The sequence below is a fragment of the Malaya genurostris genome, chromosome 3 (genome assembly GCF_030247185.1).
Source record: "Malaya genurostris strain Urasoe2022 chromosome 3, Malgen_1.1, whole genome shotgun sequence".
In the NCBI taxonomy this organism is placed as follows: Eukaryota; Metazoa; Arthropoda; class Insecta; order Diptera; family Culicidae; genus Malaya; species Malaya genurostris.
This window is the reverse complement of record NC_080572.1, coordinates 290,261,352-290,383,340: the sequence shown is the minus strand read 5'-3', so window position 1 is coordinate 290,383,340 and position 121,989 is coordinate 290,261,352. Positions and strand designations below refer to the sequence as shown.

The 121,989-nt window shown below is 37.6% G+C and overlaps 8 protein-coding genes across 9 annotated transcripts; 5 read left to right on the top strand and 3 right to left on the bottom strand.

Annotated features, from left to right (window-relative positions):
• The first annotated feature begins 14,991 nt into the window (after positions 1 to 14,991).
• Positions 14,992 to 71,171, top strand: LOC131434421 (midasin). Of its 2 annotated transcripts, none has more exons than XM_058601111.1 (9): positions 14,992 to 15,376; positions 57,086 to 57,173; positions 57,256 to 57,352; positions 57,418 to 57,561; positions 57,674 to 58,678; positions 58,738 to 58,978; positions 69,300 to 69,511; positions 69,567 to 69,691; positions 69,751 to 71,171. In XM_058601111.1, the coding sequence occupies exons 2-9, from the start codon at positions 57,093 to 57,095 to the stop codon at positions 69,952 to 69,954; spliced, it is 2,109 nt and encodes a 702-aa protein (XP_058457094.1). In that variant the 5' UTR covers positions 14,992 to 15,376; positions 57,086 to 57,092; the 3' UTR covers positions 69,955 to 71,171. The 2 variants fall into 2 exon arrangements, with proteins under 2 accessions (XP_058457094.1, XP_058457093.1); XM_058601110.1 differs by having other exon boundaries at positions 57,415 to 57,561.
• A 63-nt stretch (positions 71,172 to 71,234) lies between these two features.
• LOC131434422 (phospholipid scramblase 1) lies at positions 71,235 to 72,950 on the top strand. The gene is made up of 6 exons (XM_058601113.1): positions 71,235 to 71,522; positions 71,606 to 71,819; positions 71,892 to 71,948; positions 72,013 to 72,159; positions 72,220 to 72,752; positions 72,815 to 72,950. Exons 2-6 carry the CDS (start codon positions 71,696 to 71,698, stop codon positions 72,845 to 72,847), a joined length of 894 nt encoding a protein of 297 aa, XP_058457096.1. The 5' UTR covers positions 71,235 to 71,522; positions 71,606 to 71,695; the 3' UTR covers positions 72,848 to 72,950.
• A 6,556-nt stretch (positions 72,951 to 79,506) lies between these two features.
• LOC131435554 (BOS complex subunit NOMO3) lies at positions 79,507 to 83,503 on the top strand. Its single transcript, XM_058603568.1, has 4 exons — positions 79,507 to 79,744; positions 79,808 to 80,867; positions 80,929 to 82,297; positions 82,355 to 83,503. Exons 1-4 carry the CDS (start codon positions 79,596 to 79,598, stop codon positions 83,377 to 83,379), a joined length of 3,603 nt encoding a protein of 1,200 aa, XP_058459551.1. The 5' UTR covers positions 79,507 to 79,595; the 3' UTR covers positions 83,380 to 83,503.
• Positions 83,504 to 86,193: 2,690 nt separating this feature from the next.
• Positions 86,194 to 87,468, bottom strand: LOC131438947 (uncharacterized). Its single transcript, XM_058609361.1, has 4 exons — positions 87,282 to 87,468; positions 86,857 to 87,211; positions 86,650 to 86,793; positions 86,194 to 86,581 (listed from the first exon to the last, which is right to left on the bottom strand). Exons 1-4 carry the CDS (start codon positions 87,424 to 87,426, stop codon positions 86,242 to 86,244), a joined length of 984 nt encoding a protein of 327 aa, XP_058465344.1. The 5' UTR covers positions 87,427 to 87,468; the 3' UTR covers positions 86,194 to 86,241.
• Positions 87,469 to 99,154: 11,686 nt separating this feature from the next.
• LOC131434385 (uncharacterized) lies at positions 99,155 to 99,703 on the top strand. Its single transcript, XM_058601053.1, has 3 exons — positions 99,155 to 99,306; positions 99,367 to 99,511; positions 99,571 to 99,703. Exons 1-3 carry the CDS (start codon positions 99,174 to 99,176, stop codon positions 99,701 to 99,703), a joined length of 411 nt encoding a protein of 136 aa, XP_058457036.1. The 5' UTR covers positions 99,155 to 99,173.
• Positions 99,704 to 107,872: 8,169 nt separating this feature from the next.
• On the bottom strand, positions 107,873 to 108,647 carry LOC131434384 (uncharacterized). Its single transcript, XM_058601052.1, has 2 exons — positions 108,497 to 108,647; positions 107,873 to 108,432 (listed from the first exon to the last, which is right to left on the bottom strand). The coding sequence occupies exons 1-2, from the start codon at positions 108,645 to 108,647 to the stop codon at positions 107,873 to 107,875; spliced, it is 711 nt and encodes a 236-aa protein (XP_058457035.1).
• A 3,952-nt stretch (positions 108,648 to 112,599) lies between these two features.
• On the bottom strand, positions 112,600 to 113,579 carry LOC131434383 (uncharacterized). Its single transcript, XM_058601051.1, has 2 exons — positions 113,441 to 113,579; positions 112,600 to 113,372 (listed from the first exon to the last, which is right to left on the bottom strand). The coding sequence occupies exons 1-2, from the start codon at positions 113,577 to 113,579 to the stop codon at positions 112,600 to 112,602; spliced, it is 912 nt and encodes a 303-aa protein (XP_058457034.1).
• Positions 113,580 to 120,166: 6,587 nt separating this feature from the next.
• LOC131434382 (uncharacterized) lies at positions 120,167 to 120,738 on the top strand. The gene is made up of 2 exons (XM_058601050.1): positions 120,167 to 120,272; positions 120,344 to 120,738. Exons 1-2 carry the CDS (start codon positions 120,167 to 120,169, stop codon positions 120,736 to 120,738), a joined length of 501 nt encoding a protein of 166 aa, XP_058457033.1.
• The last annotated feature ends 1,251 nt before the right edge of the window (positions 120,739 to 121,989 follow it).

Below are 121,989 nucleotides of genomic sequence, written 5' to 3'. Positions count from 1 at the left end.
GCAGCAGATACTATCGCGTACACATATCGACGATAATATCATTGAGTAGCTTTTGCACTTGACGCGCGCGCGAATGAAATGAAATAAAGAAACAGACATATATCTGACTCTTATATTTGACAACCGCTTATGCTTCGGCAATGATTGTTGGTTCATATTTTTGCAACCAACTATAACATAAGAAAAATATCGGAACAAGTAGTTTTGCATTTTAAATTCAAAGTGTCTTAAATAGTACAAATAAATCTCAAATGAAACGGTAGAACGTTTTCTCGTACTAATTAAATATATTGAAACCCATTCACGATGACGACATGTCATCCACGATTCAAAGTAACAACCTATGCACATATCCGGAATAGTGACAAAAAGCGCAAACAATGCATTTTAAACCACGCGCATAGCAGCGGTATGATGAATGATGATACATACAGTGTAAATAATAATAACAATAAAGGGTAATAACTTCGCGCGATCGACTTCGCGAACGATTGAAACATTACTAGCGCAGATTAAATTCTCGTATGGTATGTAATACTAGGAAATTTGAAACTGTGTTGGCCATGGTCAAGATATTGCGGCCTACGATGATTTGTAGATGTTTGGAACATATCAAATTTGCTATGACTAACAAGTATTTCGAGATTCCAATCAAAATATTAAACTAATGTCGTTTTCGTTTTTAAATTGCACTACACTGGTGTAGCGAAAGCTGCACTGAAACCGTTCGTTTTTGCCAATTGCACTACACCAGTGCTACACTTTTTCTGCACCGATACCACTGGTGTAGCACTCATCAAAAGTTTGGTGTAGCTCTGTGCAATGGAATCATGTATTGTAGTCAATGGTTACTGTTTATGTTTTCGTCATTTTTGTTCGTTTATTCAAGCCTCAGTGTAGCACTGCACCGGTGTAGTGCAAGTTAAAAACGAAAACGCCATAATATAGATTGCATGAGTTGTAGCAAAATAATAAATTACATTTACATGTCAGTTTGGTATTTTATGCTGGTTAGAGTTGCACACGATGCTAACATTTGTGTGTATGGTATATCATACGGTGTAATAATTTCGTGAAAAAAAGATTTCTAACAGTGGTTTTGCGTTTCATATAATTTTCAACACATAATATGATGGAACTGATGTTATCAGTTCATTCGATTCAAATTTTAAAACCCCTGTGTTATAATGGATGTGGTAATACTAAAAGAACAGCGCAAAAATTGCAATTCCGGGCGAAAGTTACTCGTGCAGGGCTTCTTATTGAGATGTGTTACACAATGATCAGTAATTTAAAACTAGGTCAAGTTTGTTTACGATGATTGTTCTTTTTGTTTGTCGACCATGACCACGGTCAAGATCGTAGTTTTTCACTGTTAAATAATGATAGGTAGTCGACGGAAATCGTACTGGTGGGGGGTAGTGAAAACAAAACTATTAGAAGCGCACAGCGTGTTTGAAAAATTCCGGCATATGTTAAAAATGATGCTCGTAAAAATCATACAACTGAGGTTTTACAAAAATACAAGAGTATAAAAATGAAATGAAGTGCTACTAGTTAAAAAGATAAAGCGGCATAGCGAATTTAAGTCACATTGACAATGGCGAACGAAAATAATACTGAAGGCGGTGGTGCCTATCGATTTCCGATGTTGGATGCAATACAATGTATACCAGAATTTCATGGTTCAGTTAATGAACTGGAACCATTTTTATGTCAAATAAGTTATTTTGCGGAGCAAATCCCGCAAGGTGCGAATGAAAAACCTTTAGCAAATGTGATACTTACGAAATTAAAAGGAAATGCCGCAACTTTTATCAATAGAATAAGAGCCAATACAATAAATGATGTATTCCAAAATTTGAGAGATCAATTTGCAGTAAAAGTTACAGTAGAAGAGATTCTTATCAGGATCGAAACTCTTGAACAAAAATATGGAGAATCTTTTGAAGAGTACGCTGAAAGAGCGCTACAAATAATGGAATTTATTGACGCTCAACAAGAGAATCAAGTCACGGAGGAAGTACAAAAATCCTTTGCAGAAAGAGCATTAACGATTCATTTTATAGCAGGATTATCGAATAAAAACTTAAAGCAACTAGCAAAAAATCACAGGCTTCTCAAGTTTCAAGAATTAATAGGATTCCTAAAAGAGGAGGCAAAAATCAGCTATATATTAACAAATATTGAAAATCGGCTGCTATCCTACCATGCAATTGATAAACCAAAACTCTGTCCAAGCAACAAATATAAATGTTATCCAGAGAGACAAATTGAAAATTCCCATAAACACAACCGGAATTTACACAAAGAATTTTATCGTAACGACAGATGCTTGATCGAAGATAGCAATTTTGATAGTAAACACTTAAAATATAATGCAAAACAACTGTGGGTAAACTGCATGACATACAGTAATAGAAACATATTGCGAAGATATGATAATAATATCAGAAGCAGAAAGGTGCCTGATCAAAGGAGATATGGAACGTCTAGATATTCGAACGCAAATAATTTCAAGGAAAAACGTCCAGAAGGGATATGGGTTAAACTACATAACACAAAAGACTATGAATTTATGATGTTAATGAGATCGGCAACCAGACCTAATAACGAAATGAGCTTCCTAGTAGACACAGGAGCATGTGGCAACATGATAAGTAGACGAAACGCAGAGTACATGGGGGCATATACAATTAATGGGAACGAAGTAATAGAATATTCTGGGGTAACAGGTACTGTTAGAAAAACATTAGGTACCGTAGAACTGAATTTTATCATCGCAGGAAGAATTTTCCAAACGAAGTTCGACGTAGTGGAGAATTTGACTCCAGGTGGTATGTTGGGAATGAGATTTATGAATAAGTATGTTCTTAGTATGCACAATGACCGAGGGTGGATATGCTTACGGAAAATACCTCTCACATTTGAACCAAAAACGGAATCGTATGAAACTCATCAGAAACAGGAGAACAGAGTGCCGGAATACGTGGCAGGTAACGAGGTCAAGGTACAGGAAAAATACCAAACGGAAGATCAAACCAAGCTTAGTCTACAGGGTAGGCAACGTACAGAAACGACAAAAAATTACACGGGGCAATTGCAAGAAAGTATGCAACCACATGAATTGTTGAAAATAAATTGTACTAGAAACAATCAATTGTTAGTGAGAATTGCTTCAGTAAATAGACCGAATGAAAAAATTAAATATATGCTCGATACTGGAGCCTTTTATACCGTGATGAGATGGGATACTGTTGCGAAAATAGGTGCAGAGGAAATAAACTATAAAGATGATTTATACATTGCAGGCTTTGATGGAACTCAATCACAGACTATTGGGTCAGTGAAAATCACGTTGATTATTGGAAAAACTCAATACAGAGTTAGGTTTTACATAGTAAAAGATTTATGTGTTCCTGGAATTATTGGAGCAGAGTTTTTAAAGATATATACAATTTATGTCACTCAGAATTTCGAGTACATATGCCTAAGGGTACCAAACGAGTACATTAAAAGAGAATATATTCCTATATCGGAAAAAGAAAATTTTAACAGAGCTGAGAATTATGGAACGCGTGCTGCAAATAACGATAAGGTCAACATTGAAATATCAAACCGAAATGAAAGAAACAAAGTAGTTTGTGATAGTAAACAAAAGCCAAAGATGTTGTCAAAAAGCGACAACAATTGTTACATAAATAAATCAACAAGTAGAGAGAGTACAATCAAGAAAAATATTAAAAATAATGTGGAGAATGACAAAAAAGAATTAATCATCGTAAATGCTGAAGCCTTCGAGCGCGGTATATCAAAGCATGATGAACATGAAACAAACCAAAAAGTGAATAAAAATGAAAACAATAATGTTGTGCCTCATAACAACAATGAAATATACAACAACGACGATCGTTCAGATAGTATGCTTCCCTTTTGTGGAACTAACATTGCTAATGAAAAAGAACAAGATTTGTTAAATAGATATTGCAACGAGGAAGATATATATTTACTTGATTTAGAATCCAACCAAGACCTGAGTTTAACGGAAAATAAAAGATACGGACAAACAACTGGTCAGGACCGGACGGATAAAGTACTGGAAACATTAAATACAGATCACTTGAAAAGAGAAAACTTTGTAGGCATAGAGAGAATTATGGCAACGTATAGCGATGTCTTCTATTTGAAGGGGGATAAATTAACTATCACCGATGCAGCGGTACATGAAATTGAAACTACTTCAAACGTGCCTATCAATAAACGGCAATACAGATTTCCAGAAGCCACTAAAAAACATATTAATGAAGAAATTGAAGAAATGAGGAGGCAAGGTATCATAAGGCCTAGTAAGAGTCCGTGGAATGCACCAGTCTTATGTGTTCCTAAGAAGGACGATGAATTTGGAAACAAGAAATACAGAATTGTGGTCGACTTTAGGGCTCTAAATTTAGTAACAAAACCATTTGTATACCCAATTCCACTAATCGACGAGATTTTAGACAATCTCGGAAACAGTAAATATTTTTCCACTTTGGATTTAAAATCGGGATTTTATCAAGTACCCATTAACCCAAAAGATGCTGCCAAGACAGCGTTTTCAACTCCAAAAGGCCACTTTGAGTTCACAAGAATGCCTATGGGTTTACGAAATAGTCCATCCACTTTTCAGCGATTAATGAATACGGTGTTGTATGAAATAAAAGATGTGAAAGCTATAGTCTACCTGGACGACATAATTGTTTTTGGTTCAACTATTGAAGAACATAATGATAACTTGTGCAAAGTTTTAAGGGCATTGCGCCGACATAATTTAAAAGTCGAGCCAGGAAAATGTCAGATTTTAAAAACGGAAATAAAATACTTAGGTCATGCAATCGACAAGGAAGGCATCCGGCCTACTGAAGAAAACATTAAGGCAATTAAAGAAATGATAGCGCCCAGGTCGGTTAAAGGAGTCCGCTCATTTTTAGGGACAGTAAATTTTTATGGAAAATTTATACCACATATAGCAGAGAAACGTAAACCACTGAACGATCTCTTGCGAAAGAATGTGAAGTTTGTTTGGACAAACGAGTGTCAAAAAGCCTTTGAGGAACTAAGAAACTTTTTAACTTCTGACACACTGTTAGTTAGACCGAACTATAAAGATACGTTCGTGATCACGACAGATGCCAGCGAGTACGCTATTGGAGCAGTACTTTCCAATGAAAAATCGATCGACAGGCCTATTTCTTATGCAAGCAGAGGTCTAGTAGGTGCTGAAAGAAAATACCATACGATTGAAAAGGAACTGTTAGCCATCGTATGGGCAGTGAACCGTTTCAAACATTTCATTTATAATCAGAGATTTATTGTATACACTGATCATAGACCGCTAATTTCAATATGGCATTTAAAAGAAACTTCGCCTACGCTAACGCGTTTACGTCTGAAACTTCAAGGGTTGGAAATGGACATTCGCTATAAACAAGGCAAAGACAATGTTGTGGCAGACTTTTTATCCAGACTGCCCGAACAAGCCGAGTCCTTACACCCTATTTCAATAGTCACTAGACAGCAAAAGCGTCAACAACAGCAACAAGCAGAAAAAAATGAACTTGCGAAGCGGAAAGACGCGGAAAATAAAACAACTTCCCCAAAACAACTGAAAGACGAATCAGGCAGGTTTACGTTATTTAAAAATAAACAAAAGACAGAATGGAATCCGCACATGGACGGATTAGAAAACATCGATTTTGGATGGGACGAAAAGGAAGATTTGGGAGCACTCTCATATTTCGAAGAATATGAAATATGCATAAATAACAATGACATCAAATTTGATCTGTTGAAATTTTCAAAACAAAAAACTAACGAAAGTGATTTTGATGGTACTTTCGTAATAGTAAACAGTAGATCGGCATATAAAGAACTAGCCGAGCTGATACACTTACCACACGGTTTAAAAGACTACCTGAATGGAAGAGTATTTTCAATTCCAGATCGTAAAATATGGGGATTGGTTCTAAATGGCTCGAATAGATCAATAACCGATACAGGAATTCTAATAGAGGGGTTAGTTGATGATGTGTACACCTTCTGTGTTACATCTAGATATTTGCGTAACGCATTCAAGAACTGTAAGTAAGGCTAAAAGAAAAATAAAGGCAGCTGGAAACTGCAGTTGTATTTCGTAAACTGAACCTAAAACATGTCTTTTACTATCCGCTCCAGCGCAATCCGTTTTTTAAATTTTAAGAATATTAAAACTGGCGACGAGAAAAAGTGATTTGTTAACTCTGCCGTTAGACGGCATTTCTTATTGCTGTTTTGGGGAGGCTGGTAAACGTAGTAACAGAAATTTATGAAACGAAATTGTTTTGGGACGCTTGAAGAAAATCATTATGATAGCGGTTAGTGGTCTAGCTTGTTCGCTAAGTGCGGTGGTGCCATTTTGTAAATTCTCTATTTCTCCGAGGTGTGCGAGTGAGCTGTAAACGGTAAATCGATAAATGTCGAATAGTTATTCTTTTGTTTGAGTGGGTAGCCATAAAAGCTTTGTTACTTTGACAAAGAGGAGGTTTGTTTAGAACAAAAGCCCCCCTATGATTTATAAGTCGAGGCATTTTATTGAATGCATTTTGTATTTGCATGAAAAATTTTGTTTTATAGTTTGCAATATTTATCTTTACTTCTAGTTTTGCTAAATGGCAAAGTTTACCACATGTAATTTAACGTATTCCAACTGGAATTGGACCCGTAACATCGAGTTTATTTTATTCGGCGTATTCCAAAGGGAAATAAAGTTCAAACACGAGATTATTTTTTTCCAACGGTTTCCAATGGTAACATCGACTGCGCAGATAAATGTATATGAAGCAAACTATTTCAACGAGAATAGCAGTCAACTTTGTGATTCAGATAATTCTAATTGGAAATCATCTTCGGTGGCGAAATGAAAGGAGGCAAAGGCTCTCGAAAAGATTTTGCATGAGGACGAAAGCATAACAGATAACAGAAATTGCATTTCAATGCTTGAAGAAAATGGTACTTTTCTGCTAGATGAGTTTATGGAGAACTTCACTGGTTTACACGATGTCGTATGAAGATGCTAAAAATACGGACACCATGACCGAAGGTGAAAGCATCGAGAAAATACTGCTGAACACTTGCATAATGTCGTAATTTCGATTGTGATTTTTTTTAGGAATTGAACTAAAATTGAATGAATTTGTTCCTTTTACTTAACAGTAAGTTCTGAAATATGCATTTATTAGGAAATCATTTGTATTGATGAAAATATTGATTGTAAATAATTTTAAACTGTTTTATTTTGAGGGGAAAGTACTGATGTGTACACCTTCTGTGTTACATCTAGATATTTGCGTAACGCATTCAAGAACTGTAAGTAAGGCTAAAAGAAAAATAAAGGCAGCTGGAAACTGCAGTTGTATTTCGTAAACTGAACCTAAAACATGTCTTTTACTATCCGCTCCAGCGCAATCCGTTTTTTAAATTTTAAGAATATTAAAGTTGATGCATTCACTAACTGCCCTGAAGACATGAAAAATGCAAAGAACATGCAAATTATCTCTTTTCGAAACATGCAGAAAACCCCTGAGGCAAATGTGTTGAGATTTATTGCCGAGAAATTTGATAAAATTTTCACACTATATGCACCGGAAAAAGATAGGATGTGGGTGCCGGAAAAAGACCGCGAAACTACATTGAAAGAATTCCACGATGCTCCTCTAGGCGGACATGTTGGAAGCAAACGGATGTTGAAAAGAATGAGTCCACTATTCCATTGGACTAATATGCGGAAGGATATCGAAAATTATGTTAAACAATGTAGCTCGTGCCAGAAAAACAAAATCGGTCGAGCGAACAAAATTCCAATGAGAATTACCACGACATCGTCCGAACCGTTCGAGAAATTGTATATGGACATAGTGGTATTACCCGAGTCAGAATGGGGGAACAGATACGGACTTGTGATGCAAGACGATCTGACTAGATATCTAATTGTAGCACCGATGGAAAATCAAGAGAGTGTCACGGTTGCGCAAACTTTCGTGAATAACTATATTTGTAAATATGGAACACCCGTCGAATTGGTAACCGATAATGGAACCAATTTCGTTAGTTCTCTTATGAAAAATGTATGTAAAATTTTAAAAATTAAAAAAATTACTACAAGTACATATCATCCACAAGCAAACTTGGTGGAACGATCGAATAGGGAACTAAAAACCTATTTAAGACAATACGTAGGTAACGAACCGAAAACATGGGATCAATTACTCCCATTCTTCAGTTTCGAATATAATACCACTGTAAATTCCTCAACGGGTTATACGCCGTTTGAATTATTATACGGAAGACGGGCGAACATTCCAAACTCCTTTTACAAATACGATAATGATGGTCTCTACTATGAGGACTACGTCAATGAAATGCGATCTACATTTAAACGACTTCACCACCAAGCCCGGGAGAATCTAATTGCGTCTAAACACAAGCGCAAAGAATTATATGATAAAAACTCCAACGAGTGGCATCCAATGTGGGGAGACTTAGTGTTAGTCAAAGCCAATCCCACAGGCGCAGGCCAAAAATTACAATCACTCTGGAGAGGACCATATGAAGTAGTCGCTCTACCTAGTGAACAGACAACAACGATTAAAAATGGAAACAGGCTTGAGAAGATCCATACTAATCGCTTGAAAAGATATACCGAATGATTTATACAAAAAAAATTCCACTCTATAGAGTCTTTTAACTGAAAAGATAACCGTTAATACACTATAATAATAAACGAAGTAATGGGATAAAGATCGTTTGTTTGTTAATCATGAAAAAGTGTAACAAAAGAAAGACTTTTAAACCAAGTATGAGATTTTGGAACACAAAATCAAGATGAAATTCAAGTTAACAAATTATGAAAATCAATAGCGAAAAATATATTCGACAAAGCGATATTGTTTGAATATGCAACATAAAACTGTAGATAAATTAATGTAAAATGGACAAAAGTTGTTTAAAGGTGTACGACTAGATATCAACACGAACAAAACATTAAATAATGATTCAGGGTTAAAAGTATCAAAGGAAAATCAACTCGGATGGATCTATGGATTACGAAAAAGGTTATGTAAAAAAAAAATTCCATGCATGAAAATCAGTCAGGATAACAATAAGAAGATAAAAATAAAAAAATCACAAAAGAGAGAATTATGAGAAATATTTTTGCTTACAATGGAAAGCAAACTTAATGCAAGGGAAACAATATCAAGTAGTAGTAAAAGGATGATGGGATATAACTAAAAGGGGATACTCAAACGAGTTTTTTTTTTCTTCATAGAGTTTATGGATTCAAAATAAAATGACATGATAAACATTAGGTCAGCACAAATATATTGATTCGTAGTTAGACATTAAACTAACATAATGAAAAATATAATTCAACAATGACGTGATGGAATTAGAATACGACACAACGTTGGAGGACAACAAAATGAGAAAGATATAAGAAACTAGTGGATATATTAACGAATACCAAAACGACGCTGGCCAGCATATAATTCCTATGCCATAAAGGTATTTTAGCAATTTCTTCAGTATGAGTGTGGAAACTAGTGTGTGGGAGCCGGACCCCAGAATGAAAAGAAAGTGCGCACTATTTTGAACGGAATGGCAATTTGTATTATTAAACAAAGCATCTGGATAGAGATGAAATCAAATTTTGTGATAATTCTCAATACTCAAACAAGACAGACAATCGTAATGAAACAAGAATATGAACCTGAAAATCGGATTTTACTTGAAATCTCAAATTATTTATGACAAAATAAATACAACACTCAACGAATCGTACAGGGTCGTATAAAGGGATGCTACATAAATCAAATCAATAGGGAATTAATTAATAATACTGAAGATTACAAAAAAAAACGTGTTGAAAGGATGAAGGGAAATACAATTCATATTCATAAACCACTTTACAATGTATACTAACATAACATTTTCACAATTTTTGTTCAAATTAATCTAAAAGACAAATCTAAGTATGTTTTTAGAACAATATAGACCGCCGAAAACACATCTCAGTAAGTAAGGGGGGATAGTTGCGGCATTGAACTGACCATTCGACCTGGATGAAAAAGTAACCAAACAGAAAGAAGGAAGAAAGCAATTACCAGACGCAAATAAAGGTAAAACAAAGTCGATGGATAGAGATGAGCAAAATGTAAGCAGCATTCATGGTAAGATAAGCTAAAATATTCGGCATGTAAAGTGAGTTGCAGGGAATACAAAAAAAAACAGACATATTTATAAGACAAAGGTTCATAATAACCAGCAACAAGCATTCGCATGCCGCAACTTTAAAAAAAAATTTTATTTCCACAGACAGACGTATTGTCGGCAGATGGGTACTTCAACGAAAGGACGGGTACCTCAACGGAAATTCAGTCAAGATAAATTATAGACGAATAAATATATCGACAGATACACTTAATTGCATTAAAGTTAAAGGAAAGCTAATAGTATGTTGATTGCCAAAGATAGATTAGATAGATTTCTTTATGAGTTCCAAAAATAACTATACAATACGGAAAGATAAGAAAAACGAGCAATATAATCAGAGAAAAACAAACACGAGCCTGCAATTGTTTACGAAATTTGATTTGTATAGAACTCAGTGGAATATATATATATATATATATATATATATATATATATATATATATATATATATATATATATATATATATATATATATATATATATATATATATATATATATATATATATATATATATATATATATATATATATATATATATATAATCAGTCATGAGTCTTCAATTATTTACGAAATTTGATTTGTGTTAAAACTCAGTGGAAATAATGCATTATAGAAAGGATAACAATTGATACAATTTATAGTTATGCGCATGCAAATTTATTAAGAGATTAGTTCTAGAAGAAATAAAAGCCCTGGCCAACGTGTGCGTCCAACGTATTCATCGCGGTCGTGCAAGAAGGAAGGATGTCGGTAGCATAGCAAAGCTACCTAAGAGAACGAGAGGGTGTGGTCGAATGCGGTGGCAAGTCGAAGACAAAGGGGACCGTGGACCAATCAAGATGTCGGAAATATGAACACAAGAGCCAGTAAATCGGAAGAAGGTGCAGATTCGGTATTGGGGACCATAGCAACGAATTGAAGTAAAACGCAGTCAACACAGTTAAAGACGATGCGCGGGTGCAGCACAACAGTCCAAAGTGCTATCGCATATCTCTCACGAAATAAGACAGGAAGGAAGTAAACGTAGTCGACACCGTAGGAAATGATCAGCGCGGGGGTGCCACAACAATACAAGGTACTACGCCGTCTTTCATTCAGTGGGCATCGTCAAAGCTCAACTGAGTGCCATAAACAAGCAAAGGAAAAGAATTCAATGATCATTGGGAAAGCGACCACGAAACCAGACGAAACATTTTTGGAGATGCGCTAGAAGCCTCAACTCATCGGACAGAATAATGCAGTAGTTTCGATGACAACGAAACAGCGATTAATTCCTAAACTATGGTCAACAAACCGAAGGATACTGAGATGAGAACCAGACGAGAAGAAGGAGCTACCATGGAGGAAATGACACGGCATCCAGAGTCCAAGACTAGCAACCGTTCGATCACCCCACCCCACAGAGAAGGTACAGACAAGAGCAACTACAAGGCGGCACTGGGACTGGAATGGAAGCACACGCTACGGCATTATAAGGTTAGGGAAGCTAACGTCATCAAATATTTAAATGAAACAAAGTGCATATGTAAACAGAAAAAAAACAAATGAATATGTAAACAAAAAAAAAGGGATCAAAAAATTATTAATCTTTTGTAACGGCAATCTTAGGGTTTACATTTCGTTAGCATAACGGGTTAAGTTACTACCCGCGCAATCAACTTGATGGTAGCATCAAGCTCAGTAAGTAAGGGGGCATGCAGCAGCCCTAATTTTTCCAAAGAAATCTTTATCTAGTACAGACAGTAGACCAGTAGAGTAATAACTGATAACGATGATGACAATGTATCGATATTCATCAACTATACAGAAGTAATTCTTACATTTACTTACATTGTAACTGCAGCAGCCCTAATTTTTCCAAAGAAATCTTTATCTTAGCTAGTACAGGCAGTAGACCAGTTGAGTCATTGTAATGCCCACGGCTGGCTATTTCAACATATTGCATCAGCCAGAAGAAACCGATCGAATTAATTGATTATGTACATAAGCGACGCGATCGCAGTGAATTCACGTAGGTAGTTATAGGTGGTAGTTAGTCTACCAGATATATATATATATATATATATATATATATATATATATATATATATATATATATATATATATATATATATATATATATATATATATATATATATATATATATATATATATATATATAAGTATAGGTTTTTGTTAGTTACATAGGTTGGAGTATAAAAGGGTCGGATTTTGGTTTAAACAAGGCTTTTTTTCTTAATTTTACTGTAGAGTAATGCTCCTTGGGCGACCGGGTAACACCGTAATCAAACTTGGACACCATTACTCAGGCCAAAAACAGTAGTTAAGAAAAATAAAGTGTAATTTGTCAGTTCAACTTAGAAAAGAAAAATAATATTTAAAGTTCGTTGAGGTGAAAGAAGTTTATGCATTGTATTTAAAAACGGAATAATAAAGTGTAATTTGTCAGTTCAACTTAGAAAAGAAAAATTAAATTTAAAGTTCGTTGAGTTGAAAGAAATACCCCCTCTCGCCGCTCGGGCAACACACATGCTTGTGTGCCCTTCCCTACAGCGCTAACATTCCGCACCGAGTCGCGGCACCCATGAAGTTGGACGTCGTGTGGATTTGTGACGCCTCTTATTCTGATTGAAAATCGATTTTATAAAACAAAAAAAAATGTATATGAGGGAATCCAATTAACTCTTTGATTGATTCTATGTAGAGAAACTGAAAATAATTTGGTACTAAATGATTTGACCGTAATTGCACGCAATTAACCAGGAGCTGAATGATGTATTCGCGGGATTAATTTCAAGCTTTCAGAAGGTGGTATTTTCTACGATATTGATATACCGTATACTGGCTTCATTTGCTTTCGTTTCGCACAGCGAAATGTGCACAACCTATCAAATTATTCTAGATTTGCACTAAACTGATGACATTTACCTTTGATTTGCAAAGAAAATTCTTTAGATAACATTCAGAGCCATTAGAACGGCTGATTTCGTATAATGTTCTCCTTTGTTGTCCACTTTTCGTTTTCTTTTCTCCAATGCAAACGACCAGAAGCTAGATGATGCAATCACTTTTGTTTGAAGCAAGACACACACTGCGAATGTCCAACAGCAGATATGCTTACAAAAGAACTAGGTGTTTCCTGCGTTTAGGCTTGAAGCACCAGTTGAATAATGCTGGGTGTAGTTCCACTGTCTCGGTGAAGATGGCAGTCTGCGCACTCCATGTTTCTCCATTCATGGATTATCACAGACTGAAGCTAGCAAACGTGCAACAGGGTCTATTTACAGACTCGGTTGATTTTGATGTTTCGTGTTTTTTACTGTTTAAACCATATTTTCGTTAAAAACGTGGTATTAACAACAATCTTACATCTCTTTCCGTTCGTTTCGTGAAAGATCCAAGTTATTGAGAAAACAAATTTGGAGTAATTTCGTCACACTTCCGTGTTGTGAAATTTTGAAAATGCACCCAGGTGAGCATAGTAAAGAAAGACGTAGTCCTACGTCAAAAAGTTTGGCCCTTTTCAAAAGACAGTCTAGATCATTTTTGGAAAAAGAAAGTATGCAAAGTATTTTTTGTGATGGTTTCATGTACTACAAGTTGCATTAAAATCTGAGAGAATGCTGCCAACATTTATTCGAGTAAGTGCGAAATTCGAAATTACACTTCCGGAACTGACACTCCGATACAAATAAATTCAACTAAACTGTTTCCCAGTCCTGCGTTTATGTGAAATTCGAACAGAAAATCGTGGCAAAGTTGTGTCCATTCAATACTAAACACCATAGAGAGAGATTAAATAGAAGGGTAGCATTGCTTTGATACAAGATAATCAATTGACACTTTATGTGTGATAAATTGATTCGAATCACAACGCGAAGCTAGCCCGGATCTTTCTACGATTTCAACAGGTTCATCAAGGCTACGTGCCATTGCTCGAGTGATTTCACTGCCAGAAGCCTCGGGCAATGCGTGCAACATTAGGTGGGTTGAATCGTTTCCGGATTTGATCCGGCGGCTGGCATGCGCATTATCGTGACGCGGTACAGTGTTCCGAAGAAGTGAAAAGGGGTTTTTGCGGTTACGTTCACAGTAGTTGCCTTCCGAGTCACCTGTTGATTCTCTCACAAACTGGATTCAGACTGGATGATAACGCTTGCTATGATGCTACGGTTTGAAATATCCCAATGCTAATCGCTGATGCTTCGTATTTCCCAAAATAAATGATAAGCAACAGTTTGAAGATCTATTCTCTGTGGGAATGTGGATATTTCTACTGGTAAGTGTACAGGTATGGGATACGGATCCGTACTGACATAGACTAGTTCCTTGACTGAGAGTGTCTGTGTCACACTAAGAACGATGTGAGTCTAGTCTATTGTAGGCGCATGCCTATCAGAAGTCATTCATGAAAGTCTCACAATGGGCAATAACAAACAACGGTAAATTTGAACAGTTTACTCTAAATATGTCATTGGAAAGTTTTGACAGTTAAAAATGTTCAAATACAGAATATTATTTTGCTGATTAACTGATTTACCTCTAAATATAACACGAACCACACAGTTTGGTACGTTGTTAAAGGAATCCCTCGGAAAATCCTCGTGTGCTCTTTTCTCTCTTTGCGACGTCGTCCCGTGGGGTTCCCGACATCACACCAATACTTCCGTGGTCGTATAAAAAGCCTTTCGACAGGATTTTCCATTCACAATCAGTTGATTTTCCAAGACAGGCGGATTGCGAACTGGAACATACACACGAGACTGACCTTTCTTTTGTCCTGTTTCCCCAGTCTGCAGTGACCGGGACAGTGCATTCCGAACCACCAGTGGAACAGTGGACAGTGCTGCTTGTGCAAGCGAAAGACTACCCAATTTTTCACGCCCACGGCTGATGAATAAGGACTAATTGAATGAGCTTTTCTGAATGTGTCATTGAAGGAAGAACTGTTATGGTTGTGTCGCAGTAAAAGTGCAAAATGTATATTCTGGTGAAATCCGTTTGAACGAGGAATCAAACCGACCTTCAGGAAAAACGGCAAAACGCCAACAAATAGGACTACTACGAATCAGGATCCTTTGAGTCACGGTAAATTATTTCGTTCCAGTGTGCCAAACACACCTGTCTGGTGCAGGTAAGACAAAAATTTCCACCATTTTTGATTGCCGAAGTGCTGCAGGAAAGTCAAACAATATCCTCCTATCGTTTCGAGACTGTGCTGAAGCAGAGTCAGTGTACCGTAACGGAAAGGAAAAATATTTCAGTTCAAAGGGCCAGTAAAATGAACCAACTGGAAAGTGAAAATTAAATTAATAGAACAAAAGCACTTGATGTTCTTCGACTTGTTGTCATGAATGCAACGTAATTTAATTAACTTAGATGCTAAAGTGAGGCGAGTTTTCTGACCTAGATGAAATTCTTTGCAAAATTGAACTTAAAATGCCAAGTACACTCAATTTTAATCAACGAAAATAAATGCGTTTCCGTGTCATCATCGTGCTTCGTAGTTTTGTATAATCGAGGCTTTTCGCAGAATTGACAGGAGACTGACAAAGTTGGCCTCTAAGGGGAAAAGTTTATGCCAGGTGGAAGTAATGATAAGAACGCTTTTTCAATTCAACCAAGTCGCAATGTTAATTCGAGGTAAATTGTTTCCCGGAATGTGTACAAGTATGTGACCTAGTCGTGAATTTTGAATGAAAGTTTGTTGAATAAAGATATGAATGTTTCATTTGAAACGCACCAGGACAAAATAGTTGAACTTGAACTGTTAATAATCAGTAGCAGTTCAACTTAAACTGACAAATAGACGTTTGACCCGTCTGGGAACTCAATCATATCAGTAGCGCAATGCTCTTAGGGAAGACCGGGGTTAAACCGAACAGCTTAAATATCTTATAAACCAGTAATTGTTTCGATCCATGAATTGACTTTATAAACGCGTTTTCATTTAACAGATAGATGTCAGTTAGCTGGATGACGATGAGTCAATTCAGTTTGGTGTCAATCGTGTTCATGTCAAAACGTATACTAATTTTACTGATTTTTTTCTTAATTTTCAGATATTTTGAGTACATTTGATTTTTGTACATCGTAACAAAGGTCCGATTAATGTTTAAAAAAGTACAATCCAGTGAATATTCAGTGCTTTCGATGACGTGAAAATAAAATTTTTTATTGCGTCTCGAAAAAGGATTGTCTGTGCCGGACTGAATCGGACAAAAAATTGAGGCTTAACCGGACACACAGTTTTCGACTTGAAACTCTTAACAGATTCTTGAAGCGTACCTAAAGATTGATATCTATATCTCTATTCTATTTGTAATCACTTTTTACAACTAAATTTACTAAGCATTGACTAAAACACTAATTATCTGTATCGAAACAATCAAATAACTTTCACTAAAGAATCTAAAACCAGTTCAAACAAAAATTATTTGGTACAGCAAAACGTCAAATTTTGAGACAGTACCTATATTCAGTGTTGAGAAAATCATGATCAGAAAAAGTTCATTTCATTATTAATTGTGAAAAAATGAGTTCAAGAGATTTTCTAAAAATAACTCAGTGACTGAAAAAAACACTTTTCATTCATGAAACAAGCATCCACAAAACTCCGAACCTCAAAGTTCACAAGTGATTTTTTGTGTCAGCGAAGCTTGATGGCATCGCTAAAGAAACGATCGAAACGGAGAAGAGTCGCCGATGATATTTCGATGCTGAATTTCCACTACTCTTCAGTTCGACCGAAGTGATTCGTGCCAGACTTAATTATTATATCATCAATTGGTTAAAATCTCTACTGAATAAACTCGCAACTGAGAAATAATGACTGCGATTTTATCGATGCTCGTAGAACAATTATTTTTTCCACATTCCAATTAGTAATTATACACACTTATTTTATTTTTTCGCTGAATCTCGGTACACCCGTTTACGTAAACTTTTTTTACGTTACCTCTTTTTACGTAACTCTTTCTACGAACAAAATCCCAAATAACGTAATCTTTTGTCGTGAATACGACTTACTTTACTATGGGGTGCCTTTTCAAAATTTACCCTCTGAGAGAGTGATAAGTTTTTGATCGTGAATATCTCTTGTTGTATCTAACGAATCAACATAATTTTTGCTACACCCCATCGAAAATATGATCACAATTTTATGATAAAATTTTCAGTTTTGTGACATAATCTCAAATATTTCAAAATTACACTTTCCTGAAATGTTTGGTATAAACGCAATTAAATAAATTATGCAAATCCGAAATGAAATAATCGACATTAAAATTCTGTATGCGGCTATTTTTATAGCCGTTAGGACCGCCCATTAGTGAAAAAGCTACAAACGAAATCAGGTAAAAACAAGCCTCTCAACAAAAATTGGATCAGTTTGGATTCTATCGCCATGGCGAGCAGATGTGTTGTGTGTCGTTTGCAAAGCTAGTTTCGCTTCCGACAAGTGCGATTACGTCACAGCTGCGTCATTTGCATTGGTGAAAAAGCAACGGTGGAGAGCATTACACAAAATCAGCCGCTCTAATGGCTCTAAAAGTTTTCTAAAGAACTATTAGGATTTGTTGTTTGCAAATCGAAAGGAAATATCCTCAGTTTAGTGCATATCTAGAACAGTTTGGTTAGATTTGTACACTTTTCGCTGTGTGAAATTCACAGTAATCGAGATCAAGTGAAGCCTTCTTTGTTTTTGCGAAAAATGTGGATAAAGGTAATGCTTGCATAATTCATACAATTGATCAACTAATTTATATTCGGAAGTGTTTAGGAACATGTCCGTTGTTTTCGTATTCACGACATCCAGTTATGTCTCTGATATTATCCACCCGCCTTTTTTTACGAACCAAATCTCAAATAACGTAAACATTTTTTACGAAACTAATTCGTAAAAAGAGGTTTTTGCATATAAGGGAAATCCTTTCCGGCTCATTTACATTCCAAGGAAATTACTACAATATGAATATTTTCGGAACGGGTTTGATGAGTACATTTTGGAAAACAATGTTTGAAGTGGATCTGAATTCCAAGATGGCGACTTCCGGTTTATTGATATATCTTGAAAACCTTTTTAATATGGGTAGTTTCGGAACGGGTTTGATGAGTTGAAAAACGATGGTTGAGGTGGTTCTGAGTTCCAAGATGGCGACTTCCGGTTTATTGATATTCCGCAAAACCTCTTACAATTGGATAATTTCGTAGCGGATTTGATGAGTAAATGTCGCAAAACGATGTTTGAAATGGTTCTGAATTCTAAGATGGCGACTTCCGGAATATAACCCCTGCAATAACGGATTTGATGAGTAGATGTCGGAAACTATGTTTGAGGTGGTTCTGAATTCTGCTTCAGTTCCTTATATGTAGAATTTCGCTTTATATAGGGCACTTGTTCAGCAGTTCCAACAGTCTTGATCATCTGATTTGACTGGTATAATTTAGATCTGCCGCTGATATTATACTACTGCTTCAAAAATGTAAATGCATACTCATGAAAACCGTTCCGAAAATTGAAAATTTCAAATAACGTAAACTTTTTTTACGTCATAATTCGATTTACGAAGTTCCGATTATTACGTAAATGGAGGTTTGGGTGAACTCGGTAATCATCTCAGTAAAAGATAAAATTGCGGAGTCTCTGCAATTTTAAATTTGACAAGCGCCAGTCATTACCGAAATTGTCGGCAAAAAGTTTACTGTCTGTTCGGAAGAAGTAACGAAGTGAGATTTTCTAATTACTGAGCCTTCAGCAATTGAAAGTAAACAAAGAATAAGTTTTTCTTATTGTTTTGGGTATTAACATTTCATTTGATTTCCGAATAACCATACAAAAAATATACATTACATTACTTATATACGAGGACTAAGCGCCGAATATGTTGGTTGACACGTCGTTGAATTTCTTCGACATAATCTCTAATGACTTTCCGACACAGAAAGCAGGATCTGGAATAATGGAAGAAAACTTTCTATAAATAATCAACAATAATTTGAACTAAAAACCGAGTCAGTTTCGAACCTGGTTTTGCCTTTCTGATGTAGAAAAGTTTTGCAATCCCTTGAAAAACCGACTAGTAAAAATTGGCCCGGAGTTTCATATATCATTCGACTCAGTTCATCGAGCTGAACAATGTCTGGTTATGTGTGTGTCAAATAATCTCACTAGGTTTTCTCGGAGATGGCTGCACCGATTTTGACAAACTTTGACTCAAATGAAAGGACTCGTGGTCCCATACGGAATTCCTGAATTTCATCCGGGTCCGACTTCCGGTTCCGGAGTTATAGGGTAAAGTGTGTTAAATATTGTACACCTCATTCAAGCCGGCGAAACAAAACCCGTAAAAAAATTCTAAACTGGACTCAAATTCTACCAAAAATTAATGCATATTTTCGGATAGAACAAAAATTTAAATCTTCGTTTAGAGTACGATGGCAAAATCGTATAAAATCTTCAAAGTTTGAATAAAAACTAGTAGAGTTTAGTCGTATGAACCGATTTTGATTATAGCGGTTCTCGGGTTCCGGTGCTGAAAATACCTATAATAGTGAACCCATTTCGTTTTCTTCAGAATGACCTCCGCGAGCAAAGCACTGTTTTATTCTGCATATAATACTAGTTAATGCACAAACAATGCGCAAAGTTAATGCACAAAAGAAAGGCATCATTAGACCACTAGGTGGATTAAAACTGATTTTTATATCAGGTTTGCTAAAACCCCCGTTGCTAAAAGCGAACCCAACACAGTTTCGTGAAAAGTGTTTGTTTGGTGAAACTACACAGAAAGAAAAGATGAAACTTACACGACATGTAAACCAATAGTACTATTAAACAGACGTCAGTTGAAACGAAAATCTGATTTAAAACCATGATTGATGTAAAATTGCATTGATATGCATTTACTTTTTCATTGAACAAGGCTGTATATTTACAAATCGCTTAGTTTTGTAATGTAACTTTCCATTCAATTACCTGCTCCAAATATGTGCATGAAAATAAATGTAAATTCACAAAATATTTTTATCTGTGTACCCTGGGTCAGTTTCCGTTTTCTCATGCGAAAACGACATTATTAATCGTCGAGATGAGTGTTCGCTAGTGACAATTTTCAGTAAGAATTACGATTGCAAAAAATCAGTAGTGAACTTTTCGTCAGTTTTTTTTGTCGAATAATCTCTTTTTATGATGCGAAACTTTATAGATCGCACGAAATCGCGCGGCAGATCTCCGTCCATTCAAGTGCAGCAGGAAAATGACATGTATGTCAGAGTGAACTCGATGCGTTGCGAAGCGACCACTAATCGATCGCATCGCACTCACTCTGACATACATGTCATTTTTCTGCTGAATTTGAATGGATGGAGCTCTACCGCGCGACTCCATGCGATCTGTCAAGTTTCGCATCGCTTCGCGTCGCTTGTCGCTTTCTCTCTGGCTTCACCCTTAGTTTCAATACTACAACACTCCTTGCAGCAGCATTTTTAAGCTGTAAATCGAATTTAAATGCATAATCGTATTAGCATCCACGGAGTCGAATTGGCTTGGTGAATAATGATAGCGCCAACCTTCAATGGCACCGCATAAACGTATATTTCAATCCAACTGGTATTAATCAGTGAACCTTCCATTAATCATATGGACATGTTTAGTTCATATGACACTTCTTAAACCAGAGTTCGGATCCAGTTACCGAATGATCTCAAAACTGTATCCAAATTGAACTGTGAATTGGACAATCACCGGACATCTATCTCGATTCTAAGCCCATCATTTAAACTAATTACTTCCCAATTGAGTTGATTTTCTTTTCACCATCCAGTTCCCAGTGTAGTCAGTCTATTGAAAACCGTGGACATAAATCGGACCCGAGCTTCGTTGGAATCAGACATCGTACCAACAATTAAAAACACAAACGAGCTTTCCTCCTGATGAACACAGTGGTGAATGGTGACTGTTGGTTATGTACTTGGTTTGCTGCGAACAGTAGAAAATTAATTGTCGTAATTGAATGAAATTTTCATTTCCGTGCGAATGTTTCTTTTTCGCTTCCGAATGTGCTGCAAACACTGGATTACTCACAGCTTCACTGAAGCAGGGCATAACAGTAAATCTTACAAATTACTTCCGATTTGAACTTTGCCATCTCTTTGTAAAAAGATACAACAAAATTTCGATAAAACATGGATTTAAGCCCAAAAGTAAACAGAAAACTTTTCGAAAAGTAGGCGTTGGATCGGTTTCGAGAAGGTTCGATATATGTTTGGCTGTTGTTCATTTGGGCCCAATTAGAGGGTATCAACAAGGAGGCTTCGAAGAATCACCGCACAAACTTTTGTGTGGATTGGACAAATCCTCAATTAACTGAGGAGTGTTTATATGGCAAGTTAACTTACATGTTATTTTCATTGCCATAGCAACACGTATCGTGAAGCATTTGCTTTTTAACCTCGAGTTTTTTCGCAGCTCGCTGGTAATGTTTTCATGGGCGTAGATTTTTGTCTGCAAACAACTCTTTTCAACATAATACAAGTGTGAAAAAATTTTCATGTTACATCTGTGTTTGCGAAAACTTTCGGTGAAATTCTCAACGAGTGAAAATTTACATATTTCGGGAGAATGGAAAAAAAGTTATCTGTGTTTAAGTGACTCGATGTTGAAAAACAGCGAGATTATCGGTTGTAGTTCAGTACAAAGAAAGTCCATTAAACTATAAACAAAAAATAATTAGCAATATAGCCTAAGTTGCTGTATCATAGCTAGATTCGCGGATCAATGTATAGGGCGCTGGTCTTACAAACCAGTTGTCGTATGTTCGAGCCTCGACTCGAAGGATTCTTTCTTGGAAAGGCCAAATTTCACAAATTGTTCAATGACATAAACTCTTTTCAATGGAATTCTTGAATAATAAAACTATACTTAGTTTGCTATATTTGACAATATCTCCTCACAAACTGAGTTTCATTGAATTCTGAGAAAATTAGGACATTCATTGGTTTAGTTACATATTATTTCGAGTTTGGTGAATCATCTAGTCGCTTTGCTAGTAAAATTAAACGATGTGCCATTATGTTTTGACAATGTTTTACAATATTTTTTTATGTTATTTATTAAGTATGTAGTTAGCCGTTTTAAGATTATTGTAGTTGTTTTGTTCTTGTTTTTGTTCCTGTAACTATTTTAAAAGATGGTGGTTTTTACGCCCGTATGAGAATGACAAACAAGACTCAACTCAAATGGGCTTTTTCCCACCCTATCTGTCCATTTAGATTCGTTTATCCGATGGACATAAACAGAAATAAATGAATAAATAAATAAATATTACAAAACAAAATCAGTTTAGACAAGAATTTCATCCAAATAAAAAAAGTCTTCACGTACTTTACGTCTTCAGCAAGTTTCATTAAAATCTGAGAGGGTGCTGTCAACATTTGTTCAAGTTAGCGCGAAATTAGTCAAAAGTGTTCATTTTTTGACAGCGTGATAAAAAACTTCATATCAATAACAAAACAAAGCTGCCATTTTGGGGTGGGTAACACGTTTGTGCGTTTCGTCTTTGACTCATCAGTGCGTAGCAGTTCATGCTGAACTGCAGCATTGACTTACAACCAGCTAGTTTTGGTAGAAGGCCAATGATTTACAAAGACACTTTCAGTTAAAACCGAAAATGAAAGTACAAGTAGGCGGTGTTGGGTAAGAATAAAAAATTTTCGCAACTGACAGACAAGAAAATTCTCGATCAGAAAACTCACTGACGAAAAGTTCACTACTGATTTTCTGCAAACGCGACTCTCACTGAAAATGATCATTAGCTACGATATTTAAGAAAAAAGTTCGCACATTGAATATATCTGATATAATTCTCGAACAGAAAATTTTGGGGAAATTAATTTTCATAGCCATTATATATTAACCCTTTGCAGAATACATGATGAATAAATTCACCGATGAACAATAATTGAACCTTTCTGAAAATGTTCAGTGCGCGTAGAGTGATTGAAATTAAAAAAAAACCCTTCTTAATCCACCTAGTGGTGTGATAATGCCTTTCTCTTTTTTCATAAAAGTCTCATGAAAATATATTTCATACTTATATTAAATAATTTCGGATACCAATTTTGACACCAATTGATTCAGATTGATTCGAGTAGTTCACAAAAGCATGCTTATGTCACACAGTCAGCATCATTTTTCCAAACTAGTGCTTGATATTTGCGTTGCCTATTTGTATGAGAACAGTGATGCTAATCTAAAATACGTCACTTATACAATCATATCTCCGGAACCAAAAGTCACAGCCATTTGATCTTCGAACTTGATCAATGGCCCGACAGTAGCTTTCAAACGAGTCCAAGTTTGTTAAAATCGGTTCAGCCATCTCTGAGAAAATTGAGCGCGTTCAAATACACGAGTAATAATATAATGAACTTTTTCTAATCATGATTATCCCAACACTGTCCTTGATGTACCAACCATACATCGCCTATTTTGGAAGCCAGATGTTGATCTGTAATAGTTCTTAGTGTCAGTTGGATAGTACAATCACCCATGTAATTGTGCTGTAAATTCGTTTAAATGACAGTAAAAAAAATTCGTTTAAATGACAGTACAATGATCTTGTTTTCTCTATATGTTAGTCTTTTATATTTTTTACGTTTGATTTTTTTCACGAAATCCAATCGGTATAACATAGGAATTCAATTACATGCGCATAAATCAACGATTCGAAGATGATACACCTATGCTCTCCGGTCTAGGCAGATGTTACAAACATCGTATCTAATTTTCTCCCTTGTTAGTCATAAAATAAAATCATGTCGACACATTGCTCTGAAATCAAATCATCGTCCATAACGAACGCCTCGTATTGCTGACACTTTAGTATGAGGAAGCATAAGACCTAATGCCCTTCTGATGGCCCACACACAAAATGCATATGCAGCCTAGCGAAATCAAGCAAAGCAGGAAGAAAACTGGAATGAGCAAATTAGAGCATCCGTTCAACATTAAACCCACGCAATGATGAGTTCCAGTGGCATATCTTGTTGTCATCTACATTCTTCAGTCGCTCAACATCACAAACTTCTTTGTCAAGCCTGGCATCGACACCATCATCCATCCAGTCGCAGTCGTAAAAAAAAGTCCCATTCTGTCATGACTTTTATCCTCCCAGTGCTCAGCCCTAAATACACGCCAGAGGTTGGTAATAGATTTACTACGGCTCGGATGCGAGAATATCTTGACATTTGAAGCTATACGCTTCAACATTTCATACTACAAAAGGATCTGTAAATTTACCATCATTTCTCCACCAGAAAAAAATATGAATGGAAACGCATGGTTGCTAAGTCCTCTCCACTCGCAAAAAAATATATAGCTCAGCACTTCGATTAAATTAGAGCCACTTAAAGTGCGAAGTAAAGATAAATGTAATCAATGGAAATTAAATTGAATGAAGTATATCTACTCATAGCTCTACCATCACTCTCTTGAGTGAAAGGAAAGCAATAACAATAACTAGCATCGCATATATCACCAACCCACGAAAGTACAGAGGATATCGATGGACGATGGAGAATTCCGCGTGAACACGATCTAGTAGTCTCTGCAAATGTCATTCATCTTCATTTCCTTCTTCATTCCAATCAAGTGTGCAATCTCGTCCTTGGTTGAACGCTCTTCAGTATAACTCTCCGGATCCTTTCGTCCATCGGATAAAACCAGCTGCATGTCCAAATAAGCCTCGAACACTAAATAAAGATTAGGTTGTTGTGTGTGATTGAGTGTAGGCACAGATAAAGCTCTTGATTTGCTTCTAGTTATCTGCATCCCGCACTCAGTTGTCCTTGGAAACAGAAAAATGGATTACCTTCACGATTTGTTTAAGCTATAAATGATTCGATTAATGTTGTTAACATTCTTTTGCCATTCTTACGGGGAGGACGAAAATCCTTCGATAATCCTCAAATCATCCATGCAATGATAATGCAATCCATTCCGCTTTTTCCTTCTTCGGAGCTTCAATATAGATATATTCATTTCTTCAACTTTTGCTTAGTTCGGAAAAATTAAAGGTAATTGCTATAAGTGACAGTGATTCTTTATTTTGCCATGAAGTTGTTATCCACGCTTCGAAAAAGATGTATCGAATTAGTAAGGTGCTACTCATATTCAGAACAAGTCGGCTCCCTCGTCACGATGCCATCTTGATGAGATTGGAATCCGAACCCGAACTTCAAAATCAGCTGATTGCAACGTAAACAAAAAAATTTAGTAATGCAATCGTTTTATGGTTCACCTTGTTCATCAGTGTTATTTAGTAGAGAACACTTTTAACACTTTTCACTAATCGACACACATTTGCCACAGCTGCACTATCATTCAAAATTACTGTTTCGACCAATTAGTTTACTATAAGTTGTTTGATACACAATGACATTAGACTTTTTTGAGAGTTACACTTACCCGCATACGCACTGCTGCCAGATGGCTGACTAAACGCTGCCAGCTGAAAAAATATAGCTGGCAGACATTCTGGTGACCGACTGCCTCACCGCTGCCAGATATACAACTCAAACGATACAACCGTATCCACCAGGATTTTTCCACATTCAAATCTTTGACATTTTCAGCGAAGGTGAGAAGATGAAAACGCTCGGCTAACTTATGGCGTTTTCGTTTTTAATTTGCACTACACCGGTGGAGGGCTACACGGAGGCATGAATAAACGAACAAAAATGACGAAAACATAAACAGTAACCATTGACTACCATAAACGATTCCATTGCACAGAGCTACACCAAACTTTTGATGAGTGCTACACCAGTGGTATCGGCGCAGAAAAAGTGTAGCACTGGTGTAGTGCAATTGGTAAAAACTAACGGTTTAGGTGCAGCTTTCGCTACACCGGTGTAGTGCAATTTAAAAACGAAAACGACATTAGATACAGGCGACTTTGTTTTGTCAAATTGGATTTGACATCCGTCACTGAATCAATTTTGGTAGCCTTCTGGTGGCCATGGCTGCCCAGGTAGCCAAAACGCTATGCGGGTAGGCACCGCATCGTACTTCCAGTGATGCCAACTGTCCAAATTTCCGATCATCATCAACAAATTTCAACATTTTCTTGTCACTCATCACTTGAATGGCCCAGTTCTTCTTGCTCTTTTGCGACACGAATTTCCCTTCAATAACACTTCCAATTTCCTAGCCATGTACTACTTCGGAATCCCTCTGCGAATAAGTAACTACAGAAGACAAATAAATTGCAGAGCGTTCGTCGAATTTTCTTACCGTAAGCGCCTTTGCACGTGTAGATCCTCGCATCATAAGTGAAAAATGTTCAATTTCATTTCTTTTGAATTTTCCTGGGAATGATAAACTATTGATGAGTTATGATTCACCATTTTTTTTATTCAATTTAGTTTCCCATCCCGAATGTCCAATAAATTTTGTACAGCCGTTTTCTACCTATTTCATATAGAAAGGCTATGCAATCACTGTGAAAACCGAATTTTGAACGAAGGTCCGGAGGACCGAGTGACATATACCATTCGACTCAATCAGATCACAAAATGTCTGTCGAGATCACAAAATGTCTGTGCGTATGTGACAAATAATTTCACTCAATTTCCTCAGAGATGGCTGAACCGATTTTTAAAAACTTACATTCAAACGAATGGCCTTATGATCCCATAACTTGCTATTGAATCTTTATCCGACTTCCGGTTCCGGAATGACAAGGTAATATGTGCAAATCTATGAGAAAATGCGCACTCAATTTTCTCGGAAATTACTTAACCGATTTAAACAGTATTGAAATTCCTCAAAAAGTCCCCGAGAAATTGATCAAAATTCGACTTCCGGTTCCGGTATTAAAGCGCGATAAGTGAAAAATGTTCAATTTCATGAGTATTTTTTCCCAAGTGATGACGAACCGGAGAGAATTTTTTTATAAAACTTACTGATAAATTCATCTAATTTGCAGATCTTGTTAGTAAGTCGATATGTAAACTTACTTTGGGACTACTAGTCCCTGGTTTACGGTTCCGTATGCAACGATAATAATAATGAAAAGCTCCAAAAACGGAACTCTCCTCGATGTCTCAACAACGGTTAAACCGATTTTCACAAATCATGATTCAAATTAAAGCTCTCATTATTTTAAAACATACTGTGTAATTTCATTCAGATCAGACATTCGGTTCCGAAATTGTATGGCGAAGAATGTTAAAACTTTCAAACCGTCATATAAAATGACGATACAAAACCAGTGCGTTCTGGTGCGGAAGAAGAAAACACCACCGGCTTTGCTCCGTTCGCATCATGCTTTATTCAATTTTGAATAGCGTACAGGGTGCCGCATTCTATATTGTTCAAGAGAAAAATTCTTTCAAGCATTCTATATTGTTCAAGAGAAAAATCTTTAAATCGGTATCGGGGGATCAAAATTCTGTATTGAAAATCTGTATATGAATCTGATTAGAAATTAAAGCGCAACAAAATGAAAAAGTCATTAAATCGAATCTGAAAATCACAGCTACTTTTTGTTTCGAAGTACCGTTTATTGTAACGTTAAAGCAATTATTTCTTTTTACTATCTTACATTATGACCACCATCTTTTCACCTTTTCAGAAGAAATTTTAGAAAACATACGAAAAATTTAGAAATTATATGATTTGAATAATTGCAAGAAAAATTGGTACAGATAAATTGTCATTAGCAGATGGAACCATTTGTAGTGTTTACCATCCTTGATATTCTCTTTTAAGGAGTGTATCGAAAATAGGCTATCCACAAATTTTACTTTCAAATTAGGATGAAAAACGATATTTTTTTCAACCTAAAAATTGATCCTTTATTGTACGAGGTTTTTTTTTTTTATTCAAGAATATAATGTTTAAGGCACACTGCTTAAGCTCTAAGATGCCAAGGGCTTTTACTAATTTAAAATTTACGACTAACTTAAAACTAGGGTTGTATCATTAAGTAATGTCATATTTGGGTCGCAGTGGTTGACTTTGGCAGATCCAGCCTTCATGTGGTGATCGGCCGGTGAATTGAATATTTCATGAGAGTCTTCCATATGGCGTTGGTGAATATTCATGTTGGCCGCATTCTTCGGTCCGTGTGGGTCCGCGGGAAACACCCCCAGGTTACGAATACCCGGCGGGTGGCCCGCATGCTGTTGATAAGTTTCCGTGGGCGATGATGGTGTTGTTACAGAAGAAAATGAAAAAAAAATATAACGAAGTAAATATTGCGGAAAACGGAGTAAAAAGGGGATATGGGAATGAAATGACTAAAACGACAGAGATCTAATTAGTTGACATCGAGATGGTGAAGAGACGGGGAGGGGGGAAGCGAAGGTTAGTGACAGCAAAAAGATCTTGTTAGTTCCGATGAAGATGGTGGACAGATGAGGAATCGGGATAATCGGCGGAAGTTAGTGTCGAACCTGCAGTTGAGAAATAATTCTTAGCCACAGTTGAAACAACGTCGATAAATAGGAGGAACTTTCTAAGCCAGATGTAACAGATTACACTTGTATATTAATGTGTTTGAGAAACTGGTATATGAGAAGCATATATGAACTATCCCGACTCGCCAACACATCCCGAACCGGAACCTCAGGCGGTCTACCTCGGGCCCTGAGGGATTCCAGTAGCTTCGACCTGGCGTCGCGATACTCTACGCACGACCACAAGACATGCTCGATGTCCTGATAACCGTCGCCACAGGTGCAGAGCCCGTTCTCCACGATCCCGATACGCCGGAGATGTGCGTTGAATGTATAGTGATTTGACATGAGTCGTGACATAACGCGAATGAAATCACGACTCACGTTCATCCCCTTGAACCAAGGTTTCGTCGATACCTTAGGGATAATGGAGTGTAGCCATCGTCCCAGTTCGTCATTGCTCCATGAAGTTTGCCAACTTTCGAGAGTTTTCTGACGAGAGATACTGAAAAATTCATTGAAGCAGATTGGTCTTTCATAAATATCACCTTCTAATGCGCCCACTTTAGCCAATGAGTCTGCCTTTTCATTGCCCGGAATGGAACAATGCGAAGGGACCCAGACTAACGATATTAAATAAGACCGTTCAGATAAAGTACTCAAATGTTCCCGTATTTTCCCCAGGAAATAAGGGGGATACTTTCCTGGCTTCATTGCTCGGAGAGCTTCTATTGAGCTTAGACTGTCCGTGACAATGAAGTAATGGTCTTTGGGCAACGTTTCAATGATCTCGAGGGTGTACTGAATAGCAGCTAATTCTGCGACGTAAACTGAAGCCGGATCACTGAGTTTGTAAGAAGCGGTGATGTTTTGATTGAAGATGCCGAAGCCTGTGGACTCGTTGATGTTTGATCCGTCAGTGTAAAACACCTTTTCACAGTTGACTGTTCTAAATTTATTATAAAAAATATTTGGGGCCACTTGAGGGCGCACGTGAGCCGGAATTCCACGAATTTCTTCTCTCATGGATGTGTCGAAAAACACAGTAGAATCAGAAGTATCCAAGAAATGAGCACGGTGTGCATTTTATAACTATTAATCGGAAACGGAATCACCCAGAGCGGTACACTTCTTACCTGTAAGGTTGTTCGTGGTGAAATGTGCAAAGCAATTCTGTTACAGCTCGCTTGACCTGGTGCAATGATGTCTACCGCAATTTGTCATGGCATACTATACATTAGTTATTATAAACTCGTTTGCACCCACACATCCACCCTCTTCTCAAAAAAAAAATGAAATACTAGTTCTCTTAGCTTTACTTCTAATAAATCAAAATAAAAACAAATAAAATAATCTTATAGGTCGATATACGAGAACTTATGTCAGAGAAGGAATAACGTTTCAGTGTAATCATACAGTTTCACTCAAGTTTTCAGATTTTTCGCAATGCACAGATTTTTTTTTAACCTTTGGCATCCCTGGGTGTATCGAGTGGTATATCGCTCGGATCCACGATGTAGAATTAACACTGCACACTTCGGAAAAATCCTGTGATTTTATATCTTATCAAATGCACATAAATGGAGCAATTTTACGTGCAAGAACATTCAATATTATACCTAAAATTCCATGACATGAAATTCATTGAAATAAAAAGAAGGTTATGATTGCGACCGCTGTGACTTGAACTGAGAATAATCGGATTACAAAGTACGTCCATTGATCGACTGAGCAACAGAAGAACACATCTGTATTCATACAGTCTAACCCGCTAGCCGAATGCACACTACAATCAAACTAGTAAAATTCATGCACTACAATCAAACTAGTAAAATATTAAGCCATTATTTGGAGGCCGCAGAACAAGCCCAAACCAAACGATTTCTTGGTCCATCGTCTAACAGAAGGCCTCCAAGCCCTTGGTGGGACAAAGAGTGCTCAGGTGCTAAACACGCGAAAAAAAAAATGCTTTCAAAACGTTTTTAAAACGAGGATGAGGAACTCTTCAGAACTTTGAAAAATTCTTGTTTTAGAAACCAAGTACAAGAACATACTTCGAGCCAAGAAATGCAGCTATTGGAGACATTTTGTCGAAGGTTTGTCAATACGACCAGTCGAATGAGGAATCGTTACGTAGGACATGAGAGTGAGGAATACTCGAACAGATGGATATTTGATTTTGCTTCTGTCCGCTCCTCTATAATTGTTACGTAAATGACATTGACAGCTAACCCCATGTACACTAAGACAACTGCAAAAACCATTGCAAGATACCTTAGATCACTTGTCCGTTTGGGCTGTTCATCTGGGTATCGAATTCTCTGCGGAAAAAAAAAGGAGCTGGTCGTATTTTCAAGAAAGCATGATCCCGCGCAGCTTCAGCTTCATATGATGGGAAGAATTATCCAACAGGTTTTGACTTTCAAATACCTCGGAGTGTGGTTTGATTCCAAATGCACGTGGGGAGGACACATTAAGTATCTGATAACAAAATGCCAACAAAAAGTAAATTTTCTTCGAAAAAAAAACAGGATTTTGGTGGGGTGCTCATCCGCAAGATCTAATAAAATTGTATGAAACATCGATACTTTCAGTGATGGAATATGGATGCGTTTGTTTTCGTTCCCCTGCAAACTCTCATATTATCAAACTTGAGCGAATTCAGTACCGTTGTTTGCGAATTGCCTTAGGCTGGATGCATTCGACACATACAATGAGTCTTGAAGTTCTGGCGGGAGTTCGTCCATTGAAAGATCGTTTTTAGGAGCTTTCATCGCGACTGCTAATAGCATGTGAGGTACTGAATCCCTTAGTTATTAATAACTTCGAAAGGCTAGTTGAGTTTCAATCTCAAACAAGATTCATGACAGTATATTTTATCCATATGTTACAGGAAATCGACACTTCAAGATATATTCCTATCCGTCACAGCCTCCTAAATGTCCCTGACTCAACTTAATTTTTCGACACATCCATGCAGCGTGGAATTCCGGAACACATACGCTCGATGGAAATCCCAAAAATATTTTCAAGTAAGTTCAGTCCTATTGACTCTGAGAAAATGTTTTACACGGACGGATCGCGAATTGAAAAAGCGACAGGGTTTGGTATGTTCAACAATAATGTTTCGGCCTCATTTAGGCTTCAAGAACCTGCATCTGTTTATATAGCAGAGTTAGCAGCAGTTCATTATAGTTTGAGTGTAATCGTCACATTATCTCCAAACCATTATTTTCTTTTCACAGATAGTCTGAGTGCAATTGAAGCCATTCGCTCAAACGCTGCTGGCAAAAATGAATCATTTTTCTTGGGCAAAATAAAACAGTGTCTGAACGACATATTGAATAATAATTATCAAATCACTTTAGTTTTGGCTCCCGGTTCATTGTTCCATTCTAGGCAATGAAAGAGTTTGTCCAAACGTGGTGCTTTTGAGGGTGAAACTCATGAGAGACCAATTGCTTTCAACGAATTATATAGCGCGTCCCGCCAAAGAACACTTGCCAGCAAGCTTCTTGGGATATAGATTATCTGGGTCGGTGGATGCACTCAATTATTCCTAAAATATCGACATGGTTCAGGGGACTGAACTTGAGTAGGGACTTCATTCGTGTGATATCCAGACTCATGTCCAATCACTACACATCTCCTTCGAATTGGACTTTCCTAGACTAATCATTGTGCTTATGGCGAAGGTTATCGCGATATTGATCATGTCGTTTGGACGTGCGTGGAGTATCGTGATGTCAGATCTCAACTAATAAATTTCTTGCGTACCCAAGGTAGACTATCCAATGTCCCAGTAATAGTAAATCGCTTGATAAAAACATACTAATATGATATTCGAAATGTATTACGTTTAAAGTACTATGTATTGTGGATGCCACGGCGAAGAAAAACTTAAGCATATTGCCTATTAAATAAACGTACTTATGGAAAAAAAATTAAGCCATTACAAATGAAATTTCCCAGGTCTTTATGAGTACACCTGTAAAATACAATTTTTTTTTTTTTGTGTGTGGTGTATCATGATGGCGAAGCGAAACTCCTACATTATTTGTTTGTACATTTTCTAAATCATTGTCAACATGTTTTCGAGTTCGATTTCACTACCTGAAGCATAACATGCTCAAATTGCACGGCGTTACTGAAATCGTTGACTCCTCGTCAGTCTGATCAACAGATGCGTCAAATGTCGTCTGATTCTCTGCATTGCTCGTACCGCTGACCCATCGGACATATTTTCCGTTATTCTCCATATATCTTGCTTTTAACACTTTTTTTTGTGGTCTGGAATTGCACGCAAAAATATGCGCGTAAGATTACTTACGAAGCAAATGTGCGCGATCTCAAAATCCGCTTTGCAATGCACGATTATTCAAATCCGCTTTTTTTTTTATTTGCACGGCCACGTTGCCTGCTTCCTTTTGTGCGCGACGTTTCCGGTCCGCTTATTTAAATTTAAATATTTGCGCGACCTTCCTGGTCCGCTCTGTGATGCGCGATTTCGAGAATCCGCCATTTTTATTAAAATTGCGCGACCTTCCTGGTCCGCTTATAATGCGCGACCATAGTGATCCGCTTTTTCATTCATTTCATTTTCTCTTCGGCCATTTTCGTTTCACAATTGAACGAGAAAATCTGCGTACCAGATAGTACGATTGTAGCCGAATATTGGTATATATTTTGAGTTGCCCAATCGGACATATTTTCCGTCGTTTGCCATATTACTTTAGTTTAACGCCTTTTTGTGGTCTGGAATTATACACAAAAATATATGCGTGAGATAACTTATAACTGAAATGTACGCGATCTAACGATCCGCTTTACGATGCGCGATTATTGAAAATCCGCTCATTAATTTTCTTATTTTTTTTCATTTGCACGGCCACGTTGCCTGCTCCCTTTATGCGCGACGTTTTCGGTTCGCTCTTTATATTTAAATATTTGCGCGACCTTCCAGATCCGCTATTTGATGCGCGATTTTATGAATCCGCCTTTTTCAATTAAAAAAAATCGTCAACATTTTTTTTAATGTATTTTAATGCGCGACCTTCTTGGTCCGCTTTGATGCGCGACCTTCCTGGTCCGCTTTGATGCGCGACCTTCCTGGTCCGCTTATAATGCGCGACCTTCTTGGTCCGCTTATGATGCGCGACCTTCCTGGTCCGCTTATGATGCGCGACCATAATGATCCGCTTGTTCCAGTTATTTTCAACGTTACGTAATCTCCACCGACGCTTCTTTTTTTTTCATTTGAAAATGAAAATCTTTGTGCCAAATATTTGAATAATTTCTCTTGCTTTAGGTGATTCCGTTTCCGTTTTGAATAACTATGCTATTTGAATTGCAACTCCTGGCAGGATCGCCATTGTGCATTTTATAACTATTAATCGGAAACGGAATCACCCAGAGCGGTACACTTCTTACCTGTAAGGTTGTTCGTGGTGAAATGTGCAAAGCAATTCTGTTACAGCTCGCTTGACCTGGTGCAATGATGTCTACCGCAATTTGTCATGGCATACTATACATTAGTTATTATAAACTCGTTTGCACCCACACACACGGTATTGTACGAGGTTAAACTTGAGCATAATGAAAACCGGATTCAGGAATTTTCGAACATTGGATCTAACGCTCTTCATCAAGTTCCGGACAAGTGTTGCATCGCATTTTTTGGACGCTTGAGCCCAATTTTTTTTTAACTTTTGCATGTTCCCAGCTACCTTACCAGTCTTCTTGAAAACCCTCTTGAAGATTGCCCAGTACCGTTCGGTGGGTCGAGGTTAAGGGCATTTTGGTGGATTGATATTTTTATACCCTTTTCCGCAAGCCAATTGAGAGTGGTTTTGGCATAGTGAGCCGACACTAAATCCGGCCAAAACAGTGAAGGTGTACTATGCTTCTTATATAAAGGCAGTAATCTCTTCTGGAAACACTCAGATCGATAGATTTCTGCATTTATAGTTCCGGTAGTGTTAAAAATGATTGACTTCAAACCAGAGGAACAAATTGCTTGCCATATCAGTACCTTTCGACCGAATTTCTCCACTTGAATCGACCTGTCCGCATCGTTCACATCCTCCCCAACGACGACAGTAAAGTACGCAAGTCTCATCGTCCATCAACACGCATGCATCCGGACACTGGAAAATGCGCGAATACAATTTCCGGGCCCTTGTTTCTGCTCGCTCCTTCTGTTCTACACTTTGTTTCGAGATTTCCTGCTTCTTGTAGATCTTCAGGTGATTTCGCCTCTTAATACGCTGGATCATTCCGACACTCGTTCCTGATTTTTTGGCCAAATCACGTATTGACATTGATTTGTTCTTCATGATTAGAAATACCACTTTCTGGTCCAGTTTCGGGTTGGAAGAACCGGGTTTTCTGCCTCTTCCTGGTAGCTCATCCAGAAAATAGTGTTCCCCAAACTTATCAATGAAGGTTTTAACACTGGCATGATGAATTCCAAACCGCTTTGCCAATTTTCGCATAGTAATACCCTTCTCACTTAGCCATGTGTCCAGAACCAGTACTGTTCAAATGAGCGAAGCTCCAGTAAATTGGGTGGGTTCATATCTGTAGGCACTAACGCTCGTCAGATCAGGATCTACTTTACAAATTTCGATATTTTAATTTATCGGAAATCGTCCGAAATATCGACCGCAGACTTGACAACGAAATATAATTGTCTAAAAAGTTGAGGAAAGTCGGCCTTGACGAAAGTTTCGTCATCCGTCACGACGCGTCACGATTTGGAGAGCAGCTTCATGTAAAGTTTCGCGATTTTTAGCAGTAATGTATTCCTTTTCGTTCCATTTTGAGACATTTTTGCACATCATAAACATGTACTGAGTGTACAATTCATGGTATTCTACACAAAAATGACTGACACTATGGCATAAAATCGAATTGACAGACGATTCTTGAACGTTTGCATCATTTACAAGGGTGTTTTATTGTTAATGGGACCATTTTTACGGCCACTCAGAAGCTCCTTGAAGGTTTTTATCACACGAGACACATTTGTATTAGTACACTAAAGTCTTTTTTAATGCGAGTTTACGTACCGCATAACTCTGATAATTCGCATAATAACCGCATAATTCTGAAAATTCACATAATAAAACGCATAACTCTGAAACTTCGCTTAGAAGAAAACCGCATAACTCTGAAAGTTTGCATAAAAAAAACACATAACTATGAAACTTCGCATAAAAAACCGCATACCTCTGAAAATTCGCATAAAAAAATCGCATAAAAAACCGCAGAAAAAACCGCATACCTCTGAAAATTCGCATAAAAAAAATCGCATAAAAAACCGCAGAAAAAAGACCGCATAAAATAGACCTTAGTGAATTTGCCTAGGACAGGACCTAACAATTGTTGATTCACTTCCAGAGCTAGTTTTGGACCAGCTTGTGATCGGTTAAAAACGACATAACCAAGTACAAGTTGTTGAAATTAATATTAATGCAGGGTGGTATAAAAAGTGTAGTTCTTTTCAAAACTATTGGATTCAAGTGCAATTTGTTTTTTTAAACTTTTGTCAATGTGGAAAGTATACGAGAATATTTAACAATCACTGGATAATACAAAAAGAAACCCTGAAATCACGAAATGTAATATGGATGAGAATATGGATTATATTGGTTGTACTTGAGAACAGCGTCGAATCTTTGGATACTTCTGTTTTTTAGTATTTTTCTCAAATCGAATATGTAAGATGCTTTAGGTAATAAAACTGCAAAAAATAATTGTCCAAAAACGAGTGTTTTAGAACATTTTTATTGAACTGTTTCAACTAAACTTTTTCTTAAAAACATCAAAATGAATGCAGAACTATATTTTAGGCTGATATAACATTTGTCTAAATGTTTTCAAATAATAAATAATCGCATGCTAGAAGGGGAGAAGCTTTTCATAATGAACAATCTCTACTGGAAACAATGGTCGCGAGAAATATTTTATTTATAGCAGGGAGCTACCGTAATAAGCAGAAAAATATTTTGCTGGAAAAAGACACCAATTATATGGTCCTGTCCTAGGTATTTCCTAGCTTCTTAGGGACAAATTTTTTTTCCCGGTTAATTTCATGTTTTGACAACATGACTGGAACCGTTGTATGAATAACTATGAAATTTGACAAATGCCAACAATACACTCTGAATAAGATTTACTCGCATTTCTGGGGTTTTACTCAATTTTCAAATATGAAAACACTACCAATAACACCGTTGGTAGAATTTAATACCATTGTGGGAAGTTTGAATGAAGCAATCTGGATCACTTTTGTTCTGCTATGTAATACCATTACGTTCAATTCATATTCAAAACACTTCTAATTAAATTCAAAAGGCAGCAATCAAAGTTCAGATTATGCTTTACGTTTAATTTGATGCGGCGGAAAGTTTTACCGAATGATACATCCAATTTCATTGCCAGAATTGGATTGACGTCGGTTTCGATCCGAACCAAATGTAATATTTTATGCTGGTGCTCGATGGAACGATAAATCAAACGAAGTTAGAAATACTAACTTTTCAGAAAATTTCATCGCTTCTATGTTGATAAGACTAGCTTCTGTGGCGTTCGTTACTTTCATATTCATGAATTTCGCAAAAAAAAGCCACTGGCTCTGTTGCTATACACTGTGCTGTCGTGGGTGGCATGGTGTCACCTAGACTACAAATTGCTGTTGTATTGATACAAATCCCCGAGTAGGAGAAACAAGTAGATTCTGTCTGATAACTCTCCTAGCCAACACCATGTCTGGCAGTAGTCAAGCCTGGTAGAACTGAGCAAACAAAATAACAAATAACTTATGTCGTTTTCGTTTTTAAATTGCACTACACCGGTGTAGCGAAAGCTGCACTGAAACCGTTCGTTTTTGCCAATTGCACTACACCAGTGCTACACTTTTTCTGCACCGATACCACTGGTGTAGCACTCATCAAAAGTTTGGTGTAGCTCTGTGCAATGGAATCGTTTATTGTAGTCAATGGTTACTGTTTATGTTTTCGTCAGTTTTGTTCGTTTATGCATGCCTCAGTGTAGCACTGCACCGGTGTAGTGCAAATTAAAAACGAAAACGCCATTAGACGCACCCCGAACCAAGATGCCACGGTGACCGTAATGCCGAACGACCCCCCAGGCCTGCTGTGCGCTTCTTCTAGGAGTGGAAACATGAAACGAAAATTCGACTTTCGCATTGTACATATGAGTTCAGCTATGATTCGAGCAAAGCACACTACGATGATTGACACAGAGCCTGGAGGTAAAACGCACGGTGAACCATAGTAGTTACGTCTTTCGTGTGTTTATTGTAACCCCATTATCCTCCCTACGCTAGATAATAATACTTCAGCTAGTTTTGTTTTCATAGCGTTATCAGCTCTTCTCAGTTTTGTTGTCTCAGAGCCTACAGGGAAAACATTGGAGAGATATCTCTTTGCTGTGGCATGCACTGATATGGGCGTCTATCGATTTGTTGCTATCATGATGTCCGCAATGGATCAGTTTTCGTACTTCATTATTTCTGAGCACATTTCGAGCTAAAGTTAATCTTATGAAATATTAAACTTCCGTTCATTTCATACGACATTTAGCAATACCACCTGATGATAGACCACTCATATGTCAATTTTGGAAAATAATATTGAATTCAGATGATTTTTTATGTGGCTGACCCACACGGAAAACCCTCTAATCACAAAACGGCTTATGTAATAGTTGTGTTTTTGAATATGATTGTGTATTAGACACAACTCAACGATTGTAGCTATATTTAAACATTGTTATTTAATTATCTTGCTGGCAGCTTAACAATGACATACACACGTCGATCGAGCAATGACACATACCCGAAACGAATGATAAAATGCTACATTTGGGCAATGATGACCGCCTTAAACGGGTGATGACGCAAACCAATCGAGCAGTAGTTACGTCAGGTCCGACAGAACATTTTTGGTCTGAGTACCCGACCGACTGTCATTGTGGACGAAGCATGGTTTGCTTGTTTGTTAAGGGCAACTTGATCTATGCTGCGTTCCCACAGCGACAGGTTGTGAAAACTTTGAATGTAAAAACCGGATAAATACATTTGTTTTGGAAGAACCGGTTAAGTTTTTGTTCGGTTTTTGCATTTAAAGTTATTTTGTCCGGTTCTTGCAGAAAAGATGTATTTAAACGATTCTTGCATTGCAAAATCCATGTCCGGTTTTTGCTCTCAATATGTTTATCCGATTTTTGCAATCAAAAATAATTAAACGGATTTTCCAAACTAAGTTGCACTTATCCGATTTTTGCTTTCAGCCGTTCATATGAGGGAGAAATATTTGTGCATGTTTTTTGAGACGGTCAATTTAGTCATTCAATTTATAACAAAAAATTCCCTTAAATAAGATTTTCTCGTCTATAGCGAAATTGTTCATACTTTGTTACAGATCACAATTTTTGGCATGAGTTGTGTACTGATCATTCGGTTCATAAGTGAGAGCGAGAGATGTGGAAGCAGAGTGTGATACTATTTGTAGTCGACTGATCATCTATACATCTAGGCATTTCCTTAAAAACTCTTTAATTCTCAGATACAAGGTAGTTCCCATAGACAACATGAGTAGTAAAAATTTGGTTATTCATAACAATACATTACAATTCTTCTTCGATTTTAGGTTTTTGGCAACATAATCGTTCGAAAAAGATGGCAGTATTTTCAAATTCAAAACAATTTCATATTTATATTGATTTATACTGCTTGCAGCAATAAATGCTGGAAAAACACAACTTCTTACACCCTTATACCGTTCGAAGAAGTTCGTCGATATAAGCAACAAACGAAATAGTTTTATTCATTTTGTCGGATATGGCTTAACTGATTTCTACAAACTTAAACTCATATGAACAGTCCTATTTTTCTATATAAGGTTTCTGAATTTCTTTTGGATCTGACTTCTGGTTCCGGAACTACACGATGCTATATGTAATGAAATTAAAATAATGTCACTCATTTTGCTAGTAAATGGCTGAACCGGTTTCGTCCATCTAATATTGAAATGAAAAGACATAAGGTCCCATAAAAACTGCTTATTTTTCAATCAGATCCGACTTCCGATTCAGGATATACAGGGCAAAGAGTGTAGAAAATTTCACATAAATTTATCGGGTTAATCGGGTACACAGATGTTGAGAATCGATGACCAAATAAATTTATTTAAGTTTTACCGGTATTCGGTTTTCGATCCCGGAAGTTACCCAAAAATTTGATGTGGAACCCACTATGATTTCTCTAGGATGCCTACACCGATTGTAAAAAATGTCGAATCTGATGAAATAGTTAACAATTTATTAAGCGAATTTAACTGACTTCGGCTACACCGGTTTCCGAATTCCGTGTCCGAAAGTATCGAGAATAGAAAAGCTAAAAGAAAGCCAAAACGAATTTAATAAACAAACATTCAAATTAAAAAAAACATACGGTCCCATACAAAATTGGTGAATTTTATCCGATCCCGACTTCCAATTTTGAAATTACATGGTGATAAGTTCTTAAAATTTCAAACCTTCATAGAACATGACGATACAAAATAATCTTCAAAGTTGGACTTAAAACTATTTCATTTCGTCATACTAATCATGGACAGTCGAACTATTTTGGGTTATGCTGGTCTCTGAATACCACTCACTTCTACGTCTCATGAAATCGATTGTAACACGTTTAGATTAAAAGAAATAATTTTAAGGTTTCATAAAATTTCTATTTTCAATTCGTTTTGCAGTTCCGAAATTACAAGGTACTGAATAATAGAAATTTCAAACTGTCATTTAAAACGACGGTAAAATAATATCATAAAAACTAAAAACATCGAAGAATATTCACGCAAAACACACATGCGGATTGATAAAAAAAAGATCAAGCAAGTTTTTTCATAATAAATGGGTATAGAGTTCGTTTAAACTAAAGATAATTTTCCCAAGTGTGAAAAAGCATGTCAGTTTTATTCGTATTCACGTCATCCGGCTATGTCTCTGACATTACCCAGTCGTCTTTTTTTTTTTTGGAAAAAAAACCTTTGCATAAACACTAATAAATGTGTATGGAATACAAAACAAAAATTCTGCCTGAATATTCAATACAAATTTTTGCAATGATTTTGACAATAGTTGTTTGGTCTTACGTCAACTGTTCGAATAACCCCATTTGGGCTGTCCCTTGATGTTTTATGTTCTTTTCCAAGAATTTTCACTGGAATCTGTGTTGTACAACGAAGCTATGAACACCTACAATGAAAATATTGACATATGTTTGTATGAAATTGAAAATAGATGCAATCGCGTCGAACTTGCACTTTTTTCATTTTCCAGTAATATTGCTTCTGATGACGGAAGGAAATATACATCGACCGCTAACAACTCACGGATGCTGCAGAAATGTAAAACAAAATGGGAATTTCCGAGAAAGATTTTCTCAGACTGTCGGAGGTTATCATACTGGGCTGGCATTATGCATATGGTTTCGTATTGATGTGAATATGTCATACTTTGAAATTCTAGCAACAGTACTCAATTAACTCACACCATGTTATCTTTTTTTTCTTTGGCTCCGCTTTATTGACTGTAAACGTGTAAAGACGCAGTAATTTATAAAAAAAAAAACATGAAAGATTTGCCATTCACATAAAAAAACTGACAAATATGTTCAATAAATGCAGCAGAAGCTTTCCATTGAAGACAACTGTACTCGAGTTTGATTATTATGGAAGAATTTCCCCAATTCGGTTCTTTCAAGGATAAAAAATCATTCCCAAAGATCTGTTTCGAATATTTTCTACCAGGCAAATTCTAGGACAAGCGTTATTTAATTCTTTCCGTGTGCAATTCTGTGACGGGCAGTTTTTTAACCCCACCTCATTTAATTATGTGTTGGAATATGATTCATCATAATAAGTAAAAGACGATACTATATGTAATATGTATCTGAATCGAATGTTATATCAATTACGGCACTTGAATTAAAAGCACCCAAAAAATGAAAGATTGTACCTGAAATATTTGTATTATATTCGGATCACAATTACAAATTTTGCTCAAAAATTTGCATAATAAAACAAAAACTCAATGTATTCGTTTCACTTAGGTAAAAAAAATTGAATTAAATATGCAAACTAATGAAACAATTTATTATGAGTTTACATATAATTCTACTGATTCCTTTTGTTACTATCAAAACGATTCTGTCAAACATGTTCGCTAACATCCTTTTTTCTCTGTGCTATCATGCGTGAAGTAAGAGTATTGTGATTCACCCCTCTATCAATCAATCCCCAAGAGCCATTTATTGCAGTCGGTGTTGACTTTTGGTTTGATTTTATTTTCTCTCTTTCGATCGGCCCGAATTTCCCAATATTGAAGTGTTCTGCAAACAATGTCCTACATCGGAGACACCTTTACTGAATGGATGGACAATAAATAAAACCATCACCATAAATTTCTATTTCCAAGCGGGGCTTGGAAACATTTGTTTTCCTTCGTGCTAGAGTTGTGTGTTACAGACTGGGATCAGTTTGCTTTCGTATAGAATGAATGGAAATCAATTAGAATAAATAAAACACGACGGCTATCCAGAGTTGTTTCATAACAGTATAGTTATAGTTTACATTATATAGAATTCTGTTAGACCGATATTCTCTTCTAAAGTCAGTACTACAGTCTCGAAGTTTGTTGACGGACTAAGACAAATATCTACAAAAAGTTTCATTTCTTTTTTCGTTCTATTTTTTACTATATCGCTTATTTTTACTCTTATTCTTACTTTTACTCTTACTCTTACTCTTACTCTTACTATAAAAGAAAAGATATGATTTTTTGAAAATTTTAGACCCTAGGGGCTCCCTACAATAAAAAATTGTTTCTATTGATTTTATAGACAACAAAAGTTTAAACGCGTTTAACTCGAAAGCAGGGTTTTGATAGTCCGTGTCCATCGTCATTCAAAAACTACTGCACCAATTTCTTTCAAATTTTGCACACACTTTCTGCATATAAAAAACCAGACCCCAACGTTGTTTGTTACTTTGGGGATATATTACAGCTACAAAATAGCGGATTTTTTCGTAAAAAAAAGCTACAAAATAACTTTGAACAACCATCAAAAATTTAAAAAAAATCAAACAGAAACGTTGGGGTCCAGAAAAACTTCTTCTCTAACTATGCTGCGTTCACTTGTTCACTTCTGTTTAGTCTGCGCTGAGATACAGTGGACACCGCTAATCATGATTTTTAAGAAGCGTTCTCGAAAAAAAACCTCTTCACCGACTTATTTCTCAATATTTTTCCACGAAAAAATTAAAAAATGTTGTTCGAACAATGCAAAACATTTGAATTTATTTTGTTGAATGATAATTCTGGAAAAAAAATCGCAAAAATGATGATTTTTTCCATCGTGCTGACTTCAGTCTATTATATAATGACTTCAGTCTGACGTATAATAATGGATTCAACCAAACATGTACTCGAAGTGCGCTTGCGTTCGTCTTAGTAGCCCTGAATAAGTATGTGCGGGATACAACGCCAGGATATCTTTCTCATATGCAGAATCTTGCTTAACTAACGCTTGCTCGTGCATTTTCTCTTTCCGGTCGTCCAATACAATTTTATGTATTATTATTATTATCATTTAATTTACCCTGGTTTCACCCTCCGTTTTATGTGGTTTTGACTCTGTTCTGCTTCGTAGGACCGCTGCGTGCTTTATCGGCAGTGGAGTTTTGACCATCACGTAACTCTCAAAACCTATATCTCACGGTGTAATCTACAGGATTAACAGCTCCATAATATTTCTCAATTTTTTTTTCTTTTCTGTTTCTTATTTCGGGATGGGCCAGGGCCAAAACTCTTGTAATTAAAAAGCGTTACACCTATAACTTACAAAAATTAACACATATAATGCTTCGTAACACACAAAACTTACGAAAGAGTAACGGATGTAACACCTCGTAATGCTCGCACCTTTTGAAAATTAAACGCATGTAACGCTTCGTAACGCCTATAACTTACAAAAAAAAGTAACGCATGTAACGCTTCGTAACGCCTATAACTATCAAAAAAGTAACGCATATAACGCTGCGTCACACTTAAACTTACACCATGTATGTAACGCTTTGTAACGCCTATGATTCACACAAAAAGCAACGCATGTAACGCTTCGTAAGACCTATAGCTTCAGCGATTCCACATAGCTCATAGCTCATGGTTTGTAACCCCAATTTAAGAAAATTATCTTATGCAACGCTTTCTAGCTTCTTTAACTTAACGTAGCGCTTCTCATTTTTCGATAATATCGAATGAAACGCTTCGTCAAATGGAACATCTTACCATATTGGGGACGGGAATAGTGTGATGGGTAAATCCATGCCTTTCACGTAATCCCCATATTAGATTTTGAGTTGGACACTACAGCCCCACTTGATACGAAAACTAATGCCTATTTTCCCAAATCACAAACTGGGAATTGTAACAGAAAGTTGAAGCTACAGAATGGTAAAGATAACTTGAGAAAAAAAACTTGTTGTAATGGAGGTTTTTTTCGATTTCCAAAATGTGTCCGGTTTAGCCCCGGTCTCTCCTATGTTATGAAATCTGTTTTCAATGAATATTTTATTCAATAATTCAAAAAATGAACAACAACAAACGACTTTATAACCAAAAAAATTTCAAGTTATATACACATTTCCATGTTCTGAAACTCCGCCCTCCGAAAAAAAACATTCCTGGGTGCGCATCTGGTAAAAAGAGTAAAGTTTTTCAACCCGCATTCAAATTATTCATCAAACTTCAACCCATAGAAAATAATACAACCATTTTTCGTTCTAATGAGGCACAATTCAAACGCCGACTGTTTTGTTCCAGCAACTTTTTGTGGTCAGCCCATCATTAATTTGATAGAATAACAAGCAGTTGGAAACCACTGTAGCATGGATTGGCAATCAAAAGTATCATTGTTTTCAACAGTTTTTCATGTTATGCGTTGATGATGCAGAGGACACAGAGATGGTTTCATAATCCAGCTGTCGTATGATCGATTATCAACTCCGGAAAAGATTATTAAGATGAGTAAATTAGTCCAAACTAAGGCTGTGAACCATTTCGCGGTTAATTTTAACTTTTGGTTAAAATCTGACACTCGAGCGGTTAATTTGATGTTGTCAAAAATACCCCTGCTTAGTGATGGGCGAGCGCTCACGAGCCGTCAATTTGAACCGACTCGTAGCAATGAGCGAACGGACCACGGCTCTTCAAAATTGAACCGCGGCTCTCAAGCAGAGTTGCCATTTAAAATCTGCGTTTCAACTTGGAAAATCTGTGTGCCTGTGTACGCCCAAATTTGTTTGCGTTGTGGTTAAACGATGATGTTTTCTAATGAAGCTGTCAAAAATACATAGGAACATTTATTCAGCAGTGAATTTTCAAAGAATTCTGTCGTAATAGAAGAAGAAAAATAGATTTTCTTCCAAATGGAATATCAACTTATTTATTTCAATATCCCGCTTCCTCGCACACGGACACCTCTAGTTGTGAAACACAATTTTAGATCGCACATACCGCTCATGCATTTCCGTGGCTCTCACACTCACTCTCTCGAACCGTTTCTCCACATTGACTTTTATGCCCCGTTCACACTTCTGCTGGCTGCCAGCATGCTGGTGTCAGTGTACTGCCCTCTTAGGAAAAAAACGTTCAACGGTGGTCCTTCGTTGGTCTAATACTTTGGATCATTAGACCACAGTTGAACGTTTTTCCTAAGAGGGCAGTACACTGACACCAGCATGCTGGCAGCCAGCAGAAGTGTAAACGGGGCATTATTGAAAAAGAGCCAATTGAACCGGCTCTTACGAAAGAGCGTTCGGTTCAAAGCCGCTCATTGAAATGAACCGTATTGCCCATCACTACCCCTGCTCGAGAGCATGGCTATTTTTGACAGATCGATGTTTATTTTCCAACACTGAAAAAAATCTTGCAATGAAAATTCTAATATTAATTCTTCAGTTGAAATTATTTCCAGTGTAAAATAAACCCAAATAACTTTCCGTCCGTCAAACATTTGAAATGGGCCGCAGTTTTAGTTAAATTTAACTACAGATTTCAACCAAAAGTTAAAATTAACCGCGAAATGGTTCACAGGCTAAATATTATGATGCTGATAACTCATGTGTTCGGAATTAATTATCATCAGCGTTGCCAGGTTGCCAGATTTATCTGGCAAATGCAAGATTTTGGTCGCTTTGCCAGACACTCATAACTAACTAGATTTGCCAGATTTTCAAAATTTTCCAATATTTTCCAAATTTTCCTAGATTTTATCAGATTTCATCAGATCTTTACGGATTTGGCATCTATACGATAGGAGTTGAGACCTTTTTATTTGTTATTTGCTAACTGAAAATGAAGCCCGGTAAACATTTTCTTGTATATAGTAGACCCAGACAAATCCAGATAAGTTTTTGAGTCGGAGACAGATTTTTGAAAAAATAAAATGGCAACTCTGCTTATCATATTTTTGCTTTGAAATCGTGTTTTCAATAAAAACGCTAGAGGATTATTTTATCGATTTTCGGTTATGTTTCCGAAGTTACCTACCTGCCTTGTTCCAGTAAGCTAACCTACTGTCTAAATATAATAATCCAAGGCCAAAATCAGTTAAGAATCTATTTTCTAAGCTCATTCCTTTCCTAAATAATTTCATCTCGTGTAAACCCGTCTGAACATTTCTCCCCAGACGCCTGGCAGTGTCTGCCAGAAGGTTTTACCGGAATGCTGGCAGAATTGCGGCAAGAGTTTGGCAACAATGCAACAACCGTCTCCGGCAGAGAATTTTGCTCAGCGTTTATTAACGATTCTATTTCTGTCGGATTTTTGCCATTCAAGACTGGCAGGACCATTTTGAATTCTAGAGCCTTTGGTTTTATTTTTCATTATAAATTTGAATGAAGGGCAATAACATAGCTTTTGCACTACCAAACATGATATGCAAAGCTTCATCTCTCAATATGTCAGTATTTTTATTTCATCTACCTGGTCTTCAGGCTTGTTTCAATGTTGGATGTACATGCTGGATTGATGAATATCAATTAAAGTCGAATAGAAAAAAAGGAGGAAGAGCGATCTTGTAAGACGTGACGTAAGAAGAGAATGACGCAATTTCGCTTGCAAAAATTTTGACTGTTGCCGGAATCTTGCCAGAATTTTTCACAAGCGGGAAAACCACCTAATTGTTTTTGATAGAAATTGGCATCAGACGAAATTAAGAGTGATTACTCCTTGTCTTTATATTGTCAAAACCAATCATGCTGTCAAAAACAACAAACAAAAATTATAGGGTTGTATTCAAGACACGACCGAGCACAATAACATTAAAAATGAAATGTTTCTAGGGTTCCCATAATAAATACGAAAATAAAGATGATAATGATGATGATACACTAAACTAAAAACTTATTCAATTGACTATTTACAAACTTGCTCTAGTTTTTTTTCATAAATACGTTTATTTCTTAAGGCAGTTTACATAAGTTTTTCTTCGCCGTAGCATCACTTTTACATAATATTCTTATCCTAATTTAATTCTAACATAGTCACAACGTTTTGCATTTATTAAAACATATTCTCTTATTACTTAAATATCATCTTAGGTAACTCGTCATTAATTATGAAATCTACTCGGAAATATTATTTGAACCAAACGATTAACTTCTATAAATTATAAAATAAGCTGTTATTTTCAGACATTTTGTTAATAATTTCATAAACTGTTTCGAGTTTGTTTGTATCATTACATTATTTTTATTCTAATTTAGCTATTGGTTGAACTCATGGACGCAGCTGGGATCAGAACTAAGTCTTGAAAGGGGCCTTTATTAAATTGAAACTCCAGTTTTCTTTATGAAATGATAAATAAGTTTCATGTATGAAAGGTCACGACAAGCAAGAATGTCTCGAACTGGGATATTGGATAGTCTACCTTGGGTACGCAAAGAATTTATTAGTTGAGATCTGACATCACGATACTCCACGCATGTCCAAACGACATGATCAATATCTCGATAACCTTCGCCACAAGCACAATGATTAGTCTCGGAGAGCCCAATTCGAAGGAGATGTGCATCTAACGTGTAGTGATTGGACATGAGTCTAGACATCACACGAATGAAATCTCTACTCACATCCAGTCCCCTGAACCATGCCTTTGTCGATATTTTCGGAATAATTGAGTGCATCCACCGACCCAGATCATCTTTATCCCAAGAAGCTTGCCAGCTGGCAAGTGTTCTTTGGCGAGACGAGCTATAGAATTCGTTGAAAGCAATTGGTCTCTCATAAATTTCACCCTCAATAGCACCACGTTTGGCTAAAATATCGGCTCTTTCATTGCCAGAAATGGAGCAATGAGCCGGGACCCAGACTATAGTGATTAGATAATTATTGTTCAATATGTCGTTCAGGCACTGTTTTATTTTGCCTAGGAAAAACGGTTCAGTCTTGCCAGTCATGTTTGAGCGAATGGCTTCAATTGCACTCAGACTATCTGTGAAGAGGAAATAATGGTTTGGAATTAATGTGACGATTACACTCAAACTATATTGAACTGCTGCTAGCTCTGCTATATAAACAGATGCAGGTTCTTGAAGCCTAAATGAGGCCGAAACATTATTGTTGAACATACCAAACCCTGTCGCTTCTTCAATTCGCGATCCGTCCGTGTAAAACATTTTCTCAGAGTCAATATGCCTGAACTTACTTGAAAATATTTTTGGGATTTCCGTCGAACGTAGATGATCCGGGATTCCACGCACTTCGCGCTGCATGGATGTATCGAAAAATAAAGTTGAGTCAGGGACATTTAGGAGGCTGACACGGATAGGAATATATCTTGAAGGGTTGATTTCCTGTGACATATGGTTAAAATATACTGTCATGAATTTTGTTTGAGATCGAAGCTCGACTAGTCGTTCGAAATTATTAATTACCATGGGATTCAGCACCTCACATCTTATTAGCAGGCGTGATGAAAGCTCCCAAAATCGATCTTTTAATGGAAGAACTCCCGCCAGAACTTCAAGACTCATTGTATGTGTCGAATGCATGCACCCTAAAGCAATTCGCAAACAACGATACTGGATTCGCTCCAGTTTGATAATATGAGAGTTTGCAGCGGAACGAAAGCAAACGCATCCATATTCCATCACTGAAAGTATCGTTGTCTGATACAATTTTATTAGATCTTCCGGATGAGCACCCCACCAAGATCCTGTTATTGTTCGAAGAAAATTTACTCTTTGTTGGCATTTTGTTATCAGAAACCTAATGTGTCCTCCCCACGTGCATTTGGAATCGAACCACACCCCGAGGTATTTAAAAGTTAAAACCAGTTGGATCATTCTTCCCATCATATGGAGCTGAAGCTGCGCGGGATCATGTTTTCTTGAAAAGACGACTAACTCTGTTTTCTCCGCAGAGAATTCGATACCAAGATGAACAGCCCAATCGGACAAGTTATCTAAGGTATCTTGCAATGGTTTATGCAGATCAATAGCTTTGGGTCCAGTAACTGAAACCACGCCATCATCTGCCAATTGTCTTAGTGTACATGGGGTTACTAGACAGCTGTCAATGTCATTTACGTAAAAATTATAGAGGAGCGGACTGAGGCATGAGCCTTGCGGGAGACCCATGTAACTATTTCTGAGTGTTGCCAAATCGCCATGTGAAAAATGCATGTGTTTCTCTGACAAAAGGTTGTGCAAATAATTATTTATAACCGCTGGGAGTCCATTTTGGTGAAGCTTGTCTGAAAGAACATCAATGCTCCTTTAATGTCTAAAAATACAGATGCCATTTGTTGCTTTTGAGCGAAGGCAATTTGGATGTCAGAAGAAAGTAATGCAAGGCAATCATTCGTCCCTTTATTTCTACGGAAACCAAACTGAGTATCTGACAACAAACCGTTCGTCTCGACCCAAGTGTCGAGACGTCGTAGAATAATTTTTTCGAACAATTTTCTGATGCAGGACAACATCGCAATGGGTCTATATAACTTGCTCTAGTTTAAGCGCTTAGATTGTTAGCGAATGAAAAAATTGACAATTAGATTCTTTCTTGATAATTGATTCTATTCAATTTTGATCCCTTTCCACAAATTTTTACATTGTTAAGTTTTTGAATAACGTCCTTTAACTAGAAGTCAATTATGATGAATTCAAAGTTACTCGAAATCTCAAGTTTAGATACAAACAACCTATAGATTTGAACCAGAACAAATAAAACTATTTTATTTTATGATAATAATTTTCGAGAAACGTACAAACTTATTAATTTTATAAACAGTTAATCGATCCAAGAGAAGATTTTATATATTTTAACGAAGAATGTTGTGTTGGAGTTTACACTCAGTAATAGTGTAATTTTATTGATCCTCCTTCAAAATCGTCGATAATCTTCGGAAAGTGTCGGTAAATAATATGGCAACAATACGAGGAAGAAAACATGTGAAACAATCCGCATAAAATATTTAGTTACTTACATTGATTTTCGCTTTGGCATATTAGGAATATACGGAATGGATACGCAACAAAATGCCGAAATTTTGTTCATATTGTAACTTGATGTTATTAACACATGAATGAACATTGTCATAGTTACAACGCGTGTAGCCATCAGACGCTTATTGTTTTGAAGCAAATAATAATTAAACTGAAACTGGCGGTTAACCAAATTCTACGAGAGTTCCTATTCAAACGATACATGTAAAATCGCAGGTAAACTTACCTTGAGTTTATCTTTGATACTATATAATATTGCATCTAATTGTAGTGTATATGTGAGCCTGTAGAACTCATTTATACTACTAAACCAAAAAGGTCGCTTTTACACGGAAAGACCGAAATCAGCATTTTGGCGAAAACATTAGTTGATTTTCTCATTTTAGTTAGTTATTTTTTGAGACAACTAAAAAAATCTTACTTTTGCTAATTTAGATTTTTTATTTCTAGTTCCTTTAATAATAATAAAATATTCGTTGAAATGGCTATTTTTTTAGTTGAATTCACCAATTAAAAGTGCTGTCATTTCTTAGCTAAGGCACACTTCATTTCCATTCAACTAATTTTTTAGTTGAATTAGAGAAATTAAAAGTTGTTTTCAACCAACATAAATGGTTGAATTGGCTTCGGCAATTTGCAGCTATGTGGCGCACTGTCACCGAAAAAAACGTTATCACCGTAATGACTACTAGCCACTAGATGGCACACTACTACCGAAAAAAAATTTAGTCTCGGTTATCTTTTCTATATTGGCAGGTATAAATACGATGTTATATTGGAGAAAAAGACATAAGCGAAACATAAACATCTTTTTGAAAATTTTACTTCCAAATCGCTGTTTTCTTCATTCGATTTCGCGAAATCGACTCTCTCACTGAAAACTTTGAGCACTTGGAAAACAAAAACCGAATACAAGTAATACACCGGACGGCGTAGCCCGGAATGTTATACGATACAAAAAACATCATTTGACGTGTACAATTAGAGTGCAACATTCGAAACTCACTTCACTGTTCCGCGTAAAAACATTATTACCCCCAAACGCTTCAAATGCGCACAAATTCTGAATAAATACACTTTCCACTAACAGTTTACGTCATTTTTACAAATTGGTTTAGAAATATGGATATATCGTAACACATGCGAAAAACATCTAAACAATTTGCAAGCAGTTTCAATAAGACTGTCCTTTTTAGTTTTTCAATGGATTGTTTTGCTTTGACACTTCTTATAAGTTTTTGACTAATAAACTTGTTAATAACCCATTTCATTTTCGTTTTTTTTTTGTGCTGTCCTTCAGTAATGACGGTGATAGATAAATAGAAACAAGTTTTCTGATTTTAATAACGAAATTAGTTGTCAATGAGAATTTCGTGTTGGATTGAAATATCGCTGGTTTGTGTCCAGGATATTCGCCAACTAAACACATTCTCTAAAAATAAGAGGTTTTTTCAGCAAAGTAAATTTTCAATTTTAACTAATTTCATAGTTATTTTGGAAATTTTGTTGTTAAAATCAACTAATTCAAAAACAGTAATACGAATTAGGCGCAAAACTAATTTCGGTCGTTCCGTGTAGATAAGTTTCAGAATATAATTTTGAATCATTTGAAGCGTTTAATTCCTGGTGGGACAACAACTTGTTCAGTCACATTGTCACGTTTTGTTCGTATGGAAATTGAGATTTAAGTATGCAAACCGATCCGTTGGCAAATTAAAACATTTTTAAGTTTACAATATTGAAGCTTTGGAATCATTTAAATTAGGAAAATCCATTAACAAATCATCAAGGAACAAGCGCTGCAAATTAGATCTGAAAAATTGACCTGATAGTTACCAGAGAACCAAAAAAACACTAAATTCAAACCAATTTTTCAATGGGATGCAATTGAAATATTCAAATGTCGTTATCTCATAATAGGCATTTTTAATGGTAAAATCGACAAAAAATTTGCTAAATACATGGGATATTTCGAAAGAATCAGTAAACACGCTGATTCGGTTCTTCAATATCTATAGATGATATATAAGATACTCAAGCGAACACGATGTTGCACAGACAGCAAGAAATTTCACCAACGCATAGTGCAAAAACGACAATCCAGCAAGTGAACGCATATACAATTCAGTCATCGAGCTACTTGTTTCATTCACAGTCAAACATCAACTAGCAAAGAAATATTGTGCAGCCTATATTTATAGATTTCTCTTCAAACTACGCATAACGATCAGAGTTACCATATTCACAGATTTTTCTGTAAAACCACAGATATATTTGCCTATTTTGCCACACAGATTCTGTGTTACAGAACACAGATTTTTTCAAAATTCACAGATTTCTACAGATTTTTATGAATATTTCATAAAAATGACAGATTTTCAAAATGTTTTTCACAGATTTTAACAGATTACGGTCAAAAATATACAACACAGATGGTACACAGATTTTTCAAGTTGAAACACAGATTTTAAAATGGCAACTCTGATAACGATACAGTGTTTTTTATGCATGACGCAAAGCCTCCAATGCCGAACAAGGAGTTGACGTCATTTTGTACAACAGGGATTGGTGGATGAAAACATAGGTCGATTCCAACCATTTTTTCAATAGTATGCTATTGAAATACTGAAACGACGTCGTCATACATGTTTAAGTTAAAAGTTTCCGAATCGATTGGTTGTTAAATTATAACAATCCATCAACAAGCGATCGAGTTATTAACGTTCAAAATTATGACACAAAAAGGTTACGCGACTATTTTTGAAACTTTTAATTGACACCCGGCCCCATATAGTGAAAAGCCAAAACTGTCAAAAACAACCGATGAGCTCGAATCTTCGTTGTCTGATCATAAGTACATATTCTATGATCATTCAAACGTTAAATTTGATATTGTCACATATCGTAATCCCAAATCTACAAACTGGGTCCTCTATGAAGAGGGCTTGGCGACTAGATTTTACGGGTACCAACCAACAATTGAAACCCCAATTGATTTGGAAACTGTTGTCGACGAGACAAATTCACTCATAGTTGCAGCATATGAAGAGGCTTGTCCACTTCGGATTGTGCGAGCTACTAGAGGAACTCCTTGGTGGAATGCTGAACTTGCTAGACTAAGGAAACTATGCAGAAGAGCTTGGAACCACCGACGCAGAGATGGGTCGGAGGCATTCGTGTTGGCTCGAAGGGCTTACAAAAATGCTCTTCGATCGTCTGAGCGAAGTGGTTGGAAAAGCCTCTGCACAAATGTCTCTAGTCTCAACGAGGCTAGCAGATTAAATAAGTTACTTTCGAAGTCTAAGGACTTTAATGTCAGTTTCTTAAGAACTTCAGATGGTGAACACTTGTCTGATGAAAGTGATGTACTTCACTGCCTTTTTAACACTCACTTTCTAGGATGTATGGATCCATCACCGACAGCTCTTCCCGAGACTTTTTCAGGTAGTTACGATTCTTGGGCCCTTGCTCGAAGCGTTGTGACGATTGAATCGGTCAAATGGGCAGTTGAGAGTTTTGCTCCGTACAAATCTCCTGGAAAGGATGGAGTTTTCCCAGTGTTACTGCAGAAAGGGTATGAACATTTCAAACATGTTTTGAAGAAAATACTTACTTTTAGTCTTGCGACTGGATATATTCCAAGAGCCTGGCAGGAAATAATTGTCAAATTTATTCCCAAAGGCGGTCGCGACACTTATGAGGAAGCGAAGAGTTTCAGGCCTATCAGTCTTAGCTCATTTCTTCTTAAAACAGTGGAACGCATAGTCGATCACTATATCAGGAATGTTAGTCTGGGCGTGCAACCGCTACATGGAATGCAACATGCTTACCAGCGTGGAAAGTCCACTACAACCCTGTTACATGATGTTGTGTACAACATTGAAAAAGCTTTCTCACAAAAGCAATCTTGCTTGGGAGTTTTCCTAGATATTGAAGGTGCCTTTGATAACGTGTCTTTCAATTCAATTCTGGAAGCAGCCCGTGGTCATGGCATACCTTCAAGTATCACAAATTGGATACACGCAATGCTTAGCAATCGACTTCTTTGTTCATCGCTTCGGCAAGCAGAGATTAGAAAGCTGAGTGTCTGTGGGTGTCCTCAAGGTGGTGTACTATCCCCACTTTTATGGAACCTAGTCGCTGATGGTTTGTTAAGGAAACTTAATAACCCTGGATTTCCGACTTATGGTTTTGCCGACGATTATCATATATTGATGACCGGTATAAGCATTAACACTCTCTTTGATTTAATGCAGCAAGCCCTGCGATCTGTTGAACAATGGTGTTGTCAGGTTGGATTGTCTGTAAATCCGGGCAAAACATCAATGGTGCTTTTCACTCATCGTAGGATAATCACTGGAGCTCGTCCGTTACAGTTCTTCGGTTCAGAGGTCACTGTGGTCGATCAAGTTAAATACGTCGGGGTTATTCTTGACTCAAAACTGAATTGGTCTGCTCACATTGACTTCAGGATTAAGAGAGCTTGTATGGCTTTCGGCCAATGCAGACGAGCTTTTGGAAAATCATGGGGACTCAAACCCAGATATATTCATTGGATCTACACAACTATTGTTAGACCAATTTTAGCATATGGTTGTCTTGTATGGTGGCAGAAAGGAGAAGTCGCGACAGTTCAGTCAAAGCTAAATCATCTCCAAAGGATGGTCCTAATGGCGATGACAGGAGCATTCACGACAACTCCTACTGCTGCTCTAGAGGCGCTACTGTGCATTAAACCACTACATGTGTTCCTAAAACAAGAAGCATTATCTTGTGCATATCGTCTTAAGGTTACAGGGCTTTGGAACAGTAACCCATTAGATTATGCTACCAGCCACACTCGCTTGTGGTCTCAAATGGTTACATGGGATGAGTATTTACTCGCTCCTAGTGACCTAACTCTCACATGCAGTTTTCCTTTCAAAACATTCCATGTGAGCTATCCTCTTCGTGAGGAATGGTTGTCTGGTTGTCTGGAACGACAACTTGATGAACACATAGTTTGTTATACGGACGGTTCTCTGTTGAATGGTCGTGCTGGTGCTGGTGTCTACTGTCGTGAAATGAGGCTGGAGCAGTCTCATTCACTTGGTAGATACTGTACTGTGTTCCAAGCAGAAATCTACGCGATTCTGTGTGGAGTACAATCGGCACTTCAGCAGAGGATCTGTGGTAAACGAATTTATTTTTGTTCCGACAGTCAGGCAGCCTTAAAAGCACTCAGTTCGAATGACTCACGGTCGAATCTAGTGATCGCATGTCGAACTCAAATTGAAGACCTCAGCATTTCAAATGCTGTTTACTGCTTACGGGTACCCGGCCATTCTGGTATTACTGGAAATGAATGGGCTGATGAGTTGGCTAGAGCTGGTGCAACGAATGATTTCGTTGGTCCTGAACCAGCTTTACCACTTTCAACTAGTTGGATAAATCACAAGATTCGTTCTTGGGCTGCATCCAAACATGCCAGCTACTGGCGCAGCTTGCAAACTTGCGCTCAGACAAAAGCATTTCTACCAGATTTAAATCTGAAAATGTCAAAGTGTCTACTGCATTTCTCCAAGCAACATTGCAGTATTCTGGTCAGAGCTCTGACTGGACATTGCAAACTCAATTATCACATGGCTACTATTCAACGTGCTGAGTATTATTCGTGTGATTTGTGTGAATGCGATTATGGTACTTCATATCATCTGATATGTAACTGTCCCGCATTGACGCAGCTACGTATCCGGGTTTTTGGTTCTCCATACATGGTTGAGTCTGTGTATGCGGAGCTAAAATTGAAGGATATTCTCTCGTTTCTCACCCAATGTGGTAAGGAGCTATAGGCAGAAGGGTTCATCGTTCTTCCTGGAGTGAATGAATCCCTTCTGTATTCACCTTAAATAGGGTTTAGCAGATTGTTTGGCATTCTTTAGGGGGTGCCGAATTTACTTCTGCTCGTACATACTGCGAATCGTTCTGCATTCTTCCGGGAGTTCAGAATGGTGTCGCTTTTGTAAGATCTCTAAATCCTCTCGTGGGTTGGAGGTTTTATTAACAGCAGACTGTTCGGGACCTCGTAGAGGTTCAGAATTTACTTCTGCTTCCACTAAATGTGATCCTCAGCAGATTGTTCGGCATCCCTTAGGGGTGCAGAATTTACTTCTGCTTTTATGTGTTTTTGTGTCGTCAATTTTTCCCATCCTCCTAGTCCAACCCTTACCATTTCCTTTCAATCCTTCCCTCTTATATATCGGGAAAATGATGCTAAAAACAAATTGATGGCAAGGCACAAATCTCCAAATATCAAGGGGAACGTGCCATTTGAGCCAATTTGTTCTGATTCCTGATTCCTGACACCCGGCCCCATATAGTGAAAAGCCAAAACTGTCAAAAACAACCATACTTTTAATCAGCGCTTTTTTCGACACCTGAGAAAAAAAACTACTGAATTTTCAGATATTAACTCAAAATGAAAATGAAAAATTTTAGTACATTGGACGAAGTACGTCCAAGGAATCCACAAATGGCTTGGGATTGTATGAAAGAATTCTAGAAACGCATATAATGAATAGGGTAGCGGAAATCGGCAAAATGGAAATACACATTTGCGAAAACAGTCATCAAATAAAGCAAGCTTCTTATAATTGCACTGGATTCAAATCATGAACTAATTATTACCTTTAGCTGCACATGCCGTGAAATACTACCGGAATATTGAATAATGTCCCCCTTTCCATTCTATCGATTACAGATATAGCATGGCTTTATTGATCTACAGCTCATTGGTTCTGTGCTTGGGAGTGGTTTTGGCTTCCCAACATTCCCCCTATTCCCTGCAGGTTAGCTAGATTATTTGATAATTTATTGAATTCAGCACATAATTTCCCCGTTTCCATTTGTATTTAAATATTTCGCATGCAGGCTGCCGTCGATGCCCTGCACCGTCGAGAAGCGCAACTAGCCCTGAGAGACGAAAGCACCGGTGAACCACTGGATGACGAAGGTTACTGGCTGGAAGGTAGGAATTTCAATTATTTTGCTGATGGAGACGAACAATGAAAATTCTTCTCACACTTGCAGCAGCCGATGATCTGCCAGCGTATCGACCAAACCGACAGCGGTTAAACAAAATCCTTGCCAACTATCTGCGGCGGGATGATGATGATGAACCGTACGACCCGTATGATCTGGAAGCTCGCAAGCGGTCTGTGTTCCGAGAAAGAGATGGTACGGTTCTAGTATATAACATTACAAGCTCTCGTATATCTGAGTCCAAAAACTCACATCCAACATAATAACTGTATTATCATATTCACTACCGTTTTTCTACTGGTTTTAGCACTCGCTGACCTGCCGTCCTATCCAACCGCATTCAGGGAACGCGAACTGGAGAAAGCCTACCAACGTCCGGACATGTCGACGGATTTCCTGAAAGAGATCGACCGCCAGGCCAATATCGAGCGAGAAGAGAAATACTTGGACCGTCTCCGGCAGCTGTGGGAGAAATACCAGCAGCAGGAAAACGAAATCGAGCAGGAACTGTTCGACGAGGATCGCATGGCTGGTGGAGAAGAGCCACCGTACTACAACAAACGACAGGGCTATCCCATCGCATCCCAATCGGACGCAGCTGCGATGTACTATGGACCACCGATGGAAGCGAAGAAGCGGACTATGCCAATGCTGCCTTGGTTGCCGGCTTCTCGAAGAAAACGATTCCCCGTCGCCAAACGATCGCCAAAACCGGAAACAAGTTCGTCGGGAACGGATGAAAAGGTGGCCAAAGATCTGCAGGCTTTGTTCGAACAGCCAGAAGAAAAAAAGAAGCGTTCGACGGATCTCGAAGTAGAGAAAAAACCTGAAAAGGAAGACAAACCCAAATCACCAGAGAAACGAGATACAAGTGCAGAACACGAACGAGATGACCACGAGGGTCACAGTTCAGAAGAAAGTCACGAGCATGATCATGAACATGATCACGATCACGAACATGACCACGATCATGAATCGAGCGAAGAGTTCGAAGGGGAAGATGATGACAAAAAGAAGCGTTCGGTAAAAAAGCGATCGAATCTTGAGGTTGTGAAAGAAGATCAAATCATCCCCGGTGACATCGGCGAGTACAAAGCCAAAAAATCGGTTCAATGGAACAAGTACTTCGGTATCGATCGAAGGAAAAAAAGTCTCAGTCCAGGATATCCATTGAGTTTCTATAAAACATACGACGAAGAGCGCAAAAAGAAGAACTTGAGCCAGGAAAAGCTGGAGAACATGGATCGAAAATTGAAGACCATCGAAGATTTGATACTGGATCAAACGGTCAAGTACACCGGGGATCATGAAGGTAATCGGTTGATGGTTCTCACTAAAACGATGGATGATTAAACTGTGCTTTGATTTCAGGGGGTCTCACAGAACCGGAAGATCTACAGAAAATGAAAGACAAAGTTGTATCCCGACTGGCGACAGCATACAGCATCGAGAAGATGCGACATACCTTGGACCGTCTGAAGGAATCGGTTGGTGATGAAACGGATGATGGTCCGAAGGACAACGAAGTAGACGCTGACAAACGGGATGATAAGAAAGAGAAGGCCAAACGGGTAGCCGTAAAGAAGGAGAAGGCAGAATACGATCACAGCCAGTAAGTTACTCGTGAAGATTAAGTCACATTGATTGAATTTCCAATAATTTTCTTAAACTATGCTAGAGAGTAAAAAATTTTATCTTAGACGTCGATAAGAGTAAAACAGTTACAGCTGACAGCTTTGACAGACCTTGAATTATGCAGTAGTATTTATCCGACGGTTTACGGTGGCATACTTGCCCTTCATATCTCGTAACTCCGGATTTTTAATATCAGTTAAATCGTAGCACTAGGAACGCTACGGTTTTGCCATTCTCTATAGAAAGGTATTAGAATTGCTGGAAAAACCGACTTTTGAATGGAGCCTCGGAGACTCATAGTGTTCTATACCATTCGACTCAGTTCGACGAGATTGGAAAATGTCTGTGTGTTCCGAAGATATTTGAACGCGCTCAATTTTCTCAGAGATGGCTGAGCCCATTTTAACAAACTTGGGCTCGTTTGAAAGCTACTATCGGGCCATTAATAAAGTTCAAAGATCAAATTGCTGTGACTTTTGGTTCCGGATATGATTGTATAAATGACGTAACCGATAAAACACGTTGATTTTTACCGCTCTTATATATATATATATATATATATATATATATATATATATATATATATATATATATATATATATATATATATATATATATATATATATATATATATATATATATATATATATGTATATATATATATATATATATATATATATATATATATATATATATATATATATATATATATATATATATATATATATATATATATATATATATATATATATATATATATATTAAGGTTACCTCTAATTTCGTATAGCGCTAGTGCTCAAAAGTTTAGGCACCTCGAAAAATGTCCTCATGCTAAATTTGAGATAAATCGGACATGCGTAAGGGGTGCTGCCAGGCGGTTAAGGTTTGAAATTACCAAAATCGACAATTATTTTTGATGTCGAAACTCTTAAAACTGCATGAAACGTCAAGCTTTAGTGTCATCTCAAAAAAAAAATTTTTTTTTGAAAAAATCAACTTTCTGGGACTTTCAAGTTTTTTTTAGATTAGCATCACTCTTCTCATACAAATTGGCAACGCAAATGTCAAGCATTAGTTTGGAAAAATGATGACTGTGTGTCATAAACTCTGAAGCATGCTTTTGTGAACTACTCGAATCAATCTGAATCAATTGGTGTCAAAATTAGTATCCGAAATTATTTAATAAAAGTATGAAATATATTTTCATGAGACTGTTATGAATGAAGAGAAAGGTATTATCGCACCACAAGGTGGATTAAGAAGGGTTTTTACGTTTAGAATCGGCTGCGTAGTATGTTTAAACAGAAAAGCAAATTTCACCGAAGGAATTAATATCAAGGTTTTGCTGTTGGCTTTCTCGTAACTCCTTAAATAAGGACAGTTACGGGACTTCTGTTGGATTTCAACATAATCACCTATCTGAATTATATTATTGATTCGGGGCTTGGTTTTCGTTAGAAAAAAGTATAACTCAGGGTCTTCAAATTTGTTCAAAAGGCGTTTTTTTCTCAAGTATGGTTTTGATTTCAATTTGTACTGACCTAAACTGCCCTCTACCCATAACATGGGACTTATGACGTAGCTTTTTAGACAGCTCGACGATTTAGATCAACACCAACCAGACAATAAGCTATCAAACAATAAACTTATTGGAAGTTGAATGGTGTTCATCATTTCGGGCTTGTAATTTTCGGACACAATTTGTGAATTTGTGATGGTTCCGAAAACTCTTTATGTGTTTATACATCGCCAGTGGATATTTTAAATTTACAGCGAACCTTTTGTGCCAAGATCGGACGCAGTTGAGTAATTGTAATCTAATATACGAGTGTCCAAAAATACCGTGCGCACCCTGTATTTGTAGAAATTCGAATTACTTTTGTCGTTAATACGACTTACTTTACTATGGGGTGCCTTTTCAAAATTTACCCTCTGAGAGAGTGATAAGTTTTTGATCATGAATATCTTTTGTTGTATCTAACGAATCAACATAATTTTTGCTACATGCCATCGGAAATATGATCACAATTTTATGATAAATTTTCAGTTGTGTGACATAATCTCAAATAGTTCAAAATTCAACTTTTCTGAAATGTTTGGTATAAACGAGTATCAAAGAGGATAATTCATAAGGCGCGTTTGCCTTTCTCGTATTTTTAAAGCTCATAGCTCAGTGATCTGTGAAAGGATTTATATAATCTAACTACCAATAGAATCGAAATTTTTCAACTTAAACGTGTATAGCAACAGCATTGAAGTATTTCAATAGTACACTATTGAAAAACCTGTCTCATTTGACCCATGTCAACACCAACCAATCAGAACGCGTTCTGAGGAAGAGAACAAAATATCTGCTACAACAAATCGTTCGAGGAAAATGTTCCGAACAGTGTTTAATATCGTAGTGAGTCCCACAATTGGGTCCTTCTGAAAGGCAGGAATGTATCTCGTACAGAATCCTGATAGTTTTTTTCAATAAATTATGCAAATCCGATATAAAATAATCGAAATCAAAATTCTATATGCTGCTATTTTTATAGCCGTTAGTGAAAAAGCTACAGACGAAACCACATAAAAAGAAACCTCTTAACAAAAATTGGATTAGTTTGGATTCTACCGCCACTGCGAGCAGATGTATTTTGTGTCGTTTGCAAAGCTAGTTTCGCTTCCGACAAGAGCGATTCCGTCACAGCTGCCAGTCATTTGCATTGGTGAAAAAGCAACGGTGGAGAGCATTACTCAAAATCAGCCGTTCTAATGGCTCTAAAAGTTTCCTAAAGAAGTATCAAGAATTGTTGCTCGCAAATCGATGGTAAATATCCTCAGTTTAGTGCGAATCTAGAGCTGTTTGATTTGATTTTTGCACTTTTCGCTGTGTGAAATTCACAGTAATCGAGATCAAGTGAAGCCTTCTTTGTTTTTGCGAAAAATGTGGAAAAGGGGAATCAATGCATAATTCATACAATTGATCAAGTAATTGATAGTCGGAAGTGTTAAGGAACATGTCAGTTGTTTTCGTATTCACGACATCCAGTTATGCCTCTGACATTACCCACCCGCCTTTTTTCTCGTTAGCCACAATCTTCAAAGCATTCAAACTATCTTGGCTAAGTTGAAAAGAGACTAAATTTGCATCTTAGTGAATTTCCATATGAAATCTATATGTTTTTGTGTTAAGGATCAAGAGTAAACCAAGTTAACTTGTGTTGGTAATTTGTGTATTACGTACATTTTATTTGGTACGTATGTCATAGATCTGTGTATTCATATATCCAGTGCACCGAAATTACCAAAGTGGATTGCACGATTGAGTTTCAAACAATTTTTTTTCACAATAATTTATTCTCAAATGAATGTTAAGCCTGATGAAATATCAGTTTTGATCAATTTTTCACCAACGTTTGATGGAAAATTGCTTACATTTTATGAATGCAGATTTTAGTTCTCTAATAAGAAAAAGTTAGCTACACTGTATGTAACAGTTCGGCTGAAAAGTTCGTATCGTTTAATAGAAACACACATTTTTTTGCCAAAATTCGTTTTTATTATTCAACATAATTGCCATCAGAGGAGATACAACGATTATAGCGATCTTCCAACTTTTCGATACCATTTTTGTAGCACGATTTGTCCTTTGCCTCAAAATAGGCCTCAGTTTCAGCGATTACCTCTTCATTGCTTCTAATTTTTTTACCAGCGAGCATTCTCTTGAGGTCTGAGAACAGGAAAAAGTCACTAGGGGCCAAATCGGGAGAATACGGTGGATGAGGGAGCAATTCGAAGCCCAATTCGTTCTATTTCAGCATGGTTTTCATCGACTTGTGACACGGTGCATTGTCTTGATGAAACAAAACTTTTTTCTTCTTCAAATGAGGCCGTTTTTTTGAAATTTCGTCCTTCAAACGCTCTAATAACGCTATATAATAGTCACTGTTGATGGTTTTTTCCTTTTCAAGGTAGTCGATGAAAATTATACCATGCGAATCCCAAAATACAGACGCCATAATCTTACCGGCCGATGGTTGAGTCTTTCCACGCTTTGGGTTCGGTTCATCGCGTGCAGTCCACTCAGCTGACTGTCGATTGGACTCCGGAGTGAAGTGATGGAGCCATGTTTCGTCCATTGTTATATATCGACGAAAAAAATCGGTTTTATTTCGATATAACAGCTCCAAACACTGCTCAGAATCATCAATTCGTTGTTGTTTTTGATCGATTGTGAGCTCACGCGGCACCCATTTTGCACAAAGCTTTCTCATATCCAAATATTCGTGAATAATATGTCCAACACGTTCCTTTGATATCTTTAGGGTGTCAGCTATCTCGATCAACTTCACTTTACGGTCATTGAAAATCATTTTGTGGATTTTTTTCACGTTTTCATCGGTAATAGCCTCTTTTGGACGTCCACTGCGTTCATCGTCTTCGGTGCTCATATGACCAGTACGAAATTTTGCAAACCACTTACGAATTGTTGCTTCGCCCGGTGCAGAGTCTGGATAACACTCATCAAGCCATTTGTTGGTATCGGCGGCACTTTTTTTCATCAAAAAGTAGTGTTTCATCAACACACGAAATTCCTTTTTTCCATTTTTTTCACAATAACAAAAGTAGCTTCACTCAAAATGCAATATCTCACAAACTAATAATCAGACAGCTGTCAAATTCATACACGTATCTTTTGAAGGTTGGTACTAACTGAAAATGGTATAGATTTAATTCTAGTGGCGCCCTCTCATAGAAACGATACTAACTTTTCAGCCGATCTGTTATGCAATTGTATTATATTGCGCTACACAAAACAAACAAAACTAAATATTTTCGGTTACAAAAGAAATATAAACAGTTTTACGATAACGTGTTAAATTAAAGGTTCCAAATTAGCGGGTTTACTTATAGAAGGTACGTAAATCTTTATATCGCAATAATTTCGACAAGAGGAAATCCATATAGGATTGTGTTTGTTGCTAATCAAATGTGTTAATGGATGTTAGCTGAAACTGAAATATTTTTTCTCGAGCAATTTTGAGGAAAGCGGAAGAGTTTTAGACTAAGATTTTTGCTTTTCTTGAATTGCAATTTTAAGCAGTATGAACCGATTGGTTTAGTTTTCAACCATATGGAAGATTTATTGAGTAAAATCAGTAAAAGAAGCGCCCGGAATTTGTTTTTACGCACACATTGTTGGAATTACTCATACGCTTGCAAAGAGTCTTGCTCCTTAAACTGAGTATTGAATTGAAGTACTATTCACATATGAATTGATCGTACCTATTTTATCAGTGTAGCACAAATGCACCTAAAATCAGACCCTGTCAGCTTGGAGCGAAGTCAATCTTCAGTTCAGCAACGCCATCGCACGGCATCACATTCAACATATCATGTCAATTGTATGGGTGCGCAACCAGTTCACAATAAAATGAAATTCGTACAACAAAATGATGCCAAAAGATGTTGTTTCAATAGATTGTGGTTGTAGGATGATGGATTCAATCAGTCATTGCCGCGCTCACAAGAATTTTTTTTATACACAACAATTTAATTGTAAATCCATATATTTATCTAGTTTGAAATTGTTGACTTCATAATTTGACATGGAATTTTAAAGCCCAATATTCAACGTCAAGTCGGGTCATACAACTCTCAGTTTGACAGTAAAGTTTCATGATGCCATTACTTCTTTGAATATCAGTTCAAATTGGTTTCAAATTATAATATAAATGGATTTCACAACAGATTTCCATATAATTTGTGATTTGTCCGTTGATTGTTAGACTTTTACCTCGTCACTGGAATCAAACACTAAAAGATAGTTCAGACAAAAGTTAAATTTTTTATTTCTTACTTTTTGTGAGATCTGTATAAATCTGTATTAAATTGAGAAAATCTTTATAAAATCTGTACTCTGTACTAAATCTGTATGAGCATGTAAAAATCTGTATAATACAGACGAATCTGTATAAATGGCATCTCTGGTGTCACCTCACTTGAGATGACGCCGATTTGATGGCACAGCAACTTAGGCTATATTGCCAGTTAATTTTCGTTTATAGTCCAATGGACTTTCTTTTCACTACGAACGAAAATCTCGCTGTGTGGCTACGTCCGAGTCGTCAAAGTACGGATAAAAATGTAAGGGCGAGTTGTTGGTGTTTAAACGCTTTTTTTATTATTTAATAAGAAAAAATATAATTTAATCCAGAGTAAATTCTCTATCTTTATTGTACTCATTGAGGTGCCTAGATACATCCAGGAGAAAACTTCTCGGTCGAAAACGGGAGTTTCATTATTTTCATTGATGAAAGAAATTATAAGAAACTATCATAAATGAAATGTGAAAGACAAAAGCCAAAAGTCTTTGAACAGCGTGAAAGAGATTGAATATCATCTCGATTTTTTTTCAATCGACTTTCTAGGCCTTGAAATTTTTTTGAGATTTCCGAGGTCAAAATTTTTTTTTTCGATACCAACTGTTTTAGAATTACATGAAACATCAGAACAGAGAGCAACTGATGTCTAATAAGGCGCATGAGTGTATTGAATGAGAAGAATGCACAAAACTTTTTACATGTCTACAAAAGGTGCGTTCTGAAAGTTCAACAATTAATAAGTTCAACTTGCGCAGAGTTGGTGGTGAGCTCAGTTCGTCCGTGTCCCTTGTCGCCATTTTTTTTTTCAAGTAGCGACACGCCAGCAATGCTATCGTTTTCCATCAGTTAATATCTCATTGCAAACTTAATTTGTGTGCATATTTGCTGTCGTATGTACGCGAAAGTATTTGACATTGTAAGGGAACACGTATCTACCGGGTGACGCCAATCGAGCCCACACTTTATCTCACTTAACAGGCTATTTTGATGCTTGGTTTAGTGTTTATATGACCAACTAGAGATCTTTCCAATGGACTGCCAATGTGAAAAGGGAGAACGAATTAGTTAGTCTGCGCAGGATATGGGTTCGCTGGTTTGTCGAGTATGGAACTAAAAAAACTAAACGTTTTAAAAAATATTTACACTTAATTGAATTGTTCTATCTGACTAAGTTCGGTTTTTTTTGCCTTTCTCATATAGAAAGGTTATGCAATCACTGTGAAAACCGACTTTTGAACCGAGGCCCGGAGGGCCGAGTGTCATATACCATTCGACTCAGTTCGTCGAGTACACAAAATGTCTGTGTGTGTGTGTGTGTATGTGCGTATGTGTGTATGTAACGTTTTTTTGCACTAACTCTTCTCGGAGATGGCTGAACCGATTTTCACAAACTTAGATTCAAATGAAAGGTCCTATGGTCCCATACAAAATTCCTGAATATTATTTGGATCCGACTTCCGGTTCCGGAATTATGAGGTAAAATGTGCAAAAAATTGTGAAAATAAGTGCACTAACTTTTCCCAGAGATGGCTGAACCGATTTTCACTTAGATTTAAATGAAAGGTCCTGTGGTCCCATACGTAATTCCTGAATTTCATGCGGATCCGACTTCCGGATCCGGAAATATAGGGTAAAGTGGGTTAAAAATTGTATACCATCACTGAAAATTAGGAAAAACCTTAAAAAAATTTCTACATCGACCTCAAATCTTTTCCAATTGATAGTTTTTATCAGTAGCCGGTCAAACAAACCGATTTCGGTTATTCTTTTAAGAATCGAAGAAAATTATTTTGAAGAATACCACAGTATTATATATGATAGTATGATTAATATGAGAAAGGCATCATTACACCACTAGGTGGATTAAAACAGGTTTTTAATATTTAATCTTCAGGATTACAATTTGATTGATAAAAATCATCTCACACAGAAGTTCTTTAAATTTACCATATTAATAATGTAAATAAATCTGCCACATGGCTTTTGGGAAATATTGAATAAAAATAAGTAAAATATTTGACATGATCAATCATCTCACTCTTAAAAACTGATAGTGGATCTTTAGTTAGATTACTCGTCACATTTCAAACTACTTCAAGAAAAACCAAGGATTTTTTTCAACTTGCGCAGGTTTTCAATGATATAAATCAAAGAGATTTGTCGGCCGGCATCGGTCCGATCGTCGAACCGATTGATCACGTTCCTCTATCATGATATATATGGTAAACCCAGGGCGAGACCTTTCGTTTTTGTTCACAAAAATGATTCCGATCTACAATGATGATCGATCTCAGACTTTCTAATTTTTTTATCCTTGCACTCGAGCACTCGAGCAGTGGCGTACCGAGGAAATTTGACGCCTGGGACAAAATAAGAATTTTGCCGCCTCCGGACATCCGCAAAGATCTTCGGAGTGAAAAAAAAGGTGTACAAAAATCCGGAAATCCATCCGCAAAGATCTTCAACGAGCAAAAAAAAAGAAAAAAAAGATCCCACAAATGACTTTGCCGCCCCTTTCAAATGTTGCGCCCAGGGCGAATGCCCCCTCGAGTCTTTGTATTGAATGATTTAAGGTCTCGAAGATTTTAGGAACGCAACTTTTAACACTGTAAAAACCGATTTCCGAACCGAGGCCCTGAAGGCCGCAGTGCCATATACCATTCGAATCAGTGCGTCGATATCAGTTCAGAAATGTTTGTATGTGTGTTCCAGTTTTTTGCACTAAATTTTTTCAAAGATGTCTGAAACGGATCTCACAAACGTAGATTCAAATGAAAAGCCTCATGGTCCGAGTTCTTAAGTTTTATTCATATCCGACTTCCGGTTCTGGAATTACAGCGTATTATGTGCAAATAAAAGAAAAAATGCACTTACATTCATTACAAAGTTTCTGAATATCATTCGAATCCAGCTTCCGATTCCGGAACAACGGGATCAAATTTGAAAATCAATGAAAATTTTTGCACTAACTTTTCTCAGGTTTCACACGATTCACACAAGCTTAGATTCAAATGAAAGGTTTTAAAATTCCATATAAATTTTCCAAATTTTATTTTGATACGACTTTCGATTCGGAATTATCGGACTGAATAGTGTAAAAAACTTTAGTTTAAGTGAGAGTTGCAATTCTCTTGAAAATTCTTTATAAATTTCTCTAATTTGTCCATCCTTTTGGCAAATGTCAAAACAATCTTACTTCAGTTATTCCGCTCCTCATTTTCCGGTTCCGGAAGTACCGTAAATACCCACTGAGAAAGCGGTTAAATCTTGTTGGGTGATGTTTAACCACCATTAGTTGATCTCTTGAAGTAACAAAATATCACCTTCAATAGTGTGACAACGGTCTTCAAATGAGGTTTACGTAAACATTCGAATTGGTTCAAAATAATAGATGAAAGACGAACCAGGTAGCTGAAATATCAATTACAGAATACACATTAATTTTTCATTTTTAATACTTTACTCCATTTTCTATTCCATTGAACTTGCTCACTACCAAGAGCGAAGACAATGAAGCAGCTAGACTACTTGGCACTTGAAACTGAGTAAGCAAAACTTCAAATGACTGGGTACGATTATTCAACTAACGATGAATTCTGGGAGCTTCACTTGAAAATGGTAGCAAAAGTCATGTGAATTTTTATCGATATGGTGACGGTCAGTGGCCATAAATTTCTTTTCCATCTGATATGATTCGATTGAAAATGAAATTTTACCGCATTGCTGCTTGCAATAAATCAAAGCGATCCAATCAGATTGAACGTAGAGTATTTCGTATTCTGATATCAGCTTCCATAAATGTTTGGTTATCCAGTTTTTCATATACACTTCTCGCATTTCTCTACAGTTAAAGAAAGAACCCACTTCTGCTACGTTGTGTAAATTACTAATTTCGCTTATCATTCTCACGGTGTTTTCGCTTCAAGCTAAGTCCAACTAAAAACATCATATTAACAAGATATCCAGCTCTCACATTTCCCGAACAAATCTTTGGCAACATCCTTTTTTGCGAGCATGGCGCCCTCAGGCGAGTCCGCATCGAATCTCGTACATAGAAGTAGGGGAGAGAAATGTCAAATTCGTGCGCGCCAAAATAGCAGCACTGCGCACCCATACAGTTGACATGATATGTTGAATGTGATGCCGTGAGATGGCGTAGCTGAACTGAAGATTGATTTCGCTCCAAGCTGACAGGGTCTGATCTGATCCAACTCAGTTTTGACCCTAACTGTCAAATGTATGGATTCTATACTATGGAATTTGACAGCAGCTAAGGTTGAAACTAGATTAGTTGTTGCTTGAAGCTGAAATAGCTTCAGTTTTTGGGAGTCAGCCTAAATTTATATTAAATTCACTTTACTAAACTTACTTCCTTAAATATTACTAGTATCTTGCTATCATAACTACTAACCTCTCCTTTCTGCTCAGACATTCCATGGAACCGGTCGACAAGGTTGCCAAAGACGCGGTGGAAAACGATATAGATGATTTGGACGACGACAAAAAGAAGAAAAAGAAGAAACGAGTTACTAAGCGATATCAGGAAATTTTCCGAAACGATGTACCCGAGTTCGAGGATGAACTAGGAGCTGGCCACTATGCACCGGCGGTTGAAGGTTACGGCCGTAGTTTATCCGTGGGTAAGTTGAAATCTGTGGCTTTTGGATTTGATTTTGGAAATTTCCTATTCCGTAGAGTCAAACGAATGTCCACTGTTAGACGCTCTGGAACGTAGGTGTCGCGGTGTTGACGTTCTAAGTGGAGACATCTATCAGGAGCTGCTGCCAGCTTGTGGTGCTCATCAGCTTTGTTATTTATGTGTAAGTGTAACGAAGCTATTTGTGCTATTCGGGAAATAATTTCCTTTTTTCTCCAACAGGGTACCTCTCAAACAGTTTGCGACTTCCAATACCTTGCAGAAGCCGATGCGATCTGCGATGGCCAAGCGAATTGTCAGTCAACGGCACGATCGGCACTGATGATCTTGCGTGGATTCCCGGGACCCCAGCTGGGACCACGTGAGTGCGCCAAAAACCCTTGCCTTTACCGAGCAATGGTCGATGTTGGAGTCAGCGGATTATAAACGAGGAAACCAACCAAAGAGTATTTGCGCCACCGGAGGATTTGAGCAGGACGAAGCTCTCGTTAGTGACGCACTTTGGATTTTGTTACCTTTGATGATTTCTAGGAACTATCAACGTCTGTGTTGAATAATTGTAAACGAATAACTGGGCTTTGGACAACGTCCAACCTTTGCTCTGATCTTAGTCGAAAAGTGTTGTTTATAAATCGCGCATATCGAGCAAAATCTAATCCTTATACGTGTTTGTCTTAAAGGACCTAAAACTACCAGCCAAAAGAGAAAAAAAAACTAACGGGCAAGCGATGCTCCTAAATGGAATTTACATATTTACTTGATATTCTTTTGTTGAGAAGCTTTATAGTGGATGTAAGATATGCTTATTCCACTTGACGTTTATCATTTGTCGCCTCGTCAAAGAGTGGCCACACTGTTAGAAAGAGATTATTTCAATTCTCGTACTGAAACGTACAATTTCGTAAATGTAGCACTGAATACTTTTTTCTATTCAAATGTTATTTACATACTACACATTACCTGTAGGAATCAAATAAGCTACTGCATATATTGTACAACATTTTAAAATCATTTCAAGAATAAAACAAAAACTAAGTGTTATTTATCGCTGTACTGAATCATAAACATTAATATATTGTGCACAGCCATTTACTCACAACAGTTCCATTCCATCGAACAACCATTTTTATGTCATTAACAGAATATATACAAAAGTAAATAAATCTGACAATAAGCTTCAAACAAACAAAACAAAACAGACATACGACGAACGAAACTCGTATGAAGCGAGACTAAACTACACGAAAAAAATGAGCAGCTAATTTGAAATAAACAAAGAATACCTGTATTTTAAATTTCAGTTTCAACGAAAAATAAACAATACGACAACTGAATACTTAATACGTGTAGAATCCTGCAATCCGAAGAAGAAAAAAATAACTAAACAAAAAAATGTGACAACACTTTGTGGCCCAACTTCAAAAGTGTATTTGTGAAATATATCCTGTGTTAGTAATGAAATCCCACTACGTGGATTTTAGGTACGATAAACATTCAGTACAGACAAAAACAGTGAATCGAATCTATATCTATATTATATACAAACCAAACACACACACACATTAATGATACTATGATAAATAAAATGTAAAGCATAATGAAATAAAAGCAGTATTTGTTGACATTAAAACCAACACCTCTAAGTCAAGGTATTTTTCAATACACCTGGCCTTCCAATGAACAATCGATGGATAGTTGACAGCACCATAAAAAAAATTGTTGCCTTTCTTTCTGTTTTTTTTCTTTCGTGACTTCTAATGGACAACGGCCCAGTCTACCTCTCGAACGATAACTGCGGAGAACACAAACCAAACTGATAACGGCCAGTGATAAGATAGCTAAATGGTTTTCGATATTTGGACGAACCTGTTTTAGGTTCAGTGATGGATTTTATGTTTAGCTTTTTCTATGGATATCGTTCCTCGCATTTTCGAGTAGAAAGGAAATAATTTTTTTATGTTGAATGTTTCGTTGATGCCGGGAATTTTTCTAGGGTCGGTTCATTATTGAAAGTGTTTGAAATATATTCGCTTGATGACCAATCTGTTTGAAATATTTTACTATTCTCCCACAACAGCACTTGTCACTGATATTTTAGTGCCATTGTGATAAGACCACCAGCCACCACCATCGACCGCACGAATGGGCTATCATCATTCGTTCGAAGATGTCTCACCTAAATACCAATCCACACTACCAGGAACAGGACAATCCAACGTTCGATCTAAGTTGGGACTACGGATATGACGCTGAACTACGAGTCGCACCGCCGAGCAATGTGGTACCCGTAGGCACGCACCTGAGCCTATTCTTACTCATAACCCGTCTATAATCTTCACTCGTTTCTGTAATTTTTTTTTCAGTGCACACAGGAGAAACCAAAATCATTACAGCCCAACCTCAACAGCGAGATAACGATCGTGAGTTGAATTATTGATGTTGAATTAGTGCCTTTTCAATTAGTGACAATTGTGAAACTTGCAGAAACTGTCAATGTAACAACCTCAACCAATAGGCCAATACGATCAGTTGACAGTCCATTCCTAACACCATTCAATCCAAGATCTGGGCTGGACTTCCTGTACGGATTGGCGTCCGTATACATTGAGCAAACATATGAACTCAACGAATGTAAGTTGAATTTCCGACCGATACATTAAGACGCCATGCGAACCTCAGTTTTCCCCTTAGTTCTAACAGCTGTGTCATCCGAGAATCGGTATACCGTGCGGGGTCCCTCGAGCGAAGCACTTTTCGGTGTATCGGAAAGTTCCGATCCCAGCGATCGCTGCTGGGGTTCTCTAAGACCCTTCCAGTTATCGATCGTCGATCGAAGCAATCAGGAAGTCATGCTGCTGAAAAAGAACCTCGGTTGTGGAATCTTCTGTTGCTTCTGTAAAAACCAATTCCTGGAGTTGTGGGCAACACCGGGCAATCTGATTGGTTGTATACAGCAAGACTACGGTCTGGTATCCAGAGAGATTATCCTCATGAACGGTGATTTGGACACGATGTTTCGGATTCCGATTTCTCTGAAAAATGCGGTTCGCATGCCGAGCGAGGCTCACTTTGTAGTGTTGGATCGGGAAATGCGAAATCAGAAAGGTTCCATCACCAGAGCATGGAACGTGACCAGTTCATCCTATACTAACAATATCTATTTCAACGAACCGGAGCTTGACGTGCGGCTCAAGGCACTATTCCTAGGGGCAGCTTTTCTACTAGTAAGCTAATACCATTTCAAACGAAGAACTGTATTACTAACGCTATGGATTATTTTTTCCAGGAATATATCTATTTTCAATCGAAATGCTGTTGATATGCAAAATTGAAATTTGTCCAACGTGAAACGCTGACTAAATTAATTATTTGTATATTTGTGAAGGTATATTTAATGTATTTAAAAGAATTTTTTTGGTCTAATAGTTCGCATTCAATAACATAAACTGTCCGAAAAGATGACCACGAATTCGAATTCGAGTACAGTATGCGAACTGAACAATACTATACACACTTAAAAAATTTCGCAGGATTCGGTAAATTTTGACCGAATTTTCAACAGCTGAACCGACGACACGACCTGCCACTCGTCTATCGAAACTGTATCGCAAATTTAACTACCCCTCAGTAACTTGTAATGTCAAAACGAAATCTCCTGAAAAACTATTGAAACTGGCAACACAAGTTGATGGATTATTGATTCTAAATAACAGTTACCATAACCTTGGTTACTGCATATTGGAGACTTGGGAAATGTAACCAAAACAAACTGCCTCGAGTGGAATTATCATTTAGTTTAATCGGATAGAGGTCTTCGTTAAGGCTTGCTGGTGCTCGAACATATTTAAAATGACTTCCAAACAATTCAATGTTCATGGATACTTGTTAAATAGTTCAACGTAACCATACTTAGATCTATAATGACCATCTGCTATGTAAATGAGTTTTTAAATGGTGTTAAGTTTTGCAGTCATTCAATCCGTCATTGCGAAACTTTTTATCAGTCTGATCATCTGAATTTAGTATTGAAAGCATATTTGCTATTTTCTAATGACTTTCTAAAGTAAAACCATTTCAATTCTACTCTCAGTGATTTGAGGTCTTTGCAAAGTGCGTGTATACTTTGATGAATATGAAAGGCATTTGAACAGCACGGGAATCAAATTTCTCAGTATATTAGATCTGATCGAAATTATAGGTTTTGAAGTGCACATCGAAAGCCTCCAGTGCAAGCAGGTCTCCTTCAAATAATTTGATTTGTACCAGATTTGGTTATTGTACTATTGTGGTCGGCGCAAATCTAAAAAGAACGTTGAAACAAAATTTAAATTTATACAAAAGTTTCACATCTTTCTCAAATGATTTGTTTATTTATTATAACGCTCCTTGGTAACTAGTTCATAGCAACTTAAACAGTGTTGCTCAAGAAAATTATTTTCATGATTATCGAGGGGTCGCTATATTTATGGTAACTGGCGGTAAATCACTCACGAACACTTTTTGTTCAGATTTTTCTTCGGAGTGTCTGGTCGTGTCGTCGGCTGAACGCTCGGTAATCAGTTCGGTAATTGCTGAACTGTCAAACAACTACCGTAAACTGTAAACCAAATGGACGAATTGTTCGGTATTTTTTTGTTTGTTTGTTTCCCTTTCACAAAAACGAATGAAGAAAATTCCAACCTGTTGTGGTTATGATTTTATTCCACGAAATAATTAAAAAGTGTCAAATGTCCCGGCTGACTGGAATTATGAGCGCCTTCAAAAACACTGTACAATCAGTCGAGTCCACCAAAAATTACCCTCGAACGATTTGTGTTGCAAGTGCAAGTGGACAAGTTATACAACATTATTTTCTGCCTATAAGTAAACGGAAAGCTTTCAGTGGTTCTAATGTTTTAAAAACTTTAACACCTGTACTCAATCCTTTCGATGAACCCTTCCAGATTTTTTGTCGTGAATACGACTTACTTTACTATGGGGTACCTTTTCAAAATTTACCCTATGAGAGAGTGATAAGTTTTAGATCGTGAATATCTCCTGTTGTATCTAACGAATCAACATAATTTTTGCTACACCCCATCGGAAATATGATCACAATTTTATGATAAAATATTCAGTTGTGTGACATAATCTCAAATAATTCAAAATTAAACCTTTCTGAAATGTTTGGTATAAACGAGTATCAAAGGGGGTAATCCATAAGGCGCGTTTGCCTTGCTCGTATTTTTAAAGCTCATAGCTTAGTGATCTGTTAAAGGATTGATGTAATCTAACTACCAATAGAATCGAAATGTTTCAACTTAAACTTCAATAGTACACTATTGAAAAACCTGTCCAATTTGACCCATGCCAACACCAGCCAATCAGAATGCATTCTGAGGAAGAGAACAAAATATCTGCTGCTGTACAACAAATCGATCGAGAAAAATGTCCCGAAAAGTGTTGAATATCGTAGTGAGTTCCTCAATTTGGTCCTTCTGAATGCTAGAAACGAATCCCTACTGCATCCCTAATAGTTTCTTTCAATAAATTATGCAAATCCGAAATAAAATAATCGACATTAAAATTCTTTATGCGGCTATTTTTATAGCCGTTAGGACCGCCCATTAGTGAAAAAGCTACAAACGAAATCAGGTAAAAACCAGCCTCTCAAAAAAAATTGAATCAGTTTGGATTCTATCGCCACTGCGAGCAGATGTGTTTTGTGTCGTTTGCAAAGCTAGTTTCGCTTCCAAGAGCGATTACGTCACAGCTGCGTCATTTACATTGGTGAAAAAGCAACGGTGGAAAGCATTACTCAAAATAAGCCGTTCTAATGGCTCTAAAAGTTTTCTAAAGAACTATTAGGATTTCTTGCTCGCAAATCGAAAGGAAATATCCTCAGTTTAGTGCAAATCTAGAACTGTTTGATTTGATTTTTGCACTTTTCGCTGTGTGAAATTCACAGTAATCTAGATCAAGTGAAAACTTCTTTGTTTTTGCGAAAAATGTGGAAAAGGGAAATGCTTGCATAATTCATACAATCGATCAACTAATTGATATTCGGAAGTGTTTCGGAACATGTCAGTTGTTTTCGTATTCACGACATCCAGTTATGTCTCTGACATTACCCACCCGCCTTTTTTTCGTTTGGTTAATAAAAGGACACTTACTGAAAGTTTTAATAACAGTTTTAATAACTGTTTAATAACTGTTTCAATCAGTTCTCATCGAAATTAGGTTATTGGAAGATAATTTTACCACACAGGCAGCCAGGTTTTCGCCGCACTCGGCGACTATTCAGATTTACCGTATGAATCGTCCGGTAAAAAAATCAATCGTCAAACATATTACCGAATAAAGAAATTAAATCTATGTGTATAGAATGTAATTAGTCACATACCCACTCGCGTAAAGCGGTAATTGATAACGCGTTTAAACGCTATCCGTTATCCGCATTCTAAGGTCTGAACTTATCAATTCACTGTTCAAGAGCCTGGATACACTAGTTGCAAAGTATTCAAGCCTCGTCACCTCGAACTGAATTTATCTCACAAAACTTACGGAAATTTTCATTTCCGCTACACGCTCGTTCAATGTTACTCTAAAGTGAGTACAATTTCACTCACTTTCGTTAAAAGTGGAACTACTCTATAGTGAGCAAAGCTTGTTTACTCACTTTTGAGTAAATATGGTATTTGTCAAATTCTGAGTAACATTTACTCAGTGCTACAAATGGTAAAATTAGCTCGAGTGAGTAAATATTACTCAATATCAAGCGAATTGAATAAGGGATTCGAATAAGGAATGCTTTGCTGACTTACTTCCAACGAATGAAGGAAGCCGTTACCTGTTCATCGCTCATTGGAAAGGATCCGTCTGCCTTCCTCCGTTCCACCTCCGACAGAGGGAAAAGTTCCGCCTTCCGACAAAGGGAAAAGTTCAGTGCACGTAAATTTTCACACAACGTTTTCAAAGCTCTGTGAGTAAAACTTGTTGTCAATTTAGAAACTGAGTCGAAGTTACTCATTCTTATAAATCAATATTACTCACTTTTTGACATTTGAACCAAATAAGCAAAAGTGAGTACAAATGACTCACTTGAGAGTAATATTGAATGAGCGTGTATATATTTGGTCAGTTCTTTTCCAATCTATGTTCCCACATTGATCATGAAGAATCGCTCGCTGTCAAATGCTGTGTTTAAGCAGTGTTCACATCTTTCTTCATGCGGTTGCACCTATATAAGGAAACGACTTGGACGGAGTGATAAAACTGAGTTTCCAGTGATTTGGGTATTGAATACCAGTGATTTAGAAGTATTGCTGAAAGTGACAGTAAAATGAAATGTGTTATTGCCAGTTGCTATGCAAATTTTTCGAAGCCTGAGTCAAAAGATGGCGTTTTCAACCACAGGTAATTATAAGCAAATCATTTCTGCTAGCAATGGTTTCTGGAGGAAAATTAGTGATAATATCATAAATTTCGCTAGGTTTCCTTCTGATAAAAGGGAGTTGGCAAAATGGTTAGTCGCCATTCAAATATTTACGGGCCAAACAATACAAAATACCGAACGAAACAAATGTAGTTGGAAGTCAACTACGTTTGGTCAAAGATCCGATATCAGTGGTTTTTGCTAAAACGAATCCTTATGAAACGTACGTTTTATTCGATATTTACATTTGGCACTTACTAATCGTTAGAGAACATTCACAAAGAACAACTCGAGCTTTTATTTCCTAGCTCTAGTAACGGGTCTCAATGCTTCAAAAAGTTTGTAGTTTTTGTAAAGTATTGTTTGAAATTAAAATTTCATTAATATTAGATTCAATGTGCTAACGTTTTTCTTAGACATAATCGAAAGGAATGTTCGCTAGTGTGTTTTTCACTACTGAGACCTGTGAGAGCAGTTTCAGTGAGAATCGCGTTTACTAAAAATCAGTAGTGAACTTTTCTTTAGTGATAGAAAGTTAAGTAATACTCAAAATAACACACTAATTAGATGACTACTGTTACAATAACACTATTCATATGTAATAAAATTGATTGAAAATTTATGATCTTCTCGTAGCAAGGTAGGATAATTTAAATGTTTTTGCAATATCTAAGTCCTAAAATTATTTCCTAATATTATAATCCCTTCTTCTATATTTACTGATTAAAAATATAAACAAACAACAGGAACTTTATTGGAATGACTCTGATGATTTCAGAGATAATCCTATAAATCACTTCTTTTTCTACGATATAACAGATCGGCTGAAAAGTTCGTATCGTTTCTATGAGAGGGCGCCACTATAATTAAATCCATACCATTTTCAGTTAGTACCAACCTTCAAAAGATACGTGTATAAATTTGACAGCTGTCTGATTATTAGTTTGTGAGATATTGCATTTTGAGTGAAGCTACTTTTGTTATTGTGAAAAAAATGGAAAAAAAGGAATTTCGTGTGTTGATGAAACACTACTTTTTGATGAAAAAAAGTTCCGCCGATACCAAAAAATGGCTTGATGAGTGTTATCCAGACTCTGCACCGGGCGAAGCAACAATTCGTAAGTGGTTTGCAAAATTTCGTACTGGTCATATGAGCACCGAAGACGATGAACGCAGTGGATGTCCAAAAGAGGCTGTTACCGATGAAAACGTGAAAAAAATCCACAAAATGATTTTCAATGACCGTAAAGTGAAGTTGATCGAGATAGCTGACACCCTAAAGATATCAAGGGAACGTGTTGGACATATTATTCACGAATATTTGGATATGAGAAAGCTTTGTGCAAAATGGGTGCCGCGTGAGCTCACAATCGATCAAAAACAACAACGGAAAACCATGCTGAAATTGAACAAATTGGGCTTCGAATTGCTCCCTCATCCACCGTATTCTCCAGATTTGGCCCCCAGTGACTTTTTCCTGTTCTCAGACCTCAAGAGAATGCTCGCTGGTAAAAAATTTGGAAACAATGAAGAGGTAATCGCTGAAACTGAGGCCTATTTTGAGGCAAAGGACAAATCGTACTACAAAAATGGTATCGAAAAGTTGGAAGATCGCTATAATCGCTGTATCGCCTCTGATGGCAATTATGTTGAATAATAAAAACGAATTGTGGCAAAAAAATGTGTGTTTCTATTAAACGATACGAACTTTTCAGCCGAACTGTTAAGTGCAACTAAACACTTTTTTTTACAACAAATACAAGACAATAACATAATATTACCCAACGGTTGCCGATAGAAAAACTCTTCGACTTTTGATTTCTCTGCCACGGATTGAAAATTTTGAGCTTTTCAGTATTGGTCCGAATTTCTATAACTATATTCTGTGCGCATCAAATCGGTATGAACGTAGCTTAACCTATTGTTAACAACAACGCCACCAAAGCAAAATACGTTGGTTTCAGGAACCAGCTTCCATAGCAGCAGACTCTGTCAGCTTGGAGCAAAATTAATCTTAAGTTCAGTATATAACGAAATCGCGCGCAATCACATTCAACATGTCATGTCAATCGTATGGGTGCGCAGTGCTGCTATTTTGGCGTGCACGAATTTGACATTTCTCTCCCCTACTTTTATATACGAGATTCGATGCAGACTCGCCTGAGGGCGCCATGCTCGCAAAAAAAGATGTCAAAGATTTGTTCGGGAAAGCTGGATATCTTGTTAATATGATGTCTTTTATAGCAGGAAGGTGGCTACTATGACAGTCTGTAATTCAAACCCTTTCATGCGTAACATAATTTGTGCATGATACCTCACGTTAAAATATATATCTAGAAAATGAGCAAACTATAGCCAAAATCTAGTGCTACAGAAATTGTGGACATCAAACATAATATTGGCCAACCACTAACCAAATTTTGTTGACAACCAGTTTCCCTCGTAGAATTTACTAGATATAAGTGTAAAACGAAATAACCGTTGATTTCATCGATTCATCGATTGTTATCAACAATTTAATCGAAAATGGTAACGGTATAGAATTGTTCCCTACTATAATTGACAGCTGAGCAGAAAGTCATCTGTCGCATTCACATTTCGGTTCTGCACCGGTCGATTTTTTCACGATTTTTCGTTTAAATCGTCCGATAAAATGAGGCACCTCCGTCTCCGGTTGGTTCATCTAGTCTATCTTTTATTTGCTGTGCCGGAATTTTGTTTTGCCAATGAAGTGTTTGGCTGTGGAGGCTTTATCAAAAATGCCAACTCGGACCTGGATTTCAGCAAGGTGGAAGTAGGACTGTAAGTGGTTTTTAATGAATGTTAATTGAATTACCCGAATGCATGGGCACATAATCGTTACAGGTACAATCAGCAGGGTAGCCTTAAAATCAAAACGGATTGCTCACCGTCCAACGGGTACTATTTCATTCCGCTGTACGACAAAGGGCAGTACGTGCTGAAAGTGATTCCTCCGCCGGGATGGAGTTTCGAACCGGAAGAAGTGGCAATCAAATTTGACGGAACCACCGATATCTGCAGTCAGGGGAAGGATGTTAACTTTCTGTTCAAAGGTTTTGGGATCACCGGAAAGGTTGAAATGTACCGGCAATCGGTCGGAGCCAAGGGAGTTCAAGTGGAATTGAGATCCGAAAGTAATACTAAAATTGGACAGACATTCACCGACAGCAATGGTATATTTTCTTTCACCCCGATTAAGTCGGGGAAATATGTCATTAAAGTGAAGCACGATAAGTGGCATTTTGTACAATCGGAATACGGCGTAACGGTGACTACTGGTAATACGGAAATCCCTTCCAAGTCTTTAGTCGTAGCCGGATTCCAGGTGGAAGGCGGTGTAGTCAGCGATGGGCAACCTTTCGGGAATGTAGGATTCCTACTGTATGCCGAGAAAGGTGCTGATTCGATGGTAAAATGTCCAACGGAAAGTAACTTGAAGGTAACGGGAACGGACCCAAGATTTGATAGCGCACCTCGGTGCTATGTAGAAGCTAATAAAGCCACGGGCAAGTTTACTTTTCCTAGTGTTTCTACTGGAAAATATCGTGTGGTACCACATTTCACTAGCAAAGATATTCAATTTCACATCCGACCGGAAGCCATGGAGTTTACGGTAGGACGGGACAGTGTGGATTTGTCCGAGAGTTTCGAGGTCACAGGATTCAGTGTCAGCGGAAAGGTCCTGCTCGCTAGCAGCGGCCCAGGGGTAGCCAGTGCAAAGGTGAAACTCAACGGGCGAGAAATTGCCACAACCGGAAGCGATGGCAAATATTTGCTCGATAATATCCAAGCGGGAACCTACACCATTCAGGTGTCGGCCGATGATTTACAATTCAAAGATCATATCGTAAAAATTTCGCTAAGCAAACCGGCCTTGCCGGATATAGTGGTAGCTGGGTTTAAAGTAAAGGAAAATTATTAGGGGAAATGTTTCGATTTTAGAAAAAATATGTTTTCCTTTTCAGGTGTGTGGTCAAGTGATTTCTCAACAATCTCATCGGGTTTCTATCGTTAGGAAAGCTCCAACGTTTCAGGTGGAAATCCCAACAAAACCAAATGCCGGAGGCGAATGGTGCACGTATCTTGAAAGTGGCCAGTACACGGCACGGGTTGTAACAAGCGAACAGGAACATGCCGCCGGTATTCAATTTTTCCCGTTGACACAATCTATCAGCGTTGATCGATCACCATTGGGTGGAATAATTTTCTCTCAGCTGCGGGCTACAGTCGAAGGGGAAATCCACTGCCTAGATGATGCTGCTGGTAGTGACTGTTCGCAGGACATATCGGTGACGTTAACAGCGCTCGATTCTAACGGACATCCAATTGGTCACCCATTGAAAACCGACTCCAAAGCTGGTCGGTATTCGTTTAGTAATGTTCTTCCCGGAAACTACGAAGTGACTGTCCCAAAGACTAAAATTTGCTGGCAGTCGAGTTCGCTTAAGATCAACGTAAAGTCAGCTCAGGAAACTGTGCCGAAATTTGTTCAGAGTGGATACGTAGTTTCCATAATGGCCAGTCATAGTACGAAAATGAACTACAAACAAGAAGGTGTGGAAAATGCCAAATTACAAGATATTGCATTGAACCCTGGGTTGAACACATTCTGTGTGAACGCAGCCGGAAGCTACGCCATCAACCTGGTTGGGTGCCACAAATACGATGATAACGTTGCTAAATCGTTTACAACGGCGGATCCAACTTCACTGACCATAACGGCAGTGAAGCATCTGAATACGGTTAAAATATTGGCCGAAGAGAAGCACACCTATTCGACCAAGGTCTCCATAGGAAGCTCAATTAAAACGATTGACTTTATTCCAACCGACGAGATGTTGAATAACCGGCACGTTTACAAGTACGATTTTTACCTGGAATCAGGAGAAAACATCCACTTGACGCCGTTGAGCGACATCATGCTGTTCAGTCCGGTTTGGTTGGAAGTCACTGGTGGACCGGATTGCACCGAGGTGCCAACGAAAATCATTGCCAATAAAGGTCTTCTGATCAACGGCAAAACTAATCCTTCCATTAGAGATGCCAAGATTACGCTACTGTTTCCGAAAAACTCGGAACTCACACCGTTGGTAACGATGACCAACGCCGCAGGAGAATTCAAGTTTGGACCGATCGATGCTAGTCTGACGGTTGAACTATCGGCGGAGAAAGAATCGTACGTGTTTTCCAGCTTCGACAAAGCGACCAACACCTTCAGTGGTCATAAATTGTGTGAGATTATTGTCACGGTCCGGGATGATGCCGGTAAACGGCTTCCGGGAGTGTTGTTGTCTTTATCTGGCGCGGAAAGTTATCGAAAGAATTTAATTACGGGTGATTGAAACGTAAAATCTATCAACAAAATTACTCATTTTCTTCTTCCTTTCTCAGGCGAAGATGGCACCATCAAATTCCACTCGCTGTCCCCAAGCGAATACTACTTGCGGGCAATGATGAAGGAGTACGACTTCAAGCCCAATTCTAAATTGATCGAGGTACAAGAAGGTGCCACGGTTACGGAAGAATTGAGAGCAACTCGCACGGCTTTCTCCATTTTCGGATCAATTACATCGCTCAACGGAGAACCGTTTGCGAATGTTGCGGTAGAAGCCGTGACGGACGATCGCTGCGGAAATCATCTGGAAGAAGGTACCAGCGAGTTCAATGGTCAGTACCGGATCCGTGGTTTACAGCCCGGCTGTCAGTATCGCGTTCACGTACGAACGAACGCACCCAATTCGAACGTGGATCGTTCCATTCCGAAGGAAAAGATTATCACCATCGAGAAGGGTGACATTCGTGACGTCAACATGATTGCCATCAGTCCACTGACGTTCGTAGATGTGACCGTTCGAGTACGGGCATCGGAAAACGACTACTACAAAACACTGAAAATCTTTCTGTACAAAACGGGCAGTGATTCGCCGGTTCACTCGCAGCGCATCGAGTCGCCGCTGAACCCGAAAAGCAAAATCAATCCGGGAATAATGGTGTTCTTCCCGCGTATTCCATTTGACGGCAAAACGTACTACCTCGAACTAACTACGAGCCTGTCGGAGAAAAACTACCGATACAATCTTCCAACGGTTCAGTTCAGCGCCAACAGTAGCAGCTACTTCACCGAAATGCACTTCCGTCCGGAGCTCCGTACGGCCGAGAACGATCTCAACCAAAACTCACTGTCGGCCATCATTCTCATCTTCATCGTGGGCTTCATTTTCTTCAAACAGGACCTTGCCCTGGAACTACTCGGTATGGTTTGGAGTAAGGTTGGTGCCGGTATCGGGGAAATCGTTAGCCGATCCAAACCGAAGGAACAAAAGTACGAACCGGGGGCGATCGATGAAAAAGAGATCGACAAACTTGCTTCCAGCATCAATGCAATCAAGAAGAAAAAGGTGAAGAAGGCCAATTGAGCAGCCACCGGCCGGGAACTGAACTCAATAATTTTACGGGCGGTAAAAGCTACGGAAATTGAAACTTATAGTCACAATAGATAAGAGGTGAAATAAATTTGCTAAGTTAGTTTACCCTGGAAAATATATCTTCGTCAAAAGAAAGAAATGCCTTTAAACCAAGTAATTTTGAAATTGATTTTTATTCAGACACAATTTTATCTCCGGTACTAATCTGCGGCCGAAGGACTGTCCAGTCCCAATCCGTTGCCAGGAATAATTCTGTTAAGGTACAGATATAAACCGACAAAAAACAGGAACAATAATACAACACCAGCTTTAAGAAATACTACCAAGCCGAACGCCATCGTTAGGTTTCTTCCTGAAATGGAAATGAAGAAAATAAATACGTTTAAAATTTCGTTTTCATGTTTGATCTCGGGTTGCTTTATTTATTGGTATGCATATTTCTTATTTACAAATTGAATATCTTTAAATAATGCAATGATTCGGATGTTTTCAGAATCCTTTTTTTTTCAAATCTAGGTAGTGCAGATCCAGCATAGATGGCCTGAAGAATCCCACAGAAAAACAACTTAGCCTAGATCCAAGTTTTCCACTGGAACTGTCATGGAGTATTTATATAAAATTTGTGACTGTGTCCGAGAGAAGGTTATTGTACGTACATTTCTTCACTTTTACTGTCATCTATATTTATATATTCATATATTTATATAGCACAAGACTTGTGATGATGCCATATATTCTGAAATTTCTGCAGGATTTGAAGTAGTCTTCCAAAAGTATACTATGCCGTATCCCATCCCGTATCCCGTATCCCAGAAATCTGTGAATCTTATGTTCGAAACCATAGATAATACTTCCATCTTTTGACAAACCATTGCCAAAGACTCAAATTAGTTATTTCAGAAGTGAAATTCCAAAAATATATGTTAACACTCCTAATACCAAGCCTAAAAAAATAGTTGGAACAGTTACTTTGAGCTTGGATCTCAATAAATTTTACACCCTCGAATTTTGTACAGTTCGCAGATTATTTTAAGTATGTCATTATTGACAATCGGTTAGGAAAAATCAATGAAAATGTGATTTTTCCCGATCCAAGATTTTTTTCACGAATAAAATATGCCCTATCTGCATTTATGCGGCACCAGCATTGTGAATAGAATTTTGAGAACTTCAACTTTCTCGCGTCATAACTTTGTTGTTGGTCAACCGATCTTCGAAATTTGTTCACCATTGGAATGGTACTAGTTTCAGAAATAAAATGCACTAAAACATACGTTAAATAGAGTTGTCTACCTAAAGTTATAGAGAAAACTGTAAACAGAAGACCACAAAAAAGATGGGATTTTTTACAATGGCCATAATTATCTCTGAATTCAAAGCGATGACCTATATGTGCATTTTTATTCTGAAACTAGTACCATTCCAATGGGGAACAAATTTTGAAAATCGGTTGACTAACAACAAAGTTATGACTCGATAAAGTTGGAGCTCGCAATTTTCAGTCGCGAAGTTGATGCCAAAGGAAACAAAATTAGATAGCAGATAGGGCGTTTTTTTCGCCTGAAAAAAACCTAGAACGGGAAAAATCATATTTTCATTGATTTTTACTAACCGATTGTCAATAATGATATACTTAAAATAATCTACGAACTGTACAAAATTCGAGGGTGTAAAATTTATTGAGATTTGTTGAAAAACAGAAGAGCTATGACAGCTCAAAGTTACCGTTACAACTTTTTTTCTGGCTTGGTATTTGGAGTGTTAAAAGATACTCACGTGGGTTACTAACTTAAATTTAAAGCCCATAGGTTGCTGTCAAATTGAATCCAGATCCGACTTCCAGTTTTTGAGCTACAGGGTGACGTGAGTTTATAATTTCAAACCGTCATTAAAATCGACGATGCAAAACACATGAACAATATCATCTAATTTGTGTTCAAAATTATTTTAATTTATTGGCCATAAGAACATACTCCTGCCTTAAGAGTTCTCAACTTTTGGTTTCAAAAGTACCGGGAATTGTCGTCAAAACTTTAAAATAAAACTCATATTTATCACTAAATTCTATTCTCTGAGATGCAAGAAATATGTGTTTCGATTCTCATTTAATTCGATCAAATTAATTAAATTCGACTTACAATGCTAGGAGCCTTTGCTACATCCATCTCGCTTCAAAAATACCCTAAAGATACTATTTGAAGTGGAAGAAGCATATTTGCCAAGTTAGATAGGAATCTGTTGAGTTATTTTGAAATTACGCTGGAAAATACAAATCTACCAAAATACAGCACTTCTTATAAATACATTAGAAACCATTGCCAACTTTCATATGGGGTGGCATCACTGTGCAGCGTTGCGAACTGCCTAACAATCCATCTTAGGTCGGGATTCGAACACATGATAACTGACTTGTAAGACCAACGCCTTATAATTGAAATCACTGAACAGATCTCAATTATATCAACGATTTGTTTTAATGTTTCCAACAAGTATTTTGTCTTTCTGTTCGTGACATGAGGAAGTAAAAATTTACTTACGAATATTCAACCCGTTGTCCAAAGCTGATCTATCTCTGGCAATTGATGTGTTGATGTAATTGTGCTGCTTTACTCCAGTTTCCAACGACCAACATACAATGAAATACAACACAAGTATGACCAAAATAATGTGCTGTTTAACCATTTCGGCTGTCTCAGAGTGAATGAGAAAAAAAGTAAATTTGATTCAAAGTTCATTTTCCACATTAAAGCATGTGAACATTTCAATAAATAAAATAATTTAAGTAATTATGTACACGCAGCACGCATTCTTTTCTTCGTCAATTCACGCTTCACTGACATCCCTAGTTCCCTTCTATACACTATTTTGTTCGCTCGACTGAGGGCGTCGTAATATAAAATTCGCCAACGGTCCCGGTGTGACCGGGTGCCAACCGTTATCGTGATTCATTCGGGAATTTTCTTCCGCCGATATTTCATTGGCAGTTTCATAATCCGGTACCTCAGGGACAACAGTTTCGTCTACCTGTTCCGGTTCTTCTGTAGTCGTCGTAGACGGCAGTTGTCCCTTCCGGCGGACGTAACGCGGTGGAGATCGCTTTGGTACTGAGCACTCCGCGTAAATGCGGCCACAGTCCTGATAGTATCGGGCTCGTTCATCGTTCGCGTCCCGGTAGTTGTGGAAAATGTCACGACTTAAATAAAAACCGAAAAACGATGGATTATTCATCGGGTTTTTTTTATGCGGCTTCACTACACTCACCCCATTGCCCGTGTTGCGAACAGCAAGAGTGGATTCCTTCGTGCGTGGAAGTCAAACTCACAAACGAATCGTTTTCTACATGCCCTCGCAGTTACACCAAGAAACCGGAATGCCATATCAGTTAACTGATCCGTCCAGTACATTCTGAAATAAAGGAAAACTCAAGGTAAAATAATCGGTCCTCGATTGTGACAACCAAAAAATAACTCATTTTCCAGCAATTCTTCGTCCTCCCGACGCAGTAAATCCCGTCTGCCGCGCCGAGAAGGAGGCAGTGACGGCGAAGACGATCCCGTTGGTGGCAGGTATGAGCCAGGAAGTGTCCACGGTTCCGGTCCTGGGTAGCTGGAAATAATGTCCGGTCCACTGGAGTGATATCCGCTGATTCCACTGAATCCATCAAGGTACGGCGGTGGCACATCAGAAACGATCGAGTGCCCACAGAAACCACCGGGCCAAAGTTTGTGCCCAAAGAAGTAGATTCCAACTAAAAAAAGACCCACCACAACTATCTTGGCCTTGATCAGCAGCAGGTAAGAAAGTGATGAGATCATTGGTGTGACTACAGAAAGAAAAACAAGATCGAACTTTTAGAACCGATCTGATCCACCCGTGTGGTTGACCGTTCTTACGAGCTTTGAGTAAAAATTTAAGAAGTCGCTTCCTTGCCCGACCCTCGTCCACATCTTTGGGAAGCTGATCGGTCGATGTTTCTTCACAGACAACCGCCACTACACCAAAAATTAGTATCACTAGTAACTTTTTCCAGTCCGTCATCGTTGTACGCTGTCCTGGCGAGACAACCACTGCAAAATCAAACGGAACTTGTCTAACTGAAATGTCCCACACACTTTGGATAGCTTTTTATACACACCCATTGAATCCCCGTATTCGACAATCCGCTTCAAGGAGGTGCTAATCAGTTGGTGATAACGAGCAGACCGAATTATGGCGTAGACGGTTACGAATTCACTGCTGCTGTGCATATCATGCTTTCTTTCCGTTCCTGGCGGTGGCTGTACTGCGGATTTCCTGTCTAGACACGATCCGAAACTTAACCAACTAATTATTCCGTTTATTTGGTTAGGTTAAGCTGTGCTATTGTGTAACATTGAGTAAGATTAGGTAAGACATTTAGCAACTAGTAATTTTATTACATATTCTTTACGTGCGATTTGTTTATAATAGTAGAACTAAATTTTAATATTTTGATTTTAGACAATTTTTGAGACCTCCACAACAGCTTTCCAATAATTCAATCACTTTTAGACAAAGATGTATCTAGAAAGGGGGCCTCCCGAAATCAAAAATGAAAATAAAAAAGGCAGGTGGGTAATGTCAGTTCCATAACTGGATGTTTTTTGTTTCAATTATAGAGGTTTTAACATTAATGTCATTCGCCTCTTCGGGCCAGAAAAACTTTCTGACCCTATGTGCGGGGTTGGGAATCGAACCCAGGCGGGCTGCGTGAAAGGCATCGACTTACCCATCACGCTATACCCGTCCCCTAGTTCCATAACTGGATGACGTGAATACGAATAAAACTGACATGCTCTTTCACACTACAGCAAATTTTTCTTTAGTTTGAGTGAATTCTATACCTATTTTAATATAGAAAAAGTAAGCAAACAAAAATTTGGAAAAGCTGCATTTTTCATGATACTGTAAGTGAAATTATGGCAACGACTGACTCCTTTCCACCATCCGTCCCCCTAACCCGTGGTGGGACAAAGAGTGCTCAGAATTAAACGCGGAGAGAACTTCATCATTTGTCGAGTTTAGGAAAAACGAAACACCTGATAATTTTAGAAACTACGCGGCATTAGACGCTAAAATAAAATGGCGAAGAAAAGCGGATATTGGCGTCGAGTCGCAGACGGATTATCGAGAGAAACATCAATGAGCACTCTTTGTAACACAGCCCGACGAATGCGCAACGAAAACACCACAAACGAAAGCGAGGAATATTCTAAGCGCTGGCTATTCGATTTCGCTAAGAAGTATGCCCAGACTCTGCTCCGGACCAGAGGATCTCCCGCGCCGTGACGTCAAATACAAACGAAACACCGTTTTCGATGGTAGAGTTATCACTTGCGCTCTTATCGTGTAAAAATAAAGCTCCGGGATTAGACAAAATCAAATTCAACTTGTTGAATAAATTGCCTGACTCAGCCAAAAGACGTTTATTGAATTTATTTAACCGTTGTGCACTCGAAAAAAAAAACACCTTTAACCACCCGAATGGGTACCCGGGTACCCATTTTTTTAAATCGCTGTAAGTTGAGCATTTTTCAACCGATTGAAGTAATTTTAGCACTGTTGGATTCAGGAACTTAAGCTCTTTGGGATTGGTACCCATAAAGATGGACATGGTGCTCCTGGTTCCCAGGAACCCGGATATCCTAAATGAGTTCCGACATCGAGGCATTTATACACGGATTTCACGTATTTTTGTAATCTTATCTAAGAATTGCTATATGAAATCAAGTGCTATGCTGAGTTGTTATGTTTATATATTTCAGGGGGCATCCGTTATGTACGTAACATAAAATTTTGAATTTTTCTACCACTCCTTTCCCCCTTTGTCGAGCATTTCTCAATCTATTCACCATGTATTGTCACGTATTTTTGAAACCTCTCCCCCCTAAACGCGTGACGTACTTTATGTATGTTCCCTTATATACTTCACTTTCTTATCTTCAGTTTGAAAATTATTATGTACTTCAGGCCTATTGCGAGGAGCACGCAATACAATTTTTAATTCTGGCAACAAACATTTCGAAACATCACGAAGTTACTTCCCAAACAGTTTCGTTCTCATTTATATTTCCTTTTTTTCGTTCTATGAGAGTAAGTCCAGAATAGGCCAACTACCCTTTAGATGACGTCATTTTTCTACAAAAGGTTCATTTTGGTACGGCCTTTCTCAAATAGCTGGTTTGGAAAAGTTTCAAATTAGTAAATGACATTTATGGTGGAAAACACAAGTGTCGGAACATTCTACGGAAATCCGGATTAACGGGAACCAGAAGAACCTACTACAGCAATATACACGGCCATCGAAAAGTGGATAAATTTCTGAATTTACCCGTACTGAAAAAATTCAAATCGGATGGAATTTGCCTTAGTTACAAGCATTTTTATTTGTGGGTACCCGGGTACCCATTCGGGTGTTTACGTAATAAAAAAAATTTGAGCCCCCCCATTCGACCCCCCTTACTGTAAAATGAAAAGTCAAAGCATGAGAAGTTATGGTCCAACTAGTTCTTGGAATTGACCGAATTGCAGAATCTTAGTTTAAACCTAACTCAGAAATTTCTTATTTTGAAATTCGAAAAGGTACCCGGGTATCCATTCGAGTGCATAAGGGTTAATAAGCTTCTTGAGAATAATATTGTCCCACACGACTGGAGACAAGTAAGAGTTGTTGCCATTCAAAAACCAGGAAAACCAGCCTTCGATAACAATTCGTATCGGCCGATTGCTATGTATCCGGAAATTGTTCGAAAAAATGATTCTGTTTCGTCTAGACAATTGGGTCGAGACTAATGGCTTACTTTCAGATACACAATTCGGCTTCCGCAGGGGTAAAGGAACGAACGATTGTCTTGCGTTGCTCTCAACCGAAATTCAAATGGCACTTGCTCGTAAAGAACAAATGGCGTCAGTTTTCCTAGACATCAAGGGGGCTTTTGATTCAGTTTCCATAAACATCCTATCTGAGAAGTTGCATCAGCATGGTCTTTCACCAATTTTGAATAACTTTCTGTATAATCTGTTGTCTGAGAAACACATGTACTTCGCGCATGGTGATTTGTCGACAATACGATTCAGCTACATGGGTCTTCCTCAGAGCTCATGCTTAAGCCCCCTTTTATACAATTTTTACGTAAACCGTATTGATGAATGTATCAACACATCTTGCACGCTAAGACAACTTGCCGACGACAACGTTGTGTCTATTATAAAACCCAAAGCTGCAGATCTCCAAGGACCATTGCAAGATACCCTCGACAACTTGTCGCCATGGGCTCTTCAAATGGGTATCGAGTTCTCTACGGAGAAAACTGAGCTGGTTGTATTTTCAAGGAAGCGAGAACCAGCACAATTACAGCTTCAACTAGGGGGTGGAACCATATCTCAGGTCTTCACATTTAAACATCTCGGGATCTGGTTCGACTCCAAAGGCACCTGGGGATGTCACATTAGGTATCTGAAACAAAAATGCCAGCAGAGAATCAATTTTCTTCGCACAATAACCGGAACGTGGTAGGGTGCCCACCAGGAGACCTGATCAGGCTTTACCAAACAACGATATTGTCCTTAATGGAATACGGATGCTTTTGCTTCCGATCCGCGGCGAACACCCGTTTCATTGAACTGGAAAGAATTTAGTATCGTTGTTTTCGTATTGCCTTAGGTTGCATGGAGTCGACTCATACGATGAGTCTCGAAGTGCTCGCGGGCGTCTTACCGTTGAAAAATCGATTCTGGGAGCTCTCATATCGATTGCTAATCCGATGCGACATCTTGAATCCGATGGTGATTGAAAACTTCGAAAGGCTTGTCAAGCTTAATTCTCAGACCCGTTTTATGTCCGTGTTCATTTCTTGGATACTTCTGATTCTACTGTGTTTTTCGACACATCCATGAAAGAAGAGATTCGTGGAATTTCGGATCATGTACGCCCTCAAGTGGTCCCTAATATTTTTTATGATAAATTTAGAACAGTCAACTGTGAAAAGGTGTTTTACACTGACGGATCAAACATCAACAAGTCCACAGGCTTCGGCATCTTCAATCAGAACATCACCGCTTCGTAAAAACTCAGTGATCCGGCTTCAGTTTACGTCGCAGAATTAGCTGCTATTCAGTACACCCTCGAGATCATTGAAACCTTGCCCAAAGACCATTACTTCATTGTCACGGACAGTCTAAGCTCAATAGAAGCTCTCCGGGCAATGAAGCCAGGAAAGTATCCCCCTTATTTTCTGGGGAAAATACGGGAACACTTGAAAACTTTATCTGAACGGTCTTATTCAATATCGTTAGTCTGGGTCCCTTCGCATTGTTCCATTCCGGGAAATGAAAAGGCAGACTAATTGGCTAGGGTGGGCGCATTAGAAGGTGATATTTATGAAAGACCAATCTGCTTCAATGAATTTTTCAGTATCTTTCGTCAGAAAACTCTCGAAAGTTGGCAAACTTCATGGACCAATGGCGAACTGGGACGATGGCTATACTCCATTATCCCTAGGGTATCGACGAAACCTTGGTTCAAGGGGATGAACGTGAGTCGTGATTTCATTCGCGTTATGTCACGACTCATGTCAAATCACTATACATTCAACGCACATCTCCGGCGTATCGAGATCGTGGAGAACGGGCTTTGCACCTGTGGCGACGGTTATCAGGACATCGAGCATGTCTTGTGGTCGTGCGTAGAGTATCGCGACGCCAGGTCGAAGCTACTGGAATCCCTCAGGGCCCGAGGTAGACCGCCTGAGGTTCCGGTTCGGAATGTGTTGGCGAGTCGGGATAGCTTATATATGCTTCTCATATACCAATACCTTAAACACATTGATATACATGTGAAATGTGTTATTCCTCGCTCAGAAAGTATAAACTCCACCTATAGGTTCCACACTAACATCCGCCCGATTCTCTCGATCCCCGTTCCTATCCACCATCTTCATTGGAACTAACAAGATCTTTTTTTATCACTAACTTTTTCGTTCCCCCTTCCCTGTCTCTTCACCATCTCGATGGCAACTAATTAGATCTCTATAGTTTTCAGACATTTTGTTCCCACATCCCCATTTTACCCCGTTTCCACAATATTTACTTTTTTTTCATTCTCTTCCGCAACATCACCATTATCGTCCACGGAAGACCGCTCCAGTCGAAAACCAGCATACGGGCCACCCGCCGGGCCTTCGTAGCCTGGGCTTGTTTCCCGCGGACCCACACGGATCGAAGGATGCGGCCAACATGGATATTCGCCAACGCCATATGGAAGACCCTCATGCAATATTCAATTCACCGGCCACTGCCGATCGCCAGCTGAAAGCTGAATTCTCGAGAATCCGCTACCCCGATACTACATTACTGATACTATTCTAGTTCTAAGTTAGTCGTAATTAAGATAAGTAAATACCCTTGGCATCTTAGAGCTTAAGGTGAAATGTAGCGGAATGCGAAAATCGCGTTTTTGATCAATTATTCAAAAACTAGACCGATTTTCGAAAAACCAAAAACACTTAAGTTTTCGAAATCAAATTTATCATAACTAAGTATTCTTAGAATTTTGAAATTTAGCTTTGCCGAGCCGTAATTGGTTTTTGAAATGTATAAACGGTTACTGTTCCGTTCCACGGGGATGAGTTTAGAATTGAAAAGTAGTGTTTGTAGCAGAATTTCACAAAGAATCTGAAAATGTAACTCAAAATTATAAAATATTAGCTAAAACAACCGAAATTTGAAAAAGTTTACATGAACTTTTCCGCATTTTTTTATTGTTTGCGCGCTGCAGTTTCGTATTGAGGTGGTGTGAGAAATGCACGGTGGGCACGGTGGCATTATATCGTGAGCAAAAATTACATATCAAATGATGACGCGAATTTATGCAGCATTGGGTTTTGCGTTGAAATAAAAACTAGTTGAATACAATAAAATGGGTATTGTGAGAAATCGTTTATTTTCTAAGTAACTGTCATTTATAATGCTAATAATGTCCAATTCTGTTGAGTTCAATGCATTGCAAGGTCTTGGTATTACATTTATTGTTGAATATAACCATTTGTTTCAACAGACTTCGCAGACAAGGAGTGGTGGAACCGTATTGGGAGAATACTGAATCCACACCCGGAAAATGTCTGGGTGTGGATGTCTTGGAATTACATTCCTTTTGAGAAATTTGGCCTTTCTGCTTCAACAGACTTCCCAGCCGACTCATAGCATAGCTTCGATTACATGGCTAGTGCTACGATCCTATTGACACAACAGAAATAATACTTTTTACTTATTCGAAGATGATAATGAAAGTCAATTAGAATGGAATATATTGGCATTGAATGTATTCGATAAGTAAATTCGACCGCGCTCTATCATGCGAGTCAAGTAAATACTTTTACGTAAATTCTATCTCATCGGCGGGAAGGGCCTGGTGAACGACTGGCAAAGATATCGAAAATACTTGAATGTTATCTCGTCTTCAATTGTTCTTTTGAAGAAGAATCCATGCTTGCTACTAAACTTAGGCATATACATGGTTAGCAAGTTGGTCACTACATATACATATAACCTCATGTTAGTCATTCATAATTGCTCATGATTTATAGCTCTAGTGTAAGAGTAATCACTAACAATAACGATTGAATTAGCATATATTCAAAGGGTGAAGGTTTCAAAAATCCATTACGTCCCGTCTTTTTTACAAGCCAATATAACGAGAGGTAAACCCACTGCGCTCAATCATTGAAAAAAGTTCTTGTTTCTATGTGTCCGTTTTTCTTGGTATGCTTTGTGCGACGGTTCGTTCAACTGAAGCGGATAAACTTTTGCGCGCATTTTATGACGCTACATTTCACCTTAAGCAGTGTGCCTTGAAATTATATTTTAATATTGACTCCTTTCCACGACGCCATCTTGAAGATATAAAAATCGGAACTTCAAAATCAGCTGATAGCAGCGTAAGCAAACAATCGGTAATGCAATCGTTTTTTTTAATAATCTTGTTTATTGTACGAAAATTAGAGATTTTTGGGTCGATTCTCTCACAATAACTTGTCGGTTTACCCTAAAAACAGCAGATAGTGTTGTGGGACATCAAGGGGGAATTTTTTTTGAACAATTTGAGAGTCACGATGAGTATCAAAACATCGCAGTGCTTGGGGCCTCATTGACACTAAGAGTCTCTGCCTAGAAATTTTAAACCGCTGGGATATTTCGTGATGAATACAAACAAATTATTAAGCAAAAGTACGATTCACACGTTATATCAGGTGACCGTTACTGTCGAAAAATGGAAAGGAGCTGCTTGTAACAATTTTTTAAACGGTCTGTCAACCTATCGGAACGTTTCTATGTCCGGAACGTTGTTTCGTGTAAATAACGAAAGCCTTCATCAATTAATCTAAACTGCAGGCGAAGCCCTGTTAACGTTGACGGAGGTTAAATGATCGTCCGAATCGTACTTAAAACTGTTTGATGTTAAGAGATTCGTGGTGAAAACGAACGAATTTTTAGCTATTCTTTCAAAATGAAGTGCAATGGCTTTCCAAAAGTATAATTTTGGAACGTTTTTACGTCAACTAGCAAAATTGCCACATCTTGAGTGAAGACCAGCCAGAAGCATTGCGAAAGCTACACATGCACCAAAGTTACTGGTATGTATTATAGGCCGGTGGCATTATTCGTGAAATACCGGCCGATATGTTGAAGAGAGTGTTCCAAAATTGGACCTCGCGCATGGGCCATCTAAAGCGGAGCCGCGGTCAACATTTGCATGAAATCATTTTTAAACAATAAATTTTAATGATCGTTCTATTACTTTCAATTAAGATTTCATCTATTTTCTCAAACTTTTTTTGAAAATCAAATCCTATACCTCTTAAAAATCACCTTTTATAACCCTTTCTGAACCAGAGAATGACGAATAGTTGCAAAAATTTTAATAATTTGGAAAAGTACACTGAATTCGGCAAATATTCACCGAATTTTCAACAGCTTGCCGTTAGTTCATTAGTTTGATAATTGAATTGATTACAAAGCGTTTTGTGATATAGCTTTCGTCGATCTGTCAAAATCTATACTGCATTCTAACGGATGCTTAGACGAATTTATTGTCCACTATAATTATATATTTGATCAATAATTCTAACAGTATTCGTTTTTTTTTATAAGTTTCGCCTCACAAAAATTGTAAATCAAATCCAGACGCAAACCCTACACAACTTCTGACATTGAAGATTTTTTGAAAAATATTCCTGTTTTTGCCTTACCCCATAGAACGGTAATAAAATTGCTGGAGAAACCGACTCGGAGTTCCGGAGACCCATAGTGTTATACACCATTCGACTTAGCTCGAATCGGAAAATTTATACATTTTAAATCTCCAATTCTAACACGCCTAAGCTTGTTTAAAAGGCACTATTGAATTGTGGATCAAATTGAAAAATCAAATGATTCCAAAGATATAATATTATAAGTGACGTAACCAGCTCTAATTTCTTACCGAATTTTCAACAGCTGAACGTTCGGTAATTGAATTGATTACCGATCATTCGGTACTTGCTGAACTGTCAAACAACTACCGTAAATTGTAAACCAAATGGATCGAACGGATTATTCGGTAATTTTGTTTTGTGTTTGCTTTTGTTTGGTTTTTTGAGTTTGGTTAAAATTTTGGATTTTCGGATTTCAAACAACACCACAAATTTTCAACTTACGATTAGGTTTTTCAGATTCGGATTTTGTTTTTTTTCGTTCACTGGCAACTCTCCAACGATTGAATCAGTGCCATCAAAGAGATACGGAAATCATCGCAACAACAAAAACCTGGCATGGCTCATTTAACATAGAATCGACACCAGTGCGAGAGCGAATTTCTCTCGATGACATTTCTGAGAATCAAAGGTTAGCACGCTGCTGTGGGGATTCTCTCTGAAGCAACAAACGGTCGCTTATTCTCGTTTCGCGATCCGATTCTATACAGGCAGTTGACAATTGCGATAGAATCATTTTACTATTGCCGCTTATTCTAACTATGTGCATATAACCTTTGTATAAGTTGTGTCTATGAAAATGTCTGTGAATGCTCCACACAAGGATTTTGAAATATTGCAACCTAGTATGACAATCAACAAGTCGAATTATCGATTCGATTTTCTACGATAATTGTCAACTTGCGATTCTCTCTTGGGAAATTTCACACAGCAACGATCATTATCAGACTGTAAATTTTTTTAAGGGCGTGAAATACTCAGAGTATGAAGTGGAGCGAAGAAATGTAGCAAAATTCTCTCACTGTTCATGCATTGAGAGACTCGAGTTCTTGTAGCATCTTCTACCGGATTGAAAATGTTGTATACAATATAGATAGCAATAAAGCAGTTTCTGTCAAATTTTCGGCAATCACCAACACTGGTTGTGGCTATGGTTGAAAAAATTGAAAAGTGTCAAATGTCCCAAAATACCGGAGTTACGGCGCATTCCAAAACACTGCACAATCCGTCGAGTCCACCAGACATTACCCTAGAACGATTTGTGTTGGTAGCAAGTAGACAAAGTTCGGTTATATCTATTTACAGAATTCTGTAATGAAAATTTAAAACTGATCGTCCGATAGAAATTTGCCTAATTATTGTAAAATAAAACTCATGTACCGTAGTATCGGTTATTTCTATTTATTATTGAAATTTCTCGTCAAAAATATTACCAAACAAAAGAATTAAATCTTAGTGTTATACTATTCGGTTATTTGATTATACTAATGACCTAGGATAAAATCGTCGATAGAATCTTATGATGATTATCAAGATTTACCGTACAACTTGAACATTACTATTTTAATAAATTCTTTCAAACAATGTGTGATCAGCTGATCGATCCGCAACAACTCGTATAATTTCTATAAAACAAAGCTTTTTTTCTTCTATTTACCAAAAGTTCTCGTCGCAAACTTACCGAACCGCGAACTCAAATCAAAGTGTGCCAGGCTAAATTAAATGAGTTGTAAAAATGAGAAAAGAGCCAACGGTGACTGGACCCCGCCATATTCAAAAGCTAATTGTCTTGGATTGATCTTTCGAATAAAATCATATTTTGGACCAAAATTTACATATTTGTGTGCTCGGGTTGGCGGTTCAATGCATACTGCACTTGTCTTACAAGCCAGTTGTCGTATGTTCCAGCCCTGATCTGAAGGGATACCAAGTGTCAAAGATTAGGTCCATTTTAAGCGGCTGATACGGAATCAAATGACCAAATCAGCCTCCAGGACTAATGAATCGCAAACATGTTATTTATCATCATGACAACACATAAACTATTATGAGCAACTCAATTAAGAAATTGTTAAAACTAAATTTGGCAGATAATTCAGATGAGAAGGTCAAAAATTTTTTGAATCAGTTTTTCACAAAAATGAAATTTAAGATCATGGAGAAGCTTACCAGAAGACAGCAAAAATAACTGCGGTAAAACGGCTAATGACTAATTTTTCAAAGAAAAAAACTCTTGATTTGATGCTATAATCCGACATGACTTTCTTGCCATTCCTACAGGGATAAAAATCCACTGCTGGTACCATGATTGAGAAAAGATGAAAATCAAGAAACATCACTTTACATGAGACCATGTCTATTACTTATAATTTTGTGAGCAAATCATGAGAAGGCACGTCTCATGATTTTCATAATTTCTTAATCATTGTACCGGCATTGTATTTTTATCCGTGAATATACCATCTCTAAGGGCATGTTCAGGAGTGTTCTAGTTCAAGATGCTTAAATTATGTCATTTTTGAAATTTAAATCTAGAATTTATAAAAAAATAAACTGGCGGCCCCAGCAGCGTTTTATCTGTGTTTCAAATATAGAAAAAAATAGAACGGCAGTATACCAGTTTTAAATTTGACAGTAGAACTGTTCGAATAAATATAACTAAAACGGCTAGCTGAGGGCATGTTGAGGAGTGTTTTAGTTCTAGATGCATAATTTATGTCAGTTACAAAATTCAAATCTGAATTTTATAACAAGGAAAACTGGCAGCCCCAGCAGTGTTTTACTCGTGTTTCAAATATACAAAAAATAGAACGGCATCGCAGACCAGTTTTAAATTTGACAGAACTGGTCGAATAAATAAAACTAGAACGACTTGCTGGGGATACGTTTGCTCTAGTTTCTGCTCTATTATAGATCTTCCATATAGAACTTCTAGCTGCTGGATTTGCTCTAATATCTGAAATAAGAACCTGCTGTGTAAAAATGTTTACACAATTATGTACTAAATTTTATGGAGTAGTAAATAAACGGTTTCATAGCAACTGCTTTCTCGGCTGTCAAATTTAATAGTTTTCAAAAGTTCTGGCATCCTACGATGATGCTGGGGCATTGACAGGTCAATCTATTCTTTAAGTAACAAAAAACTGATGCATCAGAACTAGCCAGTTATCTGAAGATAAAATCTTTATTCAAACTGTTCCAAATGATTTCGTGTGTGGCAACATTGCGATAACACCGATTATCTAATGTTGACCGAAGCGCTATTTTAATTTCCAAATGCATACTCCTGCTCCAGTTTGTTACGCGATCAATGCATTCGATCACATCCACCATGTCGGCACGGTACGATACATTGCGGTTCCGGCCCAATTAGTACCTATTTGTAATCTTTGTAAGGTGCTAAAATTGATGCGTCTTGTATGACCACCTCTTCCGGTTCAGAGCTGCTGGGCACTGTTTAGTTCAAGCTATGTATTTGCTTTTCGTCCATCGTACCAAACACACCCAAATTTGTGGAATATGTTCCACTATCGCAGTAACATCAGCTTCTGGTTCGTCCCGTTAGGATTACTGGGATTTTTAGGCTCATTGGTTAAAGGACAAAATCCACTGTGGATACTGTTGGATAGTGTGAAATACAGCTATGGCATCGGTGAGTATTCTGTATGTGGGATATTTCTGCAGGATCTAGAACTGTTGGTATTCGTTACAGTTGCTCCTGTTGGCTGGACTGTCGGAGCATACACTTGGTACATTGGCTGGTTGGGACTTATTTTGGGAGCGCTTCTACTGCTACAGTTCAACAAAGGATGGAAAGATACCGATCCAGATTTTGGATTTTTCGGTCGCAGTCAACAGTAAGATAACTTCAGAATCATTGATATCCGGTGTTCGTTACATATTGATATTTTTTCAGCTTTCAGCGAGCATTCACCGACAGTGGAATTTTCGACAGTTTGGATGGATCACAGGATAATATTGAAAATCACAAATTATTTTGGAAAGATCGATTTCGTTCAGTTGCAGAGAAAATTTCGTCCAACAGTTAACTAAATTCAAAATGTTTTTAATTTTATATTGGTTAAAAGACTGATTAATAAATCCCAACCTTCGGAAATACCCTCAAGGCAGTTACTTAGGTTTGTTGATCTTTTTGTTTTACTGTAATGTTGCTCTTTACTATCAGATCCAAACGATCTTTAGCTTTCCCTCTCTCTCTCTCTCCCTCTCTTCTGATTCACTCAATAGAAGATTCTTTAATTTATTTGCTTTCACTATTCGCGTCTCGTTAGTTCACGATACCCTCCTAGCTTCTAGCTTCGTTCCTCACTCAATACTCTGCTTCTTTTTCTCCCGTGCTATAGTACACACCGCTTACACACTCACCTCATCATACTCAAACTCATTATAACTAACACGTAACTCTGGATATGGACAATGTGCACTGCACGATTACTGCTATTGATCATCACCAGTCCTTCAGTACGGCGATGTCATAAGTAGTGATCATAATACATACCATTATACGTGTATTGTTACTAATATCACTGACTGATTGTGACATGAATCGTGGTACACGCTTAGAAAAAGTTACTCTGATTTTGAATACTAGTTACTCATTTTCAAATGATTCAAACGTAAAAATTTGAGTTACCCGTGATTATTCTGAGTAATTCTCACTCTTAATTTTAATTTTACGCATCGAAAAATTTTAGAAATATTATTTCAGTGAATTGTCGAAAAATTGAATGAAAAGTCTTGTCATATCATTCGCTATTTTCTATTGCTTCGTTCGGTTTTTTTGTAGAAATTTCTGTGGCTTGAACTATCGAGGTAGAATACAAAGCAAAAAATATTTGATGAAATTGACGCCAAAAAGGGCGAGTAAATTGCAAAATTTTGAAATCTATAAAAATAAAGTACGTTTTCAGGATTTTCGTGCCATATTAAAGGTTGTAGCATGATAGCTCATGGGCACGTGAAGGAATTGAAAGAACACACACAACTGACCGGAAAGTCCATAATTTGAATACCAGCAGGAAATTAGACCAACCTATCGTGTGCTCTGAGTGTGGTTCGACTTGAATTAAACTGTACTCATATTTCGCTTGAATGCTACACAATTGTAATTTAATTTGTAAAATAAATTTCACACAAAATTTCAATTTCATGCTTATGTACTAATAAAGTATTACGCATTAAGTGAGTAGATTTCACCCAAACATCAATTCCAGGGGAAGAACTCAAATTTGAGTAACTAAGAAGTTACTTTAAATTAGAGTTGTTCCGCTTTTTCTGCAGATGAGTGGGATCTTACAAAATTTTGAGTAATTTTTTCTAAGCGTGTACTGTACTAATTGACGCAATTGAATTTAGAGGGATCAGATCTTTCGTATTTAAATATTGTGAAAAATAACAGAACGATACTTTTTTCATCATAGTATCATACTTTATTTTACTGTCATCTTCATTAAAACTTAAAAAGCATAAATTAAAGCTAAGAACTAATTCCAAATAATTCCACTTCCTTATAATACTTGCAATACATCCTATAAATTACATGTGCTATTAATATCTAAACAAAATCACAGTAATAGGGTTTTGACAATCTTTCAAAGTCGTTTCAGTCATCCAAATGATGGCCAAGATGAGTACCTTAAAATAAAGAATTTGATTTGATCATTATTATTCGTTTGTTTGACCTCAGCTTTAACCGTTTGGTAATTCGTCGAGATGAATTAGTTGTCATAATAGTGAAAACATTAAACTATTGAATCAAACGGATTACAAATAAATTTTTACAAATATTCTTACCCATGGTAATCGTGTTCCCAACCATAGCCACTGCTGTACAATGCAGGGATCTCTTCCTTCACTTCCTTGTTCGTACCCCAAATTCCCCAAACAAGAAAAATTTTAAAAAAAGCTAACATGTAAAACAACGCCACTTTGAAGAGCACCAAATGGGTTCCGAAAAACTGCTGAGGAAAACCTGTAAATGAGAAAATGTTTAATATTATGAGTTAATTCATAATCCAGTTGATTTAAAACACCCAAACTATTGCCCAAGGAACAAACCACCTTTTGAAACACTCTCTATTATTCAACTCACCAAGTTCATTGTACCAATCACCACGTGCTTGCCCATAGTTGAGTGCACGGCCAAGCGGAGCAGCACCGTCGTTCACCGCCAGTTCTATGTTTCGACTGCCTGCTATGCAACAAGCGAAAATAATCACAGAATATAACTTCATGCTGCGCTTGCTTATCGAGCCTTTGACGTTTCGATTGCAACTGTTGATAGTACCCAAAAATGGATCCTACTGATGGTAATGTTAAGTCATGAGTTTGGTCATAGGAGTCGCTAATTGATTGGAGACGCTTCGCGCTGGAAGCGGATTGATATCAGTTCAATTATGATGAAACATCCGTATGGAAGAAGGTACAATACGTAATGACACGGGCCTTCCATTTCCGACTTCCACCGAGTTTGTGTAATTCAATTGTCACGTTTCTGAAACGGGAAGTAAAACGAAAGTGGGGTCGCAAAACCGCAAAGCTTTCGGCACAGTCCGGTGTGATCGTTAAGGGCAGTATCATCACAATGGATTTTTGTTTCAGGAACTGTCTACTGGTTTCACTAGTGTTAGCTGCTCTTGTTGTCCACAGTGATGCCCAAACGGTAATAAACTACATTACCAGAGATGGTTTCTGTGAGTTTTTCGTCTAATACTTTTCTGAAGTGACCGAACTTACCGTTTACGTTTCCAGTTCCAGTTGGATGGTCTTACGCGTATTATGTATTAGGATTTATTAAATTAGCCTACATTTTCGCAGGATTGTTGGCTCTGTTTGTCTACCGAAATTGGGCATATAAATCGGAACCAAATTATACAAACTACTGGCATGGGTAAATGTTTCTATCAGTTTTATACTGTTTCTTACCATTTGTTAACGATTATTCTATTTCCTCGTTTTAGAAGCTATCGCAGCTTTGATGAATCATGGAACAGTCCCCATCACATGGACATTAGTTTAGACGATATAATAAGAAATTTTGGAGCGAAATATACAAAACGGCGTGATAGCTATTGAAGAAAGATACAAATGTTTTGTTTTCGATTACATGTTTCTAGTGGATCAGAGTCGTTTTGTCGAAATCCATTTCGTCGGAAGCCGTTTCGCCGGAAGCCATCTCGCTGATAGCTATTACACCGAAAAGGTCATTTCGCCAAATAGTACAGTTGTCTTAAGGGGGTGGTGTCTAACGGAAAAAAGAAAAACACCATTTTTGCGATTTTTTCTGGACCTTTTTTTCAGAAAAAATAAATTCAAATATTTTGCATAATACAAAGCATCATTCGAACAACATTTTGTAATTTTCTCTTGGACAAATATTGAGAAATAAGTCGGCGAAGAAGTATTTTCGAGGACGCTTTACAGAAATCATGATTTGTGGTGTCCACTGTCTACTCAGCGCAGAATTCTCAGAAGTCAAAAAATCAAATCAACATAATGAACCGCCATCTCCGCCTAACAGTTTAATTTGAACTGCTTTAAGCACTGATGAGTCGAAGGCGAAACGCGAAGAAATCGAAACTTAATATGTACTTTACGTACAAACCAAAAACCCCTGAATGTTCAAATCAACATAGTTTTTCTAGACCGCAACGTTTTTATTTGATTCTTTTTCATTTTTTGTTATTGTTGTTTTCGTGGTTGTTTAAAATCAAAACTCCGATTTTAAGCGAAAAAATCCGCCATTTTGTAACTGTGAAACCTCCCCAAAGTAACAGAGAACGAAAAGGAAAACGTTGGGACTGAGTATTTCATATGTAGAAAGTTTGGGCAAAATTTGAAAATAATTGATGAAGTTGGTTTTAAATGACGATGGACACGGACTTTTAAAATGTGCTTTTAATAAAACGCGTTCAAAGTTTATTGTCAATAAAATCAAATGAAACGAAATCGTGTTTCATTTTCAAGAATGTTTTGTCAAATCAAAGCAGAACTCTTGGACCTATGAACCGAGCTCTTGCCTTTTCGCAGCATGAGATACGAAAAGATAGAGACAGAGACCCATAACTTCCAGAGTTTTGTTCCGATAAGCTTGAACATTCGACAAAATATTCTTGAAATGTTTTATTATAAAAAAATACAAAGAAAAAATAAATTATTTTTCAACAGTTTTAAACCCTACCCACCCCTTCATATTGTATTGGAATTGATTTATATGTATATTTATATTTATATTATGATATTTATACTCTGTAAAAAAAATTCAGTTGAAAATTCCTCACGGTGGAATTACTCTTTCAACGAAATTACTCATTCTGTGAATCGATTTTCGGTGAAATGATTTACGGAAAAATGACCCGCTCCCGTTCTTTAGTAACTGTACTGTTAGACTGTTGTACGTTCGATAGCTATCAGCTATATATTGAATAAAAAATTGCAGGAAACACACAGTCTATGTAGGGTAACGGCTTCCTATTTCGCCCGAGCTTCTAATTCCATTTCATTCTCATGAATCTTATAAGGCTCTCTGACAGGTCACTTACAACCACAAATGCTAATGAGATTGGTTTGTTTTCATCAGGAAATGCCTGCATTAAATACGATTCAGACGATCAATCAACTTCGGTCGACGTCAATATTAATTTAATAATATTTTTAGCCGGATATTACTCACGTACTGGATATCAAAATGTTCCGTCAACTTAACATTGTGTTTCTTCATATGAATTGCTTACAATTAATGTTGTTGTTCCATGCCGGTGATAGTCGCCTGATGCCACATGTGTATTGTTTTGTATTCACCAGGAAACGTATTGGCCAATCATTTTTCACTAGGGTCGCCGTTCACTTTTCACCGGGTATGGAATCCTAAATTTTTCAGCGCACCTGAACAACACTAGGAAAACATTTTAAAATGTTTACTTAGGCCTCTATCTCATTTTCCCATTGAAAAAATGGTTTTAAATCCTTAAGCGATCGGTTTTTCCATTGAAAAATTAATTTACTTTCCAATTCAGGAAACATTTTCGTCTCGAATTTGACAGTACGTCATGTTTCTGGATATTTACTGTTTGATTCGTCTGAAAACATGATCACTATTTCACATAATCACACACCTGTTAAATGTTGGATGACTTCATAATTATTCATGTTCACTTTTCACTTGTTTATTCAACGATTGAAAACTTCTAAAATTACCCACTAAGCAATAAAAATCTTCAAAAATATGACATGAGAATTTGCCCTTAACTGAACTTGAGAGTGGAATACTGCAATATTTTGTTTAGATTGCTATCGCAAACGCTAAATAATACGATGAATATAGGACCAGCGATCTATTGAGATGAAATTAGGAACGGAGTAGTGAATATATGGCATATCAGAAGTGTTTTCGGCTGTTTTTTGAAAATTAGTTCAATTTTCAAGAAATGTGAATCAGTTCTTAATGTGGAACTAGGCGAATTAGGCGAAAATATAAAATAATTATAGTGGTTTTAGTCGCTAAATCAGGTTTTTGTGGTAATGTCATATTTCACATTTTTTTGCCTACCCAACTTGAAAATGGAATGTCGCTCACCGTCGTCCGAACACGAGAAAGACAAACAAGTGGCATGAGCCTTTCGCTTCAATACTTGTTGAAACCAAATTGTTAATATCTAGACATTCGTTAGAAGCAAACTAGTAAGAACAGTATAGCCCTAGAAATAGCACGAGGTTGTATCTATGGTATTATGATGCTTGTACCCATGGCAATGTGTTGTTTGTATCCATGGTGATACCACGTTCATTATTGAATCGTAGTAAGCGGTTCTCAAGCTGACTTGAACTCTTTCCACTTTGGCATTTGTACGGATAAAACGTATTTTCAGATTGCTCTAGCTTGGTTGGATGATTCCAAATCTGGAATCACAGAAGGACACACAATTTCATACCACTGAAAATTACTGTTAAAAAAATTTCAATTTAGAGCAATGCTCAACAGCTTGAAATTTTATATGAAAAATACGTGATAAAACTGGAACAAATGTGTGTGAAAAGTATATGAAAAATAGACTAATGGCGGTTCTTTACTATTTTGTTTATAAAAATATGGATCATATCAGTATCATAAAGATTGCCCCAGAAAGTATGGACGCACTTTGATTTCACTGTAAATAATTCACAAGTGTAAGATATTCAAATTTTATTCGATATACTGATAATATTAGACTACAACAACAGAATATTATTCTCAACATTTGCTAGTTAGCCATTGTAGACTAGCTGGCGCACCTTCTTGCGAACGTTCCTCATTAAATTCCGTATAGACTTCTTGGCGGCAAGTCTTGACACTTTTTTCCAATCTTTTTCGAACTGTTGAATGGTTTCGGCTGCCGAGACATGTTTCCTAAGATGTGCCTTCGTTAATGCCTAAAATTCCTCAATTGGTCGAAGTTGTGGGCAATTTGGTGAATTCATGTCTTTTGGGACGAAAGTGACATTTTTGGTAGTATACCATTCTACCGTTGATTTCGAGTAGTGGCAAGAAATAAGATCTGGCGGAAAGACAACAGGATCCTTGTGGCTTCGAATCATGGGTAGAAGTCATTTTTGTAAACATTTCTTGATGTATATTTCGCTGTTCATTGAAGCAGTGGTAATGAAGAGTTTCGAAATCTTACCGCAGCTACAAATTGCTTGCCAGACCATAGCTTTCTTACCAAATTTGTCGACTTCAATCGATGTCTCGGACTGGTTTAACACTTGCCCTTCTCGCACCGAATAATATTGCGGTCCCGGCAAGGATTAGTAATCGAGTTTCACGTAGGTTTCGTCGTCCATGATTATGCAGTTCAATTTTCCAGTAAGAATCGTATTGTTTCGGACTACATTTTGGTTGTTTCTGCTTCTTGAAGGTTCGAATATTCAAACGTTCTTTAGCACGAAGAACATTTGACTTCGAAGTGCCCACTTTTTTTAACCACATCCCGAACGGAAACCTCCTTCTATTGTTCGAGCGCCTTCAGTATACGTTTATACAACTGAGGCGTAGCAGGACCTTTTTTTCGACTCGTTTTCGGTTTATCCTCAAAGCTGTCATCCTCATCGAACTTCCTGATTGCATTTCGCACGGCTTTTTACTTACTCCTTCCATTTTTGCTATATTTCTCAGTGATAGTCCGCGTTCTGTGCACCAATTGTACACAATTTTTCGACGTTGTTCTGCCAAAAGTCCACGCATTTCGAAACAAACTAATGAAAACGAATAAACAACTGCACAAGTGGTTAGAGCAGAGTGTAAACAACAGGACGCAGCCATAAAAATTGACAGATTCTGAACCATTGCGAAATGGCAGCGGTTTTTGGGTTCCGCCATATTTTCTGGAACAGTCTTTATAAGTCCTAAAAATAACACAAAATGCCATGTATTATTTTTAGGATCACTATTCGGTAGGCAATGTTGGTGATTGCCGAAAATTTCACAGAAGCTGCTATATTGCTATCTATATTGTATACAACTTTTTCAATCCGGTAGAAGATGCTACGAGAACTCGAGTCTCTCAATGCATGAACCGCGAGAGAATTTTTCTACATTCCTTCGCTCCACTTCATACTCTGAGTATTTCTCGGCCCTTAAAAAAATTACAGTCTGATAATGATCGTTGTTGTGTGGAATTTCCCAAGAGAGAATCGCAAGTTGACAATTATCGCAGAAAATCGAGTCGATGATTCAATTTGATGATTCCCGTACTAGGTTGCAATATTTCAAAACTCTTGTGTGGAGCATTCACATACATTTTCATAGACACAACTTATACAAAGATTATATGCACATAGTTAGAATAAGCAGCAATAGTGAAATGATTCTATCGCAATTATCAACTGCCTGTATAGAATCGGATCGCGAAACGAGAATAAGCGACCGTTTGTTGCTTCAGAGAAGATCCCCACAGCGGCGTGCCAACCTTTGATTCTCAGAAATGTCATCGAGAGAAATTCGCTCTCGCACTGGTGTCGATTCTATGTTAAATGAGCCATGCCGGGTTTTTGTTGTTGCGATGATTTCCAACTCTCTTTGATGGCACTAATTCAATCGTTGAAGAGTTGCCAGCGAACGTTCTTTGATACGATAAAAGCCATCCTTGTCGGTAGGTGATTTCAGTGAAACGGCAACACAGATCAATCTTGAAATGTTTCAATAAAAAAAATGCTTTTTTATACTACAGCAATTCACGTGGTTGCCGATAAGTTGTTTCCTTTATTTCTTTTTCATCGTCTATACTGTTTAAATGTGAATAATCATTTTCTAACATTATCTTACAACTACCATACATTCGTTCACAGTCTCCCTTGCTCTTGGGTGGCTTCCCTCGATATTTCCTAAACAGATCGAATTTATACTGCTTGATCCTGTTTTCCACCTTCGAATTGCTACTAATTTCAAAGTCCAATTCACAGACGGTTCGTCGTCTGCAGTCTTCATCGTATATCCCGAAAGCATCGAACAGAAACTCCGCAAATTTGTACCGATCCAATGGCGTACCACTTTCATCATCCTCCATGAGATCTCGTTTTCGACGTCCCCAACCCTTAAGAAACGACAAGGGATGATGCTTGAAATGATGCCAAGATTCCGTGTTCCAACTGCTGACTTCTGGCTGTTCAGTCTTTGCTTTGGACCAGTAATAGCCATCACCAAACGCGTAAATTGCCGCCATTCCAATTGCGATCTTCAATTTGATCATGACCACCGTTGCGAGGTCACTGAACCATGGCCACCCTGGAACGAAATGAATCTAGTAAACTCTCTAGTCACAAACAACCACTATTTATCTAACACTTACAGTAATAAACATCATTGTACCAATAACTATCCGGTGTTGTTTGTCTTCCCTGGACTTCTGTCCTTTCCGGTATTTGTTCCGAGCCTTTGCCTACTTCAACGGTTCCCATGATCACAATCGTGAGAAATATCAACCTTCCAGAGCAGACCATCTTCCCAACTATACTGACACTTGAGTACCCAAACAAAACCCAATCGACCACGAGCTTGAACTAGACTTTAAACCCGTGGCTTAACTCAACTCCAGTTGCTAATTACTTACTCAAATAAACAGTCACCATCGCACTTCCGTACTGGAAGTGTCATCTCACCGATTATCCAATAACCCGCCCAATGATCTAGTTTGGCGCTTTTCAAATAGCGGCAATTGCAGCATGAATGCGATGTTTCATCACAACTGCGGTAATTAGCACCTGGTTCGGCATTTGTTCGGTAATATGTCGCACTTTCGATTATTATTCACCCGATATTTTTCCGAGTGAAATTCTTTCACTATCGAGGATCGTGGAAATGACGTTGCACAAAATAGGCTTCAACTGTTGATCGCATTCGACGGGCAGGACTGATTTGCGACTGTTTGGCGTTTTTTTTGTAGGAAACTTCGGAAGTCCGGCGAATGAAATTTGTTATGCAATGCTATTACATTCTATTTATTTTAACCAGTGAAGCAACCTGATGTAACAACATTGAGTTAGACTAAATGAACAATAGCTAGCAAGATATAATGATTACAATCATATAATATATTTATTTGAAGCCATATCAGTATTAAATATTGAAAAGAACCATCGTTGGAAGTTGTTCGGATAGCTGTTCAATTACATCTTGAATATATGAATGTGTGGTTGCGCTTCCATATAAAAAATAAACAATAAATTATCTCAAGCAGCTGTTATCAAATACATGGCAATGTCTAAGTCTTTCGTCACCAAATCGGTGAATCGCAATAATAGGCTCGATAATGCCCGACTCCAGAAACAAAATGACAAGAAAAAAGCATGATTCTCGCAAGGTTTTCAAACGCTGGCTCACCTTCTTGCGAACGTTCCATATTAAATTCCGTACAGACTTCTTGGCGACAAGTTTTGACACTTTTTTCCAATCTTTTTCGAACTGTTGAATTGTTTCGGCTTCCAAGACATGTTTCCTAAGATGTTCCTTCGGTAATGCCCAAAATTCCTCAATTAGTCGAAGTTGTGGGCAATTTGGTGAATTCATGTCTTTTGGGACGAAAGTGACATTTTTGGTAGTATACCATTCTACCGTTGATTTCGAGTAGTGGCAAAAAGCAAGATCTGGCCAGAAGACAACAGGATCCTTGTGGCTTCGAATCATGGGTAGAAGTCGTTTTTGTAAACATTCCTTGATGTATTCGCTGTTCATTTAAGCAGTGGTGATGAAGGGTTTCGAAATCTTACCGCAGCTACAAATTGCTTGCTTGACCAAATTTTTCGACTTCAATCGATGTCTCGGACTGGTTTAACACCTGCCAATCTCGCACCGTATAATATTGTGGTCCCGGCAAGGATTTGTAATCGAGTTTCACGTAGGTTTCGTCGTCCATGATTATGCAGTTCAAAATTCCAGCAAGAATCGTATTGTACAGCTTTCGAACCCTCGGCCTGATCGATGCTTCTTGTTTCGGACTACGTTTTGGTTGTTTCTGCTTCTTATTGGTTCGAAGATTCAAACGTTCTTTAGCACGAAGAACATTTGATTTCGAAGTGCCCATAGAAGGTTTCAGTTCGGGATGTGGCCAACAAACATCCCGAACTGAAACCTTCTTCTTTTGCTCGTACGCCTTTAGTATACGTTTATTGTGAACAAATGGTGCACAGAACGCGGACTGTCACTGAGAAAGATAGCAAAAATGGAAGGAGTAAGTGAAAAAGCCGTGCGAAATGCAATCAGGAAGTTCGGTGAGGATAACACCTTTGAGGATAAACCGAAAACGGGTCGAAAAAAATGTCCTGCTAACCCTCAGTTGGATAAACGTATACTGAAGACGTTCGAGTAAAAGAAGGAGGTTTCAGTTCGGGATGTGGCCAAAAACGTGGGTACTTCGAAGTCAAATGTTCTTCGTGCTAAAGAACGTTTGAATCTTCGAACCATTAAGAAGCAGAAACAACCAAAACGTAGTCCGAAACAAGAGGCATCGATCAGGCCGAGGGTTCGAAAGCTGTACAATACGATTCTTGCTGGAATTTTGAACTGCATAATCATGGACGACGAAACCTACGTGAAACTCGATTACAAATCCTTGCCGGGACCACAATATTATACGGTGCGAGATTGGCAGGTGTTAAACCAGTCCGAGACATCGATTGAAGTCGAAAATTTTGGTAAGAAAGCTATGGTCTGACAAACAATTTGTAGCTGCGGTAAGATTTCGAAACCCTTCATCAACACTGCTTCAATGAACAGCGAATACATCAAGGAATGTTTACGAAAACGACTTCTACCCATGATTCGAAGCCACAAGGATCCTGTTGTCTTCTGGCCAGATCTTGCTTTTTGCCACTACTCGAAATCAACGGTAGAATGGTATACTTCCAAAAATGTCCCTTTCGTCCCAAAAGACATGAATCCACCAAATTGCCTACAACTTCGACCAATTGAGGAATTTTGGGCATTAACAAAGGCACATCTTAGGAAACATGACTCGGCAGCCGAAACCATTCAACAGTTCGAAAAAGATAGGAACTTGTCACCAAGAAGTCTGTACGGAATTTAATGAGGAACGTTCGCAAGAAAGTGCGCCAGCTAGTCTACAATGGCTATGTAGCAAATGTAGGGAATAATATTCTGTTGTTGTAGTCTAATATTATCAGTATATCGAAAAAAATTGAATATCTAACACTTGTGAATTATTTACAGCGAAATCAAAGTGCGTCCATACTTTCTGGGACAGTCCATAGTTGAAGACGAGATGTTAAGAAGCAAATGGAACTTACTTTTGTTAACATAGATGATGCCAAATTTTGCCAGACTGTTTCTACCGAGAGGACCAGATTTTATTTTTCGGCACTCGCTTTCAACAACGCACAGTGGGACAAAATGGATTTAAACTAGCAAATAATTTTATGAAACAACTGAGTCTTATGTGCAAATTTTCAAGAAATTTAGTAGGATTGTTCACAATGGTAATATTGAACAATCTGCCCCCCTGGAAGAATTCTCAATATTACGTTCTATGAACAATAGAGTCTACAGGTGCAAATAACTTGACAATTCATACTTCTTTCTCAGAATTTGTTTCACAGTGTCAATATTGTGTTGTGGATGACGTACTTTCCTTTAAAATGTTTGCGCATTCCCCATCTTTTAAAAACCCCTCCTTCAAACTGAAAATAGTTTCAATGGCTACTGATTTCAACAGGGCGGTGCAACATGCCATTTGATTTATAACAACCATTGTTCCCCGGGCTAGTCATATCGAAAAACGATGATTTTGATTGGCCCCCGAGATCACCCGATTAGACGTCCAAGATATACACCGATAAGCCAAGAACCATAGCTCAACTCAAAGACAACATACCATGCAAAATCGCCGCCATATCGACCGATTCATTGGCCATTTACGCGAAATCATTTCCAAACAATAACTGTAACACATCTTCTTGAACCAAAATCAATTATAATCGAAATGAAAATAAATAAAAATGTTTTTTTCATACATTTTGTTCAGAAACAAATGCTTCGCCTTTCAATCACCCTGTATTTGTTAGGGTTGTATTTACAATTTCAGGAAACAGCCATTGTAGAAAAACGCTCAAGCAATTTCCTCCGCTACTGCTCGATGAATCTTCAGGAAAAAAACATCAGTTTGTTTAGAAAAATTTGTCTGTTCAACGATTGCGAAAAAAGCTGCTTTTGCGTTTTGCAACAATGGCCGTTTGTTCTGAGATTGTAAATTCTCCCTCACTCTTTTCGGGGAATCGGAGAAATCTTTGCGGATTCTTCAAACGGTTCTGAAAAAAAGCTTGTGCATAAAAAATGTATTCGATGTTCAGTTGGCTTCCATTTTTTAATGTTTTGTACTTTTAAAGTTCTTAAAAAGGTATTCAATAAATATCATATTATTATAAAGTATTCTACAGCCGCTTAATTCGATTTTCTAAACGCAAAAATTCGCTTCCGTTTGCGAGAATATTTTTTCGACCGAACGGTAGTTGCAGCTGTAGTCGTAGTCGCCTGAGTTGTTTCGTCCTCTACATCATTTTCTTCCGTGTTGACTGCTCCGACAGCTTCCTCAATTGGTTCTTCATTCGTCTGTTCCGGCAAGGAATCATCATAATCCAGCAGGGGATCCGTTTGTCCGCCCATCACATTGAAGGTGATCGAGGGACCACTGAATTTACACTTGCTGTACAATTTCGCACACTCGCCGAAACTGTTGGCTATTTTATCGCCAACCGATCGATACCGCTGGAAAATGTCCCTTCCAAACAAACGCATTGCGAATGCCATAATTGGATCGTGTCGCGTGCGAACATCGACCTCGCAAACGAAACGCTTCCGGCAATCCCTCGAGTGTACTCCGAGAAAACTGAAACCCAGATCGGTCACCATATCTGTCCAGTAGAGCTGAGAGTCGATGTAGTCGGCCGATCTTTTCGTTCGGACAGGATATTCGTTTCCAGCCGCCAACCGTTCCCACGGATGATGATGGATGTGTTCAAAATCGTGGATGTGTTCAAAAGGTGGTGGAGATTCTCGGATAATGATCGGTGCGCAACCATGTCCCTTATGACCGCCAAAACTTCTGAAGAACGCCCAGATAACGAATATGCCAAGTAGAATGGATCCTTTCACGATAGCCAGCACAAATACGGCAATACCCCAGCCCCAACCCCAACCCCATCCATAGGGCCACCCTGTCGGAGGAGAAATGTTTTTGATGATCGTTTGACGTGATCTATTTTATCTAACTTTCGAAGCTTACATCTACCCGGTGGAACAATAGCTTGACGAGCCTGGTCCTGATCCTTCGGTTTACCATCGGCTAGTTGCACAGCTGTTTCCGCTATCACTACATTTAACACGATCGACACAAAAACTAGTGCCCTCACTATTCTGTTCATCGTCACGAAATACTCACTTTAATGGGTATCGATCTACTAAATCGAGCGGAAGTCTTTAACTATGCTATTTATACGTATATAACATTTCCGATGTTTTCGATTTTCCTCGACGCTAATTGGAGCTAATGAATTGTATCGCTCGCTGCAACAAGGGCTATAAAATCGAAAGTGTGAACTGACTTCGCTTTTAGTCTAGTTTAAAAAAGACCATCAAAATGATCAGTAGACAGCGAGTGAAAGTTCCCAATTGGCGAATCGTTCTAGTTCTATACTGCATGGTAAATGTGTGCTACAGCATAAACGAAGATCGAACGGAATCAAGAGCTCTTGGGGCGGAGTCAGCCCGATATGATCCGGTATACTATGCCCAAATGTGTGAGTGAAAACGATCAATTTAAACGGTTAATTTTTTTTTTACCAAAACAAGGGATTTTAAATCTTCTCCTGTAGGGTATCGCACGTGGCAGTTCCCCGTCATGATGCTTCTCAAAGGGTTAGTAACTGGAGCGGCACTGTTTTTCAGTTTTGCTACTACCGCTATTCAAGGAATGTATGGCTTCAAACACGATGCGGACGTCAATCACGGCCCGACGGTGATCGATGGCTATGTCGAAAGCTATGGGTAAAATCGGTGTATTATCATCACTGTTTTAAAAAGAAACTTTACTGTTTGTTCTTTGTTTTGCAGATCACCGGCCCATCATAAGTGGTTTGGAAAGTGGGGATAAGTACTAATTAAGTTTATTAATTTAAGATAAATGATTTCGAAGACTGAAATTTAGAGTGTAATATTTATTCGATGTAGACTAATAAATAAATACTTATAAATATCATATCATATTTCAAATACTACATTCGATCCACCTTACTTGAAACGTAAGAAATTTGATCCCCATTCATTGGGAATCAAACAATACAAGAGCCACAGCTTGTTGAAGTGAACTGTTAATTTTAGGTTCTTAACGTTTCGTGTGAGTGTTTTCCGTGCAAGGAACATTCTTTGATTGCGAAGAGCAATTAAACAGAGAGTATAAAAGAGTGTTTTGTGCACTAAAAACGGGTAGGGATTTTTACGTTTGTAGGTTTCCGTGCTAATTTCGTTATTTTGTTGCATACGCTGAGATCTAGTTCTATTTTTCGAGCACAAATTTGGAACAGATTAAAAACTGCTCGACGAATTTGTTTCAAATTAATGAAAATTTGAAACACGAAAAAACACTGTTTTAAATTTCTTACGTGAGTGTGGGTAGCAAGATCTGACAGGCGAAATGTCAAAGCGTCAAATGACATTCCAGAATCTGTCAAAATAATCAGGAAATGTTTTGCACTGAATAATACAGTATCATTTAAAAGCCCTGTAGCTCACTATCATCGAGAAATTTTCTCTAGAAGTTCGTGACAAAACTCTACATATATCGTTTTCAATATCATTTATTTTGTTTGTTTCATTCTGATTTAAAACATCACAGTGAGCTGACATAACACCAATACATTAACAGACAAATGTAGAACCGATTTTAAATCTTCGCGTTACGATCACCAAGCTCGAATTATAATTTTTGACAGTTTTAAATTATACGACAGCCTATCATTTTAGAGCAAATATCCATCACAGCGTTGTGCATAGGCTTAGTCCTTTTATACCTTACAATTTACTTCTGATTAAAGCTTCCCACATTATCAGAACCGAAAGGATTCCGAATCAATTCCGAATCGGCGAGAAATTTTCATTCGAAATTCTATGTGGAAATCCCAACATAAACTGTTGAACTTCGCTGGAAATTAACAAAACGGTCTACCTTAGTCAGCATCATCCATTCCTCTAGCTTGAGTGTAGTGAAATGGCTTGAGTCGCCTAAATTTTACACTAACACATTCATAAAATGAGCGAATATTCAATGACATTTATAATGTCACTGTCAATCGGGTTGGTCGAGCAGGTGAAAATTCTAGCACTGAACCGACTAAAAAATTATGCAGTCGAGTAAGAATTCATTGCTCATTCCGTCATTTCGATATTGTGGGTTCTTTAATATTTTACTTTTAGTTTGACAGTCGAGCAGTTATTCTTTGTCGAGAGGTGAATTTAACTAAAACTACAGCCCATTTCAAAGTATGACGGATGGAAAGTTATTTGGGTTTATTTTGCACTGAAAATAAAATGATATCAAGTGATATAATCATTGCAATACAGAAAATGTTACAAGAACTTCGAGAAAAACTTACGCCGTTTAACAATGTATTGATACTTTCTATTGGGATATCTCTTTTACACAGAATTTTTTTTAGAACTGAAATTATAATTATTTTTGCAAGATTTTTTTCAGTGTCGGAGAAAAGATAGCGAAAGGTCAAAGATACACACATTATCGAAATGACGAAATGAGCAATGAATTTTTAATCGACTTCTCGTTTTTGGGTCCTCGATCTACCCGATTGACAGTGACATTGTAAATGACATTGATATTTCGCTAATTTTATGAATGTGTTAGTGTTAGTGTAGAAGCTAGGCGACTTACACCCAGAGATGCCAGATCTGCAGATTTGTCTTGTGTTTGTTGTGCAGACTTTTGAAAATCTAGTTTTTTGCAGACTTTCGTCAACATTTACAGACTTTTGAAATTGCCGGGACCTCAGTTTAGCGTTTCATACTTTATAGAGAAATAAAGACATACAGGGTCCGCCATCTAACTTTTTTTTAACTAGCGACATTGGTAACCTTAATGTCACTTCTGATTTGACAGAAACTTAGTTTTATCTTTCCGCTGAACCAAAATGGTTGTGTATACGCTTGAGGAACGCGTGAAAATAGTGCCAACTGGGCTTGCGATCAGCTTGAAGAAGACGCCGATTTTTGCCAAAAAATCATCTTCTCGCATGAGACACATTATCATCTCGGCGGGCTATCATGGAGAAGCCGATGCATCCTCAGAGAGTGACGGTTTGGTGCGGATTTTGGTCTGGCGGCATCATTGGGCCATTTATCTTCGAAAATGAGGCAGAAGCCGCTGCCACGGTCAATGGCGATTAGCGATTGGTTCTTCCCGTTACTTGAAGAGGAAGACTTGGACACCATTTGGCTCCAACAAGACATAGCCAACGCTACGATCGATCTACTGCGCACAGTCTACGAAGATCGAATTATCAGTCGAAATTCGGATGTCGTTTGGCCGCCTCGGAGCTATGATTTGACACCGTTAGACTATTATCTTTGAGGGGCTGTCAAAGATAATTGTTATGTGGACAAGTCAGAGACAATTCAAGCCTTGAAGGACAACATTCGTGCAGCCATAGCTGAAATAAAACTGCATACAATCGAAAATGTACTAAAAAACTGAACCGACCGTATGGCGTACTGCAAGGCCAGCCGAGGCAGCCATTTGAGTAAAATTATATTCCACAATTAACCAAAAGGATTGTACTTTAATATGAAAAAATAAATTTTGAAATCGGATGAACCGTTTGTGTTTTATAGCATTTAAAAAAAAGTTACATGGCGGACCCTGTACTTGCTAACTGCGGAGTTTTTTTTTTATATATAAAGACTTTTGCAGCCCTGTCTGAAGATATTTGAAATTTTTATCAGGCATCTCTGCTGCTTACACCATTTCACTGCACTCCAGCTAAGGAATGGATGATGCTAACAAGGTAGGTCTTTTCGTTAATTTCCAGCGAATTTCAAACGTTTTTGCTGGTACTCTAAGAAGAAATAGTTATCTACTAGTTCCGTATATCCGAAAAACTTGAAGATTTGAATTTATATATTCAGTTATATAATGTTTTTATTTAAAAATAAACTGAAAATCAGCACGAAAGCGTGCAAAATCGGCAAAGAATAAAAAGAAAACGAATTGACAATTCAGCCCGCATCTTCACGCTCAATTCCGACAGCTTTCCGAACCAACCGGTTGGAGGCGAAATTCATTCGGAATCGGTTGTTGCACTGGAGTTGGAATTTTTTCGGTATTCATAATGATTTCCACATGGAATTCCGAATGAAAATTTCTCGACGATTTGGAATTGATTCGGCATTCACTCGGATCTGATAATGTTGGTAACCATGCTTTCGAGCAGGGTTATTTTGTGATAACGACAACATAACTGTTCGACTGTCAAATGTTAACTGAAAGTTAAAATACAACCTAATAGAGCAAATTCAGCAACTGGAAGGTTCATATGGGGAATCTATAATAGAGCAGAAACTAATTTTATTTATTCGACCAGTTCTTCTGTCAAATTTAAAACTGGTCTACGATGCCGTTCTATTTGTTGTATATTTGAAACACGAGTAAAACACTGCTGGGGCTGCCAGTTTTTCTTGTTATGAAATTCAGATTTAAATTTTGTAACTGACATAAATTATGCATCTACACGCTTAGAAAAAGTTACTCAAAGTTTGAGTACTAGTTACTCATTTTCAAATGATACATGAAAACGTCAAAAATTGAGTAGTTATCATCAATGATATTGAGTAACTCCTACTCTTAATTTGAGTTTAACGCAAAATCTCGTTTTCTAGTTACTATTCGCATTCGCGATAAGTCTAAAAGTTGTAATAACCATTTGTAGCGACAGGTTGTATTTTTTGTTAGTGAGACGCGTATTTCGAGGGTGAGTCGATCAACACAAACGGTGTTGTGTCTGCAAAAACCGGAATGATCAGCTTCGTGTTGTGCTTTAGAATGGAAACGAATATGCTCAAATGTCATTAATGAAAATTTTATGAGGAATAAGTGTATGATTGGTGCCTGAGCATAACACACTACTCCAAGCGACCACCACTTGATATAGTATTGAGTTCAATTATTTAACATTGTAATACAATACACTCAGAAAAGGAGCATTTTTTTTTGCAAATTTGGTATATGTGAAATAAAATTTCACACAAAATTTGAGTGATAGTTACTCTATTTTTGTACATGTACGAATAAAGTATTACTCAGTAAATGAGTAGATTTTACCCAAATATCGTTTCCAGTGGAAGAACTCAAATTTGAGTAACTTCGGAGTTACTCTAAATTAGAGTTGTTCCACTTTTTCTGTAGATGAGTGAGATCTTACTCATTTTTGAGTAACTATTTTTAAGCGTGTAGAATTAGAACACTCCTGAACGTGCCCTAAGAGCAAATTCAGCAGCTGGAAGGTTTATATGGGTGGTCTATAATAGAACTGAAACTGGAACAAACGTATCTCCAGCAATCCGTTTTAGTTTTATTTATTCGAACAGTTCTACTGTCAAATTTAAAACTGGCATACGCTGCCGTTTCATTTTTTGTATTTTTGAAACACGAGAAAAACGCTGTTGGGGCTGCCAGTTTTTGTTGTTATAATATTTAAATTTTAAAACTGACATAAATTATGCATCTAGAACTAGAATATGCCTTTACCAAACAAAAGCGGTTGGAAAATATCTACCAGGTGCGCTAGTTGATAATGCGGGATTTTTTCAAGAGATGTCTCTGCATACAGGAACTAGATCACCATAGAAACTAGTGCAAGATTTTTTATTGCAGTAATATCACTTTGCAAAAACCCTTTGCAATTTGGTAACAACTTTGGATTTACATTCCTTTTGTGGAATTTGACCTTCTGTTTCAACAGACCTCGCAGCCGATTCATAGCGTACATGGCTGGTACTGCAATTCTACTGACACTAAGAATCCAATTCCAAGAAAAATTTGGAAGAGAATTGAAAATACCAAATTGCATAGATTGTTGAAGACAATACTAAAAGTTGAAAACAAATGTCGGAGAGAATAAACATTAGTTGCCAAACGGATTTTGATCGTCCTCTAAGCATAGGAAAAATTCAGAAGGAGGGAAAACAAGCTTCTCATGAGCTCAATGACAGACAGCGACATGCGTTGGGCGAGATTTTCGAATGCTCGCCAGGGCCACGGCTTAAGGCACATTTTGGGTGAAGGCAAATTTTGTTGTGAATCCGCTTTCTATACCTAATTGAGCGTGCGTCCCGTAAAGGGTCATAAATCATAAAAATGATGCTTTTTGGGTTTGACTCCTTGAGCTTTTCTTCCACGCGTTAGAAATCCAGGTCCAACCAGAAATGAGCTTCGTCGTCGAATGCAATTTTTCGATAAAAAAGTGAATTTTCCTCCAAGCGCCCATTCATGACGATTCATGGTTAAATTATAGATAAAACTGAACAAGTTGGACAATGACACAAGACACGATTCATACGTGATCTGTCAAAAAGAAACCAGCAATAAAATCACCTTTTGTATTAGTGTGTAGAGTGTACAATCACGGCAAATGAGAACACTGCCAAATGAGGGTCTAATTTACAATATTTTTCCCATACTCGCAAACCGTTATCACAATATTCGATCATCTATAAGCCATCAAGAGATTATGTCTAGATTCAGGTCTGAAACGAAGACGAAACTAACAGCTTCTGGTTGATTTCGTATGGTTGAATAACTATTGCATATCCAAGCCATAATTGAAAACATTAATATCAATTAGCATGATACTGTTAAGAGAGAAATAATGATGATCTCTTCCTGATCAGTATAAATAGAAATATTCCACCATCGATTTAGCTTTCTTTATTTCACTATCTTACTCCAATGTCGAACCTAACAACTTTAATGACATTTGCTGTTTCGGGCATCGCAGGAGCTCAATCGGAGTCCTCTTCTCGGCAATCCCCATTTTCACCGTATTTTGACGCTGGTAGGGTAAGACAAATAAATTTGCGTATGGTTCGGTGATATGACACGAATATCGTTTTTCACTCGTTCCAGTGGTGTACCCTCATGCGTGGGGCTGGCCGATTGCTGCCTTTGTTGTGATAGTACTGAAAACGGCACTTCTTTTTGGAGCTTTTGTAGTATATTCTTTCTCCGATATTCAACTGTTGAAAAATAAAGCCAATGCGAGAAGTACGGCAGAGCTAAACCGTTGGACCAATGCGATGTTGGATTTGTTGAACATTGAACCGGAAAAAGAATGTCGGGACAAGCTGATATGTGAAGCTGAGGTCTCGATCAGGAATAATCCTTTGCTACGAGTCATTGCCTACGACGAGGGTGAGAATGCGCACCGGATGCTCGACTGTGGAGGAACTGAGCTACGAAAGCGATGTGCTCTGACTGTTGGTGACCTGTTATTGCAAAAACTTGGCTGGTTCGGTACTTAGTTATCAGAAGTCATCGATAGAAATTATGATGTTTTCTATTCTACATGTGTATCCAAATAAAATATTAATATACAATTTTAAGTTTGAAAAAACGGAATCTGGACTGTGTCTTGTTTTTTTTTAATTCGGCAATTTCCGTTAAGAATAGTCAACATAGTAAAGGGTGATTTTTGTTGGTAACTTTTTGGCAACACTGTTTTTGACAGATCAAGCGTGAATTGTGTATTGTGTCATTGTCAAACTTGTTAAGTTTGTCCATAATTTATTCATGAATCATGATCTTTTTATCGAATAATTGTGTTCAGCGATGACGCTCATTTACAGTTGAATGGATATATCAACATGCAAAATTTCCGCATCTGGAGTGAAGACCAGCCAGAAGCATTGCCAGAGCTACCAATGCATCCCAAAAAAATTTCTGTTTGGTGTGGATTATGGGCCGGTGTCGTTAGTCGTGAAATATTGGCCGATATGTTGGAGAGAATGTGCCAAAATTGGACCTAGCGCATGGGCCATCTAAGACGGAGCTTCAAATCCTATACCTATTGAAAAATCACCCTTTATAATTAAGATCGCCTGTTAAGAAGATCTCTATCACTTAAAGGGAAAGAGAAGAACTTTTTGGGGAATTATTTTGGGATTCAAAAAATTGAGTAATCCGAATTTTGTATAAAGCACTTTTTAATACGTATATTTAAGTACAAAAAAATAATCAGTTTTAAAAATTGAAAAACAAAATAGTGGCTTGGCGGCATCTCCGCGAAAGTGCTGCATTTTGACGGCCGATATTCTCGATAGTTATCTCCAAAGAGGTACGTCGCTTCACTTCAGCAGTAGTTTTTAAGCGTTAAGCGTAGTAAATTATATTGACATGAACTGTTCAAAACTACATAACTCGCAGATGAAATAAAAACGTTTATATTGTAAGAATATCTATTTAATACATGGATCAATAAGTCCCGAGACTTACAATGGAAACAACATTTTTTTTGCAAAATATTTTTTTATTCATCAACATAATCACGTTTTAGGGTGATACAATGGTTCCAACGTTTCTCCAATTTCCAATACCATGTTTATAAAAAAAAATTATCTTTCGCTTCATTTTCAGCGATGACCTCCTCATTTGAGCCAAATCTTTTTTCCTGAAGCATTTTTTATGATCAGCAAAGAGCCAGTAGTCACTGGGGGCTAAATCTGGCGAGTATGGGGGGTGGGGAAGCAGATCAAAGCCCAATTCGTTCAATTTCG

Excerpts from the sequence above, each read along its gene's own strand:
- LOC131434421 (XM_058601110.1), top strand. The coding sequence starts at position 57,093 with ATGGCTTTATTGATCTACAGCTCATTGGTTCTGTGCTTGGGAGTGGTT. Across the intron at positions 58,679-58,737 it reads GTACACCGGGGATCATGAAG|GGGGTCTCACAGAACCGGAA; the intron begins GTAATCGGTTGA and ends CTTTGATTTCAG. Across the intron at positions 69,692-69,750 it reads ATCAGCTTTGTTATTTATGT|GGTACCTCTCAAACAGTTTG; the intron begins GTAAGTGTAACG and ends TTTCTCCAACAG.
- LOC131434422 (XM_058601113.1), top strand. The coding sequence starts at position 71,696 with ATGTCTCACCTAAATACCAATCCACACTACCAGGAACAGGACAATCCA. Across the intron at positions 71,820-71,891 it reads GAGCAATGTGGTACCCGTAG|TGCACACAGGAGAAACCAAA; the intron begins GCACGCACCTGA and ends TTTTTTTTTCAG. Across the intron at positions 72,753-72,814 it reads TAGGGGCAGCTTTTCTACTA|GAATATATCTATTTTCAATC; the intron begins GTAAGCTAATAC and ends TATTTTTTCCAG.
- LOC131435554 (XM_058603568.1), top strand. The coding sequence starts at position 79,596 with ATGAGGCACCTCCGTCTCCGGTTGGTTCATCTAGTCTATCTTTTATTT. Across the intron at positions 79,745-79,807 it reads AGCAAGGTGGAAGTAGGACT|GTACAATCAGCAGGGTAGCC; the intron begins GTAAGTGGTTTT and ends TAATCGTTACAG. Across the intron at positions 82,298-82,354 it reads TCGAAAGAATTTAATTACGG|GCGAAGATGGCACCATCAAA; the intron begins GTGATTGAAACG and ends TTCCTTTCTCAG.
- LOC131438947 (XM_058609361.1), bottom strand. The coding sequence starts at position 87,426 with ATGACGGACTGGAAAAAGTTACTAGTGATACTAATTTTTGGTGTAGTG. Across the intron at positions 86,794-86,856 it reads GAAGAATTGCTGGAAAATGA|AATGTACTGGACGGATCAGT; the intron begins GTTATTTTTTGG and ends CCTTTATTTCAG. Across the intron at positions 86,582-86,649 it reads TTCGCAACACGGGCAATGGG|TCGTGACATTTTCCACAACT; the intron begins GTGAGTGTAGTG and ends TTTTTATTTAAG.
- LOC131434385 (XM_058601053.1), top strand. The coding sequence starts at position 99,174 with ATGTTCCACTATCGCAGTAACATCAGCTTCTGGTTCGTCCCGTTAGGA. Across the intron at positions 99,307-99,366 it reads GAAATACAGCTATGGCATCG|TTGCTCCTGTTGGCTGGACT; the intron begins GTGAGTATTCTG and ends TATTCGTTACAG. Across the intron at positions 99,512-99,570 it reads TTTTTCGGTCGCAGTCAACA|CTTTCAGCGAGCATTCACCG; the intron begins GTAAGATAACTT and ends ATATTTTTTCAG.
- LOC131434384 (XM_058601052.1), bottom strand. The coding sequence starts at position 108,647 with ATGGTCTGCTCTGGAAGGTTGATATTTCTCACGATTGTGATCATGGGA. Across the intron at positions 108,433-108,496 it reads GTACAATGATGTTTATTACT|GGTGGCCATGGTTCAGTGAC; the intron begins GTAAGTGTTAGA and ends ATTTCGTTCCAG.
- LOC131434383 (XM_058601051.1), bottom strand. The coding sequence starts at position 113,579 with ATGAACAGAATAGTGAGGGCACTAGTTTTTGTGTCGATCGTGTTAAAT. Across the intron at positions 113,373-113,440 it reads TATTGTTCCACCGGGTAGAT|GGTGGCCCTATGGATGGGGT; the intron begins GTAAGCTTCGAA and ends CTCCTCCGACAG.
- LOC131434382 (XM_058601050.1), top strand. The coding sequence starts at position 120,167 with ATGTCGAACCTAACAACTTTAATGACATTTGCTGTTTCGGGCATCGCA. Across the intron at positions 120,273-120,343 it reads TTCACCGTATTTTGACGCTG|TGGTGTACCCTCATGCGTGG; the intron begins GTAGGGTAAGAC and ends CACTCGTTCCAG.